General features: G+C 35.4%; 7 protein-coding genes across 10 annotated transcripts in view; 1 reads left to right on the plus strand and 6 right to left on the minus strand.

Annotated features, from left to right (window-relative positions):
- Positions 1–8532, minus strand: part of LOC136799359 (tubby protein-like) — a 24703-nt gene extending 16171 nt beyond the window's left edge. The window contains exon 1 of one of the 2 annotated variants that reach the window (XM_067056068.1): positions 8394–8532. In XM_067056068.1, the coding sequence (XP_066912169.1) occupies positions 8394–8413 (20 nt within the window). In that variant the 5' untranslated portion in view covers positions 8414–8532. The remainder of the gene's footprint in view (positions 1–8393) is intronic. The other variant, XM_067056067.1, reaches the window with a different exon arrangement.
- A 2678-nt stretch (positions 8533–11210) lies between these two features.
- Positions 11211–15738, minus strand: LOC136799360 (gastric triacylglycerol lipase-like). The gene is made up of 8 exons (XM_067056069.1): positions 15612–15738; positions 15305–15522; positions 14935–15027; positions 14700–14797; positions 14442–14587; positions 13980–14210; positions 12255–12326; positions 11211–12127 (listed from the first exon to the last, which is right to left on the minus strand). Exons 1-8 carry the CDS (start codon positions 15708–15710, stop codon positions 11885–11887), a joined length of 1200 nt encoding a protein of 399 aa, XP_066912170.1. The 5' UTR covers positions 15711–15738; the 3' UTR covers positions 11211–11884.
- A 668-nt stretch (positions 15739–16406) lies between these two features.
- Positions 16407–18797, minus strand: LOC136799361 (gastric triacylglycerol lipase-like). The gene is made up of 8 exons (XM_067056070.1): positions 18619–18797; positions 18305–18522; positions 18117–18209; positions 17782–17879; positions 17491–17636; positions 17126–17353; positions 16827–16895; positions 16407–16713 (listed from the first exon to the last, which is right to left on the minus strand). Exons 1-8 carry the CDS (start codon positions 18751–18753, stop codon positions 16477–16479), a joined length of 1224 nt encoding a protein of 407 aa, XP_066912171.1. The 5' UTR covers positions 18754–18797; the 3' UTR covers positions 16407–16476.
- Positions 18798–19602: 805 nt separating this feature from the next.
- Positions 19603–40675, minus strand: LOC136799362 (uncharacterized). 2 transcript variants are annotated; one of them, XM_067056072.1, is made up of 9 exons: positions 40467–40675; positions 26241–26269; positions 25573–25779; positions 21557–21955; positions 21323–21449; positions 20778–20850; positions 20596–20647; positions 20358–20426; positions 19603–20245 (listed from the first exon to the last, which is right to left on the minus strand). In XM_067056072.1, the coding sequence occupies exons 2-9, from the start codon at positions 26244–26246 to the stop codon at positions 20021–20023; spliced, it is 1158 nt and encodes a 385-aa protein (XP_066912173.1). In that variant the 5' UTR covers positions 26247–26269; positions 40467–40675; the 3' UTR covers positions 19603–20020. The 2 variants fall into 2 exon arrangements, with proteins under 2 accessions (XP_066912173.1, XP_066912174.1); XM_067056073.1 differs by lacking the exon at positions 40467–40675 and adding an exon at positions 26741–26762 and having other exon boundaries at positions 19928–20245.
- Positions 40676–42523: 1848 nt separating this feature from the next.
- LOC136799363 (transcription factor HES-2-like) lies at positions 42524–44631 on the minus strand. Its single transcript, XM_067056074.1, has 6 exons — positions 44505–44631; positions 44142–44315; positions 43812–43911; positions 43590–43656; positions 43357–43440; positions 42524–43152 (listed from the first exon to the last, which is right to left on the minus strand). Exons 3-6 carry the CDS (start codon positions 43868–43870, stop codon positions 42811–42813), a joined length of 552 nt encoding a protein of 183 aa, XP_066912175.1. The 5' UTR covers positions 43871–43911; positions 44142–44315; positions 44505–44631; the 3' UTR covers positions 42524–42810.
- A 1251-nt stretch (positions 44632–45882) lies between these two features.
- LOC136799364 (ubiquitin-conjugating enzyme E2-17 kDa-like) lies at positions 45883–73806 on the minus strand. The gene is made up of 6 exons (XM_067056075.1): positions 73272–73806; positions 54867–54933; positions 51353–51384; positions 50871–50948; positions 46985–47090; positions 45883–46233 (listed from the first exon to the last, which is right to left on the minus strand). The coding sequence occupies exons 1-6, from the start codon at positions 73293–73295 to the stop codon at positions 46091–46093; spliced, it is 450 nt and encodes a 149-aa protein (XP_066912176.1). The 5' UTR covers positions 73296–73806; the 3' UTR covers positions 45883–46090.
- A 12353-nt stretch (positions 73807–86159) lies between these two features.
- Positions 86160–102345, plus strand: LOC136799365 (plexin-A4-like). Of its 2 annotated transcripts, XM_067056076.1 has the most exons (38): positions 86160–87345; positions 87501–87644; positions 88949–89065; positions 89440–89534; positions 89936–90062; positions 90234–90387; positions 91541–91631; positions 91760–91853; positions 91994–92107; positions 92239–92343; positions 92427–92511; positions 92603–92766; positions 92857–92999; positions 93465–93576; positions 93680–93825; positions 93953–94171; positions 94299–94404; positions 94977–95195; positions 95305–95388; positions 96379–96453; positions 96610–96862; positions 96976–97115; positions 97285–97409; positions 98292–98351; positions 98479–98758; positions 98855–98977; positions 99097–99142; positions 99283–99386; positions 99502–99580; positions 99776–99889; positions 100099–100196; positions 100299–100394; positions 100590–100759; positions 100854–100956; positions 101101–101210; positions 101479–101551; positions 101829–101903; positions 102164–102345. In XM_067056076.1, exons 1-38 carry the CDS (start codon positions 86242–86244, stop codon positions 102245–102247), a joined length of 5631 nt encoding a protein of 1876 aa, XP_066912177.1. In that variant the 5' UTR covers positions 86160–86241; the 3' UTR covers positions 102248–102345. The 2 variants fall into 2 exon arrangements, with proteins under 2 accessions (XP_066912177.1, XP_066912178.1); XM_067056077.1 differs by lacking the exon at positions 99776–99889.
- The last annotated feature ends 1117 nt before the right edge of the window (positions 102346–103462 follow it).

A 103462-nucleotide genomic window follows, 5' to 3' on the forward strand; every position in this document is an offset into this window, starting at 1 on the left:
TCAATTTTACCAGTGTTACAAAGCACTTCACAGCACGTATTGTTATGGTATCACTAGGCTCAAAGTTCAAAATTTTGCTAGTGATGATTAAACCGAACCACGTTCCAAATTCAACGCTTTGAATTTCTTCTCAGATGAAATTGATTGGAATAAGTTAAAAGAAAATTGAACAAATTGACTGGGATGTAAAACTTCTAACAGTGATGACACAAGAAATCTTGAAGTATCAATCAGTTTGGAGTATGCAGAGGACGAATACCAGTCAGAACAACCAAAGATACCAGGAAGATCAAAGTTGAAAGATATCGCCGCTCTCTTACAAAAGAAGAAAAAAATTACAAAGCAATTTTTAAAATGCACGTCCCAATCAAAGAAGACTAAATTACAGGACTTTTGACAATTGAAAGGACTTACAAAAATCTTTGGGATTCCAAGTTTATTTGAAAATATAGCAATCAATTCCTAAAGAAAAACTCAAAATATTTCTTTGCTTATGCGAGAAGAAAGCAAAGATAAAACGAAAATTGGCCCTCTGCTGAACTAATGGTGAATTACGCAACGAAGCAAAGAAGGCGAATTTTGTCAAGACAATACGTTTCCGTCTTCAGTGCACCAAAACCATTCGATATAATGCAGAGTGAAAATGATGAAGTCAACGTAGATATCATGTCAGATCTACAAGTTACAGAAGATGATTTAATAAAAGCAATAACGATCTGTCCCAAAGCAGCACCAGCCCCGTGGTTCCCTGATCTTGTCTCAAACATGCAAAGAAAACTTTCTATTCCTCGTTGTTCCGCTGGAGACAAATTTGGACAAAGGGATTGTCCAGACCTTAAAAGCACAATCACACCAATCTACAAAGGAGGTAGCAGATCCACTGGCATCAAATTATGACCTAGCCCTAACATCCCATGTCATCAAGATATTTGAAAAAGGACTCAGAGCACATATTGTAAAGCACATGGTAAAATAATCTGTTCAATCCCAATCACATGATTCAGGCGGGCGTTATGTTGAGTCAGCTTTGGAACAATAGACCTGAGACAAATATATTGGACGAAGATGCTAATGCGGATGTTGTGTACCTAGATTTTTCAAAGGCTTTGACAAAGTAGACCAATTCAATTGTCCTACGAAAAATAAAAGAAACAGGATAGATGGAAAATTATTATGGCTAAAGTCCTTCCTAACAAGAGAAAACAATCAGTGCTAGTGAATGGTGTCACTTATGAACACAACAGGTCATTTCAGGAGTCCCTCAAGTAGTTTTTGGGACCTTGTTTCCTCATATTGATTGGGGATATTGACAAGGAAGTGGTGCACAGCTTTCTCAAATCCTTCGCTGATGACACTCGCGCCACAAAGGAAGTCAAACTCAGAAGATGCTGTCTACTTAAACGATCTTGATAGAATATATAAATGGACGGATGACAACAATATGAAGCTAAATGATATAAAATTTGAACTCTTGCGCTATGGAAAGAACCACGAGATCAAGACTCAAACAAGATATACATCACCCTCTGGTGTTGAGATTGAAACAAAAGATGTTGTGAAAGACCTTGGAATCCTGATGGACAGTAATTAGCTATAAGCAAAAAGCTCGTACCCAAAAATTTTTAAAATGTCAAAAAATGAATGTCTTCAAATCTCTTTAAAACCTATTTTTATGGGAAGCTATTAGACCAGCTCCTGAGTGCGGGGTAGCACCACCTAGAGGGGTCCTAAGTTACAATACGATTTTCGTGTTGGTTAACATCTCTAGTTTATGGAATGGAAAGGTAAATAGCGTTTTAAGGGGGCTTTTGGTCTCCAGAGGGTCTGAAGTAGGGGGTCCTAAAGCGCCAGGGTAAGGAATTACTATGGAGAAGCCGTTTTCCTTTCAACAACATCAGCCAATATCTTTTGAACTAGCCAAGGAAATGACTCGAAATTTTGCAGAAATACTCAAAATAAGTAGTAGAAGTATTTAAAAAAAAAATTTTTCGAAAAAAAATTTCCGGGGGTTTGCCTGAAGAAAAACAGGCAAAAAACATTTTTACCTAATTTACTTGACCATTTGAACCAAATTGACTTAACATGTTAAAAACTCCATAAAAGAGATAAAACGTTGAATCTATCAAGATCAAGAAAGATTTCAGTTTATGACGTCGGATTGGCACTTTTTAGGGTTAAGGGGTAAAAATTGCTATTTGCCTATTTTTCCTATTTTCAGCATTTAAACCCATCAGTAGCCCAAAATCGTCGAAAACGCCATTTATATATAGAACAGTTGGACTCTATCAAAATCATGAGTAATTTCAGTTTGCACGTTTTAAGTCAGGGGGTAAAAATGCTATTTTTTGTTCATTTTCACCTATTGATCATTTAAACCCATAGGAGCACAGAAATGCTCAAAAAGTTCAAATAATGGAAAATTGGATTCATCTAATCATAAAAGTTCAGTTTGTGACGTCATCACGGCACTTCTTAGCATTCGGGGTAAAATTGTGTTTTGTCTATATTAAAATCATATAGAATAGTAACAAAATAACAAAAAAAATGGTAATAATCAAATTATCTCTCAGTCATGGTTCAACTGTCTCCAGGGTTGTCCTCATATCTGTGTATCTTCAGAAGGAGTATAGTCCTCGACATCATTGAAACTCGTCTCATTTACTACCCACTATCAACATGAGAGTGATATGGATAATCTACTAGATTCTCCACGACATTTCCATACTTTAGCCACATAGTTAGCTCTTAGTATGTGGAGCTTAAGAACAGATTTGCATGGTGGTAAGTTTGCTAGGTCAACAATTTTTCCTTCTTTTTTGCATTTTTTTTCGAAGATCTTCTTTCGCACTTTGTCAATATTTGATTCCTTGTAACCATACAGCTTACATACGAAACTTTCCAGTTGGTCGCCGACATCCTCCGATAAAGACCAGCTTTCACCAATTGCTGCAAACGCGTCAAGAAACTGGCTGTTTTCTTTCATCACATTGAAACATGTTGCCTTGCCCTTTCGGAAAAACGATGAGACATAGTCATTCCCCGTAAAAGAATGGAATCCGATCAGAGAACTTTTGATTTGTTGAGAGATGGGGATCTTGTTGAGGTTAATCGTATTGCGGTTTTTCCCAACTCCATAATCCAAACACAATCTCGGAGATGAAGATACAAGGGCAACGGCGATTACAAAAATATCTGTATCACCGTTGTTGTATTTTTCAAACAGATTTCGAAATTGCGGCGAAGAGTCTGAGTAATTGAACATCTCTGGAAATTTACATAGGGACTCCAATGCTTTTGGGAACCTCACTTTGAACTAAAAGAAACGAGAGATCGTTTTTAAAAAGGTTGGTTTATACAGATGTATCTATTCTATGAGGCCTAAATCAAAATCAAAAAGAAAGGACTAACAGTGCCGTAAATGCACCTTTTTAACCTTTTGTTTCGGCATGATAATGAGGCGGATACGGTCTAAAAAATTGTAGATTAGCGTAATTATGCACTGCTTCATTTCCTACCTCTCTGATAAAGCGTTCCATCAAAAGTCTTTCGATTGCTTCAGACACGATACCGTGTATTAACCAAGCTTTGTTGTAGAGGGATCCAGAGAACACACCATTCAAACTACCTTTGATTCCTGCTTGATGAACGACATCTTCGAAGCCAGAGTGAACAATTAGGGAACCAAGTATCTTAAATCAAATAACACTTGCTATATCGTTGATCTTCGGTGTAACTTATTGAGTGACCAAGTTTATTCATAATCGTTACTGGTGCTTTCTGACCCGTCATGTTGTGAATGCCTAACCCAATAAGATAATGTTTTGGTGTCAGTACCTTTCCTCTACTGACGGCGTTGACAAGATCAGCGGTAAACGATTCAACCAATCGTGACAGAGTATCTGTACTACCTTTTTGACGTTTACTAACGTCGTTATCCCTCAAAACACATGCCAGAAATAGTTGGACTGATGCATGGGGTTCGCCATACTCTTCCCTGACACTTTCAATAGTCGGTGGCCAACTATTTTCACCAATTCTATCACAATAGCTCAACAAATCTGATCTTAGTCGGCGTGCAACTTCTTTCAAACAATTGTCTGTATCAGTCATGAAACTCAGAACCTCCGTCAAATTATTTGTTCTCAGTACGACCTCAACACATTGTTGGTTAGCTTGAAAAAATGCAATATCATCAGCATATTTATCTTTCAAGCGTTGTTTTAGTTTATGACGATAGCGACAATCATAACCAGTACCATGAATATCTTGTAAAGTTTTCATCGAAACCACTTTACCGTTGCCAATTATTTCATCTTCGACGTATTTTGTAACTGCCTCAAAGTCTCCACTTGCTTGAGTTTCCTTAAATGATGATTTGAGACTTTACAAAATAATCGTCATATAAAGAATGAAAAATGATTGAGATTACGTAGTTCTAAGTTTAATTGAATCTACTTTTGAGCATCACGGCGGCTTGAAGAGATACAAACTTAGATCCACATTTGATTTCCTGTGATTTGAACAAAATACCCTGTGGCCTTTCAGCAGATTTCAAAATACAAACAAGAATAAGACTGAAATGATGAAACGTGACTTACCGCTTCCTCAGTTGTTTCTGGTTCTTCACTTTTCCGTTTCCGAGTAAAATTCCTTAAACAGTGCTTGTGATATTGGAATTCCCGCGCTACAATATCCTCGGCTTCGATTGCACCATAAAGTTCCAAATCCTTATTTTTGGCACATTCTTTGAGGTTGCTGGCTGCATTTTGAGTTGCAATCTTTATCAGGGGAACTTTGTTTCCTTGATATTTTGCGGCCACTTTATCGCAAATCCCACAAATCTTAGGATATAGCCAGGCTGGATCCAAGTTAGAAGTCCTTTTGGAAAACCTCCTTACTGTCTCAGGCACTGGGTCATATGGGCTGTTCGATAATATCAAAGTAAATTTCTTGTAACAGGGTGTCATGTGAACTCCATGATTTATTGCTATCACTTCAGGTATACTGTCACACTGAGCTTTATGGTGGTTTTCGCCTTTCAACTCCTCTCTTTTTGACTTTGCCTCCAAAATACGTTCCTCATTCTGTTCATTAACTGTTTTTATTTCTGAATATTCACCCAAACCACTGTAATGTACTATGTATGTTCTTTTCTTTCTATTATTCATTTTTACTTATCTAAAAAAAATCACAAGGGTTAATATACTCTATAACTTGAAAATTTTAAAACTATAGTCTTTTAAAACTGTTGCCTTCTGGAATTCATCGGATTTAAGTCACTTCTAATTACATCTTCTGAAATGAAACCTTCAAATACATCTATGAAAAATTTACAACAGTTAAAAACAAAAGTCTTCTTGGTCGAAAAAAGCTCTCTGATTTGTTTTTGTGTCAATATCTTCGTCGGGAACATATCGAATGTTTTGTTCCAATCTAACGTTCGAATTAGATTTTCGAATAAAAACATTCGAAACTACACAGAAAAAATACGGAAAAATCTTGGAACTCATAAAATATTACTCGTATTGCACTCAAAGTCATGCAACTTTTTCTTGGGCTTTTGAGCATTTGTGTGCTCCTTATAATGGGTTTAAATGATCAAAATAGGTGAAAAATGAGCAAAAATAGCAATTTTTACCCCCTGAAACCCTAAAAAGTGCCAATGATGACGTCACAAACTGAAATTACTTCATGATTTTGATAGAGTCCAACGTGTTCTATATATCAATGGAGTTTTCGACGATTTATGGGCTCCTCGATGGGTTTAAATGATGGAAATAGGTGAAAATAGGCAAAAATAGCAATTTTTACCCCCTGAAACCCTAAAAAGTGCCAATAATGACGTCATAAACTGAAATCTTTTCTTGATCTTGATAGATTCCAACGTTTTTCATATTTTTATGGAGTTTTTTAACATTTTGAAGTTTTCAATTTGGTTCAAATGGTCAAAACAGGCCAAAATTAGGTAAAAATGGCTGTTTTTTGCCTGTTTTTCTTCAGGCAAACCCCCGGAAATTTTTTTTCGAAAAATTTTTTTTTTCAAATACTTCTACTACTTATTTTGAGTATTTCTGCAAAATTTCGAGTCATTTCCTTGCCTAGTTCAAAAGATATTGGCTGATGTTGTTGAAAGGAAAACGGCTTCTCCATAGTAATTCCTTACCCTGGCGCTTTAGGACCCCCTACTTCAGACCCTCTGGAGACCAAAAGCCCCCTTAAAACGCTATTTACCTTTCCATTCCATAAACTAGAGATGTTAACCAACACGAAAATCGTATTGTAACTTAGGACCCCTCTAGGTGGTGCTACCCCGCACTCAGGAGCTGGTCTATATGGTATTTTGTAACAAAAAGCAAAAAAAATAAAGCTTAACCTCGCTTTAGAAATTTTTTATCGCATTTTTTAGGTTTTTGTAAAATCACAGGCTAAAATAGGAGAAAAAATCATCAAGTTTTGCATTTTCTTCTCATTGACTTCATTTTTAGCCCCTACTTTTAACCATTTTTGAAATCTACATAAGATTTCGGACAATTTGATATATAACATGCATATGTTCCTGAAAAATGAACATAGGCTAAATCTGAGCCTGCTGCTACGGTACTGAAAAAACTGCTTTGGAATGATGTCCTTATTACAGGGTTTTTTTTCAGGTATAGATTCAAAAAACTAACCAAAAGGCCTCTTTTGCAAGCTGAGTCAACTTTATATAGGACTTGGACTGGTTAATCTATGATTTGAGGCTTTCAAATCCATTTTTTCACTGACTAGTACTAGGTCAGAGTTTTTGTCACGCCAGACGGAAAATTTTCAATAGCCTGTAAAAATCTATGAGAGTGGAATCAGGTCTTAATTTTCTCCATGAAACATCAACCATATAGTGTTAATCAGAAACCTAAAATAGAAATTCAAAAATCAACCCACAAGATTTTCTGTAGCCCTTTTTAGTTTTTGTCACGCCGTGACGGAAATTTGGGCCTATGTCAAAATTCCCCTATCTTTTCGTCAATTGTACTTGAATTGAGATTTCTTTGCTTGAAAATTCTTCAAATAGGTAGAGTATATCAGAATATGCAAAAAATGGAGTCAAAAATGCAGAATTACAATGAAACTAGAGGTCCTGCAAGGTGGATTTTCTCATTTTTGATCAAAATGTTTCGTAGGCTAATTTTGGAAAAACCCGGGTTTTTTTTAGGATTTAGCTCATGTTTTAACTTTCTAAGTTATTTTTCTCATTCTAGTATGTATTTCTGACAACTTTACATTAAAATTATAATATTTCTTACAAATTCAGGAAAATAATTACATATTTCTCATTTATGATTTTTAGCGTTTCATCACTTTTTTGGCCAAAAATGGGTCATTTTTAGGCCGAAATCCAAAAAAACCGGAATATTAACTTGAAAATAACCCTATCATGTTATATATCAGTGGAAGCGGAATTTTGAGTAGATTTTGAATATCCAAGTTTCATGTCCTGAAAAAGAACTCAACTCAAATTATTATGCTTTAACTGCTAAAAATAGACATGGGTACGAGCTTTTTGCTTATGGCTAATTGCACATTTCAGAAGCAAATTACTGCAGTAATCGAAAAGGCTAAAAACTTAACATCTTGGATTCTGAGAACATTTTCTTCACGATCTTTGAATTGTATGATCGTACTATATAAATCATTGGTAATACCAATATTAGAATATTGCTCCGTTCTGTGGAGCCCAAATGCAGTTGGTCTCATTCAGAGACTTGAAGATATTCAAAAGTCCTTCTTACGAAAGATAAATGGCACCCCAAACAATTATTGGGAGTGTCTAAAACAGACAAAAATTTACTCACTTCAAAGGCGAAGAGAGCGCTACAGAATAATGTATGTCTGGAAGGTGATGGAAAATATTGTACCTGCTGTAAATGGTATCAAAACCACTGAAAACCCCCGGCTGGGCCGGATGTGTACACTGTCAATTCCAAAGAACCAAACATCAAAATTTAGAGACAGCACACTTGCAGTGCAAGGTGCAAAACTTTTTAATGCTATGCCAAAGAGCATCAGAAACCTCAAAAACATTTCTATCGATAAATTCAAAAGAGCCCTGGACACACACCTTAAGTCTATCCCAGATGAACCCCAAATCCATGGATATACTGGGTGCAGGAGAGCTAATTCCAATTCAATAATTGACATGAAAAATATCTGCTGAGATTCTTTTTCTCTCGACAGATTGATCACACAGAGGCGTGGTTCACCAAGAACCTTACCTGAAGCAGGATGCTCAAACAACCACACAAGTAACACAAGTAAGTAACAAAACGACGGTATAGCTACAGCAAAATCTTTGGTTTGATTACCATCAAACTGCCCATGGTTTTAAGATTTGTGAAAATAAAAAAAGAACTTACTCATCATCAAAAGCAGACATCTTGATGTTTGTTGCAAAAAGTTTGTGTGAAGAAATTATACTGTTTATCTGGAGAAAATCTCTGACTTTTTGGGGCAAATTCCAATTCCCAAGGCTTGATTTTCCAAATAATTCCTTGGTTTTCTTTCCTAGATTAAAAACTTAATATCCTTGTCTTGATTATCCCGCTTCTTAGAGCTATGATTGCCCGATTACAGGCGCACGGAAATTGTGTGATCGAGTCGATGCCCCAGAAACTAACATAACATTTCCATGGTCAATTTTACTGAGATATAAAAGAAAAACATCTGATTTCTCGTCTGACATTTCGTTCACCATTCAGTTCGCGCGTCTTTTTACTCCCTGCCGCGCGCAATCCTTTCTCAAAAGCGCTGCAGCAGGTGGGCCTGGGGGAGGGGGTACTTAGGCAAACGGAGGGTACGGTATGTGCCGCCCTTAAGGGCCTTAAGGGCTAGGGTCCCTTTTTTGGACTTCCAAAGTCCCGCTAAGGGTCGGAAAAAAACAGAAAATCAAATTTCAGTTCCACTAAGGGTCGGAAAAATAGGAAAATTTCAACTTTTTACCCCCTGAAAGATAGAAATTTGGTCAAATTTGTCCCGCTAAGGGTCGTAAAATTCCCAAAATTCTCCTTTGTTTTCCCCTTTTCAGTCCCGGTAAGGGTCCAAAGTTCGAAAGTCAGGCGGCACCCCCCCCCCCCGTCAGCTCGCAACCCTAATAACCCCCCGGGCAGGTGGGGCAGGTTATATAGATTTGTAAAGCCCGAAGGGCTAGATGTCGTGCTTTAAGCTCTTTTCAACCAAAAAAAAGTGAATATCGGAAAAAATATTACTGCTATTGTTTTTGAAAGCCCGCGAAGCTTCTGATTGGTCAAGCGCTGAAATTCTATTGTAGTTTCACGTGACTTGATATAGAAACTCGGGATTAACATCGAATCAAACGGTGGCGGGAGCGAAGTATTGTCTTTCCATCATTTCAGAAAACAAACGATGTACAGGCTATTTGTCCGCAAAGTTTTAAACAAAAAAATGATATAAATACTCTTATATAGCTAGAATATACCAAGCGGATACATTTATGAAATCTGTTGTGAGAAAAACATCATCAGGAGACAAGTAAACGAGCGAGTACGAGCGGTTTATAGTAGCTGGGAGGTTTATACACGTTTTTTTTAAGAAACACACTTTTAAAAAGCACGAGGCTCAGAATGCCTAAAAACTAAGAAACATGCTGAGGCTGAGAATGAGAAAATAAGATTTTTTAATTCGTTTTTTTTAAGAAACTTCCAATCAAGGCAAAGTTCCAGAAAAATACTTACATAAAAGTCAGAAAATCAATAACGAAGATAGGAAAGTACCGTAGATTAGTCTCTATTAGACTTTTGTATTATCGACATGCGTCCTTTAAGCTTGACAAAGTTTAGAAACATGTAAGAAACATTTAAGGCTCAAAAGGCCGATTTTTAAGAAACATTGAGGCTGCTTGGTAAAACTAGTTTCTTAAAAAAAAAACGTGTAGTGGCCCATGTGTCTTTACGGTGGCCTGCAAACCTGTAAAGCTTATTATTAAGTAAAATCAAATAAAATGCTTATATAACCACACTACATTCTCAGTTGAAGATATGTTTCTAAAGTTTCTTCGAGAAGAGCTGAAATTGAAGTATATTAGACGTGAGTCCCATAGTTCCACTGTGGTATGAACATCTTTTGATGGCACGTTGTGGCACAGTGGTTTTTTTTAGCTTGAAGTTTGAAAATTTCCGGTGTCAATCTTCAATTTCTTATACATAGAATGTTTTTGAATTTCTCTCGTCACAACTTTAAACATCATAACGACATATCATTAGCAATAGACCTTATCGGAGTTTTTGATTTTTCTAAAAAAGCGATGCATTGTGGGATTGTTTCGAGTGTATTACAATAGAAATCTCTTAGGAATTCCTCAAGGGAATTCTATTGTAATACACTCGAAACAATCCCACAATGCATCGCTTTTTTAGAAAAATCAAAAACTCCGATAAGGTCTATTAACCAGATGAGTTTGACTCTCGGAGAAATACTGAAAGTCTCTTTTTGGAATTGGATAAGTGCGTTTTAATGAGAATGCAATTAAAATGTCACGAAAAATAATTTAATAGTTGAAGGAGAGTGAACAATATGTAATGTCATTACTGTGGACAAGGCTTGTACATGAGAAATTGGCAAAAATCAGTCAGTTGTTTTTCCAGTGTCTATAATAATTCCTTGCAAATCACTAACTAAAAAGAGCCCAAAAGCCGAAAATTTTGAAATCAGCCGTAGATATGGGGTCTGTGTACAGACTACAATGTTGGACATAATATATTGGCAAAAGTCAATTTTTCTTGTTTCTGGTGGATAACTTGGGCCCAGACCCCCTTTTACCCCCAGTTCAATGTTGGATAAGACTTGGTAAACAATAGCAAGCCTTTCCCACCCATCAACATTGATTTTGGGGGTGAAGGGGGGGATTTTTTTTATCTCAAAGGTTTTTGCCAAATATTTTGTCCAACATTGTAGGTAGAGTTTGCCAGTCATTTGTTCAAAACTCTATCGCCGTTTTTTTCCTGTATACCTCCATTACGGTTCTAAACTCCGCGTACTGTACCTATATTTTCCCGCCTTTACTATCCTCATAGCATCGTCTAAACTTTAATAATTTGACAAATGTGCATATAAAAACAACGAAAACACTGAACTAGAAGTGCCCAAAAGATTTACGGGAAGATAAAGTTTTCCAGAGCGACTGGAAATCAATTAAGCAATGCAAGGTTTGAAAAAGCTTCATAATAACCACAATTTAATTATTCTCTCTTGAAATTAAACTCTTAAGTTTTAAACTCCCTAAAAATGATAAAATAACAATGGGTTCAAATTTAAAAATAAATAGACAAGTATAAAAAGTATAAACATATTCCGAAAGCATTTTGTTGAAACTTTTTGTTAGCTCTCAATGGAGAAGTTTCACGGTCGGTGGAGGAGCGGAATCGCCCTTTTTCAAACGAAGTGGCGGCATTTCACCAAACCTCGGAAAAATTGCGCGATTTCAGTGCAGAAAACAAAATTTAGCAAAAATTTTCGGAATTGGCAAATTATTCAAAATTTCCGGAATTTTTTAGGACACAAACCTTGAATTTTGAAGGAATTTTCCACTGTGGAATTTCTGTTATTTTTCAGACGATTTGACGGAAATCTGGGGAAAATTTTACGCGAGATCGAATACCTCCTGCTGAACCCCGCCTTTTTAAGTAATTTGTTAATAACAGAAGCTAAAAACCGATTAACTTAGTTTTTGATCGCGTTACCAAATCCTCCTCATGGAATTGGCTTCTCAACGAACGTTTTTTAAACAAACGAAATAAATAAAGTGCTTCTGAACTGGAGTTTTTCATACGAATGTGTAAAACACAACAAAGAATAAGAAGAACATGATGTCTGGTGGATCACAACCTTTACGTTACAAATCAGTTCGTTCCAACATTTGTTTGACAACATCTGTGTACACAAATCGGTTGGCCTCGATGCCCCAAACAAAGTCTAAGTGATTCCAACTATCTAAGTTTTTAGTGGATAAAATGTTGGGAAGGAAATGTAGTATTGAGTTGTGAATATCTTCAGGGTCAGCTAACCAATCTTGACTTCCACTGTAAATGGCGACGGGTACTTCACATGATGAAATATTGTACAGTGGTGGTGTGCTCTGAAAATCCAAGTCAAGTTAAAATATTAGAATACTACAGCCTGCATGATTTCAGATCCACCACAAGGAGCAATAAGAAGTCCAAGTCAGTCTAAAAGCTTTTTGCTGCAAGTAAGAAAGGGTATACCTGATGATAATTGAGTTGATTCTTTTCAGTAGAACCATAATCGTACATGATGAATTTACCGCTCTTCACCATCTACAAGAAAGAACATCAAATTTACACTCAAATCTACCCTGTACCAGAATGTATCTTGCGTAGAACGAAGTGTTGTACGACAATGATTAAGCTATATCTCCATTAAACACTTGGTAATCGATGTCAAGCCTCCAGTGACTTTCAATGAAGTCTGCATGATTGAAGTACAACTATCAGGAAAAGATTTGCTCGCTGTTGCATGCATTTATCGAAGCCCAACTAGATCTGCGTCCTCTAACGAAAACAACAACAACCTAAACTTATTGATCAAGTCCATTGCATTAAACAAGAAATATTCGCACAAATGTTTGTTAGGAGATTTCAACTTTCCAACAATCAATTTGGAAAACTGGACCACCCCGTATCTGGAGGATAGCAAAGAAGAGAAATTCTTAAATGCTTTGAAAGACGCATATCTCTATCAACATGTTAATGAACCAACTCGATGTAGAGGAACTTATCAATAAATCAGTGAAAGATCTTTGGGAATCGTTCAAGAAAGTTGTCATTTATCTCAGAAATCGGTTTGTCCCTTTGAAAGAAGTTGGAAACGATTTTTGGAGGAAAAAAGGTAAAGTTCCGATTAATAAGAATCTTCAAGATGAAATCAAGTTGACGAAAACGCTCCATAGAAGGTGGTTAAGATCTGCACCTCTCGACAGAGATCGCCAAAGTGTCAATTACACTATCGTTTGATGTCAAAGGCCCACAGGACTTATGAAAAAAGCATTTGTGATAAATCCAAGGAAAAGCCAAAGATGTTTTGGTCTCATGTAAAAGCTAAACTTAAGTCATCAAGCGAAGTCTCACCACTACTTGAAAACCCTGATGACAAATCATCGATTAAACATGACGATCTCGACAAGGCTAATATCCTACAAAAACAGTTTTGCAGCGTCTATCATGAGCCCCCGGAAACGATTCCCGACTTTCCTACACGAACGGAGAATCAAGTTGAGAACATCATCATAACAGAAGATATGATGAGAAAACAGATAAAATTGCTGGACGTGAGTAAATCCTTCGGTCCAGATGATATACACCCGAAAATGTTAGTTGAACTGATTGACCATCTAGCCAAACCCCTGACTATCATCATGAACAAGAATTTGTCAGAGGGAACAATACCAAAAGATTGGAAGATGGCACATGTCACTCCAATTTATAAAAGGGGTGCCCAAAACCTTGCGATAAATTATAGACCTGTTAGTTCGACTTCAGTAGTCTGTAAGTTAATGGAATCATTTATAAGAAAGCACATTATGAAGTATCAGAAGGTTAAGTAATCTACCATACGAGCAGCGCCTACGAAAACTTGACTTGCCTTCTCTCGAATTCAGAAGACACTTCGGAGACATGGTTCAGATCTACAAACACTTGCACTTCTACGATAAGGGCACCGCAGTTAGAATGTTTATTCGCAGAGTGCGTCCATCTCGAATTCACGATTACGAACTGATACCAAACTTTGCAGACGATGGATTCAGAGGTGTCCAGACCAAGCCATTTTATTATCGATGTGTGACAGCATGGAACCAGCTACCAAAAGAGACTGTTAACGCTACTAGCATCAAAGCTTTCAAGGAAACATCCATTGCTACGAATCAACAAAGCATTGATGTAATAGGGAAGTTATGTGAGATGTTTACTAACCTGAAGATAATGCAAGAAGTCTTTAACGGATGTACCAGAGGGCAGATGGGAAAGGTAGACAGGTAACCTTGTATCGTTCAAATTACTCGTATCAAATCCAGCGATCAAGAAGACGATGTTTCCACACACTTTTTCTGACGAATGCGAATGTCCACAAATTTCTTGCGCAATGAATTCAAGGATGGCATTCGATGGCAAAAAGTCACGGATACCAAACAAATCAATGATTTTCTGAAGAGAGAATTTTCAGTTAATGTATATTATAAATGAACAAAGAAATCTTTCATTTTTCCCATACCCTGATAATTTCCCATAATTTTTTCTTGTCGGGTCTGGTTTATGTGTGTAAAAAATCTCACATTTCCTGTATCGAATCGAAAACACCCAAACATTTTAGATATTCTATCAACTCCAATGAAAATCTCTCAGTTGGTGAATCGTTTAAGTGGATCAAAGACATACCTTCATAAATGGAGCGAAGTTGGAAAGAAATTTAATGGCTCCTTTGATGTGTTGAACGGTGGCCACCGGTGCAAGAGCGAAAAATGTTAGAATCTTTGATGCAAGAACTTTGTTTTGACTGAACCCAGCGAAACCAATTGTTGTGCCTGAATCGAACGAGATCGAGTTAAAGGAGTTTCACGATAAATCATATAGTCTTGATATTCGATCTTAGCCAGTCATAGCACCCTTGAGGGTTTATACAGAAATAAAGCATACCTTGTGAATGACCGACATAATGCAGCTGTTGATGTTCAGTCACGTTCAGTACGTATTCCACACATGCAGGAAGGTCATACTTCGCCATTTCATCCCAGCTACGAAATTAAATGGTGTAAAAGCTTCGTCAGATGAAGGTAGCAATGAAAACGTTTAAAAGTGAAAGTGCTTGGGATTCAACGCGTCTACTCAAATTATCTTTAACAGTGAAATAAATATCAAAGAAAACAAATACCTGAAGTCCCAATATTTATCATCTTTGGTCGTAAGATGGGTATGCTTGTTCGAATAAACATTGCCACGACTATTTCCCAACCATACATCAAATCTAAACAAATAGTTTTTAAATGATTTGATTTATCTAATCCATACAAGTTGCTTTTGATCCTGTGTTAAGATCGAAACAATAAAAACATCTAACATTTCAATTTCATCGTTGTTCAAAATACCAGATGAAAATTTTCGCATAAACAACAACTTTCGGCATGACTGACCAATAAGACGTTGGGCTCATTTGCGCCTGCCTTATATTTAGTTTGTAAGTCTGATCTAAGAAATAACGACTAATAATAACTGATGCGAAAAGGAAAAACTTGGTCCCTTACCCATTATCGGCGAGAATGAAAGCCAAACTTTGAGAGGGGGGATTCATGGTCCACGTGGCAGACGAATCAACGAAACCATGCTGTAGAAACGTCGGGAAGCCTCCTCCCTCACCCTTTTCTCTACCATGAGGAATGCGGTGAAGTGTCAGGATGTAGCCATCTTGTGTGGTGATGTTATGTGTTTCACAAGGGTATCCATGGTAACGGATCATTTCTGGCTGAAAAAGAAATATCCCCAGGAAATGATACTTATTCTAGGTGATTATTTAAAGAAGAAGAGATGTGATAACTGAATGATTTTTCTTACCACATTCATATTTTCTTCTGGCATGTCTTTAATGGAAAGTCTGGTGAGAATTTCACTGCATTGTAAACACATCAAACCAAAGATTACCAACAGATTCATTGTTCTATTATTTTATAATTTACTGAAAAGGAACAGTGCTTTTGTTAGTAAGAAAAAGAAGAAGAGCGAAAAGAGCGTTCCTTAGGTCGACAAATCCAGCACAAGAGACAGGGTTTCATTTGTCATTCCAATTTTCGTGTTCATCAACATAATGAAATAAATTATTTAAGTTCTGAAAACCGAACATTCTATTCTACAAATTTACAGGATAAATCTCATAAAAAATAATTACAAATAGTTTCAATATATCATCATTGTAAAATCTTAAAATAAAAAATATTAAAAAAACAATATAAAAAATGAATAGATCTGAGTCTGGATCGTGTGCCCTAATGTTTGTTTTGCTTGCCATTTTCCAACCAATGATTCAATCCTAGCATATACCACGTTTAAAAGATTATTGAATTCAGAGCACTATAATTTCTGGGCAAATAACTTCAGAAATTTTAGAAAATGGTGATGAAAAATAAATTTTTATCCTTTAGAGCTAAAAACTTCATTTTTGGTACGAAAATACTTATGAAAAGTTTCCTGGTTTTAGATAACTATTTTCCCTTAACGTTCTTGCATCGAGTGTTACTGCTTCTAGAAGGTAGCGCGTAAGAGTCGAATAGTTCACTTTTCATTTTTCGTTGATCGTAAAAGATGACAAGCAAAATAGAGATTACCGCACACTTAAAGCAAGTGGTCAATGGATTCAATGATATAATCAACCATGCTCAACATTTTATCTCTTTCAGGAAAAACATTGATACCTAGTTCAAATTTACGAGTATTTAGCGATGAGTTTCAAGACATCTTGATAGAAATATTCATGAGCATCTTCACCCCACACGAAGTCCATGTGATTCCATTCGTCGCGATTCTTATCCTGGATGATGTTTGGCAGAAGAGGCCTCAATCCGTGGTCAACATCATAAGGATCCGCTAGCCAATCCTGTGAGCCGGTGAACAAAGCTACTGGCGTCTCCATCTTTGTCACGTTGTAAAGAGGGGGTGTTGGCTAAACAAAACAAAAAACCAATTCACCAACTGAGCTTTCCAACTGACTACAAAAATAAATTGAAGGTGAAATGGTACACTCAATTGATAAGTACCTAAGATGAATCAACTTACAGAATTGTATTTCTCCATATTCTTCTTTTCGCCGTAATCGTACATTTGAAATTTTTGACTTTTCACCAGCTAAAGGAAAAGTAATTTACGTTTCATCTCCTTGATATCGTAGTAAAAACATTGGATGTGGGGTGGGGCACTATAGATTGCTTTATGAGCTCCGTCAAGATGATCGAAGAATACTGTTTCTTTTAATAGTAAACTGTATCCTGACACAAAACTGATTCAAATAATCACTGGAAATGATTTTATATTTTTTCTATAAGTATGCATTCTGTGAACCAAAGATCATTGTTTACCTGTGCAAAGTGAACGACATCCTTGACGGAGGTACCAGCAGGAGTGTGAGCCACATACACAGGGATCCTGGTGTCGTTCAAGTTACTAGTATCAAAGCCGGTGATGAGGAAAACGATGTCAGCGCATGCACTCTCCGTGATGTGTGTCGCACAAACAATCTCTGCTAAGGCTTTCATCAACAAATTGCTGGGGAAAAATTCCCTTACTCCAAGCAACTTGAAAAGATACTAATATAAGAGAATAGACAAGAAATAGCTTTTAAACAATGGGAAAGACATTGTGACGGTATGTCATATAACTTACGAAATATATAGAATATTAGGTCGACTTGAAAGCAAATCAGAAGTGACAAATTCATACTAACCACAATTTCGCCAGTGAAATAGGAGAGTACTTTCATGGCACCTTCGATGTGACCAACTGTTGCCACTGGAGCAAGTGCAGAAAACGTTTTCACTTTTTTACCAAGTTCTGGTGATTGACCGAACCCGATGAAACCGATCATCGTCCCTAAAAAAGTGAATTGAAAATGTTTACTAATGCGAAACAACAAGGGGCAGTCTTTCATAAAAGATAACACAACAAAAAGAGTTTTTAGACTTTGATAAGAGCTGAAAGAAGACTCGATAATTTAACTGTCATAAGTTAGGATCACCTTGTGAATGTCCAACGTAATGAAGTTGTTGTTGACCAGTTTGTTTCAAAACGTAATCTATACTGGCCGGTAAATCATACTTTGCCATCTCATCGAAGCTAAGGATATAATGCTGATCATTTGATCGTGGTCAAAATAAACCTATCATATGGTTATCTAAATCTTAAAGTAAAGCATAATCTACAAATAATCATAATCTACAAATAATCATAATCAACAAAATTTTTTTCTGAAGGGAATTTTACCGCTCCCTGAAACTATGGAATATTCAGTAATTATATCATTTGTTGCGTTTAAGAAATAGGTCTTTGATAAAAAACTTGAGCAGTACGTACCTGAAATCCCAAAATTCATCTGAATCAACGGAGAATTTAGTGTGAGCTTTTGAATATGTATTTCCTCTACTATTTCCCAACCAGACATCATACCTAAAAATGAAGAAATGGAGACATTAGTAGAAAGAAGGGAGTCAGAATGTTCGCTTATAATCTGGTAAATAATAATAAAGACGAGCTGTACTCACCCTGCATCAGCCAGAATGTATCCTAAACTTTGCTCTGGCAGATTATTCAACCAAGTGACAGCAGAATCGATGAGACCATGCTGAAGGAAGACAGGAATGCCATTGCTTGGGGCACCATTACGTCCATGAGGGATTCGTTGAAGAGTCAAAATGTAACCGTCATCTGTCACCACTTTGTGGATTTCGCACGGGTAGCCATGGTAACGTATCATCTGACTCTGTCAACAAAAATGATGGAGTTCGCTGATGTTAAATAAAAATTCGAATCTTAAAAAGGTTTCTAGGAAAAACATTTCCTTATTAAAGTAACTTACAGCGTTCATATTTTCTTCAGGGAGATAAGTGAGTGTCTTTCTTTCCATCTTGGTCCACTTGGGATGCCGAAAGGCGATTTCCATGCCACTCGAAAATACAAAAAGGCCGACGTAGATAAAAAATGCAGCCCTCATGTTGTTTTCGATTATTTCTTCTACGAATGAAAAGAAATTTGAGAAATTTGAATGCTAAATCGAAAGTAACAAGTTTGCTAAACAATACAGTTAAATCTCTCTCGACATATGTCACATGTAAAAATGGCAAAAACTCAAAAATATTAACAAACCTACGTGCTTATAAAAACAAAATATGATGTTTATTCTGTTGAAATGACCAGCGAATTGCGAGTGTTTTCCTTGCGTACAATGAAACTGGACTTTCTATTTTTTTATCCCGTCTCGAAAAAATTTCGGTTTTCATCTTTTATTTCGTTAGGGTAATGATTAGATTAAAATGGAGACAAGGGTCAACAACTGTTCAATGAACATACCTAAACAAACCTTAACCTTATCCAATACAAGATGACTCCGCACAGCGCTCTTCGAAATAGACAGATCAGAGAAAATAGATTCGCATTAAAACTCCACTAGCAATCGATAGTTCAAACACTTGTCATGTTTAAAAGATTAACAGATTCGATGTATTGTTTACACACGTGACATGTACGTAAAAAGCTCTGATATAAGACCCCTCCTAAATAAATCGCATTCAAAAGTTTCTGAACTATCTCTCGGTTAATTAAAGAAAAGTGTAGCAATCAGATTTAGAAAACATAAAGATTAATAGGAAAACATTCTGACCATTGCATGGAATGAGTTTCCACCTCCGAAATACCTCTTCCTCATTTCCCAAAAGACATAACGTTTAAGAATGAATAGATGTGAAGAGAAACTCTTCTTTTACTAAAAAGCTATCGTTTTATAGAATTAAATTCTCCACCAAAGATTTTCGGTACTACTTAACATCGTAAGGCGAGATAGCACTTCACGTTGGTTATATGGTATTCTTGCATATTCAATCAAATGTACATAAAGTATCTACACTGTATAAAAAATTAAAAAATGACACGTAAATATGTTTACATTAAGTTAAATAGTGTTTTTGTTAGTGATGCAATAAGTCCGTCCCCCAGTTTACCCCTTAACACAACAACGCAACACTCTTTGATTCACAATATTGGAAAAAAGCTTCGAATCGCCTCTGTGCTGTTTCACAAAAAAAATGCTACAGTTAAGCCACTCTATTTATTGCACTCTTTTTATAATCTTGCAAATCGCTTTTGCAATCACTCTTCCTCTTAAGACAGTCCAAGAAGAAAGTAGTTCAGTTAATAACAATGTCGATGATATAATCTGTCTGTGTGTGTGATATTTTGAAATATGATCTTTCTTTGTCTTTGTCTTAATCATGTCGAGGCGAATAGAGGTCAGGTTGATAATCACGTGTATACCGGCCCTTCGAATAACGCTGTGTTGTTGTCGGTGAGATATCATCATCCATAAATTTTTCCGATTGTTTCTCATCGAAGAAATGCTTTTCGTTGGGAGGACTGTATGAGTCGTTTGATGTGTTCACTGACGATTCTCGCATCGAAGGCGAATAGGCGTAAATTCTTTTGTTTAACACCTAAGAAAAACAGTAATACAGATTAAAATGAAATGACGATTGAATGCTTAAATGTAAATGAAATACCCTTTCTTCATCAATGGCAGAGTAACTGTCGACAAAAAAAGCAAACCTGTTTGTAATAATCCGTGAATTCCTGGTTGTCTTTGACCGCCTCAAGCAGAGGTGAAACCAACTTGTTCTGTTAAAGAAAGCATCAAAGGAAAAAAATTACAGATGATCCAATAGGAGAGAATATTCTCCTCTTCCTCAGTATCGAACTACAAACTTACTAGACGTTAAAACACCAAAGGTTTCAATTAGGATTCAAAAGTAAACTTTCATTTTATGAAACAATTTTGAGTGCGAACCTGGCTGGAGTTCTTCCTGGCAAAAATATTTTGATACTCCGTCTCGTAATTTCTAGAAATGAAATAAAATTTGTTGAATAAATTGCTAATCAATTGTTAAAACAAAATGAATGTTGAAAAAGAAAATTGATCACTAAAGCCAACATCGTGAGAGAACAAAACACTTATGAAATGAAAATTACCCTTTGTCGTAATCCTTTTTATGGAAGCGATGCGAATCTTCCAATTCGCTAAATAGCGCTGAATGAACTGAACCTAACAAAAACAAAATTTCAAACTACATCGTATGCAGACATGGTTTTGCGACAAAAATTCTCCCTAAACAAGATGTGCAAGATTTCGAGATGATAACTAAACTTCCCTATTTTTTAAAGCTTGGCATAATCTCAACAGCGAAAGTGATTTTTTAAACTTCTTTTTAGGTTGGCCATCTAGGTTTAGTTCGTTCGCCATCATGGAAGAAAGGTTTGAATGTATTGAAACGTCTTCTCTTCGCAATAAAAGGAATTTTTCAATAATGGAGAAGAGACCTCTAAACAGAAATATTTTCAATAGCTGGAAACAACTGATTTTGCCTTCTGAAAAAAATAAGACATCTTAACACTAACAGAACCCCGGCAAAAGTAAGAAAGGTTTTTTGAAGAATTCAAATGCACAATTTCATAGTTGAGCTAAGATTTCAGTCTATTTCAATAAAAGAGAGAATTGGGAAAAGGAAATTTTATACTTGAACTATTTTTGCGATTCATAGTGTACAGAGCACTCATGATAGCCGACCCTTGCTCTTGTGGCTTCTCATCAAAATGCAAGGAGTAGCTTGACTTGAATTTGTTGGGACTTGATCGAGGTGATTCCTATAATAGACCAATAAAGAAACTTTAGAAGGGAAAAAACAGACATGTCATTAAAACAAACAGTGATACAACAAACAGTGAAAAGCAAATTCTCATCAAGTACTCACCTCCTCCTCCTTGACAGTGAAAGTTCGTAGAATGTTGTGATTCTTTGGATACATTGAAATACGTTTCTTCTGCAGACAAGGTTCACTAGATACACGATACAGCGAAGGGTTGCTCAAGAAAGGGTTGTCTTGAACTTTCTTCTTTTTTGAGATAAAAGGAGCCCTTTGGTAATCTTCTGAATGGCTACCCGCTCGGAAGTCAAACGCATAACCAGTGGGAGTATAAGCTTCACAAAAGTTAGTTTGAGCATCATTCTGAATGGGGGGAGATCTTTCCTCGTAGACATGCGGCTTGACTCTCTTTTCTTTATTTATATTGGATGCCTCTTCTGAGAACGCTATCTTTGGTTTTACATTATGTCTTTCAAATGTTTTTGGAGGTGTGCTCTCTAACGGCGTCTAAAATTAGAGAAAATGCCTGATAAAACATGTGATGACAAAGAAATAAGAAATAGAAATAATATGATTTTTTTAATCCTTAATTCTTAATTTTCAATTTTTAGTTCATATTGATTTAAAATCTGTTATAATCTGATCTAACTCTCAAAGATTTATGCACATGTCAAATAAGCAAGGATGGTTCTTTGACGCTTTTCCCAAATAATTGAAGAAACAATTTCGATTCCAATTTTCAATGTGAAACTTATGAAGCTATAAGTAGATAGGGTGTAACCGAGAGTGTTATACATGCAATATATTTCACTGAATAGCGTCAACTTCCGATGAGCCCTATAGAATAGCTTAGGCTTTTACTAGCCCTAATTTGATGTTTATTAGTAGACGATTTGGTAATAAAATTTGGGTTTAAAAGTTCGCAGTACTTTTAAACTTTGAATGGCACAGCGAAGCTTATTTGCGGAAGCACAGTACTCTTTTAACAAAGAACGACAAAAAACACAGAATATAATTTCCTTCAAAAAGGCGGCGTCCTTTCCTTCAAAAATACAAGGGTATTCTCCTTCAACAATACAAAACCTTTTGTCCTCATTGACAAAACCTTTTCCTTCAGAAATACAAGGGTATTTTCCTTCAGAAATACAAGGGTATTTTCCTTCAAAAATACAAGGGTATTTTCCTTCACCAATACGAAAAACCTTTTTCCCTGATCAATAAACATTATTCTTATATTTAATAGAAAACAAGTGTTTTTTTCTTCATCAATACAAAACCTTCCCTAATTGAATAAACCTTTTCCTTCAAGAATACATAGGAATTTTCCTTCAACAATAAAAAACCTTTCCCTTCAAAAATACAAGGCTATTTTTCTTCATCAATACGAAATCTTTTCCTTCAAAAATACAAGGGTATTTTCCTTCACCAATACAAAACCTTTTCCTTCAAAAATACAAGGGTATTTTTTTCATCAATACAAAACCTTCATCCCTAGTCGAAAAAAGGGGAGTTTCTAAACATCGACCAGAAATGGCGACTACGACCGGCGACCAGATAAATTTGGATTATCGAGTTTACATTCTATGTAGACATTAGACATTCTATTGCAAAATAACTCTTTTTGCACAAATCGAATGTTTTTTGTTTACATTTTGGATCTTTGGAGACATTCTATTGCAAAATAACTCTTTTTGCACAAATCGAATGTTTTTTGTTTACATTTTGGATCTTTGGAGACATTCTATTGCAAAATAACTCTTTTTGCACAAATCGAATGTTTTTTGTTTACATTTTGGATCTTTGAGTTCATAAACATGAGAGAGAAGTTGTTTGATTGGAATCTTGTTTTTAAAGTGGTTTTAACTTCAGTTCTTTGCGAAAGAATATATACTCATAGAATCTCTGTATGTTTTTATGTTCAAATTCAGTATTACTTTTACGGCATTTGATCTATGTAGAGTGGCTATAGTTTGTTTTGTTGGCATAACTTTTGTAATTAAAATGTGTATATTTTACATGGAAAAATAGGGTCATTGGAAAATAATTTTCTGTTAGACAATTTTGAATATGTCTTTGTTACTTTTCAGCTTTTAGTTTGGCTCAAAAACATTAAAAAAGCAGCCAAAACATGCTTAGAAAGTGACCCTCAATCATGGACCCCATCCCTTTGTTTACAATTGTCGTACTTTGGCGGCCATTTTATTTTAAAATTATACTTCATCGCAGAGGTCTCCGTACGGAAAAATTTTTATCAAACAGACAATGCGCACAGAGTGAACTATGCTACGATAATCGTGAGATACACTCTGGTACAGAGTAACTAAAAAGTGACCTTTCAAGTAATCAGTCATTTTCTTGACAAAGTGGCACTATTTGACAAAAATATTGACATGGTCATTAAGTATGATGTTTGTAAGCTTTGTTAAACAAAATATTTTAATTATGCTGAATGAGATGCCTTTAGTATGAATAGATAGAACTTGTCAGTAGGAAAAAATTGGGAAGGCCAGTTTTAGAGATATGAATTTAATCAATTATTCTATTGTCGTTATGCTGACAAAATGACTAATTTCAACAGAAATAACAATCTGATGATGAAATACAACTTAGCTTCTCAAACCATTTTCAGAAAATTTTGTGCCACTAATTATTGTGATGCTGATAATACAAAAGGATAGAAATTGACACCATAATGAAGCTCCAAGAGCGTTGAAATGGTTGTTTTAACGTATTTGGCACGTGGCTTTAATTATAAATGAGACAGGGGTGAGCTTACTCTTCAATATTAAATATATTGTTCAAATGATTAGGAGAGACACTCTACGTTGGAGAAAGAGAAAAAACTTGATAACCCAAATTTATGTGGTCGCTGGTCGTGGTCACCGGTCGTGGTCATCATTTCTGGTTGACGTTTAGAAACTCCCCAAAAAAAGCCTCACTTTCAAAGATATAGGGTAATTTCCTTCAAACATAAAGGAATTTCCCTTAAAATAAGACAAAGATTTTCCTTTGTCAATATAGAGAAATTTCTCTTCATCAGGAAGGATGCAAAGTTTTTCTTCCTCATTAAAAAATGTTTTTGTTAAAAAATACAGAGAGTACTCTTAGGTTCCAAATAAACGGCCCATCGCTTGTTAATTTTTCAAAAAATTTCCAATCCCCGGACCTTATTAGGATCTTCCTGTTTAATTTTTTTAAGAATAATTTCAGCTGTCAAAGAGAAGGCCCCTTATTTGGCTCCAAATAGCCTGATTTTAGCCTATATTTGCCTTATTTTGGGGTTTCCAGAAGTACAATTTCCAACACCACCCCCCCCTCTCCCGTTTATTTGGAACCTAAGAGTAATTTTCCTTCAAAAATACAGAGGCACTTTTTTTCAAAAATACAGAGACATTTTCCTTCAAAAATACAAAGGTATTTTTCTTCACGAATACAAAACCATTTCCTTCAAAAATACAAGGGTATTTTTCTTCATCAATACAAAACCTCCATCCCTAATCGAAAAAAGCTTCTCCTTCAAAGATATAGGGTAATTTCCTTCAAACATAAAAGAATTCCCCTTCAAAATAAGACAAACGACCCATCGCTTGTTAATTTTTCGAAAATTTTCCAACCCCTCGGACCTTATATTAGGACCCTCCTGTTTATTAATTTTTAAGAATATTTTAAGCTGTCAAAGAGAAGGCCCCTTATTTGGCTCTGAATAGCCTGATTTTAGCCTATATTTACCTTATTTTGGGGTTTCCAGAAGTACAATTTCCAACACCACCCCCTCCCCCGTTTATTTGGAACCTAAGAGTAATTTTCCTTCAAGAATACAGACACATTTTTCTTCAAAAATATAGAGGCACTTTTTTCAAAAATACAGAGACATTTTTCTTCAAAAATACCGAGGCATCATGGAGGCATCTTTCTTAAAAATACTGAGGCATTTTCCTTCAAAAATACAAAGCTATTTTCCTGAAAAAAAATACAAAGCTATTTTCCTGAAAATAAATACAGAGCAATTACCCCTCAAAAATAAAGGCATTTTAAGATCATGAAATCAGTTCCCTTCGAAATAGAGAGGCATTATCCTCCCTCAAGCGTCATTATATTATAGACTTCATTCAAATCAAACTCACTTGGTTGATTGGACTTCGATCAGAATATCGTTTGAAATGAACTCTTTTGTGATCAGCATTTGTTTGTATACCAATTGAACATTTTTCAGTACTGCCTCTTCTTGGTGGAGATCTTGGAGTGATGAATTTATTTGCCTGCTCTTTTGATGGGGATCGTTGGTTTATGCCAGCAAGAAAACTCCTTTGGTATTCTGTTGTGTACATAAACTGTAAACAAGGTAAAGTCAATAAATACTGAAATTTAAATTGTTATCAAACTTTTACCCTGAAAGCCCTTTGATTCTGCTTAAGTTCATCTTATTGTGTACCCTTTTTTAAATCATATGATACGAGATGATCTTTAATGTTTTCAAAGAAGACAGTCATAGAAATATTTTCAGATTATTCCCCTGTTGCATCAAAATGATATGTCAATTAAAGCGATTTTTGCATTTTAACTTTAAAAATTGTACTATTGTGATTTGTAAATAATTCAGTTTTAATCACTGTTCCATTTAAAAAGAAGCTTTGTCATAAATACTAAATATTTTTCTACTTATGGAAATAATCTGACACAGTACTTATTTTTCAGCACCACCAATCGTGGCATTGTAAAATTAAAACTAACACACATGTTGTGCAAGTTTCCTAATCGATATATAATCAATGAAATTGATTAATAAAATTACCTCCATTTTAATACTTCTTTCAACTCAACCTAAAAAGAAAAGGGATGATTTGTAAAAGATTGTGTTAATCCTAATCTTACATACAAAGGAGTTTTGATAACTAAAACCAGAAAAGAGTTTTTTGCTGAATTCGTTGAGCATTTTGTTGAACTTTCTCAAAAGGTAGTTTGTAGTTCACCAAAGTTCAATTAGTTTGGTAATCAAACTATTTGATTAATTACATTTGGGTTAGTGAAGCAAAAGAATATGAAAGAGCATGGTCAGACAAGGTAAATTTTGGGCCTTTAAAAGATTATTTTTCCAAAAATATTTGACTCTTAAAAACAACATTGGAGGTACATATTACAAAAATTGCTATTTTTGAGGTTTTTTTGCCATAATCGCTTTTGTTTTTAACATAAGGTCTTATATTCTGCATTACAAAATACACATTTTCTATGTTGGGTATTTTCTCGGTGCTTAGTAGGCCTAGTTATCGTAAAATAAACTTAAATACATACTATTGTTTTCTTTTCAGGTTTTCATCCAATCAGAATTCATGCTTAGAAACCAGTTGACCAGTTACAATTTAGCCGTGACACAGGAAATAATTCAATCAGAATCCGGAAGTTAAAGACTTTCAGCCAATCAAACTTTGTTAGTATTCATCCAATCCGATTCACATAACACCAAAGCGAAAGTGAAGTGAAGGCAGAAAATGTATTCTTTTATCAACGTGAAAATCATATTTTTTTGGATCTATTTGTTTCATCACTATTTTTGCTATATTTACTATAAGTGCACTCATTTCAATTTTTTCTGTCCAAAACTGTAGCACTTTTTGTAAATAAACTTGCAAACTCCCTATCAGCAGAAATAGTAAAAATCTCAATCTTCTGCAAGGGTTGGCAGACGATATCATCCACTAGGATGCAAGTGAAATTTTTCAATTTGCGGACCTAGACAGGGGTTGGTTATTATCAGTTAGGGTTAGACAGTCAAGGACTATTGCAAACTAGGATAAATTATCCTAATTAGGCTTTTTATCCTAAATAGGCTAAAATATTTATCCTAGCAAGTTAGGATAAATTATCCTATTTAGGCTAAATACTCGCATTTTATCCTAATTTGCAATAGTCCTTGACTGCTGTAGCTTGCTCCACACACGGGTCTATATCTGAAATCAAAATAGCAGTTATTTTCATAATGGCGGGATAGTGGTCACACAGCCGTGAATAAATAATTGATCGAAAGTTACTTTTTAAAATTTAAAGCACAACCAGGAATCATCAAAATGACAGACAACAAAACTTGCAATATTTGCTATCATTTTCAAAGTTTTCATGGAATTTCATAGCACTTTCTACAGCATTTATAGTAAGTGAAAAAAATAGGCCCTTTGTTAACTCATAGTGGCCACAGAATTATTTTTTTTAAATTCCAGGACTTTCAAGGACTTTCAAGGACAAATTTCGACTTTTTCCAGGACTTTAGATCATCAAATTCCAGGATATTTCAGGACAAAATAGCATTAAACAGAAGAAATCAAGGATTTTCCAGGATAAAAAAATAATAGATTACTATCTCAGCAAGGAAAATATCAGATAGCAGTCAAGATATTGCTAAAAAGAAAAAGAAATAGATTATAACGACAGATACATAGTCAAGATTTTTCCAATTTTAGAATGTGAAACGAAAAAGTCGATTGAAAAAAAAATATATTCAAAGAATTTAGAATATCCAGGACATTCCAGGACATTTTGAAAAATTACAAGAAATCCCAGGAGTTTCAAGGACTTTCCAGGAGAAAACATTAATTCCAGGATATTCCAGGAATTTCCAGGAGCGTGGCCACCATGTAACTGTTCCCTAAATTTATTGTAGAAATACATAATTAAAACATCTTAATCTTAAAATCTCTTTTATTGTTAAGTATCCCCAACGCAACGTGGAAAGGGAAATAAACAGGCAGAACCCTCCTCACTTAGTTCAATCTCCGGATTGAAAAAACCTGGAGAAAACCTTTTATGTCCATATAATGCAGCTGAGGAATTTTAAAACATGGCATGTAAAGCAAAACAAGCAACATGCTGAATGGACCTACCTAATGATTAACATCAGATGAAAATAAGAAAAAAGTGACAATAATTGTACAAAAATTCAGAATGGAAAAATAAAGCTTGTATGTTGAATAATGTAAAATGGTAAAAAGTAATTTCCCCAAATACGAAAATCACTTAAACCATTCAGGCCCAAAAAACCTTTTAAGCTGTTTTTGGCCCAAATTTGCCCAAAAAAATTTTCCTTACAAATCTGGCTCCTTCACATTTTGGGCATTGCCATTTTGCATCATTGTGCAAAGAATCAGAAAAAAATTATGAGTCAACATTGAGAAAAGCTATATTTTCTTATTTGGTTAAAGGGAATTTCCCCAAAATACGAAAATCCATCTTTTAAGGAGAATAAGAATTTTCCAGGAAAAACCACTTCAGCCATTCTTTAGAGAATCTTGCCCTCCATCTTTGTACAAAAAATCAGAAAAAAGTAATGACAGGATTTTGCACAAAGTCCAAAAAACCCTATTTTTAGGCAGTTTTTGGCCCAAATTTGCCAAAATATATTTTTTTTTCGAAAATCGGGCTCCGTCACATTTTAGGCATCGCCATTTTGCATGCATTGTGCAAAGAATCAGAAAAAAAATTATGAGTCAACATTGAGAAAAGCTATATTTTCTTATTTGGTAAAGGGAATTTCCCCAAAATACGAAAATCCATCTTTTAAGGAGAATAAGAATTTTCCAGGAAAAACCACTTCAGCCATTCTTTAGAGAATCTTGCCCTCCATCTTTGTACAAAAAATCAGAAAAAAGTAATGACAGGATTTTGCACAAAGTTCAAAAAACCCTATTTTTAGGCAGTTTTTGGCCCAAATTTGCCCAAATATATTTTTTTTCGAAAATCGGGCTCCGACACATTTTAGGCATTGCCATTTTGCATCGTTGTGCAAAAAATCAGAAAAAAATAACGAGTCAACATTGAGAAAAGCCATTTTTTCTTATTTGGTTAAAGGGAATTTTCCCAAAAATACGAAAATCCGTTTCTTAAGGCGAATAAGAATTTTCCGGGAAAAACCACTTCAGCCATTCTTTAGAGAATCTTGCCCTCCATCTTTGTACAAAAGATCAGAAAAAAGTAATGACAGGATTTTGCACAAAGTCCAAAAAACCCTATTTTTAGGCAGTTTTTGGCCCAAATTTGCCAAAATATATTTTTTTTCGAAAATCGGGCTCCGTCACATTTTAGGCATCGCCATTTTGCATCATTGTGCAAAGAATCAGAAAAAAATTATGAGTCAACATTGAGAAAAGCTATATTTTCTTATTTGGTTAAAGGGAATTTCCCCAAAATACGAAAATCCATCTTTTAAGGAGAATAAGAATTTTCCAGGAAAAACCACTTCAGCCATTCTTTAGAGAATCTTGCCCTCCATCTTTGTACAAAAAATCAGAAAAAAGTAATGACAGGATTTTGCACAAAGTTCAAAAAACCCTATTTTTAGGCAGTTTTTGGCCCAAATTTGCCCAAATATATTTTTTTTCGAAAATCGGGCTCCGACACATTTTAGGCATTGCCATTTTGCATCGTTGTGCAAAAAATCAGAAAAAAATAACGAGTCAACATTGAGAAAAAGCCATTTTTCTTATTTGGTTAAAGGGAATTTTCCCAAAATACGAAAATCCGTTTCTTAAGGCGAATAAGAATTTTCCGGGAAAAACCACTTCAGCCATTTTTAGAGAATCTTGCCCTCCATCTTTGTACAAAAGATCAGAAAAAAGTAATGACAGGATTTTGCACAAAGTCCAAAAAACCCTATTTTTAGGTAGTTTTTGGCCCAAATTTGCCCAAATAAATTTTTTCTCAAAAATCGGGCTCCGTCACGTTCTGGGCATTGCCATTTTGCATCATTGTGCAAAAAATCAGAAAAAACTAATGAGCCAATCCTGAGAAAAGCTGGTAACAGACGGACGGACGGACGGACGAACGGACATGGGTTAATTTATAGAACCTCCACCGGGGTACCCGGAGGTAGGTCCAAAAAGATGGCGCAAAAGTAGTGATTGTGTAACTAGGCAGAGCATGGTCCAAAGATTTGTCTGGACTTCTTTTGATATTTGACTCCCCAAGCGATTTGAAGTACACAAAAGTCCGATCGGTAAAAAGACTGTTCATCTTTGGCCTCTACCCGACCGGACTTTTTACCTTTTGGGCCGCTCGGATATTGAAGAAGGCTGATGCGAGGCCACTTATTAAAAGCGGCCACAGTGAAGCGGCCACATAGTAAGTTTTAAGCCGCTACCAGCGGCGCTTAGCGGACATTAGCGGCCCTTAGCGGCCACTAGCGGCCCTTAGCTTTGTTTTTCAATTTACTTACACCTTCAAGTACATTTGGAACAAAGAAAGATTTTTTCAGAAATCAAAAAGGGCAAATCAAAAAGGACCTAAGAACTATCAAATGTTGTCAAATAAAATAAAATGATTGCTTCCCCAGTAGAGGAGAGGGAAAGCTTCCAAAAGGGCATCTCACAGGTTTTGCTTTCTTATAAGCTCCTGATTTGTCACAAGCTCCTGATTTGTCACAAGCTCCTGATCTGTGATGTTTCGAATGTTTGATGCAGCTTTTAGAATGCGAGAGAGATAAAAAGTGAAAATCACGTGAAAAGAAAGAGAACACACTCAGAAGGAGTGTATTTCATAACTATTTTTGATAAAAGTTCACTTGATAACACAAAGGAAAGCACGCAGAGGGAGCTCAATGTAAACAAACATTTAGTAAAAGTCTGCACTCTGCTTCGTTCGTTGTGGGTCATGCTGGGCTTGGCTGAACCTCAAGATATTTGGTCTCTCGAGACATTTTTCTTGCTTTCCAATTCTATATTATGATTTGAAAAGAAATGTAAGAGAGCAAAGTATTTCGCTATTCAAAAATACTAGATAAACCAATTCAGAATATGTAAGTAGTTAAAAGAACAATTTTCAAGATAACCATGTCTCACCACGAACGATCCTTTTGTTAATATCCCCGTCTCAGTCAATGGAATTCTCTGTTATTATTTTAGACAATGTAAAATTCTTTATAGTCGAAATTCGGTAAAACTTTAACCGAATTTCACAAGCTTAAGCTGAATTCAATAATTACTTTTACCGAATTAGTTAAACTTTTTAACGAAGCCATTCGTTTAAAGAGCTGAATTTAACCAAAACCATTTTCGGTTATATTTTTGAGAAGATCCCTAAGATATAAGCAAAAAAGGATTAATTAATCGAATACAAGGATTAAATAATCGAACATGGGAGATTAAAAATAATCAAATGTAGGAGGTTAAATAGTAGAATCATTAATCAAACTTCATAAACGAAAATCGATTATATTTTGAGAAGATCCCAAAGAAGGCCGCTAATAGGCCGCTGGCCGCTAAATAGAACGCTGGCCGCTTGGCCGGTCTCTCAATCAAGAAAAAGCCTCTAATAGAGGCCTAGAGGCCGTTCTTAGAAAAATTCCATTGGCCGCTTCATGGCCGATCTTCTAAAATGTTAGGCCCCTTGAAATTTCACTTCGTTTGCTATGAGACTGGTCTTTTACCCGCTTTAGCTGATCGGACTTTTGTGTACTTCAAATCGCTTGGGGAGTCACATTTTTTCTGATATAATAATGTCAAACTTGACTTCACTGCAGGCTATTTTTCAAGCACTTTTTCACCATCGTTATTCGGTGGCAAAAACTCAACCCAATCCTTTTCAAAGACAATTTTGTGAAGAAAAAAACATGGTTAGACCAGGGGGGATCGGTACTACAAGGTTTTTTGAAGATTTTTGACATACCCCACCTAGTTTTTGAAAAAGGAATTTTAGTACACATTGATCATATCTTAGAACAACAAATTTTTCTATATCAAAAGTATATATTTTCTGAAAGCCGATGATATTCTCTTTCTAATGGTAAAAGTTTCAGCTGATTTTAAAAAACTGGGCAGGATATAATTAAAATCTTAAGAATTTTAACCTTACCTACTTTAAAGAAGTTAAAGTCACCCATAGCTTTTGAATTTTGAAAAAATAATTTCGATACTATGTTAGATCAAACTAAAAAAGTGTCTTGGAATTTTTTTTGGAATTTACTTTAACTCTTTAAATCCTAAATAATGTAAAAATATCGATAAACAAGTGATACTTTTATGGACCTACCTGTTTTTTGAGCTAACAAAACTTTTTTGAAAAAATCTGCTTGAGCCATCTTTTACTTATGATGGTAATCTACTTTCATGCAAAAAATCAGAAAAAGTTAATGATCCAATTTTTCACAAAGTCCAAAAAACCAGCTTTTTTAGCCTTTTTTTGGCCCAAATTTGCCCAAAATTTTTTTTTCTCCAAAATCAGGCTCCGTCACATTTGAGGGTTTATAGTTACACATCTTTGTGCAAAAAATCAGAAAAAAATAATGAGCAATCACAAGGAAAGCTAATGACAAATAAACAAACGAACGGACGAACGGACGAACGAACGGACAAAGGTTAATTTTTAGGACCTCCACCCCACCGGGGTAGGTCCAAAAAGCAGTGGTAAGGAAAAGTGCGTGGAAAATACCCTGGGGGTATCCAAACTCAAATTTAACCTGGAAAACTTAGAGTTACTAAATTGGGAGTATTCGTTAAAATCAAAATAAAACTCCTTTCAACAAAGTTTGAAAACAAGAAAAGTCTGACAAATTCGGCAAAAATTCCACTCAACAAATTTGATATCAAAGCTGCTATCCACTCTGTGAATGAACCAAAACTCAGATTGCCAACTTTTTTTTGCATTTTTGGTTGTTTCAAATATTGTTCCATAAAATTTGACTAATGTAAACAAACTAATAGAGGTATTACTATGTCTAGGTCTCTTTAAAAAAAAGTTTGATTAAACCGATTTCTTTAATTGAGCTTATTAATTGACTTTGAAAAATTTGTAAGTATGTCGATTAAAGTTCGGCAATCAAACTTAGTCGCACATTAATCGAACAGCAAAGTTTGATTAAAAATACAGTTCGATTGGATTGATTGTTGCGTTTGGAAAAATATTCCATCTTTAATCCAGCCAGGAATATTGAGGAACTTTTCCAGGGGGGTCTGAGCTTGAATTTTCCAAGGGGTTTTTGTTCATTTTTTATATTTTCCAAAGCAATCATTGAAGATTTTCTAGACCCTTCCAGGGGTCATTGAAGATTTCCAACGCGTTCTTTTTCTTATAACTAAAACCAGACAGTGTCAATCAAATGAGTCGAACACCAAAACAATTGAACAAAATCAAAGGTAAATAATAAAAACGGCAAAAAAGAGTGGAATTTTTTTTGACGCATCTTGTGAAAGTACATGGATTTTCTCGATTTCTACAACCACTGGAAAACAAAATCATTCCAGGCTAGAAAAATTAAGAAATGACCGATCAACTGCTCTACTGGGATATTGACAAACATGGGACGACAATTCGGCCACCATTTCACCGAACCTCCAAAGTCATTTGATTTGAGTTAATGAACGGTGTATTAAAAAATACACGATTTCTCTTGCGCACGGAGTAGGCTTTTAAATCGAAATATGAAAACAATCCGTAGTGGAACACACGCGAGTGTCTGTGCACTCTAAGAGGAACGAAGTTAAGTATGATTGATAAAATTGGTGGAGTTATCAAAACAAATTTGTTGTTAAAAAGATTTTTAACCGTAAGTGAAAATACAGACCAGATATCAACCAGTCACATGTTTCGACCAATCGTCCCAAGTTAGAGCAGTTGACGGTGCGCCGTCTGACGGGGGTAAGAGTGGCGCCCTTTAACAAGCTGTATGTATTGTTGGAATAGTTGTTTTGGAGAACGCGACGGCCTATTGAATAACTAATACTCCACAACAGCAGTCAGGACTTTTTGCCTAAGAAAACTTTCCTAATTAGGAAAGTGCTCAAAAAAGTTTTCTCCTTGTCACTCCATAATCGCAAGTTCTAACCATGACCATTAGTAAGTCAAAATTGATCTATGTGCAGGGCTGGAAATAACGGTCAGACATCGGACATTGTTCAACCCAAATAGCTTCATGCCCGACCCAAAAATCATAATTTTCAAGCTAAAGCAACCCTAATCTGACATTTTGTCCGACCCACTTGGAATTGTTATTTCGAGGCTTGATGTGCAAAAAAATATAGGAAGGCCTTTCCTAATTAGGTAACTCAGGAAAATCTGGGAAAATTGTAAAATGCTTTCCTAATGAGGCAAAAACTCCTGACTGAACAGTTACCTAGTCTAAAGACAATTTACTGTCAACTGTGCCACGTGCGTTTGCGTAGGGTAAAATGGCGAAATGCGCAAATCAATTTTGGCAAAAATATTTTGAAAAATGACCCCACAAGATTTGACTATATCTTTTTATTCCATGAAGCAACTACTTTCAAATAAAAAATATATTGACAATGAATGGGTAAGCTTTCTAGAAATCCAAACATAAATTGCACATAGCTTTTACCAAAAAATAGCACTTTAGGATCAGAAACAGTCAAAAACCAGCTTTTTCCAATTTTCATTGAGTTACAGGAATTAATTCCTTGTTTGTTTTGATCTGAAATTTTCAGTAGGGGTGGCCAACATGGTTCCCTCGCTCATATCAAGGCGGCCCGGGACGGGGGTAAGAGAATTAAAGTTTCTAAGTAAAATCTTAATTATCACCCAAAAAAAGTGCCTTTTTTTGTCCATTTCTTTTAAATAGATAGTCCCAGCCTTATCCCTCCTTCAGTAAAGCTTCCTTCCTATACCTTTTGTCTTTCAGAAAAACCAAAAATATTGGCCTTAATTGTTTGTTTGCTTTCAGTTCCTGTAGCCAGTAGTGTGACCCCCTGTATTTCTATTTTATTCAGCACAGGTTTTTCAATAGAGATGTCACATGACTCAAATCCCGCAGTCTTATTGCACTAGAGAAAGCGAAAGTGAAATCGCGTGATCTGATTCCAAGGATGAAAAAAAATTTCATGTGAAATGACACAAAAATAATTCTCATTCTAAAACAAGATGGCGACGAGATAAGCACGTCTTTTGCTTTGAAAGTAAGGTTTTAAATTCTGGTTGATTTTTTAAGGTTTTATCTTATCTCATTTACTTTAATTACTAGAGGCTTCTTCGATGTTTGGGAAGGTAAATCTATAAAAGTTATTTGTTTTTTGGTGGAAAAAAGTGCTTAAAAAAGCATTTTTTGTGCTCAAGGTTTATTTTTCTTCGCAAATTTTCGCATTCCCAAACCAAACGCACGTGAACTCAACCAAATTTTGCTAGAAGGGAGAAAAAACGTGCTGAGTCGATCTATGAAGTTCAAAACTTGCGCAAAATGATGGGAAGGCCAAAAATTTTTAACGAAGAAAGAAAAGTCTTCTAGTTAAGAGAAAGAAATCTTCTACTTAAGAGACCTTCTCTTAAATAAAGTAAATCTCTTATTTACTATTTAGGGTATAATCCTCGACTGACATAGTAAAACTATTCAACAACTTGGACCTTTTTCAGAATTTCAAAAAATCTATTAGTTCTGGAGATATATTGAAAAGTTTAGACATCGGTAGTTCGCGTTTGCTTTTCGCGTTCCCAAACCAAACCAAACGCAAGTGGTGCTCTAACTTCGGACGATTGGTCGAAACATGGGACTGTTGATATCTGGCCTGTATTTTCACTTATATACTGCTAAATCTCTTTGACAACAAATTTGTTTTGATAACTCCACCAAGTTAATATCAATCATACTTTCTGTCATAATATAACATGTCACAATAACTTTCACTGATATATAGTGCTAGCTGATTGACACTGTCTGGCTGCAAAATTTTACTTCCATCAGACAGTTCTGTGTCTGTGAATGCAAACAAGTCTCACAACAGTGTAGGTGTTGTGGTATAATTGTGGATAGGGTGGACAGGCCAAAATTTTCCCCTCAATTTTTAGAAACCAAACTAATTTTATTTGAAAGTCCTTACCTTTGTGAGAAAAATGAGGGGTCATTTATTAGAATTGGTTAAGTATTTACAAAGTTATTCCATTTTCAAAACACAAAAAAATCACCTTTCAAAGAATCGCCTCCTTACACCACGTCAGCAAGAAATAATTTTTGGAAGCACCAAAATCGCGCCAAAAATGGCGGATGAAATCTAGTCTTCCGTGTGGCGGGGTGTGGGGAGTTTTGCCAGTGCGGTCTGAAAATCGGCCCGATGACTGTTAAACTTTAGCTTATCGCTAATGAGCTGAAATTGTTGGTTAAAAACAAATTTCACCACTAAAAAGCTGAAATCCTCAGCTTTCAGATGGTGTATGGTGCTTTAATGAAAAAATCCGCAATCTTGTTAAAAAATCGCAATTTCTTCTTATTTTTTCAGATGTGATGGAGTTTTTATAAGATGCTCTAATAATTGGTCATTTGAAGTAATAAAAATGACGCGTTCTTTAGAAAAAGTAACAAAATTGTTTTTGGTTAACGAGCAACCAAATCAAATAAGAGCTTGTAAAAACTCCATCTCGTCCCTATTTTTTGAAATTCCAGACTGCCTGTAGATTTTCAAATAAAGCACTTTGTGATAGATTGTAGTCTAATCTTACCCTGGGTTTACTAAAAAAAACGCGATTGAAAAGATGAACCAGCTCAATAGCGACAGCCATTTGTTTCAATGTGGGTCGAGAATTTTCCGGTGCCGTGGTCAGCGCTAAATCGCGTTTTCACCTTGACGTCGAAAAACATGAATATCTTTGGAAAGAAAATAGATACCTGGATGCAGTTTTTTTTACTTGTTTCCCTGATAATTCCTGATTGATTTAAAAAAAAGAATGAACAGATTTGGATGATTTAAAGTAGCCTGGATATCCAGACCGTAAACTTTTTTTGATTTTGATATTTCTTATGTCTGCATTCTGATCTGAGGATGATTATGCGGATATTCTGATTGGTTGGGTCTAAGCGAATCAGAGATCTGAATGGTGGCGCGCGTGGCGTATAAGAAATTATGCGATCCGACTTGAAGTGTCTGCCTAAGTATTTGGAGCAAGGCATGTATGCTGCTTTGCAAGTCTCCCTGATTTTTCTTCCTCGAAGCAAATAACAATAGAATGCCTAATTATCTCCCTTGGGTGTTTGACCACGCATCCAAATAAGAATAACAATAATGGTAGGGAAGAATTGTGGGAAGATCAAAACATGGGAATTTTTAGATGTTCTGGTTGTTTTCTTTTCATACTCACTTTGCACTTTCTCTGTCTAACAAACTTTCCACCACACTGTCTATATTTTATGGTCAAGGCTGCCATTCTAAATTGATTTATCACTGCTGGGGTACCATCTTGAAATTATGCATGTCATTATGTGCATATATTTATTTGCAGCCATGGGATTCATGCAGGAAAATCTGTCAACAGGGGTTCACCTGATTTCTAGGTGAACCAAGCTCTATAATTTTAGAACTTTGTCTGGAGGTAAAACTTTTTTTTCTAAAATTTTGAGCTTGGATATCCAGGCTAGATTTAAAGGTAAGAACTAATGCATTGAAGTCTATTTTTGTAAATTCTTCCTCGTTCCGCGCAAAAAATCCTGACGGGTGTGCACCCTATAGTGGACATCAACCTTGTTGATTCCTGTACAGGCAACCAAGGTTCGATTCGGTGAAGGCTCTTCATAAAGACGAAAGACATGTATCTATTTTTCGGATCCGGTATGCGGGAATAGTGTCAGGACCTGCAGGCGACCTGGTAGGGTTGGGTATGGGTGTGGTTTGGGTGTGGTTACGTATCAGATTGGCTAGGAATTTGGTTATTATCAGTTATGGTTAGGGTTGGAGCTCGAAACAAGCACTCTTTTGTGATTTCCTCTTAATACAGTCTGGTCTGCAGTTTGTACAATATAAATAGCCGTCAGAAGAGCTATCCTGGCATGAATGCATGGCGCAGTGGATAAGGCAATGGGTTTCAAAACGTCGGAACTTTGCATTTAGTGGGTTCGAATCCCACCGGTGGCGATCTGTCGGTAAGTCATTCAGTAAGTTAGAAAACATAGAAAATAACTCACAAAGAACCAGAAAGTCAGAAAAACTACGAATAAGAGACTGGAAAGTACAAAATAAGTCCAGATCTGTCTTTTATCTTTGTGAAGAAGCCACGACCGTTTCGATTCCCACTCACAACGGTTCACTTGGCAAGCAGTTAGTCACATAGCATCCTGCCACACGTGCGTTTGCGTAAGGTTAAATGGCGAAATGCGAAAATCGAATTTGGCAAAAAAATTTTGAAAAATGACCCTACAAGATTTGACTATATCTTTTTATTCCATGAAGAGATTACTTTCAAATAAAAAATGTATTAACAATGAATGGGTAAGCTTTCTAGAAATCCAAACATAAATTGTATAGCTTTTACCAAAAAATAGCACTTTAGGATCAGAAACAGTCAAAAACCAGTTTTTTCCAATTTTCTTCGAGTTACAGGAATTAATTCCTTGTTTGTTTTGATCTGAAATTTTCAGTAGGGGTGGCCATCATGGTTTCCTTGCTCATATCAGGGGGGGCCGAGCCGGGGGTAAGAGAATTAAAGTTTCTAAGTAAAATCTTAATTATCACCCAAAAAGTGCCTTTTTTATGTCCATATCTTTTAAAATAGATTGTCCCAGCCTTATCCCTCTTTCAGTAAAGCTTCCTATACCTTTTGTCCTTCAGAAAAACCAAAAATATTGGCCTTAATTGCTTGCTTTCAGTTCCTGTAGCCAGTAGTGTGACCCCCTGTATTTCTATTTTTGACCCCCTGTATTTCACGCGGGTTTTTTAATAGAAAAGTCACATGACTCAAATCCCGCAGTCTTATTGGACTAGAGAAAGCGAAAGTGAAATCGCGCGATCTGATTGGATGAAAAAAGACCGCGGGAGCTGGAAACGAATGGAATTCTCTAGAATTCTCATTTTAAATTCAAGATGGCGGCGAGAAAAGCACGTCTTTTGCTTTGGACGAAAGGTTGTAAATTCTGGTTGATTTTAAGGTTTTATCTTATCTTATCTCATTTACTTTAATTAGTAGAGGCTTCTTCAATGTTTGGGGAAGGTAAGTCTGTAAAAGTTATTTGTTTTTTGGTGGAAAAAAGTGTTTAAAAAAGCATTTTTTGTGCTCAAGGTATATTTTTCTTCGCAAATTTTTGTCTTCAATCTTAAATAGATGAACAAGTATTTGACTGATGCTTATGATTTTTCCATAGAACATAGTAAAACTATTCAGGAACTTAGACCTTTTTACAGAATTTCAAAAAATCTATTAGTTCTGGAGATATATTGAAAAGTTTAGACATGGGTAGTTTGCGTTCGTGTTTCGCGTTCCCAAACCAAACGCACGTGGCCAAAATGCGTATCAAATATTAATGCTGCAAAAGCGCTATATCGTTTACCTGACTCTCAAGCAAAAAAATGCGCCGCAAAGAAACTTCTAAAGAGATTCATGAAAAATAACCCGGCGCTTTTTAATGAAATTAATATTCTCAAAAACTATGATGAGAAATTGCCTAAAATTTGAGCCATAGATGAAACAATTTGAGCCAAGCCAACCTTGAGAACTAATTTGAAGATCAACTTCCCAAGAAAAAGATCTACAGGGGAGGCGGAACCCACCTAGATCCGCGCACTGTCGGATAGGCTATTTCCCAGAAATTTTGCCAGACCTCAAACACTGACCCATTTACGTTACACGTGCGGAATTTTTTTAACTTTAGCGTATAAACAAGACCTTAAAAATCGAAGCGCTGTCTCGGGAATTGAATGACAAACTTTGGTTGGTTGATTTTGGCTGCTGCACGTTTTATTTTGTTTCAAACTTTCAAGTTTTAATTAATTGTCTTGCGAACTTGATTCAGGTAACTCTCATCCCCTTGGTTGTTCAAATACATCCTGTAGATGACTGATGTTGTTTTTTCTGAAAGCTAGATTTCCTAGTGTGATTAACTGGCAAGTAAACAAACCTTCGCCTGGGTCAACCCATGCCATGTGAGGGGAATTGGTTAGTCAGTTCAAGCCAAGGTGCTGACGGACGGGATGCTTACTCACACTCACTCAAAGTATCTATCTATAGTTGCGAGAATGGCGGGCTCCCAGAGCCTCCTGTAGCTCAACCATAATAGATAGATGTAGTGACTTTCTGAGCAGATAAATATAGGAAAGAAAGTTGACGGTACCTTTTTCCAAATGTTACTTTCTTGCAGCAGCAGCTCGCCACGTACCTAGCTAGGTGTTCATTTCATGTACATACATACCGTTGCATCCAACCTGAGTATATACGTAAGCTACACGATGTATAACACAATATTAAAACGAGAGATCTTACTAACGTCATTCACGGATACGAACACACTATGATTCAAATTATAGAAAAGTTATGGCTCATACACACTCAAGTTGAACCCTCCTGTACAGCCATTTCTTTTTCTTTCTCCAGTTTCACACAGCTTGTGCTACCATTTTGTAATCAACAAACAGCCCCACGCCCGCCACACAGCTAAGGTGTTTTGGCGGCCGCCCGATCGTCAAAACTTCAAAACAAACACACTTTTAATTTCCATATTCGCTTCGATACCAGATAAAATAGGAGTAACATTGTCATCAAAGGGGAAAATTTTCCGCATGATACCTCTGCGATCACTAAGAAATGTGCCGCCCTTAAGGCTAAGGGTTTTATGAGACCCTCGAAAGTCGAAATGCGCTGTGTGTGTTAAAGAGGCGCCCCCTATAGCGTAAGCCCATGCGGCTCTATATCTGGGGGCCTAAAAACCTGTTTTCTTAGCAAAACTACTGTTCCCAGCTGGTTCTAACCACCCAGACCTTCAATTCACGCAATCAGAATCACGCATTCACGCGATGTTTTTTTCGCAATTCACGCAATTTTTGTTTACGTAAAGCTTTCCAATTCACGCATTCACGCAAGTGAAAAAGGCCATTCATGCACTGATGTATTTTCATAGTTTTGACTCACACATTGTGTCGACATCCTCAGGCTCATTTTCATAGGTGGTTTCACAACTCCGTACCCGTGTATCCTAGGCTTTATTTACGTTACTGATTGATGCCAGAGAATTATCTAGGGCTATCAGTAAGAATCAAAAAGCTAATAATGCACAGGGAACGAGGTTGGTGGCTTCAGCAAAATAAGATATTTGAACTACACTGTAAAGGTCAGAAACTTTCGGTAAAATGTACTGTAACGTAAGTAAGCGTACCTCTTCACTGCTAAAAGGCTGCACGGAAGGGTCCAATTTGAAAGCCATTTTTTGGTGGCACATGCCGTCGTTTAGAAATCGAGTAGAGGCACAGCCATTCCAGTGATCTACACTCAAATACGCTTTCTTCGATGTATGATGAATTGATGTGATTCAACAAGTAGAAGCGGTGATAAAAATTAAGATAAGTTTGAAAAATTTGGACATGCTTTCAATATTGCCCACAAACTTCAAACCGAGACTCTTCTAATTTAGTAGATAGAATCCAGGAAAAATCGTGTGTATATAAGCATGTGGACATATAAAAGACTCTTTTTTATATGTCCATGATATAAGAAATCCAAATAAAAAAAAATTCTCGTCTACATTTGTAGGATCAAAACATTTTTTTAGATATTGCATTGGGTCTGTTTACAGACCTCTAACGGCACCCCCTTTATCACGTCAGACTAGCCGGGTCTATGTGGCGAGATAAAAAAACTTTGACAGGATGACGCAAAGCCGCAGGTAGTATAGTATATATAAGAAGCACGAATTCATTAGAGGATGCAAGCAGCCTAAGACCCTGTGGGACTTCCTACCTTTTCGCGAATCAACCTCAATTTACATTTTTTGCAAAGAAAAAATCTTTGCGAAGATGACCAGAGCAAAGTCCAGGTGTTATATAACAAGTTTTACATTTAGTAGTTTTGAATTTGTTCGCAGTGTTTGTTTGTAGTTTACCTGAAAAAAGAAATGCTGTACTATAGGGCTACAGTTTTTTTCACTTAACTCTCATCCCCAATACATCCCCAAGAGGAAGTACATTAAAATTTTGAAAAATGATTGTATTATGTAGCTGGAAAAATCAGAGATTATCGCAATATCAATATTTGGGTCCGTTTCCAATTGAAGTCTCTATTCTTCAAATCACCCCAACATACTACTTCAAAATCTTATTGTGTCGCTGACAGGGGTATTTTGTTTCAGTTCTTCTGCTGTTTGTACATACTATTTTTAAGTCAAACGAAGACAATGTATTTACTGTTCTTTCAAATTTTGAAGATCATTAAAGACTAAGGTAAAAATTTATTATGTACAATATCATAATTTAACAGAAATATTCATAAAATTAAAATCATCTAAAAGTTTTCGATTTTCTTCAACAAAACCAGTTTGCTGTGGTGATACACCAGAATGCTTTACAAGCTTTTCCGTGGTAGCAAATTTATAAAATATCCATCTCCATAATCAACACGAAGAAAGCAATTTATTTTACAGTTTTCGTTTTTCAAGTTATAAAAAGTTCTTTTATTATCAATACGATTCAGCGATGAAGTGGTGACGTCACGAGTGGAGGAACGGTCACCAAGGGCGGTTGAAATGAAGGAAAAGAAGATGTTATCGGTGAAGTGTGACGAGGACTTAATTTTTCAGAAGGGCCGTCAGAACATCCACAGTTACATTTTTCGGTGGGCGACTTTCGAAGAGCGGAGAAATGTCTTTCGTAATCAGCCGAAGGTGAATGTTCCAACCATTTCCGTCGCTCATATTCTGCTACTGAAGATAAGTGCGTTTTACGGAAAGAAAGTTCTTTTTCGAATAAAGTTTCTTTGACAAAATGAACGGTCAATTCCAAAACCTCTGCTTTATCGACTTTTGAGCACAGCTAAAATGAAAGAAGGGAGAAAATTTAATGAATTATCTGTATTGAATAGAAGTCATCACATTGGTGCATAAACAAAGCTAATTGGTTTCCGGGAAAATTTCGAATCGGAAGTATTAATTTTGACTGTCATTTAATTGAAGTAGAAGAAGAAAAATAACAGACATATGATATGGTGAAAGGTAAGAGCTATTAATAGAATATTACCTTTTTCTGTCGAACGTATGGAATGAGCTCCTCCAATTGGTCGAGACATTTGTTGATTCGGTCACGTCGCTTCTTTTCTGCGTCCTAAATATCAAAAGGAAATAAATATTATAATTTAGATTGAATTAAATTAAGGGCGGAACAAAAGAAAATGTTATTCAAAGAACACTGGATTGAAAAAGTATTTGAGGATGAACATTGAAGGTGTGAACGGATAAAAAGGTTTTACTTACACCACGCCTTCGCTTCTTGTCTTTTCGAATATCTGACCCCAAGAAACTGATGATGGATGAAAAGTCACTGGAAAGTAAACAAAGAAAAATGTCATTTGATTGGTAAACAAACTACACGATATCACGATGACAGTCAAATCAATCACATTTTAAACATAAGAGCCTCTGCAATTCTTGATGGAGGGAGAAGTTGACTTTCATAAAGAATTAATAAAGACTTACGCTTTTTCCGAAGGTTTGTGATCATCCAATTTTTTACCCATAGTGCAAAGTGGTGCCATAACAATAAGTAAAGGTAGCAAGAGAGCTGGTCAGCTAGAAGCTAAGAAAGTGAAGTCGATGTTCGCAGGACGACGAACGATTGTCAACTAATAACCTCCGTACATCTCAACATCCTTTTATGAAGCCTTTCTGTTTGAAACAGACCGGATATACAGAGCATACTTTTGTGGCCAAAAATGCTTTACTTTATAATGAGTTTTTAATGAAACTCTGATCATCATAAATATTGTTTTCTTCCGTTAGAAATGAGAAAAAAAACATGATACTTACATTTAATGGGGTGGACGTCGTTTGGATGTCTTTGAGACGTGGCGGAAATCAGAACAAAAGAGACGATAGATGATGAGGTGAAGTGAATGTGTTCAGTGGAGCGAAAAATTCATCGGAAATAGAATGAAGGAAGCCATTTTAATTGTTCGCCGCGTTCTTAACGCGTGTTTGTCACTGCAAAACAAAAGAAAACTCATTAAACAATTGGAAGACCTATTGTTTTCGTCTGCCTAATGAACTGCTTAATAGATGTTTGATGTTTCCTTTCCAAAGATTATTGAAGATTATTCAAACGCCCATCTCATCATGTGTCGAAATGTTGGAAAAGAGGCACTTTTACCTTTATCATTCATTAACACTTACATTTTGTTAATGTGATTTCTAGCGCCGAGACAATATATCCGTAGATAGTTATTAGAAAAACCAAGTGATTTGCAGCGATCAATAGAACCCATGCAAACTTTCACTTTTCTTAAAAACTTTATTATCTGAAAATAAAGTCAGTTGTCAGTAGTTATAATTTATGAAATAAATAAATAGGAGACACATCAAAAACACATTATTTTCTGGCAAAACCTTTTCAAAAGAAACACCGGGTTTAAATTAAGCAGAAAGGAAATTTGAAAAATCCTTGATTGCTGCAGCAATATTCAACGGAAATTCACGGCAGATCGACGGAAAAATAAATGTTTCACTTAAGATATATTTTACAGGGTTTGAGATTTCCTCTCACAAGGTGTTAATCACTTTTGGAAAAAAATCAAAGAAGAAAACCGTTGCTTCTAAAATTGACTTTAAATAGGAAAGAAATTTCCTGAAACTTATACAATAAGTTATTTTGAAAGTGTAGCCAACGCTGCAATATTGCTTCAAGTTTACACCTGGAAACAACAAAAAATTCGATTTAAATTTTAATAACAGCATTTTTTTCTGATGCATCTTTTTTGCGCAAAATATATCTGAATGGTACTCCGTTCTTCCTAAAAATTCTTTGAAAAGAGAAAAGAAACAATTTAGTGAACATTAAGTAAGAGCATTCAGTTCCAAAAGGTATCTATTCATGTATTCGAATTGTAGTTAAATTATGTCGATGTTATGAAACCAAGCGCATGTCAGGTTAGTACCTCTAGTTTCAATAGTCGCACTTACTATAGGAGTTTACCTGGATAAAAGCGACGAATAAGTAACACATGGTGAAACCCCTATATCACTGGAAAAATAAGCCAAAAATGGTCCTTGTGAGAAAAATACCGCTACCTCTCATCCAATTAGAATCATGTTGAAGTCTCATGCTAATGGAGTGTGATAGTAAAATTGAAACTCCCTCGATGTTAAAGTTTTTAAGTTGTAAACAAAAGAATTATAAATAGATGGGGTCTACTATAAACACAGCGTATTTAATATTGGCGTTTACATTACGTTATAACCACAACATCTAAAAACTTCTCACATGGTCACTGAGATAGGGTGTACGAATTTAGGTAGGAGTTGCGGATTACGTTATAGATTAGCTTAAAGCAGTTTCAAAACTTTGTAAAGAATTTCCTAGACTTCTGAATTGTCTTCCTTGCTATAAGACCTGAAGAAAAGTAAAGGAAATTAATTTCTTTTCAAAAAACTTAACTGTGCTTTTGGTGTCGCCAAAAAAGCATTAATCTGTTTAAAACGGATTTCTTGTCACCTAAAGGTGATACTTTAGACCAGCATCCGATCGACATAAGGAAGAAGACAAACCAAGTGATTTCATAAAACAAAAACTTCTCTTAAATACGATTTAAAGGCTGAGAAATAAGCTGAAGAAACTAACAAAATTTCCCCTGATAAAATGGAAACTATTTTTAAAACGAAGCTTTTAATGATTTAGTTTAAGGTCAAGAGGGTAAAAAATGAGATGAAATTACATAATTAGATGAACTACAAATAAAAATAGGAATGAATTGGACTTGTTACTAAGTCATTGCAAATCGTCGCGTCCAATCTTTACAGGTTTCGTTATACTTCTTTTTATCGGTTTTATATATTCGAGCGATGTCGGGCACCAGCGGGTCTTCAGGGTTGGGATCAGTCATCAACGCGCATATTGAGAGCAGTACTATGAAAGAGGGAGAAAAAAAGATGGTTGGTGATTTCTCAAAAAATCTGCAACGTATGATATTTGGTAAACAAGTTCAAATAATGTGTGGTTAGTTGATGGAACGTTATGAAATCAGAAGTTGACCACAACAACAAGATGATGATGATTCGAGGAGGAGGAAGCACTGGCAACCCTCCACAAAACTTGCTAATTATAAACCTACTGTCTCTTGGAGACATCCCAATTAGACCAAAGTTGATAAATAGAAAAAGCAAATCAAATCATGCTAAAAAATGACATAAAGAACAGGGAAATGAAGCACACGTTTGAAAAATAATGAGAGAAAATTAATGATGGAGTAGTAGTCAAGCGAAAAGATGAGATATTGTAAAGAGGAAAGAGAAACAAAGGAAAGTGTTATACAACAAAACTCATCATGTCAATTGAGAAGAACAAAGAGAAAGGAAGACCAAGCACCATTTAAGTATCCGCATAATATCCCCTTCCATAAACTGCACTAAGCTTTCACATAACAATCTGTTCCAATGTAATTTCCTCTTGGACGTGTGTCCTGCAAATCAGATCAACACGGTGGAAAATGTCGACATTGAGATTATCCCTACAACAAACGCTCTTTCCTTTTCTAACCCAGGAATGCTTTTCACATCCATCGTTATGGCGATTGTCTCAACTTTCCCTTTTACCTTCATAAAAAATAAAATTAAAACCCACTGCGCAGATACAAAGGACAAAGGACAAGGGTAAATACCTTTGGAAACAGTTAGTGCAGGACTCCATTGACTTCGTAAAATATCGAGACATATACTACCATTCGAATTGATGTTTGGATGGTATATTCTCGTATTGAATGAAACCTGAAAGGAAAACAAATATTTGAGTGTTGGGAATGACGGTACAAGTCACAAGTCATTACAAATATCTTTTGAAGGTTAAGTGAGTTAAGCTCACAAGAAAAACATACAGCCTGAAATAAAAAAATGTCGAGTAAGCCTAATCAAAACCGAAATAAGAAATCAGAAAAGGGTTCTGAAGAAAAAACTAAAATGAACTTTAGAGGAACACAAACAAATATATTAAACGGTAGTTGCAAAAATCGAAAATCACATCCGCTACTTGAGAGGGTCAGCCTTCCGCAATCTCAGCTTAACAACTTTCCTTCATTCTAAGTCCATTATTTTTGTTTACAAATATCAGGTTTATATATCAGGTTGGCTGGCAAAAAATAACGGCAACAATGGTAGATTAGGAGAGTGACAATGCAAATATTTTAGCAAACTTTTTACTGGCGAGGAATATATTATTGCTTTAAAACAACAAGATCGTTAAAAATTGAAAAGATAAGATTATAAAAGAGAGGAAGCGAGATGAGAGAAGGGACGTTGGCGAAACTTTTCCGTTCTTCAACAAGCAGCAATTAGTTGTGCAAAACAATTTACTATTAATATACTACTGTAGTGTATTTCAGAAGAAATTAATAAGCTAACCCTGATCACACAAAGAGTAGTAGGGATCAATTGCAATGAGATTAGTAAAAGCCATTTCCTGGATAAAACAAGTTAAACGTTTTGTATTTACTGAAGGATATTAGGAATTAACATACTTCGACAATGAAACAATTCTATCAACCTGGAGTTGTTCAAGGGATGTCAGTTCTGGGGATCACCACCGAAAATTTCCTTCGAAATGTTATGGTTGATAACTTATTTCAATAACAAGGTATCAAGGTTTGCATTATTCGACAAAAATTCACTAGACTTCTACCGTCGTAAAAAGAACTTTGGAGCAATTAGAGACATTGATAACAATTAAGCAGTAATTGAGAGCAGTGTATCAAAGGGTTAGGTAACTACATATTATGCGGTCAAATTCACAGGATATTAGCAGCTCGTTAAATGCGAATTAATTAAAAGCAAAAATGGAAAGAAAAATTCGAAATGGTACAATAATAAACTTTGCATTATGCGCGATTAAATCAAATTACACGCCACTTGTTCTCAAGGCACCAAAATAAACTCAATCATATATTCCTATTTTGCTCCATAAGTTAGCGAGAGAAAAACGAAATGTGAAACTCTTTTTAAAATCTTTTTCTTTTCAAAATTTATCCTCTTATTTTTATTTATAAATAGATTCAAATATTTTCCGTTAAACTTTTTTGAAACGAAAGTGTATAACAAGTTAAGGAGTTTCTTGTGAGATCAATTTTCGAGTGGGTTATTAGGCTGTGTGTTAATTAGCTAAGTGTATATTGAAAGCGCAATATGTTTAATGATGTTGATAGTTAATGTTGAATCTTAAACCGAGGGAGTTGGTTACAAATAATGAATGAACATTTAGATATTAATTGGTACACACCAAACGAGTAATTTGACTAACAGTTTACTTAATCACTTCAATTTCCGATGCTTCTCTTCATCTTTGAACAAAAGATTGTCAATCAACTGATCATTAAGCATCATGACAAACGACAATGCATGATATTAGACAACCCTGTTTCACATCGCGACTTGTTACTATTATTGAACAAAAAATCAAAATATCTCGTATGCATAAAATCATTGTTTTCTGCAAATATGGATGGCGACCAGGGCCATTAGAAAAGCCGGATCGTTTGAAGTGTTTCCTCTGAAAGCCATTTTTTTCGCTTAACTCATTTTAAGTATCCTTGTCGTCGAGTGGGTTGGGAGCGAGGTGATCAGGACGTCCTATTTCTTTCAGATGACAAGACAATATTCATCATTCGTACTGGTAAACAATTAAGCAGAAAATCACAACCACTCCTTGCTCTTTACCCTTGTCATAAAAATATCGATAAAAAACAACTTGTTCATCAATAACGGAACAGAAAGGCGAAGAAAAGATGAAAGTGAAACATTGATTGTATACCTATAACATTTACTCATCTCTCCGAGATCTTTACGAGTGAAAACAACAGGTCAAAAAATTTGCAAAGGATTAAATTAATAATCATTTATTGAATAAATACGAGGAGGGACAGAATATATGACCTTCAAACCCATCAACAAGCCCTTTCTTCGAAAATTCACGAACGAGTCATTATCCCAGTATTTTATACACAAATATAGAAGAATAAGAAGGTATTTTAAAGCTCGATTTCATATCATCACCCAAGAAAAAGCATAGCATTAACAATGTTCGAAGAAAGAAAGGGATCGTCAAAAATATCCATATGCTAATATGAAAACGTTATTAAAGGGGGTAACAGTCTCACTGCAGGTTGTATACTAGCACAGGGTGCACGCAATGATTGATATTTATTTTGAATACTTATTCACTTATCTATACTTGTAGGGATAGCATAAGGATGACGATGGAGCAATTTGCACGAGCTTAAAGTTAATAATACTTGCTTGTAAAGGCCCGATGGGATATCATTTTCTCCACATGCATAAGCTTTCAGAAGTCAAGCATATATTGCTACCCATGTATAAAGACTGTGTAAATTGCCGTAGTCTTATTTTGGATTAACGAAATCAAAATAAGTAAACAAGTGCAAAAATACTTTTTGCAGAAAATTTTGAAGAAAAGAAATAACTCCCAAAAAGTAGACGAACACGCAACATGCTGAATGGACCTATCAAAGATGCATAGTCGGAAACATGCTGAATGAAGATGAAAATGTTCGAGCGAAAAAAAAAAAAGAAACAGCATAGCATAGAGATACGTAAGCTTGAAAAACATGATGAAGTTTGTCTCACACTGGCTTTCCGATGTTTTAGAGGTAAGGAGCCATGCTAAGTTTTGGGCACAAAAAAAAACGATCCTTTTTTTCATGTAAAGATAACTCTAGCTCTTTAAAGATAAAATCTAATGAAGCAACTTCCACACATCCAAAATTTGGCCCAAATTTGGCTAAAACTTTTTTCTTTAAAAAAATCTTGAAGTCTTACATTTTAAGGATTACAATTTTGCATCACTGTGTAAAAAATCAGGAAAAGCTAAAGAAGGAATTTCACACAAAGTCCAAAAAACATTTTTAGGCACTTTTTGGCCCAAATTTGCCAAACAAACTTTTTTTCAAAAATCAGGCTCTATCAGATTTTAAACTATACCATTTTATATCAGTGTGCAAAAAATCTGAAAAAAATACCACGTCAATCGAGAGAAATGCTCATTTTCCCTAAATATGACAAAAGAGAATTTCTCCAAAAAGAGAATCCGATTTTTACGGTCAAAAAAAAAATTCCGAAAAAAAACAGCTTCAGCCACTTTTTAGAGAACCTTGCCCTTTATCTTTATGCAAAAATCAGAAAAAAATTGAAGCAATTTTACACAAAAAACGTCCAAAAAAACCCATTTTTAGACAGTTTTGGCCCAAATTTGCTCAAATTTTCTTTTTTTTTCAAAAATCGGGCTCCGTCACTTTTTGATCATTACCATTTTGCATCACTATGCAAAAAATCAGAAAAAACTAATTAGCCAATGCCGAGAAAAAGCTGGTAACAGACAAACAAACGAACGAACGAACGAACGAACGAACGAACGAACGAACGGACGAACATCAGTCAATTTAAAGGACCTCCGAGGTAGGTAGGTAGGTAGGTCCAAAAAATACAGGCACACAAGGATGTACAACCTCGATCGAAGAGGGTAAAATAAAAGTTCGTACTGACCTTTGGTGGTTTGAAAGGATAATCAGTAGGGAAGTTGATGGTCAAAAAGAAGATCCCCCCTTGATATGCTGTGTCCGGCTAGAAATAAAATGGCGATATTGATAATATAATAATTGCATGGGCAAGTCAAAACAATTAATTGATGGGTGTTTATTTAACGGTTTGATTTGATCCGAAAGTGGTCTTTATGTAATTTGTTTAACGATTTGTCAATTAATTTGTTTGTTTCAAATTCGATGGAAGCTTCCGGGTGAATACATTTCGTAAACGGTATTTAGAGGAAAGCTTAATCAGATGAGTTATGTAACGAACATCTACTTCCTCACTTAACTTATACTTCAGATATTCAACGCCAAATAGCTTCTGCATTTCACGAAACAAAGCAAAGGCTCAATTCGTGCAAAATTAAAAACGTTGAAATTTAGAAAAATTAAGTCTATGGTCTTAAAAATCTTAAAAAAACGTAAATAAATCTTCCATACCGGGCCCATGATGGTAGCTTGCCAGTGAAATACTAAACGGAAATAATAAATCAAGTAGGGAGCTTAACTTTTAAGCGGTGGTTTGCGGACTGAATGTTGTTTACGATTGGTAGGGAAGTTGTCGGGAAAGAAGATCGTCCTCTAATTAATGCGAGGAAATTATTTTCGTCATTTTGAACTAATTTAAATCCGCTAATTATTAGTGCGAGCACCCATTTACCTACTTTTGATTTTCCTCTAATTTAATACGGTAAAGTTCAAATTTTCCTCTAATTATAGTACGAACTGATTTTTTCAGGATTAGTTTTGTTCTTTCAAATTTTTCAAATTTTCAAAAATATTATTTACAATTCAAAAGGGTCGTCATCGTCATCGTCTTTTTCAGTGGCATCGTCCTCTAAATCTAAGATAGTTTTAGCATTACCCATGCATTGTTCGTAGAATTCTCCACTTCTCACTTTGCTTGGATCAGTTGTTGTGATGCCACATACTTCAAATGATCTGGCTACCATCTCTTTGTCGTTTGACAGAACTTTGTGTGCTTTCTCAACCCAGTCTACAATATCTTGTTTGCTTGGTGGTGGAAGCTTGAAGTCGGGTTTTGATGAGGGTTCAGGCATTTTCTCGATGACTTTAGATACGTGTTCAACCCAACATTTTCGCAAAATGGCTTTGAAAGGTTTGTTGATGCACACATCCATTGGCTGGCATTTCGATGTGCATCCTGCTGGTATCATTAGAGCATCGCATTTATTTTCAACCAACTTACTCTGGATATCATCCGTTTTGTGTGCTGCAAATGCGTCGTACGTTAACAGCGAATTTTCGAACCCGATATCCTTGGAGACCTTCTTGATGTATTCTAACCAGATATCATCAAGCCATACTTTCATGAGATGCTCGTCCATCCAAGCCTTTTCTTGGCATTTTACCACAAATCCTTCCGGTATTCGCAGTTTCTCAATGGTTCTTTCGGTTTTGCCTTTGAAGATTACCATTGGAGGCAGCATGGTTCCGTCTGCAGCAGCTGACAGAACTACGGTGACATGCTTTTTCTCACCACCTGATGTTCTCACCACACATTCTTTGGTACCGGTTTTAGTGATGCTTTTAGCTGGTACCATATCAAAAAATGCCGGTGTTTCGTCCATGTTCCCAACAAGTGACAAGGGATATTTACCGATCCTCATGTAGCGACCAGCATCAAGATAGAACTTAGTGATAGAAGATTCTAGTTGCTGGGGAAGCTTTTGGCTGACAGATGTTCGGCTGCGTAGGGATAGTCGATGCCTTGCGAAAAACTTTTGGACCCAACCACGACTAGCATTGAATGTGGGATTGTGAGGGCAGATAACACTTCTTCCCTTCTCCTGTAAAGCGAGCACAGATACTGGAAAATGCATATCTCTTAGCTTGAGAATCCAGCATACAAGATCATTTTCAACTTCTAAGGGGTATGTTAATGGCCTACCAGCTCCTGAACGGTTTCCTTTGTCAATCGGTTTAACGTTTCTAGGGAGGGTTTTCACAATATTACGAAGGGTGGATTCGTTAACATTAAAAGCTTTGGCAGAAGCCACAAAGTTTTGCGTGAGTAGGTAGTGTTCTCTCATTTCCCTTTTTGTTTTCTCGGTGTAACGTTTTCTGGTGGAGTGTTCAATTTCGTTGGCATTCTTCACGCTGTCAGGGTTTAAGTAAAAGTTGATGATAACTGAATCAAAATACGTGGCTTTTCGTAAGAGATCGTTGTAGTCATGATTCCTTTCCAGCATTCGATTGATTTGGTCATCTGTAAGTGAATTTGGTGGTCGTCCGACACGCTTTTTACTCGGTGGGGGTGCTGCTGCTTTACCTGAAATGGTAAAAATAATAATTCAAATACTTTTACCAAAAAAATACCAACTATATATGGTAATTTTAACGCAAAGGGAAGATTTTATTTGTTCTTCGCAGAGCAAAATAGTATGTACTTACTTCTTAGATATACCACAGAGTCATCAACTTGATTTTGTCCAGGTGCCAGGAAAGATGTAATAGTTGACTGGCGTTTCCTTTTGGTATTCGATGCTTGTTTTAAAAAACCGATTATATTCGTTTGGGTAGACATTTTCTTTCGAAGAACAAGAACAAAATAAACCACACGTGTAAGTTCAGAAAGATAGATCTCGCGAGTGAAAAGTGATGGCCGAAGAAAACATTCGAATGTCAAAAACATTCGATTGTGCTGTGAGTTTTTTTAACAAACAAAGTTCCACTGCAGCGACTTCTTTTTTTCTCAGGTCGTTTCGACAAGAAACAGCTTTGCGTATACACAAACAACAAAAATGTGTGACAATCTTTTTAAATCTCTTCTTGTTCAAGATTTAAAAATTCCAATAGTATTGGAAAAGGAATTTACAGCTGCTTGTTGTATTAGAGGATACCATATCTACAGCTGGACTGGGTGGACTGCTGATATCGGCTCCATTTTGACTGTGAAGCCAGAAGTTAGACCTGGTGCATTAGTCGAAGATCAATACGCGATTGCTATCTGTAGTGATGGTCAAACGGTTGGACACGTTCCCAAATTTTTGTCAAAATTAACATATTTTTTCATCAAGAATGGAGGAGGATTGTCGGTGAAAATTACAGGAGAAAGGAGATACTCTCATGACCTGCCTAAAGGAGGAATGGAAATTCCCGCAAGCTTTATTTTTAAGACTGAGAACGCTGATCTTTTCGCCCAAATGAGGCAGATGACACGTGAAAAGTTGGAAGAGTTTGAAAAGAGAAGAAAATATGGGTTAGAAAAAAGCTTAAAAAAGAAAGAAAAACAAAAAACAGAAAATAAAAAAAAAAATTGTCTTTTTTATTTTTCCTCCAATTTAGCGCGCCTTTACAAAGTTTTTCCTCTAATTATTAGTACGATAAAAAGATTCCAGATTCAGAGCAATTTATATCCTCCTATTATTAGTGCGACACCTCCAAAATAATTATTTTTTTGGTCGTATTAAATTAGAGAATAGGAAATCAGTAAACTTCAGCCTGGGGCGCGCGCTCTACGCGTATTTCTTCTCGCGAAAATTTCTTCCCTTAAGGTAGGTCAATTTGTAAAATCATAAAGTTAGCTGAGATTATAGCTTGGCCTGGATTTTGCGCAAAACTCAAGCCAAAGCCCCAAAATTAAGAAATTAGAAAACAAAATGTACAAAATTCCAGTCAAAACAGAACATTTTTGAAGTATGCAGCTTTGCTCAAAGTTTTAGATTTTGAGATCTCGTTCCCCTTACCCCAAAAATTGTAAATAAGAATATAAAAAAATAGCCCCCAGGAATTCAACCAAATTTCTCAACAGTCTCCAGCTTCCCTCGAAAGATTTGAGTGGACAGACACATATATAGAAATTTGCAGATTCTAGCACAACTAAAGTTGAGAATTGGCATGAACCTATTCAATTCAAATCTGCTTCGTTTTCTGAGTGTGGTTTGTTATCAAGTACAAAAAACAGTGATTCAAAGAAAGGAAGTTGACTTACAATCATTTTCACTGACAGGTCCTGCCGAACATTGTGCTGGTGGGTCGACTTGAATATCTTGATATTCCTATAAACAAATTACCAATGTTTAAGATAAAGTCCGAAATAAGTGTTTGTAAGCGGTTTAAGTCGATGGTTTGGCAGTTTTTTTAGAAAAGCGGAGAAGAAATTTCAGGTTTTCTCACGCATTAATCCAAGCAAGGCACATATTCACTTTAGAGACCATGGGTCCGTATAAGAGAATCTACCCAGGTTGACATACAACTTTGATCTTTTTCATTCAGATTTGGGATGAATATCGATAGTCTACACAATAGACAGCTCCAGGCTTTTAGGCCTTACTCTTGGTCTATAGACACTGCTAAAGGCGGCCACTAGTAACCCCCACCGGGAATTGCTTATTGATACGTTTAAACATAATAGACAACTTTCCCAAAGGATGTTTTTCAAATAAAAGAATGTTTAAAACACAGCTGGTTTGTTTAGGTTTCGAAACTCTCTATTGATTCATCAAAACCTCAGTGCACATGCGATTTAAAACAAGAGCAGTGGTCATATCCCGAAGAGTAGTAGTTTTACGCTCGAAACGAAGGAAGATATGAGGTAGCCTAGAATATCGAATGATCTTTCAAAGCTGTGATTGGCTAAAACAAAAATAATCGCACCAAAAAAACGCCAATCAGAAATATAAACCCAATCGATTTTGCTTTTTCTTTATGAAAAAGTCACACGGTTTTGAAAGTTTGCATTGTAACAAATACAAGAACAAGCACGTGAACAAAAAAATTGATCTTACATATATATTTCAGACTTCATCTTACTTTAGAAAAAGTTTCAGATGATGCTACTAGGACATAACGTTGATCAATCTATTGAAATAAAGATTGACAATTTTATTATCAAAAACTCTGATTCAGTTGAACTGCTTGGTATTGTGTTTGACTCCAAGTTATCCTTTGAATCTCATACTTCTAGTCTTTGCCATTCAGCAAACTACAATGTCATCAGATTCAACAGGATCAGGAAGTTAATCACCAAATCAGCTACAAATAATCTATTTTATTATTTAATGCTTTTATCATTTCAAAATTTATGTATGCCTATATTATTTGGATGTTTTGTATGAAAACACTTTACCTAAAAATTCAGAAGGTTTTTAAGCGCGGAGCAAAAATTCTCAATTCAATCCCTCCTGAAACAGAGGATGTGCCTTTACGAAATCCCACGACTATTCATGAATTACGCCTTCGACAATTACTTTCTGAAATCTTGGAATCTTGGAAATCCTGTTTTCATGTTATGGCTGTTCCCGTCCCGGAAGATCGAACGTCACCTTCGTTCTAAAAATCTTCTTTCAGTCCGTAAAAAAGTCTCGACGGTACACCATGGCTTTAACTCTTTCCCATTTCGAGCTAGTATCCTGTGGAATAAACTTTCGGATGAGCTTAAGAATTCCAAAGATATTTCCACGTTTAAATCTAGTTTGCTTAAGCTTAAACTTTTAGATCTATGAACTTGTAATATTTGCAAAATTTAATAAACTCTATTTTTTCATTTTCTTTTTGTTGTTGGTGCAAATGATATAAATTATCTATGGTAGATACTTGAAATAAATGAAATAATAATAATAACATTCAACAGTACAAGGTTGTGTTGTGATACCCGTTCTTTTGCCTAGGATATTGTATCGATTGATTGGAAATGCTATTGATTGGAAATGCTATTGATTGGAAAATTTAGCAAGTGTTAGGTATGGATAATACAAGCTTAAAAGCCAAAATTTCAGCAAAATCAGACGAGTGGTTGTGCTGAAAGTGAGCATTTTAGGTAAAAATTGGATCGTTCTGTAAAAAGCAAACCGCTCACGTGATTAAATTGTCTTAGACGGTCAATATCTATCACTTGTGAAAATTTCAAGTTAAAAGCAGTAGTTCCTGAGTTCCGGCAGGTAGTCAACGTGTATTTTACAGATTGGTCTGCAAAGTACCAAATACTCATGGGAACGAATTTTTTCTGTTACTTGTCCGTTTTATTAGACAAATTTCAGTCGAATCGAACGAATCAATCGGTCAAGTTTACAACCGGTCAAGTTTACATTCTGGTCTGTAAAATACCAACCAGGCTGGTGGCCGATTTTGCAAATCATCTTTAATTATTCACTGTCGAACGTGCTAACCGCACTGGCTCAACTTCAGTATCTTTGAAATCATGCGTAGGCCCAATTGTAAACTTAATGGCTTAAGAAAAATTATAGTATTTTGGGTTTTAGCCTCGTTTAGGCTAAAAGCTCGTCCCCAGGCCCCAAAAATCAAAATTTTGAAAAAAATGAAAAAATTACCCCGAGGGATTTGCCCAAGGATCAAGTGTGCAAAATTTCAACCCAATCGGACCAATTTTGAAGTCTCCAACCTGCCCCAAAGTTTTAGCCTCGTTTTGGCGAAAAACTCGTCCCCAGGCCCAAAAAATCAAAATTTTGAAAAAATGAAAAAAAGCCCCCAGGGATTTGCCCAAGGATCAAGTGTGCAAAATTTCAGCCAAATCGGACCATTTTTGAAGTCTCCAGCCTGTCCCAAAGTTTTAGCCTCGTTTTGGCGAAAAACTCGTCCCCAGGCCCCAAAAATTAAAATTTTGAAAAAATGAAAAAAACACCCCCAGGGATTTGCCCAAGGATCAAGTGTGCAAAATTTCAGCCCAATCGGACCATTTTTGAAGTCTCCAGCCTGCCCCAAAGTTTTAGCCTCGTTTTGGCGAAAAACTCGTCCCCAGGCCCCAAAAATTAAAATTTTGAAAAAATGAAAAAAACACCCCCAGCGATTTGCCCAAGGATCAAGTGTGCAAAATTTCAGCCAAATCGGACCATTTTTGAAGTCTCCAGCCTGCCCCAAAGTTTTAGCCTCGTTTTGGCGAAAAACTCGTCCCCAGGCCCCAAAAATTAAAATTTGAAAAAATGAAAAAACACCCCCCAGGGATTTGCCCAAGGATCAAGTGTGCAAAATTTCAGCCCAATCGGACCATTTTTGAAGTCTCCAGCCTGCCCCAAAGTTTTGGTGACAGACACACACACACACACACACACACAGACACACACACAGACATTCTCAGATTCTAGCTCAACTGAAGTTGAGAATATCTACCACTGCCACTGGTCAAAATTTCAAGGTCAGTATATCATAACCTAATGAACATAGTCGAACGTGCGCAACGCACTGGGCTCAACTTCAGTGGCTTCAAATCATTCATAGGCCCAATTGTAGACCCCCAGATATTCACCCAATGAACAAGTGTGCCAAATTTCAACCAAATCCGATCATTTTGGAGGCCTGTAGACTGCTTCAAATCTTTAGCCTCGTTTTGGCAAAAAACACGTTCCCAGGCCCCAAAAATCAAAATTTTTGAAAAATGCAAAAAGCACCCCCAGATATTCACCCAAGGAACAAGTGTGCAAAATTTCAGCCAAATCGAACAATTTTTGAAGTCTCCAGGCTGCCCCAAAGTTTTAGCCTCGTTTTGGCGAAAAACTCGTGCCTAGGGCCCAAAAATCAAAATTTTCAAAAAAAGAAAAAACTGCCCCCAGATATTCACCCAAGGAACAAGTGTGCAAAATTTCAGCCAAATCCAAGCATTTTTGAAGTCTCCAGGCTGCCCTAAAGTTTTAGCCTCATTTTGGCGAAAAACTCGTCCCTAGGCCCCAAAAATCAAAATTTTCAAAAAAAGAAAAAAACACCCCCAGATATTCACCCAAGGAACAAGTGTGCAAAATTTCAGCCAAATCCAAGCATTTTTGAAGTCTCCAGGCTGCCCTAAAGTTTTAGCCTCGTTTTGGCGAAAAACTCGTCCCCAGGCCCCAAAAATCAAAATTTTCAAAAAAAGAAAAACCCCCCCCCCAGATATTTACCCAAGGAGCAAGTGTGCAAAATTTCAGCCAAATCCAAGCATTTTTGAAGTCTACAGGCTGCCCTAAAGTTTTTGTGACAGACAGACACACACACACACACACACAGACAGACAGACAGACATTGTCAGATTGTAGCTCAACTGAAGTTGAGAACACTCAAAGATCGAATTAAAGTATCGCATTTCGCGATTGTTTTAGAAAATGTATGAAGCAAAAATTCAAATATTCAGGGTTAGGGTTAGGGTTAGTAAAACAAGCGATACTTTTATGGACCTACCTGGTTATCAAACTAATCAGTGAACATTGAAACAATGAAACACATAAGACATAACTGGTCAAAATACAAAAAATAAAGAAAATGAAAGCATATCTATTGAGAGAAACTATCAACACTATTGAAAAAGATTTTTGAAAAAGAAATAAAAAAGCTATTAAGCGCTTTTCTTTATAAAAACCACTATCTACTATCAGACAGAAAAATGCACAGCTTAATAAATAAGGTTTCCAGAAAACTCAAACCGTCGCACTCTAACGTGACATTTTATTCTCTTAGAAAAAATAATAATAAAAAAACAATTTGGCTAATAACATTGATCTATGCTCATAAATAGTGATTCTTATAGATAAAGTTTCGTTTTTCAGCCAAAAAAATAATAAGTGTTTACAGAAAACTCAAATCATTACCCTCCACCGTGACATTTTCATCGTAAAAAACTAATAAAAATAATAATAAGAACATTGATGTATTCTTATTAAAAGTGGTTCTTATAGATAAAAATGCGATTTTTGAGCCAAAAAAATTTTTTTGCAAAAATCTGCTTGAGCCATCCTTTAACTATGATTGTACCCTACTTTCATGCTAAAAAGCAGAAAAAATTAATGATCCAATTTTTTACAAAGTCCAAAAAACCCGTTTTTAAGCCGTTTTTTGGCCCAAATTTGCCTTAAAAATTTTTTTTTCGAAAATCGGGCTCCGTCACATTGGAGGGTTTGTGGTCATGCACCTTTGTGCCAAAAATCAGAAAAAACTAATGAGCCAATCTCGAGAAAAGCTGGTAACTAACACACTAACTAACGAACGAACGAACACGGGTTAATTTATAGGACCTCCACCCCACCGGGGTAGGTCCAAAAATCACAATGTAACATTTGGTGGATTTGGTAGGTCATTAAGTTTTTCATTAAAAATGCAGTTTTAAGAAAGTCCTCGTTAGTACAACTCATGATAGCCCTTTAGTCAGCCCTGTATGCAGTAGTAAGTAGTCCTCCCATTTGTTGAGATAGGGGTCTCTAAAACTTTTAGCTTGGTTTTCAACTTCAATATAGCAAAATGATAATTGTTTACGAATATATGTTTCTCACTAACACAAGGGTGCTTCGTATTAGCTTTTCTTACAAGCAAAAAAAGTTTTAACTACTTTGAAAAATGATTAGTTGAAACAAGTATTTCGAATCTTCAAGTAAAATACACGTTTTTTTTTTAAGAAACACACTTTTAAGAAACATGAGGCTCAGAATGCCTAAAAACTAAGAAACATCTAAGAAACATGCTGAGGCTGAGAAAGAAAAAATAACATTTTTAATTCGTTTTTTTTTCAATCCAGCCTTCCATGAGGCTGATTAGGTCAGAAAGTTTAGAAACATATAAGAAACATTTAAGGCTCAAAAGGCAGATTTAAGGATTTAAACGGGTACTCATTTTGGGCAAAAATTAAAGCCAAACATGTACTTTTAAGTCAATTTTACAAAATTAAGGGGGTCAGGGAGTTAGAAGCCGCTTTTGAGTGAAATTTCAGCCTCTATAAGCTTTCGAAGAGTACCATATTTGATTTTCCTAGAAACCTTTCTGGAATGTGATGAGGAATCATGATTTTCAGATAAAATTTACTTTCTAACTGCCAATTACTGGCTGTAATAGAATGACCTCAGCTCTAGTCAAAAAAAACCTAGTTTCATTGTTTTTATATAAAAGATTCATCATAGCCCTTATATTATTACAAACTCCCCTGGGACAGGTCAGATGGCTCTAAAATGACCCTAAAATCAAATTTGTAGTGTTTTTGTGACGTCATAACTCTAGCTACCATTTTGAAAATTTGATTTTTTTTGAAAATTGTATAGTTTACTGACCATAGTTTCAGAATCACCAAAAACCGATTCCTCATTTGGATTTCAGGAAGCATGGTTCTATATCAAAAAACTTTTTAAGTGCAACGCCCAAAAGTGTCAAAAACTTCAAATTGGCATAAATCTGCCATTATGGATTCCAAAAAACTTTTTAAGTGCAATGCCCAAAAATGTCAAAAACTTCAAATTGGCATAAATCTGCCATTATGGATTTTCAGACCAAACTATTTTGGGATTTTTCTCAGTTCATTGTACCATAGAATTATTAAAAGAGTTAGAATAGAATCTCTCGCCGTAAAAGATCAATTCTTTTATATAACCTTTTAAAAGCGGCGCTCTTTGATCCTAGAGGCGCGGAACGAAAACACTTCTCTATCCTGGTTTTGAGTAATGATTTTTTTAAATTCATCACTTATGAACTCTCTATCCAACTTGGGTTTTCCACTGATAACTCCCCAGAAACTGATTGAAAACCTGAAAATTTGTAAACACATTGCTCAATAGTTCATCTTTCCAACCATATAAAATGTTTTACCCTAAGTGAATTCATTGTTTTGAAATTTTGAGTCAAACATTCAAAAGTGTGTTTTTATATAGTATCTTGATAGCAAAATAACTTTTGAGGGATATGCGTCGTTTTGATGTCGTTTTAAGGGAGTGTGAGGGATGAGTTTATCTTTCATTAGCTTATTATTCCATTAAATTTGAGTGGAAGAAAGGCTTTATATTTGCTCTAGCCGCAGGTGAGCATTAAAATGGGTGTTGGGGGGGACGGCGTTAAGATTCCAAAAAAGTATTTCCCGATTCGGTTTCTATCGGATGTTCGGGAGAGCGGGAAATCCGCTGAAGAAAACGAAAGCGCGAGATATTATCTCCTTTATTGTGTTGTTTATCTCCCTTATTGTGCGCTCCTGCTTGAGCAATCGATAGAGAAAAGTTGATGAAAATGAAGTTAGCTCAGGGGGGGGGGTCCATGTACAATACAGTGGCATGTATCAGTACTTTGTAGCAAATTTCGATTTTAAATACCCACCCACCCCTATAGTACAAAATGTACGAAATACTATCCAGAAAACTCCCAAAAACACCCCAACACCCCCTATATTTTACAATATACTATCCAGTACTATCCAGCAAACTCCCAAATACATCCTGACACCCCCTGTATAATACAATATACTATCAAGCAAACTGCCAAATATAACCCAACACCCCCTTACATAGTACAATATACTATCCAGAAAACTACCAAATATACCCCTACACCCCTTCATAAAATAAAAATTTTAAGCCAAAAAACTTGAAACTTTGGGGCAAGTTTTTTATTCTTCCCATAAAAAAATTTTCAAAAAATTTTCTCGAAAATTGAAAAAAACAATTGAGAATTTAAAAATATTTTCGACAAAAATCTAAAATAAATCACAATTTGATTTGATTTTGGCTCTTTAGTACACAAATACTAAGCAGAAAATCCGAAATTTGACCCTGACACCCCTATGTATAGTACACAAGTACTAAACAGCAAATTTTTTTTGAAAACACCCAACCACCCCATGATACATGCTGCTTTTTTGTACATGGACCCCCCCCTGGTTAGCTTCCTAATAACATGCCAGTACAAATCAGTTAGTGAAGTAAACATTGGCTGGTCACGAGAAAACCTAATCGATATTCTTGCCAAATTTTCTGCTAGAGAAGGGTGAGAATTTGCTTTTTTAGTGTAAAAAGATAGCTGCAAGTGTAAATACTGGTATTAATTTATCTCACTTGCTAGTTATCACTAAAAGAACTTGTCTGTGTCTTGTCAAGCGAATTCAAATACGTGTGTTTCTCATGATTTTATGCTGTAAAGATGATCTATTTTGGACTTTTGGTCATTTTTCATGATGATGTCCCTTTTGGATTTTCAAACTTGACAATGAAACTTTCAAACACACAGCCATTGATACACATATTTTTGTGGTGTTATGTATGGCTGAAAATGATCCTGTTTTGGACTTTGTTATTGTCGTATTCATCATCGGCTGGCGACCGTTCCTTTTGATTTTTCAAACCCGACACAGATTTTTTACAAACATATCACTATGAGAATTCAATAAAGGATACTGAAACACAGTTCCTGTGTAAATTTTAACAAGATTGGAGAAATTTTCACAGTCAGACAGTGTTAGGGCTGAAAATTATCATTTTTGGACTTTGTCGTAATTTTGTCGCGGCTGGCAACCATTCCTTTTGATTTTTCAAACCTGACACAGATTTTTTACAAACATATCACTATGAGAATTCAGTAAAGGATACTATAACACAATTCCTGTGTAAATTTGAACAAGATTGGAGAAATTTTCACAGTATTATGGCTGAAAATGATCGTTTTTGGACTTTGTCGTAATTTCGTCGCGGCTGGCGACCGTTCCTTTTGATTTTTCAAACCCGACACAGATTTTTTACAAACATATCACTATCAGAATTCAGTAAAGGATACTAAAACACAATTCCTGTGTAAATTTGAACAAGATCGGAAAAATTTTCACAGTATTATGGCTGAAAATGATCGTTTTGGACTTTGTCGTAATTTTGTCGCGGCTGGCAACCATTCCTTTTGATTTTTCAAACCCGACACAGATTTTTTACAAACATATCATTATGAGAATTCAGTAAAGGATACTAAAACACAATTCCTGTGTAAATTTGAACAAGATCGGAGAAATTTTCACAGTGTTATAACTGAAAATGATATTTTTTGGACTTTGTCGTAATTTCATTGGCTGGGGCGACCGTTCCTTTTGAACATTTTTCAAACGCGAAACAGGTTTTTTTCCAAATATAACACTATTTATTACATACACACTATTGAACCATTTTATTTGGTTTATCCTACTCTTCTCCAAGTATTATCCCAGCAGAAAAAATAATGCTTAGCTAAAAACCGGTGGCTTAATGGGATAAACTTTTGCGGGGATTAAATTTTGCTGATTTCGCTTCTTTAGGTGCCATTCGCACAAACAAATTTTACCCTTTAAGGAAAATCACCCCTAAAGTTAATTAGTTCGTTTTTTTTCTTTATGTGCTAATTTTGGCCCCCGTGACACTCATATGACGCGCAATAGAGAGAAAATTTCAGGGTATGTCCGAAGAATATAACAGTTATGCATATTATGAATCCCCTTTTTGCATTCCATTTCCGACCTGTTTATTTTATCTAATCCTTGCATCTTTCTCAGCTTACGGCTAGAGCTTCCAGCGCAGCTGGTTTATTTGATTTGATTTCAGCTCAAAATTTACCAACAAAAATAATCCGCCATTTTGAATTTTCAATAATTGACTTGTTGATAGTTTGAGTGCCAGAAAAATAAAAATGGCTGTTTATATGGTTTCATTTTTTATTGCCTTGTTTTAATGAGAAGTGTATGTTATTCTAGAATTATAATAAGAAATGTCTGATGAAAATCGTGTAAATGTTTTGAAAGATCTGTGCAGACTTTGTGGAGAAAAAATTGTTCTGAAGTATAGTTACAAAACAGTGAAGCACATCAGTATCTTCAAGGAAGTGCTCTTAATTTTCTATGGGATCAATTTTGAGGTTCAAAAGGACATGCCATTGGTTTATCCCCAACATGTTTGCAGTAGCTGCAATCAGAAGCTGAGAAGATTGAAAAATGCCCCCCAAGAACACCCAGGAGAGTATCTTCCATGAGGCCCCCCCCCCAGCGGTTTGCGTGATGGCGTGATTGGGACTTTTTTCTTGCGTGATGGCGTGATTAGAGATTTCTTTTGGCTTGATGGCGTGATGAAGATTTCGGCGTGATGCGTGATAGGGCAAAAATTTGAGGCGTGATGCGTGATTTGGGCTATTTTTCGCTATTTTTTTAGTCTAGCAAGCTAGACGAATAATTTATACATAGTAGAAATAAAGCAAAAAGTAATGAATGGAACAATTAAATCCCGTATTACTATTATTATTAGTATTACACACATTATAAACGACTCAAGTCTACTATTTTTTGCGTGATGACAAATTTTAGCGATTTTCGTGATACGTGATAGAGTAAATTTTTTTGCGTGATGGTGTGATTAGGAGTGCTGCTGGGGGGGCCTCTTCCATCATTTACCTTCCGACAACATGGTGATAACTGTGAAATTTGCTTTAAAGACTGCTCTTCATCATCACTGCTTTTTAAATTGAGTGACTTTGATAAAAAAATGACGTCCCTTGGTTTCAATAAGCTTATATCCAGTTGCACCATTCAGACACATTTATATGATGCAACGTTTTGTAAATTTTGAAGTTATAAATGATATAACTATGACTATTGACTGCGAAAATCAATGGGAATTATTTGTTCGTGGTAAAAGGGCGTAAAAGGCTTCCCAGAAATGAATACCTTCAAAGATTTTCCCTCACTTTGGTTTCGATTTGTTTACCTGGTTTTGAATCATGTTTAGTTCAAAGTTAGTTTAAAATAAGTCAAACATTAAACAAAGAAAAATCTCTTCTATTATAGCGTTTCAGCCAATCACCATTCAGAAAGAACATAATGAAAAGCGGCAAGAAGAAAGAGAATGATTAATGATAAGGCGCGCGTCTTGCAATAGGGAAACCCTCACTTTCTATTCTAACTCTTTTAATAATTCTATGATTGTACTTAACAACATATCCAAAAATGAAAAAAATCTAAGTTTCAAACTATTGGACCTGCCCCGCTCCTAAAAAAACTGGCTCTTAATTCTTTAATTAAATCAGTAATAGAAAGCTTTCATTCCCCCTTTTTATAATTGGATCAAAAGACCTGTCAATCAAAGAAGAATACAATACAAACAATGTGTCCCTATAATCACTGTCCCTATAGTCAATACTATCCCTATTTTTTTATGACAGCGCTCGAACGGCACCTCATCAGATGGCATGGCTAGCAACTCCAGAAGATTTTTCAAATTTTAATTTTTTTTTCAAAATCTATCCTATCTTGTAGAGCTTTGAAAAAGAAAGAAAATGAGGGGTCATAGGCCTCCAGAGGATACCTTAAGGGAAGAAATTTTCGCGAGAAGAAATTTTCGCGGAAGAAATTTTCGCGGAATTTAATTTCGCGAATTTGGGCGTAATTCGCAAAATTAAATTCCGCGAAACACACCGAAATTGTTAAATCGCGAAATTAAATTCCGCGAAATTCGATTTTTTTTCTTCTTCTTTTATTTTGTTGTTTTTGACCAGGTATTACCAAAAGAGATGGACACAATTGATTTTTAAGCATTATAACGTGTATTTTTTATCAAATATAAACAAATATAAACAACTCCGTGATGCTTAAAAGTTAATCTAAGTTGATAAATTCTTCTCAATCGCGAAATTAAATTCCGTGAAACTTTTAAAATCGGCTCATTCGCGAAATTAAATTCCGCGAAAATTTCTTCTCGCGAAAATTTCTTCCCTTAAGGTAAGTGGTTGTAAAGATATTCAAATTTTAGTGTCAAAAATTTGACTAAAAATGTCAAAAAAAAGGTTAGGAAAGCTTGGAAAAATTCGAAAAATGTGTCAAAAAAGAAAAAAAAGTCACGCTTCTTAAATTTTGCATATCTCTTTTTCTAGTGTAGCTAGAGACCTCAAATTTGGACTGAGAATTCTTTGATGGTGTTAAAATATTATTATATAAAAATATTTGTAAAATATTTAGTATATTTATCAAAATAACGAAAGATACAGTATATCATTTTTTGAAAAAAGAAGACATTGCATTGTTTTATTTTTGTTTTAGAAGAAAATAGCTTGGAAAAGGTTGAAATGAGTCAAAAAAGGTGGTAGGACCCGTAGACCACTTCTTACTTGTTTTGGTTTGTTTTTGTGATCTTGCTTGGTCTCACTTTTGTTTAAGATTTTCAGCTTGAAAACCAAGGTAAAAGAGACAAAAGTTGGGGGCTAAATTGGGGGCATTTGTCTCAATTATCCTGTATTTCAATGCAGCTTTGCTAGACTAAACAAGACAAACCAAAACATAATGACATCACAGTGAGTTGGTCTATTTTCAAGGGGCCTCTGGAGATACAAAAACTTATGATATGAGTAAAGAATAAGTTTTTCTGAAAGGAGAAACCCCAAATGAAAAGAAAATCCATTTCGGCAGAAATAAAAACTTTTTTTTTGGGACATTCCCTAGACAGGAACCCGTCTGGGTATTTTTTCTAAATCTGATGAATACTTACTTGTTACTTGTGTTACTTGTGTGGTTGTTCGAGCATCCTGCTTCAGGTAAGGTTCTTGGTGAACCACGCCTCTGTGTGATCAATCTGTCGAGAGAAAAAGAATCTCAGCAGATATTTTTCATGTCAATTATTGAATTGGAATTAGCTCTCCTGCACCCAGTATATCCATGGATCTGGGGTTCATCTGGGATAGACTTAAGGTGTGTGTCCAGGGCTCTTTTGAATTTATCGATAGAAATGTTTTTGAGGTTTCTGATGCTCTTTGGCATAGCATTAAAAAGTTTTGCACCTTGCACTGCAAGTGTGCTGTCTCTAAATTTTGATGTTTGGTTCTTTGGAATTGACAGTGTACAGATCCGGCCCAGCCGGGGGTTTTCAGTGGTTTTGATACCACTTTTCTTTTCTATCACCTTCCAGACGTACATTATTCTGTAGCGTTCTCTTCGCCTTTGAAGAGAGTAAATTTTTGTCTGTTTTAGACACTCCCAATAATTGTTTGGGGTGCCATTTATCTTTCGTAAGAAGGACTTTTGAATATCTTCAAGTCTCTGAATGAGACCAACTGCATTTGGGCTCCACAGAACGGAGCAATATTCTAATATTGGTATCACCAATGATTTATATAGTATGGTCATACAATTTAAAGATCGTGAAGAAAAAGTTCTCAGGATCCAAGATGTTAAGTTTTTAGCCTTTTCGATTACTGCAGTAATTTGCTTCTGAAATGTGCAATTACTGTCCATAAGGATTCCAAGGTCTTTCACAACATCTTTGTTTTCAATCTCAACACCAGACGGTGATGTATAGCTTGTTTGAGTCTTGATCTCATGGTTCTTTCCATAGCGCAAGAGTTCAAATTTTATATCATTCAGCTTCATGTTGTTGTCATCCGTCCATTTATATATTCTATCAAGATCTTTTTGAAGTAGGACAGCATCTTCTAGAGTTTTGACTTCCTTTGTGGCGCGAGTGTCATCAGCGAAGGATTTGAGAAAGCTGTGCACCACTTCCTTGTCAATATCCCCAATCAATATGAGGAAAATCAAAGGTCCCAAAACACTACCTTGAGGGACTCCTGAAATGACCTGTTGTGATTCAGAAGTGACACCATTCACTAGCACTGATTGTTTTCTCTCTGTTAGGAAGGACTTTAGCCACTGTAATAATTTTCCATCTATTCCTAGTTTCTTTATTTTTCGTAGGACAATTGAATGGTCTACTTTGTCAAAAGCCTTTGAAAAATCTAGGTACACAACATCCGCATTAGCACCTTCGTCCAATATATTTAGTATCAGGTCATATTGTTCCAAAAGCTGACTCAAACATGAACGCCCGCTTCTGAATCCATGTTGATTGGGATTGAACAGATTATTTTCATCCATGTGCTTTACAATATGTGCTCTGAGTACTTTTTCAAATATCTTGATGACATGGGATGTTAAGGCTACTGGTCTATAATTTGATGCCAGTGATCTGCTACCTCCTTTGTGGATTGGTGTGATTGTGCATCTTTTAAGTTTGTCTGGGACAATCCCTTTGTCCAAACTTTGTCTCCAGAGGATACAAAGAGGAATAGAAAGTTCTTCTTTGCATTGTTTGAGAAAGGTTGCAGGGAAACCATCGGGACCTGGTGCTGCAGTTTGGGACAGATCGTTGATTGCTTTTATTAAATCATCTTCTGTAACTTGTAGATCTGAAATGATACCTACGTTGACTTCATCATTTTCACTCTGTATTATATCGAATGGTTTTGGTGCACTGAAGACGGAAACATATTGTCTTGACAGAATTTCAGCCATTTCTTTGCTACGTTGCGTCAATTCACCATTTGTGTTCAGCAGAGGGCCAATTTTCGTTTTTATCTTTGCTTTCTTTCTCGCATAAGCAAAGAAATATTTTGAGTTTTTCTTTATGGAATTGATTGCTATATTTTCAACATAACTCTTGGAATCCCTAAATGATTTTTGTAAGTCCTTTTCAATTGTCAAAAGTTCCTTTGTTATTTTAGTCTTCTTTGATTAGGACGTGCATTTTAAAAATTGCTTTGTAATTTTTCTTCTTCTTTTCGTAAGAGATCGGCGATATCTTTCAACTTTTGATTTCTTCCTGGTATCTTTGGTTGTTCTGATTGGTATTCGTCCTCTGCAAACGTCCAAACATATTTGATTGATACTTTCAAGAATTTCTTGTGGATCATCACTGTTAAGTTTTACATCCCAGTCAATTTGATTCAAATCTTCCTTTAACTTATTCCAATCAATTTCATCTGAGAAGAAATTCAAAGCGTTGAATTTGGAACGTGGTTCTGGTTTATCATCATTACTAGAAAAATTTTGAACTTTGAGCCTAGTTGATACCATAACAATACTGTGATGTGAAGTGCTTTGTAACACTGGTAAAATTGAGTAGTCATGTATAAGATCTTCATTATTTGTGAAGACAAGGTCTAGGGTGTTCCCATCTTTGTGTGTGGGTTGATTGACATATTGGGACATGAACAACTCGTTGCAAAATCGATTTAGATCATTCAGCATTGATCTTTCTTCCATAGAGCATCCAGTTTTGGGTAGTCCATCAGGCCATGTTGACTTTGGAAGATTGAAATCGCCACCAAAAAATATGTTTGGGACAGGTTCCAAGGCGGAAAGGGCTTGTTTCGCACCTTTGAGCGGTGTAAGAAGGTCTTTAGCTGTTGATGGATTTCCATTACTCTTGTCGTCAGGCTGTCTATATATTACAAGCATAGCCAAGTTTTCAGTCTTTGAGTAAACACAAAGGAGTTGTACACTCAGGGGGGGTCAGTGTACTAGAAATCGGCATGTATGTGTACTACAGGGTATTTTTCAAAACTTGACACCCACCCACCCCTGAAGTACACCATACTACATGGAAAAATCCCAAAACCACCCCATACCCCCATTTACTACCGGGTACTACCTGGAAAAATCCGGAAAATAGAGAAACTTTTTTCCAAAAATCGGAAAATCGGGTAAACATTTTTTCCAAAAATCGAGAAATCGGAAAAACTTTTTTCGGAAAATCAGGAAATCGGGAAATTGGGAAAACTTTTTTCCAAAAATCGGAAAAACAGGAAAAAATTTCTCAAAAATCCAAAATGCGTGAGAAATCAAACTTTTCAAAAATTACGTGAGACCATGTGGAAATGCAAGAGTCTCACACCCAATGCGTGAGAGTTGGCACCTCTAATGTGCTAATGTTTGAATTCAAATGTTGACTCGATAAACCTTCATTTCAGTCGGATCTGGTAGGATTTCAATTCATTCCAAGAAGTTTGGAAGAATGATCTTGGACAAACTTGGCTTGATCAATTTATAATAGAACAACTTTACATTTCTATTTTAGCAGATAACTTATGAACCTTTTTGTTTCCACACTGTTAACATCGATTTTGGACCCAACACCCCTATTTTGGTACACAGGTAGTAAAAATCACAATAGATTTTGGACCCAACACCCCAATTATAGTACACAGGTAGTACATGATAAATTCTTTTCTCAAACACCCACCCACCCCAGGATACATGCCACCTTCTGGTACACTGACCCTCCCCTGGTACACTTGGTGATTTATGGGAGTAGATTATTTCACATGAAGCAGCTATATCATCTCTTATGTAGAAGCAGACTCCTCCAGTTGCTCTCCCTCTTGATTTTTTCTTGCGTGATGAATCACATTTGAACAAAGTATAACCTTCTACTTTTAGTTCAGCATCTTTATGGTTGTTGAGCCATGTTTCTGATAGGCCAACAAACAGTAAACTTTTATGACATATGTTATTTTCGATAAAAGGAACTTTGCTTGGTACAGTTTGCGGGCACAGTCCTTGTACATTAAAAAAAGCAAAGTTGTTGATTATTGGAACTGAATTGGATTGAAGTTTGCTTGGTGAGGAATTTGCCTGATCATCGGTACAGTTGGCATAGGAAACTGGGGTATTTGAGAGGTTTGCGTCTGCTGAAGGTGATGAAGATGATTCTCGATCGAGGTGATCTTTTTGTCCAGTGTCTCCATGATTTCTTCCTTCATCAGACGGACAATCTCTAAAAAATGATCTGGTTCAGAGGATTTGATCTCATCATCTTTTTCTGCCAATAGCTTGCTGTTGTTGTGAGTTACTGTGTTTTTAACCATAATGGGTTCTCTTCTGGTTCCCTTCACATGAACAAAACGGCAGGATGTTGCGAAACATTCTCCTTTTCGTATTGAGTCGAAGCACATTTTGGGATGGAAATCTTTACATTTTTTTCCAAGATTGCATCCTCTTTGCATCCTACTTGACGGGTCAGAGCTGTGAGTCCGATTTTGGCCTCAAAAAAATTACAGTGGGAAATTCGAATTTAGCGCTGTCCTCACTATCTAAAATAAAAACCAAATTTCGGAAGTTACGCTTTCTTTAAGAAAGTGTGACCAGTGAAACAATAACAGGATTTGATTGGCTGTGTTTTCAACTGTTATTAGGATATGGGAAATTCAAACTGTCAGCCCATACCATGCTATATATTTCGCCATCAGTATATAGAATAAGAAATCATAGCATGGATCTCCAGGCTAGACATTCCCATGCTAAAGAAGCAAAAAAGTGAAAAAAACTACATGAAAATGAAAGAACTAGAATTAGCGATTGTGATTTTTGAATTCCTCACCCTTTTTCTAATAAACATACAAAGTTTCAGCCTTCAAATACATTTTCCTCCGTTTCCAGACACATTTGTTCATCGATAGTTGCAAATTTTTTTTTCTCCCGTCGGTAAACAATTTTCAAAATGTTGCAAAAAGTTCGGCATTTTACCAATTTGCTGTCTAGCCCGTTTCCACAGTGTTATATACCGCTGGAAAGCTAAGATCACAGGCTTTCATTTAGTAAAAACCGGAACGCATCAGCATACATAGAAAAAAATTTCGAAGGGTTCAAAGTTCACGGAAAAATGAAACATTTGGTTTGACGTCAACGAAAGTTGCATGACTTCTGGAGTCGCTAGCATGGCATGGGGAGACCTGAAAGACGACTCTCGACATGGCCCGAGAATTCTCGGGCCTCTTCGGGCCATGTTCGGGCCAAGAGACCCTATCAATTCTTTTGGCCCGAACATGACCCGAGTCATTCGGGCCATGTTCGGGCCATGTTAAATGTTAAATTGATTCAGCATGTCCAGTCAAACAAAATAGTACAAAATAAGATTTGTCTGTTTTGTTTATATCGCTCAAAAAAACTTTACGAGCTTCCCATGGACACGCTTCAGTTTAAAACCGGTTGGCAAACGATATCATCCACCAGGATGCATCCTCTCTTATTTTGCCCCTATTTTCTACTTTCCTATCTTCTATCCTGATTTTCTGACTTTCTCTAGTGTTTCTATTAGTTTTCTAAGTATTTTTCTGAAATTTGCACGTACCGGTGAAATAGGTCTCCGACCCCGGCTCGAACCACCAAATACAAGCAACCTTCGTTTACTAACCCAATGCCTAACCGCTAGGGCCAACGAGACACGGCAGAATACTGTCATTCACAAATACTTATAGTGTGTAATTTACAGACCCTTATTAAGAAAGCTCCCAACCCTACCGGTGCCCCTACAAGGATCCCTACGGGATCCTAAGTTAGGTCACAGGGTCCGGATGCCCCTAAGAAGGCCTTCGGCCTTATATTGTGACTCTCGAGCTCCAACCCTAACCCTAACTGATAATAACCGAACCCCCGTCTAGGTCCGTAGATTGAAAAATTTCACTTGCATCCTGGTGGATGATATCGTCTGCCAACCTTTAAAACCAGGGACCAGTTTACGAGCATATATTTCCACCCTAAGTATATTTATAACTATGTTTGCATACCAAATAAGACATTCAATATTTATATGAATTTACAACATTCATATATTTAATATAAATAAGAGAAACCAAGTTTTTCTCAAAGAAAATGTTAAAAAAATTCAGTCCTGAAATTACACGCCTGTTTAAATCATGTTTTCAAAAATTGGCCCGAGTGTGGCACAGTGTGGCCCGCGTGTGGCCCGAACACGGCCCGAATTCTCGGGCCAGCTCGGGCCATACTCGGGTTTTATGCAAATTCCAATAAAAGTTTTGGAAACCATATTGGCTGCTTAGTTTTGATGTTTTCCAAAATTCTTCAGAGGTAGCTACAGGTGAAAAAATATAAAAATGAACTTACTTTCTGAATTCTTTTTACTGCCATATTTTTCTTTTCTTTTTTTGAGCAGCGTTGATTGTTGAGTGTCAACGGGCTCGCGGGTTGATGGTTTCTGGTTGTTTCTTTTAGGTTTGGTCTAGCTGTACTATATTATGCGCGTGCAATTATACGTGACAGCAGGATTGTATTTTAAATTGCTTCTGTACTTCTGTAGGTTTTCGTATCATGATATTACGTGTTAGTACTTGTATCACGAAAAATATGTTACTGCTAAAGTCGACTGAGTTAAAGCGATCGTTTTGTTTACAAACTGAAAGTTACGGGAATCCCTTAGTGTAGAGAGACCATTAACAATACTCTTTTTATACCTACTACAAATTGACTGCAAACCCTTAAGGCTGCTCTAGATGTCCAATCAAAGAAGTACAGAAAGTAAAGCAAAACCAAAGTTAAATTTGGATGTATTTAATTATTCAATGACTCAATCCTTTTATAAGCAAAAACCTAACAAAAACCACACCATGAATTAATAGCCCGAACTTTGCCCTCGCTTTCCAATCGAATTATGACTCCGTCTACACTGCGTCCGGCGGGCGAATTCTAGGGAGTTGATTGACTGACAAACAATCATGATCAACCAGAATGAAGTACAAGGGGCGAGAGATAAAGTGACATGAACTCTCAATTAAACAAACTATTTCGATTGTCAATTGAGGTTAAATGAAATGTCAACAAATGGTTTTTAAATAAGTAATTTGTAGTAAAAGGTAAATCTTTTTTTTTGAACAAGAAAAAGGGCAATCTCTGCTCTGCTCTACAGAAATTATAGACCTATAGACAGACTTGATAGTTGTTAGTGATTTCCCGTCTCCTTAAGTCTAAACTTAAAGCCATTGACCTTTTACATAGTCATAATGTATTTTGATTAGCAGATTGAAATAAATAGAATCTTTTGTAATGAATAAAGAAAAATGTGGAGCAAGATTTTTTTCTTCCTTTTATTTACAAATAGACCTTTCCATCCGCCATATTGAATTGTATGCAAAAATTATGGTGGCCGAATTGCCGTGGTGAAATTCCCTTAGAAAGTATGCAAAACATATGCAAAAAGAAAGTATCAATATAAAACTTACATGCATAATTGGCATTATATTAAAGTGTAAATCTTGTAGATAGAAGAAAGATTAAATTTGCTTCTCTTGAAAACTAAAAACAATTATATTCACTCATCTCTTAGAACAAGCACTTCAAAAGACCATAACATTAGACAGAAACTCAAACTGAAAAATCACCCGCGAAGGTAAAAAACAATCCTTATTCGGCTGACGGCACGGCAAATTATTCTCCTGGGAATAATGCAAAATATGCAATGTCTTTAAGAACAAATTCCTAAAAGGCTTTTGTTGCTCTATAAATGTTTCCTTTTGCATTAAGAAATTCTATCTTTTATTGTTCTAATGATTATAATATTTATTTATAAGATGCTTTGTTGTCTTTTTAATCTTTGTGTAAACTTGCATATGTTTTGCATACATTCCAACTAAATCCAACCACGGCATTTTCGTTCCTGTATTTTTGCATACAATTCAAGATGGCGGACGGAAAGGCGCAAAGGTCTATTTGAAAGGACTCTTTTATTAAAATTTTGCTGACATCAGTTTCAGACGAGTCGGGTGTATATAACACTGTATAATCCCTTTAAACTACTACAGTCAGGCACATCCTGGCAAATGAACGGGGTATTTTTCACTTGCGACGATTGGCAAATGAACGGGGTTGAAAACGAAAGTGACGTAATAGCGCCGAATACCCAGTTTAATAGAACCGGGTTGGAAATATTTTGCTTCATTTCAAAGAACTGCATAGATGAAATTTTTTTTCCATGGGTCAATTTTGTCTTCGAAGATTGAAGAAACTTTTAATGAAAAAATAAAGTTCCCAGTTTTCTTCCTTTTTTCCCTTTTTCAGTTTGAAGTTCATTATTCATTTTCGCACTTTTATCCTGAGATGTCCTACCTTAAGGGAAGAAATTTTCGCGGAAGAAATTTTCGCGGAATTTAATTTTCGCGAATTTGGGCGTAATTCTCGAAATTAAATTCCGCTAAACACACCAAAATTGTTAAATCGCGAAATTAAATTCTGCAAATTCTTCTTTTATTTTGTTGTTTTTGACCTGGTATTACCAAAAAAGATGGACACAATTGATTTTTAAGCATTATAACGTGTATTTTTTATCAAATATAAACAAATATAAACAACTTCGTGATGCTTAAAAGTTAATCTAAGTTGATAAATTCTTCTCAATCGCGAAATTAAATTCCGTGAAACTTTTAAAATCGGCTTATTCGCGAAATTAAATTCCGCGAAATTTGCCATTTTGAAACTCTGATTCACGAAATTAAATTCCGCGAAAATTTCTTCTCGCAAAAATTTCTTCCCTTAAGGTATCTCATTTACACTGGGTGACAATACCCCATGCAAATGCTCACCCCGTTCATTTGCCAGGATGTGCCTGACTGTACTATATCAGGATTAGAAACTACGCTAGCCTTACCTCCTTTATCTTTTCCTTTACAACAATACAATGCTGACAAGTTGACACAACACATGTGTACATGTACAATTGACAACTTATCCCTGACCTGAGAGAAGTTTTTATAGAAATCTGCAACAAAAATGAAAGTGGTCTCTTCTACTGATTGCTTCCCAGCGCTTCTTTGCAGCTGTTTATCAAATTTCCACCAATGAGGTTGCAGTATTTCAAACAGCCCTTCTTTTTGGCACCCGTGGCCTCTCAGTGCCTTGCACGACGTGCAGCTGTAAAATCCTGCCCTTCATATATTTGTTTCAATAGACCTTTTCGCCTTTCCATCTGCCATCTTGAATTGTATACAAAAATAGAGGAACGAAAAAGCTGTGGTTGGATTTAGTTGGAAAGTATGCAAAACATATGCAAGTTTACACAAAGATTAAAAAGACAACAAAGCATCTTATCTGATCTTATAAATAAATACTAGCCGGTACCCGGCGTCGCACGCCGGTTAAGCTGTAGCTGAATGCACTAAAAGTCCTTTGGATGTTGAAGCTGGCTTAAAAAAGCGATCAAATAAAAAAAAGAAATCTCTACAACGTCTAACTCTAACTTTCCCTGGGTGTCTTATCTTTTAACGTGACATAATTTTTTGTTTAAGTCAAAAGTTATCAGAAAAAGCATCGTTTACTGTACCAGTGTCGTTTGAAACGACTCTGCAGGTAGTTATTTTTCTCGCTAGCCGTCCAGTTTAAATGACAATTTTTCAGGAAAAAGTGGGAAGGTCACAAAGAATAGTGCAACTCTTTGTTTTTATCAGATTGAAATAAAATAAGACAATTCTAAGTTGCTTTTTTAAACCCTTGTCGTAACTTTTCGAATTTAAACATAAAAAATGACGTACATACTTTTTAACAGTCACAACGACTTGAATATTTTTATAAGAAGAAAGAACCAGTGAACTAATTTTTTCTTATGCTTTATATCGCCCTTTGAATGCTGTTGTTGTTCTCAAACTTTTTGATTTTTACTCTTGTCTCCTGAACAGACGCCCCCCGCTTATTGTTAAGAGAACAGAAATCCACCCCCCCCCCCCCGCTAACTCGAATAATTCAATTGAATTGAATTGAATTGAATTGAATATATTTTCGCTGCAACACAGCAGGATAACCCCTTACAAAAAAAAATAGATTTCTCTAATACAATGGGGAACCTAGAAGAAACTGAAAAATTATTACAGAACTAAAGAACAAATGAATAAACGATTATCATAATATTAATAGTGACACAAAATAATGAATATAAGAAATATTTTTACTTTTATTTTATGAAAATTTCTTTGAGTAGTTTTATCTATAAAGTTCTTCCTGTTACACGACCCACCCCCCTCCCACCCTGGGAAAACACACTAAGCTCATGCACACACAATTACGCACACACACACACACACACACACAAAGATTATTCGTTTTCAGCTTTGTATTTGTCTAAATAGAATTTTGTAGCTAAAGATTTTAGTTCATCAGTATCAAGGTTGTGAAAATCAGTGTCAGGATGATTTATTAGTAACTCATTCCATTGTTTTGACGAAAGACGAGAGAAAGAGTTAAGTCCAAAATTTGTGGTTTTGACCGTTGAAAGTTTTAGTAGTTTAATAGCTTTGCCCCTGGTGCCAGTTTTGTGATCAATTTCATCAAAATTAAGTGTTGATAGGACATCAGATGGAAGATTACCCTGGAGGTATTTTTGAATAAATAAGATATTCATTACTTTCACCTGATCAAAGATTTTGAGTAGTTTAAGTTCAGCAAACAGGGGAGTGGCAGAAGTTCTTGGTTCACTAAAGGTCATGAGTCTTAGTGCAGTGTTTTGAAGAGTAAGAATTCTATGTGTGACAGTATTGTCACACAGTCCCCAGAGTTGACTAGCATAGCGAACATGAGAAGCAAAAATTGCATGATAAATGTTTAGAAGGATGTGAATTGGAACATAGTGACGAAGTTTGGATATTGCCCCATTTGCCCTTCTCAATGTAGCAGCAACGAAAGAAGTATGAACCTTCCAGTTTAGATGATTGTCAAGGTGAACACCCAAATACTTCACACTCTTACTTGGTGATAGAATTTTCCCGCAAAGCTTAATTCTTGGAATACAGTCCATCTGTCTCCAAGGGGAACGAAAAATAACAAACTCAGTTTTGCTAGCATTCAAAGAAATTTTGTTGGCATTAAGCCAGCTGACTAAAACTCTGAGATCAGCATTAACCCTCCCACAAAGACTCCATACAGTTTTTGAAAAATTTAGTAAATGAGTATCATCAGCAAAATGATATGTTTCAGAGGTTCTTATACAGCGGTGAAGATCGTTTATATACAACAAGAACAGCAGAGGACCCAAGACTGAACCCTGAGGAACTCCATGATTAATAGATTTTAAAAGGGAATTTGAGCCTGAAAGAGAAACATACTGGGAGCGGTTAGTGAGGTAAGATCGGAACCAGTCATTAACAATGCCTCTGACTCCGTAGTGATCGAGTTTTTCAAGTAAGATTTCGTGATCAACTGTGTCGAAAGCCTTTTGTAGATCGACAAATACACCACAGGCAAACCCACCATTGTCAAGATAGTTTCGGATACGTTCGACAATATTAATGAGTGTATGCTCAGTAGAGTGAGCCTTACGAAAACCAAATTGTCGAGAGTAGATTTGATTATGGTTTTCAAGAAAATCAGAAAGACGTGAGTACATCACTTTCTCAAAAATTTTTTCAATGTTAGATAAAAGTGAAATTGGCCTATAATTAGAGACTTCAAGGGGAGAACCTTTGTGTTTGAAGACAGGCACAAACTTTGGATATTTTGAGAGTAGAGGGAAAAATACCACTGAGAAAGGAGTAGTTTATCAGCGCCGATATTGGCACAGAAATATCAAGTCTTAAAAGTTTAAGGATTTTTATAGGAATACTATGAGGACCACTTGCTTTATTTATTGAGAAAGAGCCAATCACCTTCGCAATTTCTTGATTAGTGGTTGGTGCTAAGAGGATGGAATGCAGATTTGGATCTTTCATGAAAACTGCTGAAGTGATTGTAAGAAGGCGGCATTTTTTCACGAATAGAATCAGCTATAGTAGTGAAAAAATCATTGAAGGAATTGGCTACTTTCTCAGGATCTGATGTCAAAGAGTCACCTGTGATGATTGAAATGGGTGATTCTGAGTTAGCCCTTGTTGAGATTATATCGCGAACACCAGACCAGACTTTTCTAGAGTTTTTCGAATGGAAATCAAAATATCTGATGTAGTGGTTTTTTTTACTACGTCTAGTCAAAGTGACTATCATATTTCGATACCTACGATATAATTCATAGAGTCGATCTTTGGACTCCTTAGTTTTAGCCTTAGCGTGTTTTGTTTGGTAGTGGTCACGTTTTTTGATTGACTTCAAAATTCCTGGCGTTATCCATGGTTTTGTTTTTGATCTAACTTGACGTTTGGTAAGTTTGACTGTGGGTAGATGTCTCTCTACAAGTACTTTCATTCTGTCATTAAAAATATTGAAACAGGAGTCTGGATTATGACCAAATCTCAAAAAAAGGGTGTCCCAATCAACTTCAAGAAAATCCAGAATAAATTCTTCTCGGTTGAAACGAGACCAGTCTTGCTGAAAAAAAGTATTATCTTCTCCGGGAAACTTACCTTCAAATGATGGAAAGAGACAAAACTGGGGGAGATGATCTGATATGGAAAAGCATATGTTGCCAGATACAGTTCCATTATCAGATGGGCTAGAAATAATATTATCAATGAGAGTCCTTGAGTCCTCAGTTATTCTTGTTGGTAAAAGGATCTGTGGAAGTATAAGATTAGAATCGAGGATATCCATGAAGGACATTATTTCTGAATCATCCTCGCATTTTAAAAGATTAAGATTGAATATTTTTTCAATATTTTATTACAGTATATAGATAAACCTTAAACTTGTTAAAATTTTCCTTTTTGTTAGTATTGGTTCTTATTTTACGTGTTTATTTGTTAAAGTTTCTTTTTTGTTGGTAAAATTGATATCAGTTTTAAAATCTGTCTTCAAATTCAAACCCCCCCCCCCCCGCTTATTAGAATTTAGAAAATTTTCCTACCCCCCTGCTTATTCGGACCCCCCCCCCCCCCGTCTATTCGGGAGACAAGAGTATGTTTTGATTTACTTTTGAAATATTCCTTTCTATGAAATGAAATTGTTTTGTTTTGAAAAGAATTCGAATGTCATTAATAAATACGATCGTCAAATACATTCGAAAACATTTAAAACAAAAGAAGAGAGAAAAAGGCATATGTCTGGGCAGAAATTAAAATTACTAAATGTAGATGGGCCTTAAATTTCAAAACTAAGTCTAAACCAAGCTCTATCCGATCTTTTGCAAATGGCGCGAATCCAATAGAACAAATTTGTGGAGCAAGAGACTAAAAGTCATAATTTGAAAACACAAACAAAGCGAAAACAAAAGTGGTGACACACAGACACACAAAGCACCGCTATTAATATATAGATTATAATCATTAGAACAATTAAACTTGGAATTTCTCAATCCAAAAAGAAATATTCACAGAACAACAAAACAGAACAAAAGCCTTTTAGGAATTTGTTCTTAAAGACATAGCATATTCTGTTTTCATGCCATTAAGAAATTCCACGAAGACGGAGTACACACATCAAACTTTCAAACACGCAAACTGAAAAGCAGTAATTATGACATTATTACACACATTATCAATGATTTGATTTGATCATTTGGCGGCTCTATTCCCAGGAGAATAATTTACCGTCAGCCGAATAAGGATTATTTTTTACCTTCGCTGATGATTTTTCAGTTTGAATTTATGTCTAATGTTATTTTTCATTTATATATTTAAAGAGAAATACGGTTTCAGGCGCTCATTGGGCCTCTTAAACCGATCTTTTACAAAATATTTTCTTAAAATAAAGTTGTCACGAGGACTTCCTCGGACTCTGAATACATGATCTTTCTCCGACATCGCTTGATTCATTTCGTTCGCTTTTTTTTCGCCACTCTTTAACTTGTTCTCTTTCCATTTTGGTTAGGTCGTCCGTTATGCTAACGTTGTTGTACTTTTGATGTTGTTTTAGTTCCCTCAACAGTTTTGTAAATCTGTATTTGAAATGTGTGTCTTTAAACACGACTTTTATTGGGCGCACACCAGATTCTTTTCCTATACGGGAAACGTACGTTGGTTCTGTATTTATATTGACATCGCTCAGGAGCTTGGCTACGAAGTCTTTCTCATCTTTGTTTTCAGCCTCTTTGACACCATGGACGATGATGTTGGCATCCCTTGATTGTTTCCTCTGTTCCTCGATTTGTTCTTCAACTTTTACCCTCCGGAGATTACAAAAAAAAAACATCACATACAAGATTACACTTTATTGATTTTTGAAGTGCTTGTTTAAAGAGATGAGCGAATATAATTATTTTTAGTTTTCAAGAGAAGCAAATTTTAATCTTTCTTCTACAAGATTACACTTTAATATAATGCCAATTATGCATGTAAGTTTTATATTGATACTTTCTTTTTGCATATGTTTTGCATACTTTCTAAGGGAATTTCACCACGGCAATTCCTTCCTGGCAATTCAGCCACCATAATTTTTGCATACAATTCAATATGGCGGATGGAAAGGCGAAAAGGTCTATCCGTGATTTGTGGTTTAGGTTTTTTTTACTTTGGATATTAGCTTCATCAGATTAAATGACCTTTCAACTTCTACAGTTGATGGTACCAATGCTGCCAACTTCAACAATTTTGTTATCTCAGAATTACGCAGAGAGTAATCAAAATCCAACCAAGACTTTTGCATTATTTCAAAAGTATAATTTTGGGTTTTAGCAAGATCAAATTCCTTCTTTTCAAGTTTTTTGATGTTTCATGCTCATTTTTACCTTAGAAAACTACTCGTTAGACTCATTACAATAGATTGAGTTGACTTTCCTTCAAGTTTTTGTACCGTCATTTCTCTATCTTGCATCATTTACCTTTCACATTTTTTTCTTTACAAAATTGAGTTTGAAAAACTCAATTCGAGATTGAGTTTTTGCCACCGAATAAAAGTGGTAAAACGGTGGTAAAAAAGTGCTTGGAAATAACCATGGACCCAAAACTGAGCCTTGAAGGACACCAGAAATCGTCTCAGCTACTTCAGAGGTTTCACCATCGACTACAATTACTTGTTTGCTTTTGGTTAGGAAAGACTTGATCCATGTCAGAAGTTTTAACCCATTTGCTTTCAGTTTTTTCATTAAAATGGCGTGGTCTACTTTATCAAAGAAGAAAAAGAGAATAAAATGGCTGCAATAGAAGCTCCGACTTGACAGATTAGAATATATGAAGGTTGGGTTGGTCAAACTGAAAAAAAAAAGAAACAGAGACCAAAGTAGAGTGACCAGAGAGTGATTAGTATATTGAGTATAAAGTTAGGCCAGAAAATCAAAGAGCATCAAATAATTCAGCATTATTAAAAGTTATAAATTTATAAATTTATGATTTGAATATAAAAAAAAAACACAAATTTTCTGATATAATCCATTTTAAAGTATTTTCAATCACATCATAAGTTCGTTTAAAAAATAACTTTAAAAATTTAAGTAAAAAATGCAATGAAATATTATTAAAACAAATAAATTTTTGTGTAAAATCATATCAAAAAATTCAAATTTGAAACTTCAAAAATAGGTACTAAAGTTTACTTATACAATTGTAAGAGACCCTTAGTTATTGAAAATATGTTGATTTTTCTCTATCAGGCCAAAAAAAAATAGTCTTGTTTCTGGAAACGCGGGTGACGAAAAAAGAACTCATCCGGTCGAGCAAAAAATTTTTTTTTCATTTTTAGATTTTTCCTTTTTTTAAGGAAAATAACAAAACTAATAAGTGTGTTTTTTTGCTTGGTTCGTTGATTTTCTTTATAGAAATGAGATCTTTTTGTAGTTTTAAAAGACTAAAATGATACAAGTTTTCAAGCATAAAAACATCCTATTGAAAAATACACAAAGGTAAAAATATGAAGAATACTGCAATACAGTTAACTGTTTATCTGAGAAAAAAAATGCAAATGCGTTAAATTTACAATGTTTGGAACAAATCTTTCTCTTTTATGAAATATCTGCAATCAAAGGCACATGAAATAAACAAAAGCTTTTTAAAAACAAACAACAAATGAAAAGAAAAGAGAAAGGACACAAGCATTTATATTTATAATTGACATCACAAATTTTCAAGAATCTTTGTTTGTCTTACGAAAAGCCTTTTGTCTTTACGAGGAGGGAACGTTTTGCTAAACGTTTATTGAGCTAAACTTGTCTGAAATATTCAGTTTGAAAAAAAAATTTTTTTCTTTGACTGCACGCCCTGGTGACTCTCATAAAAAAGTTCACCTGGTCGCTTTCCGGAAACAAAACCTCATTCTACAAAAGTTTTTGATACAGAAAGGCTCATTCATTATGTAAAGATTTTACAAGAGCTATTGTCAGATTTTTAGCTTTAAAAATATTCCCACTCAACATCTCTCCTCAGATGTGACTTTATAATAAGTAGGGTAAGTAGGTAAAAAACATTGAAAATTTAATCTAAGAATTGTTCAAAAGAGTGAAGCAAACTCCATCATGGTCTGAATGTATCTTTTTCAAGTCTTTTTCAAATACACAATGATCAAAAAGACACCCTACCAAATGAGTTCATTCACTATCAGAATGGATGGCAAGAGCACCCCAGCAAGGTCTTCATTTGCAGCATCCAGAAATCTTTGAGAATACACTTACCAGTAAACTTGCTTATGGTAACATATGTCAACTTGTAGCATTTGTTATACTATATACTTTAAAGTTTCCAACTAGGGCACCATAGATAGTTAATGTAATCTAATGGGGTCTGGTAAACTATTATTAGTTATGATTATTTCCGGAGATGTCATTATTTCCACTTGATGACTTAGCATGTATAATTGTTACTTTTTTTGTCTAGAGTGGCCGTAAATGTTGAGTGTTGGTGTCAAGAATAGACTCCCAATTTGATTTCCATTTTCTTCTTTAAATACAAAGAATGGTCTTGATTTGAGCATGGAAAATGGTTGACTAAAATACAATCCTTAGGTTAGATATCCAAATAAGAAATAATGGTGTTGAATGAGAAAACATTTTACCACTGGACAATCAAAACACTGCATCAGAAAAAGAAAAAAGTCTGATGTTTGTCCGCTTTCAAGAATTCGCACAATGTAACTTCAGACAGTTTTATCTGTGTAATTTAATAATACTTTTCTGCACAAGTAAAAAAAAAACAGACAGTCCAGTGCATTGGCAGGGTTGTAATAAAATAAACAAAATCGCAACAGAAAAAATTGCACCGAGTCTTGTTCATTATATGTAAAGGAAAAACAATGGATAGCATTACGCTACATAAAATCTGAGAAATTTTCCAACTCCCTGAAAATTTTTCATAATAAATGAAGATATTTTTTATTGTCACCATACACCTGACAGTGTATTTTTAGGGAAGTATTTCTGCTAATTTACTGTGTGTAAAACTACTCATTTTACATACTGTAGTATTAGACTGAATTTCTAAAAGGAATCAACCAGATAGTTTGGGAAAATCCACTTAATTGCGCGCTTAACTGAGATCTATAAAATTCTAATTACACAACTATAAAAATTGTTAAAATTTTTAAGCGTTTATCATAATTTGAATGAACAGTAAGCGTGTAATTGTATCCTTAAATTAGTCTATCATTTAAAAAAACTTTATTCGCTTCCAATTGTTTAGATGAATTTTAAAAACTGTTGGACTATCTTACTCAACATTTATTTAGAAAATGTTTAAGTAAAAGACTTGAATGGATGCGCCAGAATTAAAAAAAACCCTAATCAAAATCATCTGTCCAAGCAATCTCAATCAGGGCAGGATTCAGGTGGAAAATGTAATTGCACAATTGCACACTTGGATCCCCTGAAGTCAAGCTTATGATTCAAAGTCCAAACTTTTTCAGGCGATTTAGGGATTTTAAACTTGGAAAGTCCCAAACGTGACCCAAACTGACATGCATGTGTTTGGGCTATACTTAGGGTCGTGACTGTCAGGAAGATGTCATGTTGAGTAATTAAAAACTCGAGCATCATAAAAATATCAATGCACATTTAAAATAATTATGCATTTTAAATGTGTTACAGTTTTATTATTGGAATTTTTAATTATTCAACATGACATAATATCCTGATTACCAAAAGTTTTTTTGGCAAAAGCTACTCTGAAAAAGTTCAATTTCATACCTTGCTTTTATACTTTTGTCAATTAATTTTTCATTTAATAAAAAGCTTTTGACATTCCAAAGGTATAATCAGGGCTGAAAAGGATCAAGAAATGTTAGAACATTTTCAATTTCATGCCTTGTTTTTCTTGATCTTTTTCTCGTGTGTGTGAAAGTCAGCCATTTCTTAAATCTGTCACACTAATCATACCTCAGAAGGGGGTTAATATCCCCTACCTTAGATCTACACCCTACTCTAGGCTCTACCCCCTTTTAAAATTAGATGCTACCCCCCCCCCCCCCTGAAATTTTTAAAATCCTACCATGATTCTACTGCTGAAAAAGCACAAGAGCAAATAGTGTAAATAAGCAAATAATAAGGAAATCTAAACTTAATGTATAACATAAAGAAAAAATACTTTTCATTATAAATCAAATTCAAACTTCTAAATTGGGAAAATACAAAAAACAAACCACTGACAGCTCAACCTCCTCCTTTCTAGATGAACCCTCCTTTCTGAAAACTTTCCCCTTTCCACAAAAAATTCTCCTACCCCTCCTCCCTTCTGAATTTCTTTTAGCATCTCTACAGAGTAGAAAAGTCAGACAAGATTCTTGCAAATCTCAATATTTTCATGTTAAGATAATTTCAAATTATAAAGAGTATGATGAGAATTCAAGTTTTAAACGATTTAAATAACTTGATAACCTTTTTCACAATTATAGGTTATTTTTGGCAAAAATTATTTAGTGAAACAGTTTACTTTTAATAAGCAATACTTAGAACATTCATGTGATTGAATTGAGAAGTAGTTAACCTTTTTCTTAATCGATTGTCTTTTCTGTTGAAATCTTCTTTATCTTTTTTTATTTCAGAATCTTTCATTGAATCATTTTTTTAATCCCAGTAAGAATCATAGACAGATAACTTAATGATTCTGTTTGACTGAAAGGACTTAAAGTTTTAATGCTTTTCGTCATAGTTAATACTGTTTCCTCCTATAATATTTCTAATCATACTGAGAAAAAATGACTTACCTTCACTTGTAAAAGGGGCAGGAGAAAGACAAATTTTTTACTTTTACTTGTTCATTTAGAGGCTATATAATATCAATGTTTTTAGGTAAATGAGAAGACACTTAAAAAGATGGGATGTTTGATTAACTTTGTTTTGGTTATTTCACACATTGTGATCATTGTTGATGGAGAAATGAAGACTTTAGACTTTAAAGCAACTACTTTGCTGATTCATAAAGACAATATTTATGTTGGTGGTATAAACAAGCTAGCTAGATTTGACAGTGGTTTAAACAGACTTTTTGAAACCAGTAATGGTCCGGTTTTAAACAACAAATACTGTCATCCAGTAAGTCTGGAGAAATTGGAATGTATGATGGGAGAGAAAAGTTTAGAGCCCGAAGATAATATCAATAAAATATTATTGTACACTGAAAAACCAACACCTATGATTATTGCTTGTGGTAGTATATACCAAGGAATTTGTCAATTTCTTAATGTCGATACATTGCAAAATATCACTGAGATTTACAAAAATAAAGCATATACAAATCAAATAGTAGCCTCCACAAGTTATATTAGCTCTAATGGACCTGATGCATCTGCGACAGCTTTTATCAATTATTCAAAGTCTAGCACATTTATTGTCAATGCAAAAACAATGACCATTAGACCATTGAGGCAAGAACATCTTGTTATATCGGCTGTCAAATTGGGAAATCAATTATCAGAAGATCAGTTCTTGACTTCTCCTGATGCTGAAATCAACTACAAAGCGGTCTACTTCTTTAAAAAAAGTGGTTTAGCTATGTACAAGGTCTACTATAAATCGTCGTTTCAAATTGGTGATAATGTTTACTTCACAACAACTCAAAAGAATCTTCAGTCGTCAGACCCACCAAATGTATCCAAGATAATCCAAATCAAATTTCAAGACAATAAACTGAACGACTACGTCGAAATGCCATTCCTATGTCAGAAAGGTGGTGTCAATTTTAATGTGCTTGTTTCTAGTACTTTAAAACAATTGAATTCAAGTAATGTTTTTTCAAACACGTCACCTGGCGATTATATTTTGATTGGCATTTTCAAAACAGAGATCGGGCCAAAGAAGTATGCTGTTTGCTCCTACGTGATAAAAAATCTCATAGAGAAAGCAAACAATGTCCGCAAATCTTGCAAAGACCAGAAGTTGGTTCCTTGGTCAGAGTTTAAAAAGCAATCAGCTTGTTCGGTAAGTTATCCCTTTTTTAAATTCCTTTCTTCATTTTTTACTGCTGGACAACGCTTTAAACTGCATATTTTTGTGCACAAACAGCATTATATACTTGATTTTCTTGAAATGGAAAAGAAATGGTTGATTCAAAATGATGAGCATTCTTTCCTTAGGACCAACTTTTGTCTGCAGTAACAGAAGAATTTGATGGAAAGTTGTTGTATGAATCGATTGAAGAGATTGGAGTAGTTGATGGTCATGAACATGATAGGGGTTTCTCTCTCTATTTATCTTTCCCATCACACTCCATCAAAATGGTATGTGTTCTCAATTTTACTCTTATAAAGATTTCTTTCCTTCCATTTGTTAGAATAGGCATTTAATGCTCTTCTAATACAATAATGACTGGTTAGTGAGGGCTGTACTGAGAAATATTGCCCGAGGTCAAGTAACGACCGAGCTTGCAACGCTGTTGCGTAGACCGAGGGCAATATTTTCAGAACAGCCCTCACTAACCGGTCATTATTGTATGATTGTTAACCAGTTATTTTAGCTTCGGTTGATTTTTAGCGCTTTATCCAGGAAAAATAGCGAAATAAAGTGAAAAATACAAGCGAAAAGAGATAAAAAATTGTTATAATTTCTTACGTCAGAAATAAAAAATGAGAGAAATGATGTCAACGCATTGTTCATTTTCCTTTGAAAAAGTGACGTCACAATGAATTTTCCTAACGACGGGCAACTCTGGGCAGTGTAGGCCCGTCATACCAAAGAACCAATGCATTGCGCATAAAGCCGTGTAGCCCGCTTTGAAAAAGTACCGGTTAAACAATCGTTGGTACCGAATAGAGAAGAGAGAGAGATTTGCTAACAGGGGATTGCTTGTAAATTACCTGGGAGCACTAGTACGTTTTTTGGACCTACCCCGGTGGGGTGGAGGTCCTATAAATTAACCCGTGTTCGTTAGTTAGTTAGTTCGTTCGTTAGTTACCAACTTTTCTCGAGATTGGCTCATTCAATTTTTCTGATTTTTTGCACAAAGGTGCATTACTATAAACCCTCGAATGTGACGGAGCCCGATTTTCGAAAAAAAAAATTTTTCCGGCCGGTAGAACCGGAAATGTCCCGAAAAAAGCGGTTTTTTGAGATTTTCTCGAGATTTTCTCATTAGTTTTTTGAGATTTTTTGCACATAGATGCACATTAGTACTGCCGAAAAGGTGTCGAAAACCGTTTGTCGAAAAATTTTTTGTGCCGGAAATCGTCGTTTTTTTCACATTTCCGTCACATTTTTTCAACTTATTTAATTGTTTCTTTACAGAAAAATGTTCTTTATGATGATGCCCAAAACTTAGCATTGTTTGATTTCCAAAAAATCATCCTTTGAATCCGGAACTCCTTAAAAAATTTTTTACTTCAGTTTTAATTTTCTCTGAATGATTGATTAAAGTGTCGATATTATTTTTCTTTCACCGTTAAACATCGATGCGTTTCTTAATTGCTTTCTCCGTTCCAATAGATATATAAATCGAAATTTAAAATTATACATTACTTCCATTAAATTCTAATTATTCGTTTTATAAATAGGTAGGTCCATTAAAGTATTACTTGTTTACTTTTAGTTTCACTTATCAACAAAAGACTTCTTCCAATATGCCAAAGAAAAGCAAACTGGTGATGGATTGTTTAAGAAAATTGAAATCACCAATGATCACTTGTTTGCAATATCAGATAACTCTGTAAGTATTATTTATTTCAGGTTAAATTTGTTATTTTTTATCTAGGCTCTAGAACGATTAGTTCTTTTAACCATGGTAGATGATATTATTAGAAAGCCGATTTATTGAGCTATTTATTTATATTCCTCCTTTAATGGGATACAAGAATAAAGATAAATCACATCTATTTGATGTGTTTTTTAACCTTTTCAAACCCTTCAAAAGCGAATTCTTTAAACCAAATTATAAAAAATTTCAGTTAGCTTTACTTGTTTGAATAAAAAGAAAACGTCAAATTATTTTGGACACGATTTTTTATCGAACCCTTTAAAACTTGTGGTCCCTGTCCCTTTTTCCCATTTCAGAATTCTATGCGCTTTTTTTAACGTTTTTAGATTGCTAAAGTACCATTGAAAAGATGTGAAAGCAGAAAAACATGCAAAGATTGCCTTGCCGGACCGTCTTGTGGTTGGTGTGTTTTGGAAGGAGGGTATGATTCTAAAGTCTCTCAACTAAACGAATTAAAATGTTCTCTTCAAAAAGAAGGTATCAAATTTGACGTGAAAGCATACAAACATTGTCTCTCTTTTGGTTGTTTACCTCGGAAAAATATAATAGGAAAATAATTAGAAGCAATTAGAGCCGTTTTTCAAAAGGATATAAATAAAAAATATTAAAAAGTCCCCAATTCGATATGCAAACGTTTTTGATGCATCGAAATCTCGTTTTCAGTATGAAAAACCTCTTGTATATACCGGTATTAAAATTCACCGAAATCCAAATTCCTGCTAAGGAAGAAAGATTTTCCTTTCAATCTCACAATTAGATGAATGTCAAAAAACATTTGTTTTTTTCGGTAGGTGATATAATTTCGAAAATGTTTGTTTTTAGATGTACTGAAGAAAGAAATTGTGCAAATAGCAAGAAGAAAAATTATTTCATCAGCTCCTCCTTTGATGCTTGTCCAAATATGGATGATATTGAACCGAACGTTGCAGCTAGACAAGACTCGAAACAGGTGAATATTCGGCGCTAAATTTTATGCAGCAATACGTTTGGAACTTTGAAACAATTCCTTGTATTTAGCTTGTCATTATCTGTTGTCTTAACGAAAGTGAAAGTATGTAAGATTACAGTATCCTGCACTTGATAACAGTTTGATTCATCAAGTAACAATCTCAATATTTAGGTGTCCTTTGACGTGATCAACATTCCAACTGATATCTCTTATCAATGCGCTTATAATGGTGATTATAAAGTGAACGCCAAACTGGAAAACTCCAAGATTCAATGTTCAGCTGTTGATTTCAATAAAGTACCTGGTTTTATTGCTTCAATCAAAGGTAATCAATCAAATACACGTTCACCCGGCTCATTCATTTTACATTATAATAGACTTTCTCTGGAATTTACATTCCTGACGGGGAAAAAGTAGTGCGATTAGCTCGTAATCACACAATAACTCGTACAACTCGAAAATTGCACCCTTGATTTTTTTGTTTCGAATTTCCTCGTCCTTTCGGACTCATAAAATTAATAACAAAAAAAGTCACTCGTGCAATTATTCTTAAATTGCACTCGTTATCATGTGATTACATATCTCTAAGGTGTTTAGAAATTCTTTCATCGTAGAAATATGTCTTCACTGGGGTGTTTTAAAAGGTGGTACCGCACCATGGTGTACCCCAATGGTGTACCTTATGGTCTACCCAAAAAAATTACAGACCAGACTGGAAAATAATACGCGAATAATACAACCTTACCTTTATGAAATGGGTTAATTTTCACTATTCATTCATCAGTTTCTCTGGGGATAAAATAATGATCTATTGAATTTTAGTGCAGATAACATTTCACCACAGTAATTAACAACACTACAATAATTCCACATGGGGATAATGAAATTCATCATAACTAAAATAGAATTTTGACAATTGGGAGGAACTACATAATTTGGCGGAGGTTTCGGTAATTTTTAGGGAAAATCACGAAAACATCCATCTTGTTTATAACAACCAATGTTATGTCATTAAACGAATTTCATTGGTCTAAAATGATGTAACCTTTGATCAAGCCAATCAAAATGATGTAACCTTTGATCAAGCCAATCAAAATGATGGAACTCGCTAGCCTGTGGTCTTTTGATACAAAAAAAATAGCAAGCTGTCTAACCCGAATCGGAAAATATAGGGAAATAACATAAACAATACGTTTTCTGGTCTGTAAACTTTCAAAGCCCGCACAAAGATTTTTCGTGAAACGACGACGCTACATGAGATTCTTCCGCGTATGGTAAACAAAACAAGAAAATTATTTTGGAACCATTTTTATTGCTATTGGGGAGTATTCAAAGCTTGAACAGTCAGCTTATCTACGAAGATAGTAGGTTATAATGCTGTGGGAATGAAAAATCAGGGTAGAGCATAAGGTACACCATTGTACGGCACCACCTTTTAAAACAACCCGTCTTCACTTGACATGTGTTTTCTTTCTTAGGGGATGATGAAGTTGATCTGAGTTTAATTTACTCCAACAAAGTGATTGCAACTTCAACTATCACACTTTACGACTGCACTTCTTTGAAAATGTAAGTGAAATACTCGTCCCTCCATTTTGCTTTCCTTGGCTCTTTTTGAATGTTGTTAAACTAATCTTGTAAAAGAAATTATGATCATTGAATACAGTAATGTAATTTTTTCCCCTTGTTTTTTTCAGGTGTCAGACATGTACAACTGGCTCATACAAATGCAATTGGTGCACTGATTCAATGACTTGTTCAAGTAGTTGTCAAGGACCCTTTGTTGAAGGGGTAAGTCATTTTCAAAGAAACTAAGCTTAAAAAATTCAAAGTTTGTTCTTTAAAACTCTACTTGGCATAAAAATGAACAAAATAAGAATTACTTATTGGCACTTCGATTGAGGATTTTTTAATTATTTTCTCTCCCTTAGAACTCCTCAGATACAGCCGATCAGTGTCCACAAATCAAAGAAGTGGATTCTTCATATTTACCGAGTGATGTTTCTAGATCTATCAAACTTGTTGGAAACATGCTCCCTGCTGTTGTAAGTCATTATGATATGTCTTTGACGTCAATTGAACTGAGTGTGCCTGGAAGGTTCTGTTCTTTGAAGCTATATATTCAGCATCAATGCAAAGCTAGATCTCCAATTAAAAAAATCAAATTTCTTTTTAGAAATCGCGTTCCAGTTATCAATGTCATTTAAATATAGAAGGTAGTGTTCAAAGCGTCAGTGCCAAACTGAGCAACCCCAAAGAATTGATTTGTGATCAGAAAGCTGTAAGTATTTTTCTCCAGTTTCTTTTAAAAATTTTATTTAATTTTAAGTCATTTCACTAATCTAAATGAATGTTTTCTCATAGTTCACCTTTTCGGGAGAAAATTCGACAACGGCAAAGCTGGACGTGACGTATGGAACAAATCAAATCTTCACTAATGAGCTAGAAGGTATCGATCTTTGCTACTCCATCTGTTTGATCATTTTATAGTGTGTCTGCTTGTTGCGCAATATTAAACGAAACATATTTCTCCCTTGCAGTGTTGATGTACAAATGTGATTACAAGAGAAAAGATTGCAGTTCATGTTTGGCATCACCAACAGTGTTGCAATGTGGTTGGTGCTCAGGGACGTCTCTATGCGGTGTCAAAGAACAATGTCTCAATCGATTAACCACCATTTGTCCCAATCCCATCATTACAAAGGTAGATTTTCTCTCTTTACTTGAATGATGCCATATTTTGCATTCATTCTTAAACCAAGAACTACCGAACCTAAACACATTTTTTTATTAGGTGACACCGCCTGAGATTTCATCAGGAGGAAATACGAAAGTCATCATTGAAGGGACAGATCTTGGCGTCACTACTGATGATGTTCTTTCCGTCACACTTGCTGGTTTACCTTGCACCAAAACTCAAGACTCCAAAAGAAATTAGTAAACATTTTTCTCATTTCTACTTTTTCCTTTGTTTGACTCACTCACTGCTGGCTATCAGTATAACGATCGAAATACCAAAATACCGAAAGATACAGAAAGAATTTTTTAATTTTAATCTGTGAAATTACGTCGATTGTTATACTCAGCTCTAAAGAATTTTGTTGTAGAAACCTTGTGGTGAATTTCCAAGGGCTCAATTTTCCAGATGATTAAAAAACTGATCTCAGCTTTACGAATAGCACGATAATTGAATTTGCTTCAAAAGAACTTTATGACTCAATTTGTTTCAGTTCAGGGAAAAAAGATCAACGTTCGTTCAAAGTCAGGGAAAATTAACCTTTTCTAGCTCTTGTCGTGGGAAAAATGTAGATTTTAACTCCATACCCAAAATATTTCAGGAAACTTCTGGGAACCCTGTAATACCTTTCTGAATGATCACTGATGATATTTTCTTTCTTTCAGCATTGTTTGTTTGTCAAGTTACAGTGGCGGTCCGAGAGAGGGAAGTGTTGACATTCTGGTCAGAAAGCCTAGCGGAAATCAAACTGGCACCTTTCCTAACTTCTACTATCGGGTAAATGAGTGCTGTCGTTTGATCAGCACCTTCCATTTTCTTTCCTCTCTGCTTTGACTTTTGTTTTCTAACAGAAAAAAAAAATCTCTTCATTTCATGATAGGAACCAAAGGTGACATCCTTTTCGCCGAAGATTGGGACATGTTCTGGAGGGACAACATTGAGGTTCAAAGGAAATTATTTGGACGTTGCAAACCAAGTGGAAGTAACTGTTGGCGCCTCACCTTGTAAGAATCTCAACGCTACAAGGTACTACGGTTTGTTTCAATGTAACTATCCAAATATTTTATCTAATCTCCATTGAAAGTGTTTTAGCACTTGGTATGGTATTCTGAATAATTAAATTTATCTTTTTAAATGCCTCTCTACACCAAAGGGAACTAATCACTTGTCAAACTTCGGCACGGATCAACTGCCAAACAGATAAACGACGTCGAAGAAGGAAAAGGAACGTCGGGGATGATGGAATTAAAGTCACCATGGATCAATGGGACGTGCCCGGACTCCAAGGACAAACATTCAAATATGAGAAAAATCCCTCTGTGTTTCGTTTGTACACCAACAAGAGAAATATTCATCCCAAGTTCATCACAGGGTAAGTGGCTTTCTCCATCATTCAACCGACGTTTTCTAACTGTTTTCAAAGGGTTGTTTTCAAATTTTGAGAGTAAAATCGACATGCGACAACTTTTATTCAATAATCAACTTCTATTGACTTTCAGTGGTGGGCAAGTGTTTATTGTGGAAGGAGCTCGATTCAACATCATTCAAAACGTCAAAATAATCTTCTCCACAAAATCTCCTTTGAAACTTGCGACGTTTGAGGTGGTAAGTGCTCGTGATATTGGTTGTTGGGTTAAGTGAGATATTTACTATCTTGCTATATGGCTTATAAGCAGGTTCTAGGTGGCCCCTAAGTTTGAAAAACTATGAACATTTGAAAAATAAGATGTATCTTTAGAAGTGCTTTAATCTCATCGTTAAAGCACAATTGAATGAAACATAAGCCTGTTGACAAAAATCCCCAAAGATATTACTGAGACAGAACTTTTATTAAATGTGAAAAAAATGTATAACGAAATCTATGAAATGAACAAAGTTTTGGGCCGCAGGCTAAAATTTTTGCTATTCTAAATTCATCGTGACCGAATTAGCTCAATAATTTAGTATTCAGCCCCAATTTCAGTTTGACCCCTAGCTTGGTAAATGGTCCCTGACCTAAAGCTATTTCTAGGTACCAGTTGTTATTGAACCTTTAAGCCCCTCCCCTGCGGCCAAGGGGTGAAGCTATGCGCTATATATGATGAAGTACATACCTCTAAAAGATAGGTTACTGTCGAAACGTGTTGTGAATATACGTTAGATCTTCTGACTTCTTTCTGCTTGACTTTTTCAATTAGGTTTGCGAAATCAACCAGGAAGAAAAAGTGATCTGTTTGACACCGAATGTCACGGAAGTTGCAATCTCCAATAAGCGGTCTTCTTTCGACATCTCCACCGATATTCAATTGGATGGTTACAGTCAAGACTTCGATGAGATTCAGGTGTTGCCAGACCCCCTTTTCCACAAATTCGAAGATGGCGTCAGAATCGTCAAAACTGATGACCTCATCTTAACTGTAAGTTAATGTAAAACTTTTTTGATTTTTATTTAAATTCTAACCCAACTTGAATAAGGGTTGCGAAATGCAGTGTATCTCTTAACTTGATATTTTTGTCAAACTTTAGGGCGAATATCTTGAAACGATAGCCAGCGAAGACGTCAAAGTCAACATAGCTGGCATCCCTTGTAAAGTCACTGATCTGGATAGAGTGAGTGTATTGTAGTTTTTATTGACTTTTCTGGAATATCGTTTAAGGGCTCTGACCATAGTGAATTTTTCATAATTGACGTGTTTGAAATGTGTTTTCTGACTGATGTAACCAACAAAACTATGGCATGTTATACATTTTCTGTTAGACAAACTATTCCTGAATCTGAAAATTCAAAAATTGCATTGAAAAAATTTGATGAAGAAGAAAATGAAGACTTTAGCGAGGAAGAGTATTTCAACTTTGAAGAGCTTAGTTTCGGCGAAGAAAAAACATTTTGAAAAATTTTTCGCAGTAGATTGTGTATCTTTTACCGAACAATAAAAAATTTTGCGGAAAAATTTTTGTAAATGCTTCTTTGTCTCAAAATCTTCAAAATAGTGGTTTTTCATCAATTTTTCATCTGGATTTTGCTTAAAAAACTGTCATAACTTTTGACACCTCTTTTTAGAAAAATTCTTGCGGACAGTGTAAAGAAATTTTGAAACAAAAAAGTTAATTACCTTATCGGGGAAAACTTCGTCGGGGAAAAGTGACGAAAATTTTCCCCGGCCTTAATGCGTTTACCAAAACCAGCAAGTGACGAATATTTTTCCCCGACGAAAATTTTCCCCGACGAAGTTTTCCCCGTTAAGGTACCCATTAAAACTAAGCACTTTTTGTAAAAGAGGGTGATGTACCATATTATTAACATCTTTTTAAAGTTCATAACGTCATTTTTGCAATTAACTTCTTAATTACTCTTAAGGGATTCGATTAAAAAGCAATTTATAAAGGCAATTCTTTGTTAAAGGTGTTAAGGAACCTGAAATATAACTTTTATGTTCAAATACCAAGATCAATTTTTGGACTATGGTCAGAGCCCTTAATTAAACCCTATCTTATTCGAAAGAGATTAGTCATCATCAGGAACTGTTCCATTATTTTACTATGGGTCTGGAAGTGATCCTTTAAGACCTTCCAATTTGCTATTTTGTTGTTACTTTTCAGCGATTGGTGTGCACCATACCACCAGAAAGTGAAGTACTCGCAGCATCCCCTTACATCAATAAAGCTCCAATACAGGTAAAACTTCTTCTCATTCTTTTCCCTAAAGAGAAAGAGGGGTGCAAACCATAACATAGTGGGCAGAGGGGTACTAAGCCCCCCCTTAAAAATGACTTATTTAACTCCCCTCTTTTTCCCAGGTCTTAATTCCTCTATTAATAACCTCTTTTTAAGGTACTGGTCGGTAAAGGCGGATTGACGTACGACCTCGGTTTTGTGCAATTCTTCAGTCCTGAGGATAACGAGGAGCAAATCAAACTCATCATCGGGCTGACGGTGGGCGCATTGTTTTTGATCCTTCTCATTATTGTCATCGCCTGTGTGTACATGCGCATTCGTCGCAAGAAAAGGGACAGGGAGAACGATGAACAAGTTCGTCTTCGCATGGATCGAATGGAATCACAATATGCCAGGGAGTGCAAAGAAGGTATTATCCTTTACTTTTTTAAATCATCATTTTACCACATGGTTATGAAATATGCTGTTGTTTCTTCTTCATCGGTCACTGTCGCTGATCATGAGATTTCTTTTCTTTGACAGCTTTTGCAGAATACCAAACGGAAATCACCGATTTAACGCACGATGTTGATCAAATGAAGTCACCATACTTGGACTTTCCACAATATGCAATGCGTGTGCTTTATCCTGGTGTCTTTGAACACGATATCCTGAAAGCAAATGTATGTTGAACCTTTTTTGTTGTTTTGACCTCACTTCGAATAACCAACATCTTCATAATCTTGTATAGCAATTTTAGATTTTCCCCTGACTTTCCATGAAAATTTTATGTATACACATTCCATTCTCTGAACTTCTCAAACACTAATATTTTGAAATCTTTTCTTTCAGATAAACAGCAAACCAGAATGGGAAGGATCTATGCGTTCTCTCATCGTGTTATTGAAAAACAAAGATTTCCTTCTGAATTTTGTTCGCACTCTTGAAGGACAATCTGCATTCCAAATGAACGACAGGTACAAAAGTGATTCTATGGAAAAGAGAACTTTTTCATTGGTGAATAAAGCTTTAACAAAATTCAAAAGCTGCGGGTTTTCAACCTTTCAATACACCTTTCCCGTAATTCGTAAAACTAATGCGCGCATTATTTTGATGCTCTCCACCGTTTGGTCTCTGGAGGTAAACAAACCCGTTTTTGCCTACGTTTCCTTATGGAAAGCTGTTTTTTTTAGCTTTTCTTAAGTTCTGTCGAACAAAATCCCCTCAAATTTAAGTATGTTCAATCTATTCATAATATTTTACCACCCTGAAAATCTTTCGCCAGAGAAGATCAAAATAAGCTGAAAACCCACTTTCCCTCACCCCTCGCAGGCAAAAACGCGTTCGTTTACCTCCCAAACAATTTTATACACAACGGTGGAGCGCACATTTTCCCGGGCAATTTCTGAAGTTTGAATTACGGGAAAGGTGTATTAACATTCAAATCTGTTCAAATTCCGAATGAACACCCCCCCTCAAATTGACTCAATTCAATTGTATATGCTTTTTCACTGACATTTTGAAAATAAAAAAGTGAAACGCTTTGAGGGGGTTGGCCTTGGCCTAACTAAACGCCATGAGTTCTAACTAATCGAATAACGAATTCTAAACGTCAAACGTAAAATGAGAACGAATTTCCCTTTAACCATCGTGTGCGTGTGATAGGAAAATAGAAAAATACTGGAACGAGCAAATTCTTGTGGAGCTCTTATTTCAAACAAGGGTACAGTAAAAGCACTTATTTCCAAATCTTATTCTACCTCTTATTGGGTTAAAGCCTGTTTGGGGATCGAGATCTGAGGGGTATTGTCTAGGTATACGACAATCACTTAAGATCAATAAATATTTTTCTTGTGTAGGTGTGCCGTTGCTTCATTGCTGATGGTATCTCTACAAGATGATCTTCGATACGTCACCGAGTAAGATCTTTGTCTTTTGATTTCAAGCCATTGTAAACATGTAAACAGTTCTTGGCATTGTTACACTCGTCGTTGTAATGTTTTTTATATGTTTTACGCTGAACGTGAAGTTGTGTATCCTTTGTAGAATATTGACGGAGCTGCTGAAAGATTTGATAAAGAAACCAGGCAAGAAGCGCCCAAAACTTTTGTTACGAAGAACGGAATCAGTTGCAGAGAAACTGTTGACTAATTGGTTGGCATACACACTCCACAGCTTTCTGGAGAATCATGTCGGAGAGCCGTTGTTCAATCTGTTCACTGCCATCAATATTTTGCTCGAGAAGGAGCCCGTTGATGCGATCACTTCTGATGCAAGGAATTCTCTCAGTGAAGACAAACTTCTTCGACAAAAAATCGACTTCAAGGTAAGGGGATTGTAAAACTTCAAGAATATGTTTGATTTTTAAAATTTCTTATTTCTTCCCACGGCATGAATGAATTTCTTCCTTATTTTCTCACAGAGCATTTCGATTAACGTTGAATACATTCATGATGGTGGAGAAGAATCTTTTAATGGAATACCTGTACTGACTTGCGATACCATCACCCAAACCAAAGAAAAAATCATCAAATTTATTTACAAGGTATATTTCTAGTTCCATAATAATATTTGATTTTGTTATTACTTTTAATTCTTTTTTTCTGGTCACTTCGTCGATGTCACTTTGATCTGACTTTTTGTTTTGTTTTGTTTTGTTTTCAGGATAAACCATATTCATCATGGCCGTGTCTGGAAGAACTGGAACTAGGTTGGTCTACTTCTTTTCTCACTCTTCTTAAACCTTGCTTTTTTCATTTCAGAAGATATTCAGTTCTGAACCATAAATCTATAAATGCAAGACTTACAAAGTTTGATTACACCGGCTTTTGTTTGCTTTCTTTTTGTCAGGTTTTGCTTCGGCGAGTGGAGCGATCACCATATTTAAAGATGAAGATAGTACTAGTAAAGTGGAAGGGGAATACAAAAAAATCAACTCTCTACAGCATTATAATGTAAGAAGTTTATTTTGACAGGAAGAAAACTCGATGTTTTCCATCTATTAAGGCTAAGCTTCATCGATTGATTAGTTGTTGACGTGTTTAACGGAATTATTGAATTACTTTTCAGGTCCAAGACCAGACAAATTTGAGGCTGGCTTCAGGGAGTGCCATTCAACATAATATTTCTCTGAATGAATCTGCTTCAGGTATAATGCTCTTCACAATCCATTACTCCCGTTCTTTATTTTTTTTATTAGAAAACTTTGTAAGGGTTGCTAATTAAATAAATCATCTAACCTTGATTAACATTTCAGAAATGGTAATATTAATTCCTACTAAACTAACCTGTACTAACTAACACCTTTAACAATTCTTTTCCATGCATATACAAACACATTCAGGGATTCTTCTGACAGTCAGTCCTCCTACACAACGAGTTAACAAAACTTCTTTGAAGAGAAGAATTCTTAGCCACTCTCTAAGGTCCATACAGGAGATTGGAAAAAGTGAAACAGGTTCGTCTCGCTTTCATAAGATTTTAATAATTTTGTTATTTTCTACACTACATTATTCAGCATTAAATTTAAATATTAAATAACTTCTATCAAATGTTAAATAACTAAAACAATAACGTAAATTATAATATCTTAAATACCATTAATTAAATCAACGGAGCATGTACTTATTTGAAAATCCTCAAATTTTGTTTTGTTGTCACTTTTAGCATTATCGAACAACACGTCAATGCCATCAGTGAACTTCAGTACAAGCACACCTTTACTTCATCACATCGAAGGGAATGAACCGAAACTCTTCCATATCGTAAGTTTCTGCTTCATTATCGCTCCTCCCTTTCTCCATGTATTTCATCCTTCGTATTTGCATCTTTGAGCCTCATTTAAAAGTGAAATTCTTTCTTTCTAGGTGAAAACATCAGATTACCCACAAGAACAAAAAGAAGATATGAGACACAGCAAAATGATGGCAGAAGTTTACCTGACCAGACTACTCAAGACAAAGGTAAAAGGTTTTCCCTGTTCAATTTGTGCGTTATCAAAAGATCCAGTGTAAATGCCCGTATTAAGAATGAAGAATAACCAGACATGAATGTATAAGTTATCTGTCTGAGAAAAAGACAAAATCATTAAATTTTTAAAGGGGATTCGCTTGCCCTGCTAATAGCATACATTGATTTCCTTTAGTTCTCTCGTTTAGGAAACTCTTCAACTTTTCGTCAACAAGTTATTCGACTCCATTTTTGGCTTACATGAGGGTGGACGAACTATTCCTCCCTCCGTCAAGTACCTGTTCGACTTCTTGGACGCACAAGCAATGACCTTAGACATCAACGAGGATGAAGTCAGACACACTTGGAAAAATAACAGGTAACTAACTTCGTTCCTCTTTATTTTCTTCCTTTGTCATCAGAATATACTGTTTCTGGAAGTTTGTTGACTTTCTCTCTCTCTTGTTTTTTAGTTTACCGCTTCGTTTTTGGATCAACATAATAAAGAATCCCAACTTCGTTTTCGACATCAAAAAATCAAATACTGTTGACTCTTGTCTCTCTGTTATCGCCCAGGTATGTGCCTGTGTTTTATCTGCACGTTGAATTAGTTAGAAATTAGTGGAAATTAACTTGTTGATTTCGAGTCTTTTCGATTCAATGGCTGCTACAAAACCTATTGTAAATTGAAACGTGAAGAGAAATATATTTTTATTTTAGCTGTTCATGGATTCGTGTTCACCAGACGAGCACAGGCTGGGAAAAGATTCCCCTTCAAACAAATTGCTGTATGCCAAGGAAATTCCTGAATACAAAAAGAAAGTTACAAAGTACGTAAATTGCTAATTAATAAACCATTTACTTGCTGTCGTATGGTGATGATAATGGTAAAGGTGCAGTACGCTGTACTGAAAAGTTCCAAACAGTGCATACATCACTTGATGTGAAATAGTATTTTCGGCTTCTACATCTTTGAGTTAGATAACAAATTGTTTGATGGTTTGATATTTTTGTCGATATTCCTCCTATCAAAACATGATTATAACAAAGTAGCTCTTAGCAACTAGTGACACTTACTACTTTTCGTTTTGTGTTTAGATTTTATGAAGATGTAGCAAGTCAAGATTTTGAAAATGAAGATTTCTTTCAAATATTGGATGGGATTTCTAAGGTAACATCCATTATGTCAAAATTTTTGTTGTATCCTGTACCAGAAGTAATAAAGCTGGCTGGCCGTTTCACGTTGAGGGTAATACTGAACGTTCTATTGATCGTCAGTTATCCGTTCAAACCGGCCAGATATCACTGAGTTGAAAAATTTCAAATTTAAATTTTCCCGCAAACGATATTTGTGAAATTAACCAATCAGCAGAAACAGCCTATTTCATTCACCTGTACATTAATTGACATGTACATTAATTGACTTCATTCTTAATCTCATTTTTCAGAATCATGGTGCTTATTTTAACAGCTGTAACGCGGCGCGTGCTCTAATGGAATATGCCGAGGCGTATAAAGTGCAGGTAAGAGTTTGGTATTCTACTACACTGAGAATACTTTTCATTGCCGGGACCACCGGCAGCAATAGATTTTTGAAAAATGGCTTTTTATAAATTTTCCGATAAATTTCTGCTTTGTCCATTCCGTTTCTCGGAATAAAATTTCATTTTGAGTGCATTTTCCGGCCATCTTGAACTAACATTTTCAAAGGTTTGTGTTAACAAAGTTTTCTGCAGGGTGTTTTGACTGCATCGTCATTCGTTTTTTTTTCTCTTTTGTTTAGTTGATGGAGAATTTGGAGCGAAACAATCACAGTGAGTTGTATGACCGATTGCAAGATATCATGTCGGAAATGCCTGACGATTGATCGTTGAGCTATGAAGAAGTAGCAATTCATTCATCCATAGAGAATTATTAGTAGGAATTTTTCAAATAAAACTGATATTTATAGAGTGTTGTAATTGAGAGAGATGTAAAATATATTTGGTAAGCAATATTCCTATAAAGTACTTTTTACAAGCACTGAGGTGGTGATTTTCATCCTCATATTCTTAGTATTTTATTTGCATTTTATTCACGTTTTTATTTTCTTATTCAAAAAAGTTTCTTAACACCGCCAAACACTTTCTTTTGACAAGCATTTGTCTGTCGCTTGTGCAAGCTTACAGACTTACAAATGCGCACCTACAATCATCGTCAGAATATATGGCAAAGAAAGAATTTCCCTCCAAATTTTAAAAGCCGCAAGTAGCTTTTAAGTGCCTTACCTTAGGCTTAGAAAGTAGAGTTTTAATTCTGTGTTTTGACATGACAAGGCTTACGAGCTTTGGATCCAAGGATCCAAAAGCTTTGGAATGGTTCCACTAGGCTGGGAATATAGCCTGGAAGCCAGTGTACCCCTTATAAATTGAAATATTCAATTAGATGAAGTAACAAGCCTGAAAATGTCATTCTCGCCCGAACTTTTTAATTCTGCAAAATGCTTAAATACCCAGAAATGTCAACATATTCTGACCATGATTGCGTAGCCTCTAAAATAACGAAGCTACACTTCAATCTTTTAAACACTTTTTTACAAAGTTCCAACTTGTGGCCATCACCAAACAATCCTGGTTGACTGGTAGAAACTTTTGCACGTTTTTGCGTTTGTTATTATAATTGAATGATAAATTGATTTTTTTATTTACTCTGTAATATTTTGGAGACTGATGATTTTGTATGTAACCTTGTTTTAGAAATTTTACACTTTTAAAGCCTTTATTCGATGTTTCATATTCTATTAAAATATTATGTCATATTTTTATCAGAAACTCTCATGCTGTCATACTATACTGTTTGTTGGCCATTTGCTAAATTTTTGGACCTACCTCAGAGGTTCTCTAAATTAACCCATGTCCGTCCGTTCGTCTGTTACGTCGGCTCCATTAGATTTTTTGCACAATAATGTAAAATAGCAATTTAATGGCGTATTAGCAATGCCCAAAATGTTGCCTAGTTGGATTTTTGGGAAAACATTTTTCCGGCCGAAAATACCGGAAATCGCCGCTTTTGCAGATTTTTGTTTTTTGTTTGCTAATATTTC

This window comes from Clytia hemisphaerica, unplaced genomic scaffold (assembly GCF_902728285.1).
Source record: "Clytia hemisphaerica strain Z4C2 unplaced genomic scaffold, Clytia hemisphaerica genome assembly, whole genome shotgun sequence".
Taxonomy (NCBI): domain Eukaryota; kingdom Metazoa; phylum Cnidaria; class Hydrozoa; order Leptothecata; family Clytiidae; genus Clytia; species Clytia hemisphaerica.

Excerpts from the sequence above, each read along its gene's own strand:
- LOC136799364 (XM_067056075.1), bottom strand. The coding sequence starts at position 73,295 with ATGGCAGTAAAAAGAATTCAGAAA. Across the intron at positions 51,385-54,866 it reads ACCTGTCAGTGAAAATGATT|TATTTCACTGGCAAGCTACC; the intron begins GTAAGTCAACTT and ends ATTTCCGTTTAG. Across the intron at positions 50,949-51,352 it reads AAGCTACCATCATGGGCCCG|CCGGACACAGCATATCAAGG; the intron begins GTATGGAAGATT and ends TTTTATTTCTAG.
- LOC136799361 (XM_067056070.1), bottom strand. The coding sequence starts at position 18,753 with ATGAGGGCTGCATTTTTTATCTACGTCGGCCTTTTTGTATTTTCGAGT. Across the intron at positions 18,210-18,304 it reads TACATTCTGGCTGATGCAGG|GTATGATGTCTGGTTGGGAA; the intron begins GTGAGTACAGCT and ends CTTCATTTTTAG. Across the intron at positions 17,880-18,116 it reads GATGAATTTTGGGATTTCAG|CTTCGATGAGATGGCAAAGT; the intron begins GTACGTACTGCT and ends TTATATCCTTAG.
- LOC136799362 (XM_067056072.1), bottom strand. Across the intron at positions 21,450-21,556 it reads TCACTGTCAAGGAGGAGGAG|GAATCACCTCGATCAAGTCC; the intron begins GTGAGTACTTGA and ends GGTCTATTATAG. Across the intron at positions 20,851-21,322 it reads GAATCGCAAAAATAGTTCAA|GTTCAGTTCATTCAGCGCTA; the intron begins GTATAAAATTTC and ends TGTTTTTGTTAG.
- LOC136799365 (XM_067056076.1), top strand. The coding sequence starts at position 86,242 with ATGGGATGTTTGATTAACTTTGTTTTGGTTATTTCACACATTGTGATC. Across the intron at positions 91,854-91,993 it reads AAGGACCCTTTGTTGAAGGG|AACTCCTCAGATACAGCCGA; the intron begins GTAAGTCATTTT and ends TCTCTCCCTTAG. Across the intron at positions 98,352-98,478 it reads GATCTTCGATACGTCACCGA|AATATTGACGGAGCTGCTGA; the intron begins GTAAGATCTTTG and ends TATCCTTTGTAG.
- LOC136799363 (XM_067056074.1), bottom strand. The coding sequence starts at position 43,870 with ATGGCACCACTTTGCACTATGGGTAAAAAATTGGATGATCACAAACCT. Across the intron at positions 43,441-43,589 it reads ACAAGAAGCGAAGGCGTGGT|GACGCAGAAAAGAAGCGACG; the intron begins GTAAGTAAAACC and ends TTTGATATTTAG. Across the intron at positions 43,153-43,356 it reads CATACGTTCGACAGAAAAAG|CTGTGCTCAAAAGTCGATAA; the intron begins GTAATATTCTAT and ends CTTTCATTTTAG.
- LOC136799360 (XM_067056069.1), bottom strand. The coding sequence starts at position 15,710 with ATGAATCTGTTGGTAATCTTTGGTTTGATGTGTTTACAATGCAGTGAA. Across the intron at positions 14,798-14,934 it reads GATAAATATTGGGACTTCAG|CTGGGATGAAATGGCGAAGT; the intron begins GTATTTGTTTTC and ends TTAATTTCGTAG. Across the intron at positions 14,588-14,699 it reads TTATGTCGGTCATTCACAAG|GCACAACAATTGGTTTCGCT; the intron begins GTATGCTTTATT and ends CGTTCGATTCAG.